The sequence below is a fragment of the Streptopelia decaocto genome (genome assembly GCF_964273445.1).
Source record: "Streptopelia decaocto genome assembly, chromosome: 2".
Classification (NCBI taxonomy): domain Eukaryota; kingdom Metazoa; phylum Chordata; class Aves; order Columbiformes; family Columbidae; genus Streptopelia; species Streptopelia decaocto.
The window spans coordinates 22,766,517-22,910,695 of record NC_138655.1 but is presented as its reverse complement, the minus strand read 5'-3'; the positions used below and the strand labels follow the sequence as shown (position 1 = coordinate 22,910,695).

The window sequence follows — 144,179 nt, the reverse complement described above, 5'->3', positions numbered from 1 at the left end:
TATAAAACTCTTAGGTCTTTTTTCTCTTTGTAGTGTGCTTCAAAGATTGTGTTTTTGAATAAGGTCATCAGGTCTTATGGAGAATCGATTAGCAGTCCTTATCATATTCTCATTATCTTAGTTAACAATACATTTAGGTGAAATATTTTGTGTGTGTGAAATTCAGTCCTGATTTTATATTGCCAGTTAAATGTTCACCAGCTGGGGAAGCTAAGATATAAAATTAAGCTCATTTTCCTCCTTTTCCACATTTTTCTCATTCCATGCTCTTCTAGTATTTTCATAGTGATTATTATTTAGCTCAGCAGAACTGCAGACCTATAGAATGTTTCATAAATATAGGCAAAACCATGATCTATCCCAAGAAGCACCTAATTTTGTAAAAAAAAAAGATGAATGGCTGGACAGGATGGAGAATAAGTTCTGGAAAAGGTGATGCCAGTAAAATTCTAGACAAAAAAAAAAAAAAAAAAAGTAGTAAAAAGACTACAAGTAGGTTTCAAACTATTAGCATTTTGAGAAAGTGGTGATCTAGCAGAGATCTGCAAAGGAAGACAAACAGGAGGAAAATATAAATTGGTCCTCTCCATCCTTGTTGGCATCTCCCTCCTCTGCTTATTACTGAAGAGCCATTTGGAGAGGTGAACTTTCAGTCAAGACTTCAATCTGTCGTTGTACCTTCCTCCACACTTCTCAGAAATGTATGCTTTCAAACATTTACCAGGGAAAGTGTTTCAAAGCATCACCCAGGCAAATCAGATCAAAACTGCTGAGACAACTTCGCATTCACAGAAACAAGCATGTAAGCTGTGCCAGCTTGCTGGCTGAACAAATGTCCTCCTTGCAACTTGCTCAAATAAAGACATAAATTGGATTGCTTTATTAAATCCAAATGCACGCTTGTGTTTTTAGGTGCTAACCTGAGTTTGATTCCTGGCAGTGGTCACAGTAAAGTCATTAATATTCCCATAATTAATTACTTGTTCAAAAAGTAACAAATACTACTAAAAAAAAGTTCAGATAGGCATCTAGAGGGATCTCCAAGGACAGCTATGGAACTGTTTCCCATCAATTTTCAATAGAAACTCCCCATTTCACATATAGGTGGGCATTTCATCATGGGATATCTTTAATACCTGAATATCTTCACAGAAATCCAACTGTGGTTAAACATAAATACTCCTCCTTCTTTGGATGACTGCCACATACATTTTCACGTTTACATCTGAAAGCAGCAATCTCATAACCTGGAAACAGGTGCTAGGAAACCTGTTTAAATATTGACTGCAGAACTGCCAAAATGAGAGTCAGATCCTGAGAGGAAATCACAAACTGATCATCAGACAGCTGGCCCTTAAATGCCTTAAATTATTCTGTTAGCAAAATGACAATCTGCCTGTTGTGGTGGTACAGCCTCTGTGTGTTGAACCTGTTAGTTCTGTGGCTGTCAGAAAAAGTTAATGCAGACACTCAGGAAAACAGTTATTACAAATATGAAGACACAAAAGAATTCTGAAAGAAAAAAAAAAATCCTGAAGAGGAAAACAAGAAAGTGCTTAGAAAGAAAAAAGGAAGGGCTAAATAGTAAGGGAAGAGATACAACATAGCTTTGGTCTATCAACATTAGAAACCTTTTACTAGTGAAGGGAACTGTTAGAGGGAAGGGCAAGACCAAAGAGCTTGTCCTTTACAGAAGTCTCTATTTGGATTGTCACTGGAGGATACTCTTTAACTTGTCCACATCACCAAGGGACCAAGGAACACAGTATCACAGTATCACAGTATGTTTGGGATTGGAAGGGACCTCAAAAGATCATCTAGTCCAATCCCCCTGCCGGAGCAGGAACACCTAGGTGAGGTCGCACAGGAACATGTCCGGGCGGGTTTTGAATGTCTCCAGAGAAGGAGACTCCACAACCTCCCTGGGCAGCCTGTTCCAGTGCTCTGTCACCCTTACTGAGAAGAAGTTTTTTCTCAAATTTAAGTGGAACCTCTTGTGTTCCAGCTTGATCCCATTACCCCTTGTCCTATCATTGTTTGCCACCGAGAAGAGCCTGGCTCCATCCTCGTGGCACTCACCCTTTATATATTTATAAACATTAATAAGGTCACCCTTCAGTCTCCTCCAAACTAAAGAGACCCAGCTCCCTCAGCCTTTCTTCTCCACTCCCTTAATCATCTTTGTTGTCCTATGCTGGACCCTCTCCAGCAGTTCCCTGTCCTTCTTGAACTGAGGGGATTCCTGTAACAATCTTATTCTAACCAGGAAAAATTAGAAGTGTTTTATCAAGTTTTAAGGCTTTATTTAAAGTTTAATTTCCTTTTGCTTAGTATGGGTCTTGGAGAAGATAAAGGGAATACAGAGGCATACCCAGAAAGTGAATTGGAATTTGGAAGGACCACTTAGCAATTTGTGATACGCATTAGTATGCTATCTCATACATTTTGGTTACCTACTTCATACCTGCAGTCATCTGATCCCTTCAGAAATTTGTATTAATGTCTTAAGAAGCAACTGCTAGAACCTTAGGACAACATCACGCTATCTTTTCTAATTTTGGAAAGGAGCATTAAGACTTAATTGAAAAAAGTATTTAGCAGGATTGTGGTAGCTCGAAGAAGTGTATTAGAAATAAAGTCATTCTGAGAAGACAATATGAAAATCAGGAATCAAACAACAATGCAAGACTTTTTTTTTAAATGGCATAGTGCATAAGTTTACAGCAAGGCAGAGAGAGTTTGTTTCTAGCAGCCCTACTACAGTTAACATAGTATAGTTTTCAGCTGAACCATAAGATACGTATCAGAAGAAACACTGACAGTTTTTTCTCACAGAGATTTCACTATCAGGGGTGTGTCATGAATGTTGGAACTATGTACAAAAGACCACATTGTCACTGTCTATTCTCTGGTTTTCATGTAGATAAACTAGAGTCATATTTTGTAATACATTTTGGCTGTGCTACTTCAAGCTTTGCAAATTTACCACCACTTCTTTCTTTTAGTTGTGCAAGCAAATTTTATTACAATTGCTTTTTTTTTGGTGGGGTGGGAGGCAGGGTCTACTTGTAGCTTGATTTGAGTCAGGCCAGTTACTTGATCTTGGCTTAACATGTGTTCTAGCCAACTGAGGGGCCAACTAGAGGCATATGGAGAAGGTTCAGTGGATAGGAATAACATACACCAACAGTACCAACTATGTCCTTTGACAAGTTTATCTCCTGGCAGTAGGTGGCATATACCCAATAAGAAACATGAAATGCATGCACATCTCTCCAGTCCTGCTCTTACAATGGAACAGATGTCAAAAGCAGTCCCCAAACCCAGGATTCCCCAGCCAAGAACTAGGATATTGATGCAGGATATTATTGATGCGTCAAGCCTGGGAACAGCAGCAATGATGTTTGAGACAGTACATCCCACTGACCATCAGTTCCCACCTTTTTGTTTTATACTGCCATGGCTGCTTGTGTAGCTGTATAGTGAAGCAGATTGAGGGACCGATCCATCTAAAAAAAAAAAAAAAAAGAGGGGGGTGGGGAGGAGAGGGAGGGGAGCGCAAACAAACCAAAACCAGGAAGTGTTAAGAATGGTCTAAGAATCCATAACTAATAGATGCTCTGTAAGATCTCAGTAATGCTTTAGAAAATCATACCAAATTACAGCTTTATTTTGTATTCTAATTTCCTACCTGTTTCACTCCTGGACTCCAGAACTACCTAGTTAAAGAATAAAAAACGTTAAGTTCCTACATTCTCACCCAGTTTTCATTTAACAGACTAAAACTAAAAAGATGCTGCTATTCTGATATTGTTTAAAATATCTTATATGGAAATACTTATCCCCTCCCCAATTTTGAGTTTAGAAAGTTAGTATTTTCCCTTTTGTTGTTCACTAAAGCAATCAGAACATCAGTTAAGTATGAAAAGAATGCATACAATAAGATTTTTTTTCTGCGATCACTTAAAACCTGATAGAGGAGGCACTTGTAGATTATCCATACTTCATAAAACTAGATTGGATTTTATTTTCAAATACATTTCCTGTCATTGGGAAATTAAGTTCAGAGCATGCGGCTCCTGAAACTATCAGTTCTCAAATACTTCAACTCTTCCATGAGAAACCTGCATTTTGTAGCCAACACCAGGCTGGCATGGAGACTGCCAGATGATTCAGGCCCATAGCTGAGAGAGGAGCTGGGCCAGCAGGCACTGTTTAGGCCAATCTATGATTCTACGATCTTGCCTGGTTGCAGTAGGACCTGGCTGTGTGCCCAGCACAGCTTCACCCCATAAAGGAGGCTCAGGAGAAGTAATACCATCTGAATTGCTTCCCAGGATGCCACTCTTCTCTTGAAGATTTTGGTATGCAGCTCCTGGGGGTAGGAATTACAGCCACACTTGCTTTAAGCTATTCAAAACATTTTGCACTTGTGATGTTGAGTTAGCATGTACGGGTTAAAGCGAGGAGAAAAATAGCTAAAGTTCTGTAAGAAGAATCTTTGGTGCCCCCTTGTGATAAACTATTTTTAGCAACAGAAGGTATACATTTGAATCAAGGACTATTTTCAGTGAGAAAATAGTCAACTATTAAGATAGTTTCACATTTAAGTTAGCTAATTGACCAAAGCATTTCAAGAATTAGTTTGTTTTCTTGTTCTGCATTCTGTATTGTATAATATTCTCCCTGGACTACTCTATCACAATTATTCAAACCAAGGAAAAAGTCCAGAATGGGAACTTAGTACACCAGTGAGCATTTCTATTTGAAGCAGGAAAAAGGACCCATTTATTGACAGAAATACTTCCAACAGCAAGGCTGGAGAATAACTGTGTCCCAATAATAGATTTTGTACACCACAACAGAGTACCTAATGGGAAACAAAGGAAAATTGAACCTGAAATTCCAGTGTTTTGTGGGAGTTTTTCAGTACAAAATCTCTCCAAAGACAGGAGAATGTTATCAACACAATGAAAACTCATGTTTAAAATCCAACTGTATGTCTATCACCACAATCTGTGTAACAGCTATCAAAATGTGGACCAGGAAAATGTGATTCACACCAGAAGAAAACTTAATTTTGTATCCCAATGGTCTATGGAGGCTGGATACTGAGCTACGGAGTCCAGGCAGAACAAGGCATTTCCAGGAGATGCGTTCTTCAGGCTTCAAGTAATGTATTACACAAAATTCAGTTCTTAGGGAATTTTAGTGTCCACTCGTTGAACATGAGATAGAAGCCCTCCATTTAGGCAACAGCGGTTTAGGATGATAATTAACTTTTTTGCTAAAGTAGAAGACCACTGCACAACTGCTGACTAATTCTGCAATAACCTTGCAGCTCCAAATGATGACTTTAACAAGTGTTACTTTATTTATCTAGGGTGTCATTATTTCCCAGATAGTTGTCCGTCTTTTGCCTTTACTGTCCTCGTACTACTTCAGATGGTTCTAGTCATGACACAATGTCTAAGTTTAATCAGCTTACAGAAATATGTTTTTCACTAGGATTCAGGACTGAGAAGAAGCAGCTGAAGTACAGGCACAGTTTCCACATCCCATTTGCCAGAGATTGAAGAGGCCTACAGAATTAAGTACAACAACCCTTGCAGAACTGTTTTGAGAACAGGTTTTAGAATGCAGAGGGGAAAAATTAGAGGGGTTTTTAACACATGAACTCCAGTCTCCAAGTCAGAGATCTATTTTTATATGAAGCTCCTAGTATTCAACATCAGTTTTTATGAGTTTGTTTAGAACACAATGACATCATATTTTTAGCTGAAGAGGCGGTTTCATTACTACTCAACCATTAGCACCCAGCTCAATCAGGCCTTACTAGCATTTAGGCTTCTGACCAGTTTGGGCAGGTTCTAACACTGTACAGAGGCTTGGCAAAGTTAAGAAGAAAAAAAAAAAGTCTTTTTGTAATGAGAATTTCAACTAATCAGAGCTCAGAAAGTCAGAAAGTAAAAGCAGGCTTTGTTTTTGTTTAACTAAAAATAAACACAGCCTCCCAAGAAGCAGTCAGCTTTTGTTGGGGCATCTGACAAGTGATAACAGAATCTGCTAGAAGTTTTACATCAAAAAATCCTATAAGGTTCACTACAGACAACAAATATGCACTTAAAAAAGTATTATCACACTGAATATTAAATCGCCGTGAGACTGAAGTAGAGAAGAAAAAAATGCCTGAAGCTTAGTAGTACAAAGTATGAGGTTATTTACTTATGGTTCTTTAAGAATTCAGGTGAAAAATCTGGGATATTTTCAAAATTAGTGAGAGAAAAACATGGCAGTACTATACCTAGTGACAAAACAGAGAGTATGCAGGAGACAAAAGAAATGCTAATCTTATAATGCATGGGTCAAAGTATTTCTCCTAGAGAAAGTAAAGCCCTGTTACTATTCAAGGTCTTGGAAGTTTAATCTGTAATACTGGTTGCATAGATTCAAAGAACAGATGCCAATGGAAGCAGTGAAGTGTCATTAAGACAATCCATGAAACAGAGGTTGTACCTAAGAGACGAGACTAAGTTCAGAGGTTTTTTGTCAATGAAATAAAGAGTGAGTGGCTATTAATGCTATGCAATCATAATGTCGGGGAAGAAACTCTAAGGGAAAGAACAGATGCATAAAACAGCTATTTTAATAGCAATGCTGGGGGGAAAAAAAAAGAAGGCAACTGGTTAACTGAATAGTAGAGCAATCTGGAATAGGTCAAAGATCATGAGACAATATTCTATCCAGCTTTAAGACAGAACTTGATGAGTTGACATAAGAGCTGGCACTAGGCTCCAGGAGTCCCTTTCTAATCTGTGACTCCTGTCATGTGACTTCATGTGCCTATGAAAACAGAAAGAAAAGGCATTACTTTTTCTATTAAAATTAACCTAAATGACCTAAATTGCTTAAGGAGTACTAATGAATAACCAGGATATGGAATAGGAAAATAATCTGACAGATATTGATGAGCTCTGTAATATGACAAAAATTTTTTTAATCATTTTATCTAGTTAGTGACCAAACATACTAACATTCTCTATCCTATAAACAATTCAAACGATTTATAATGACTTTTTTGCCTAAGCTCTTCCATACTTGTCACCAAGGAAAGAACGATCAGAGACTTAAGTAATTCAAATTTCCTTCTCACAGACCACTTGATGTTTATGGTTGCTGCTCCAAATAAAAGATTTATGAAGTAGAATCCTTGCAGTAACATCTGTCAGCAGCAAAAGGTTACATTTAAGAATTCTTTTTTAGAATTTAAACCCACAGCTCTGGCTCAAAACATCACCTTCAGGAATCTAAATTCATTCCCTGAGCATGCTTTGTAGGCAATATTACTCCTCCCACTATAGATCATGCCTGTCTAAAGGGAAAAAAGGATTGCAAAGATAAGGTTTTCAGCAACAAATAAGCCAAATATTATCCTGAACATTAAAATTAATTTCATTATCTCCATCTTCCAGAGTGAAAGATGATTCACTCCTCCCTTTCCAACAATCTGTTGTAAATTGTAAGAAACACTCCTGAGCTGTAGAGTAATCACGGACAGAATATTCCAGAAAAGTCTTGACCATTGTAATTTCTACCCCAGGACCACTTTTCCGTCCATCATCTTTGTGCTAGCTAAAAGTGTTAGTACCTGCCCTTAGGTCTCTGAGAATTAATTCAGCCTAGTTGAAAAAGAAAGATGCTAGATATTAATACCTACACTCCCTGACACTCAGACTGATTTTTGTTTGGGTTTTTGTTGTAGTTTGGGTTGTGGGGTTTTCTTGTTTTGGTTTGGATTGGGTTTTGTCTTTGCTTTTACAAAGTAGTAACCTATGTTCTCCCTTGCTGTTTCATTCAAGTCCAGACTCACATAGCTTAGTGGTATCTGATGGACACTAATTGAGGGATGCAGTATACAGAAAAGAACATACTAAGGGGGACTCAAAAAAAAGTTACTTCCACTCTCCTACACCAAAGACTTCATTTCTGTCAATAATGCAATCAAATATAATGAAATAATTTATTCCTTTTACCCAAACTATTAGAAGGTATTAGGTAACATCTAATAGAACACAAAGTATGTTGTAGTTATCCTTTCCCCATACATTAAGTATATCACTGTTTTATTTCTCCCTTATGTCAAGGAATAAAGCTGGTTTTATAAAAATAAAAATATCACTGTCAGAGAGAAGCATTAGCCATGGCCTCTTACATCACCTCAACTCTGGTGTAGCAGTGGGCAACAGCAGAGAACTCACTTCACCTGAATACCAGAGCATAGTTACATTTGTGATAGACAAAACTGAACAAGAGACATCTGATTCAATAAGATATTTTTGTGAGGCAGATTTAGAAGGAAAAAAATATAAAGTTTTAAACATGTCAAAACAGGGGGGAAAGTTTAAAATTGTGGAGTAGGTTTCAAGTATTTTCCTCCTCTCAAGCTACTCCTTGTTGGATGGATGCTGTAGATGTCAAAGATATGACCTTTAAAAACAAATAATGCCTGTATCAGAAAAAGTCTACTAAATTTATTCTCTCTGAATTATTCAGATATTAGCAAGCACAAACCTTTGGATAAGGTCACACATGTCTTACCAGAATTTTTTCCTCAGGTGGAAAGGATACTTAACAACTGATTCTTAAACTGAGTTCCTATATGGTTTTCCATCCAAAGGTGCACCTGTTTCAGAAATACTTTCAGAACTATTGAGAAAGTTTTTTTTTAAAAAAGGCTTGTGCCTCATGTATTTCTGGACTGGAATACCACACATCAGAAAGCGAGTTAAATCCTCTGATTGTCATGATTCTCCCATCAATCTCAAGAATGCAATTAAAGTTTTATATATATATTCACACATATATATATTTGAGATGTGAAATACATTGGTATTCAGCAGAGGTAAAATGCCGTGATGCCAATGGCAGTCTGACATGCTATGACATGCTGTACTTATTCTATATTGCAGTCACTAATATCCCCTATTTGATAGTTCGATTATAAGAAACAAAACTAATCCAAATGAAATTATTATAAAATTATGAACTAAGTACATTCAGATTCTTGTGTAATATAACTTCCTTCCTAGAAAGTTCTTAATCATGTGAGTTTAACCTTTAACAGGAACTATTAAACATCTCTAAAAATGTATAGTTATTTTATACCTAAGAATAGAAGAACCAATCAGATAGTTTTCTGAACTAAGTTAAATTTTAAGTAGACCTTAGATAAAGTTCTAAACAATTAGGGAAATGCAAATATTAAACAAATCAAATACTTTAGCAATTTTCCTACTTGCAATTTCCTCCTCTGTAATGATCTGCTATTCTTCCTAAACCAAAACTATATACACACATACCTCTATATTTCCTAGCTTGTCCTAAAATCCTTCCCCTCAATTCTTCCATCAAAACAGATTCTATATAAAGTCAGTCTTCCAGTTCAAGTTCTACCAGCCAAACCCCAGGCAAGAATAATGCAATGGCTTGGCAAACGCAAATAACTGTATAATTAAAGTGTTGATAATTTTGTTCATGCAATAAACATGATTTTTCTGGATTATGTATCAGGTTTATTCCTTCTTTAATGATACCATGTTTGGTTAAGAAAGTTAGCACTAAACCTTCTATGGCATTTTACTAAGCATGTTGTTCCTTCTCTTTCCAAGCACTATGTGAAGCAAGTATGCTAAAAATATTAACCAAACCAGTTGGAGATGAGAAATAGGAAGTGATGTTTCTTGAACACCCTGAAGTGAATTATTATGGTCCATTTGTCTTAAACATCTACAGATTACAGGGTGAGGGGTGGAGGGAGAGAAGGGAATCACAACTCAGTTGTTACTTGTAATTTTCAGACAGTAAAAATAAAGAGATATGGTAATAAATATTAATAGAGGCAAATACAGAGGTTATTGCTTAGTTTTAAAAATTATTTATCGCTTTTTTAAAAATCAGACTACTTTTAAAATAACTCAGTGATAAGCCTTGCCTACAAATACACACAGTAGAATTACAACATCACAAATAAAACACACAGGACAAAATCAGAGGGTGAGTGGGGAAGAAACACCACCTGACTACAAATGTTCTGCAGGATGCTTGTGACAAATTAAGTCTTTGAAAGGAAAAGTAGGAAAATATCAATTGGAGAAGTAAATTGATATTATATCTTCATAGTACAAATACTGTGCCTCCTTCTGTCACCTGTATTTCAAGCTGTTTACAATTGCAAGGAGTTTGAGGGTTTGGTTTTGTTGGGTTTTTTTTTGTAAAAACCCAAACACAAGAAACAAACCACAAAAATCATTTAAGGTCTGAAAGGCAAATTAATTTCTATTCTGTAAAAGATCAGCATATTTAGTTCAAGAGCAAAATCAATTAATTCCCTTAATTGAACCTACGGATAGAGAAGGGATGATTTCTACCAGTAGATAATCCTCAAATTCAAGCAGAAGATGATCCAGTATCTGGGAGGTGAAGTAGAGTCAGACTGAATATAAAGGGAAGTTCACAACAACAAGGGTAATGCAACAGCTTGTTTAGATATGTGAATATATACACCACCTGAAGTTTTCAGGTAAAGACAAAAACTCTGTAAAAACAGTGCAATAGAATATCCACACAGCATCAGCTTGATTTAGAAGTTACTATTCTATTGACTTGCATTACAGAGGCTAAGAGATCAACAAAATCATTATTCTGTTATAAAGTTCAGACAACTAATACATTGCTTTTGTGGTATCATTATTTATATGGGTAGAAGTATTTTTTGCATGTGCCCCAGCTAAAGGTATTTTTTAAACATTTACTGAAACTTAAAGTGAATATTAAATAAATCCCATTTAAAAGATTTTTTTAAAATAGTTTTCTTTAATTTGTCATTAAGACAAGAATCACATTTTTAAACATCTATGAGGTGCTCTAAGCTAGATATTGAAGACTACATTTAAGATACTTTATTAAAAGATTTAAGATGTTAGTAAGTGCCTAGCTACTACACAACAGGTAAAACAAGACAAAATGTTTTAAAATGTTCACTTTTTTTCAAAAACAAAAATATACTACATTGATTAAGATATGTACATGAGAAGTTATCAAGATAAGTCAGCAAAAACATATTGAATGAGACTTTCAAAATGCATATATTTAGGAAGAATATGAACAAGATCAAGAATTTAGGAGAAGGAGAAGAGGAATTTAATGTAAGGACTTGGATGCCTGACAAATTTAGAGTCTCTTTAAATTTCTTTTGCTTTGGGCACTTCCTGGAAGAGCATCTTTTTTGTTATTCTGTTTTGCAGATAAACTAGTACATTCTTTTGACCCATGGAAAGCATGCAAACATAATATACAGAACTCAAACCCACATGCCTCTCTGCTACATAGTCCCCGTTTCTTTACCAATTGATATTTAGCAGGATACTGACATCTTGGGCAGGGTTTTAGAGCTTCATCAGTGAACAGAGTTTTAGCAACCTGTAGCAAGAAGAGGGAGAAGACAGCTACTTAGTTCTTGTAAATTAAAATTTTCTAAAAATTGAAAGCGAAGAGCTTCTTAGCTACCTACTTTTATGTATTCGTCCTGTCTACTAGCTGAATGGGGAACAGAACTGCATCTCCTGGGTGTAAGTTCAGCATATGAAGTTGATGTTTGTACTACAGGAGTTCTGGCTTGAGCTTGAACAGGCCTTAGAGCAGATCTATTGAGAACATTAAGTCTTGTGGCAGCGTCTTCAGCTTTCAATAAATGTTCCTGTTATAATGATTTAAAAAAATGGAAAAGAAAAAAGATAAAACGGAAAGAGGAAACAAATCGGGTTTATTTCATTTGGGATTTGCAGCTGTTCTTTCCCTCTGCAAAAACAAGTTAGAAGAAGAAATTACATATAGTGTGGGTATTTCCCATTAAATATATATTTTTAGTAAGGAAACAAGAAACAGAAACATTGAAAACAAAGTCCCATGAGCAGACTAAAAAGCCAACTGTCTTTTAGCACTCTACTGGTCCTCATGTTTCTGAATTAGGACACATCTCAATGCAAGCAAGCCTGGAAATAGCAAACATAAGTTTTGTCACAATTAAAGCAAGGTTACACTGAAATGTGTGTGTATACACACATAGAAGATCTAAAAAAGTTACACTGCTATTAATATGCCTGTTTTTCTAGATAGCCCTTTAAAAAGTTCTGTATGTCCTTCAGTTGTTTGTAAGTCCCCCATGAAGAAGCTGAGCCACAAGCAGTCCTGAAAATAATTAGGAAGTAGTCTAGAGAGGGTCCTACTGCACTGCAGACTAGAGTGAAATTGAAAATTAGGAGCAGCATGGCACAAAGGTATGAAGAGGGTTTAAGATCCGGAGAGAGAAAGAGAGAAAGAGAGAGAGAGAGAAAGAGAGAGAGAGAGAAAGAGAGAGAGAGAGAAAGAGAGAGAGAGAGAAAGAGAGAGAGAGAGAAAGAGAGAGAGAGAGAAAGAGAGAGAGAGAGAAAGAGAGAACCACATAGTGGAAAGACTTGTACTCAAACTGTGGATAGCTGAAAAAGCAATAAAAGCTATTACATTCTCCTGTTAGAATCCTTCACATACTCATGTTGGAACTGTCTCTATCAATTAACTTTCTGTAGTTTTACAAGAGCTTTCCTCTAAGCCACCTTCTTTCACACTTGAAAAAAATATTACCTTTTGAGATGAACCTTACCTCAGCTTCTTCTTTCAGGTGTTTTATGTACAGCTTTCTCCTCTTATCTGCATTTTTATCTTGTACAATGATTTCACGCCAGTTTTTGCTTACTTTCCAAATGCTGGAATGAATGAAAAAAAATTATCCACTTTCACATATTGCCAAGTGGTATAGAAGTCATGATACTAAGACTACCTTTTAAAGATTTTTGCATTATTTCATATGCTATTGGTCTTTTTAGAGACTACTGCTATATACTTCAGGAGTTAACCATACTGTTATGAAACACATCTCATTTACTCTTATGCACCACTGTATAGAATAACAGAAGAACCTAGAGAACAATTGCAATATAAATACAGCACATCTTTGACTTAAAAAATCAAATAAGTTGCTTCCTTCCACATAAGCCACTTACCAAGTTTGTTTCTAAAGTCACGTATATGTGTGTTAAGTGCTCTAAAAATATCCATGCCCTTATACTTCCCTCTATTCTCCCATTCCCTTTGTAACTAATAACACACATGGCACTCTTGACTTTTTTAAAATGAGTGACAGTTTCCATTGATTAAAGACTAATCTAGAACATTACTCATGAAGCAAAATTCTTTGAGCATCTTTGTGCTTAGAAATAACTGAGGTAATTAAATACACAAGTTAAAAAAAAAAAAACCTAGAAAAATGTGTTTTGAGTACTACGCATTATTGGTGAACTTATGACAAGAAGTTACTTCCTAAGCTTAACTTTTTCTTTTTAATTTATAAGTACTGTGATTTAGTTTTAAGTTTACTAATTCCTATGTTCAGCTTTTAATTCTTTTGGTTTTTAATTCTTCCACACAATGTATTTGTAGAACTACATAGGAAGAGCCACTTGGTTAATGGTGACAATTTTTTTTAATTTCTCCAGAAACAAATTAATTCTATTGACAACACCTGCTATTCCAGAAGTTATTTTCATTTATTTGCAGAAACACATGTTTTCACCTTGGCAGGGAGGGGGGGCGGCGGAGCAGGGAGAAGCAAAATAAAGCACTAGTACTTACCTGCATAGACTTTCCACTGTCAAAGCATCTAAAACTATAGCAAGAACGTGTTTCAAATTTCTGTATTTTAATTCTGTTAAAATATCTAATTTTTCAAGGCCCATTTTCTTGCCAATAAGTCCAGCAAGAACATGTTCCAATGCAAATATTTCTGTTCCATCAGTATTCTCCGGTATTTGATTTTGCTCTGATCTTTGTCTTTGCAAGCAAATTTCATGAACTAGTTTCAGAGCTGGAGTTCTTGAGAGATCTTTGTGACTTACAACTAGGTCCCCACTAGACTGTTCTTCTAAAACTAATGGATGGTCTTCACTGACAAAGTTTCTTTCTTTTTTTAACAAACATGCTGAAGTAGAAGGTCTGCCGTAACGATCTTCTGTCTCTGACTGTGAGCCTTGTTCCCGAAGAGTGGATAATCTTCTAACTCGTTCGAGTTTTCTTGCCTTTCTTTTACTATTCAGAATTTTGGAATCTTCTTTATGTTTTTGGAAGACCTCTGGGAAAGATCCCTCATGATCAGACAGTGAGTCTCCTGATTTGTCCAAATGAAGTGAGTTATATCCACTATCCTCAGGTGTTGAAAGAGCTGGGTAGCTTGCCAGCTTAGCAGGGGGAGAGTCTGTATCATGTATCTCAAAGTTAAAGTTCTCTACAAGGTTGTTGATAGAAGTCAGGAACTTACCCTCATTGGCCTCAGGTGACACACTGCAAGTAGGGGTCCTAAGCAACCCATCACTAACACTCATAAGGACACCTCCATTGAATTCATTAGTGTTACTTACAGTAACATCCTTACACTGAATTGGAGATAAACATTCTGGTTCTAGTAATAAGGGGTCCTTACATTTGGACTCATCTAGCGTTGAAGACCTTTGTTGTGAAAAGGAAAGTCTCCGTTTTGGGCAATCAGGATTAGAGTCCTCAGTTTTTGAAATGCTAGTTGTCAGAGGTTTGTCACTTTTATCTTTTGGAGAATCCAAAGCAGTTTGTGAAAGTTTTTCTTCAGAGCTTAAAACACAAGAGAATATTTTTTTCCTGATGCTTCCTGAAGAACTGTCTTGCCTTTCACAGCATCCTACAGTTGTGCCAGCTGGAACAGTCTTAGATAAAAGCAGCCTCCTGCGTAGTGAGGACCCTTTTCTACTCACTTTAGGGGTTTCAAAAAAATCTGCACTTCTACTTGTTTCTCTTCTTTCTGATAATGAGATAGAACTCATTTCATTTTCAATAGATGATGACATAGGAAAGAAGACATTTGGATGAATATGCTCAGAATGCTCTTGTAGCAATGATAAAGTCAGTGCTTCTTTGTGTTCTACATCAGGATCTTTTACTGACTCATTGCATGGGCTGCCCAGAAATCCTGAAGTACAACATCTGTCTTTAAAACTGGAGTATTTAAAATTGCTGCCAGGAGGTGTTAATCTATTTCTTTTAAGCACATTGAACATTATTGGGCGACTGTCTGACATCTTCTGCTTGGTACTTTGACTCTGTAAATTAAGATACCAGTGTTATTTCTGAAACAAATGATAAAAGTAGTCACCAAAACACCCTCAGATTAGTGAGAAAAGGCTTGTGTACATCTGTCAAGCTAGCAGCCTTGTCAAAAGTATTTTAATTAGTCTTAGCAGAAACAGTGCTTATACATGAACACAAAGTTAAATTGCGATGAAGTAGATGGTTAGAATGAGAGATTAAAATGCATAGTATACTGTGAGGCAAATTAAAACATACATCCAGTTAGCCAACTGATCTGCCAATCCTCATCATACCAATCCTCATCCAAGGAAAAACACTTCAAACAAGCAACACAGCAACTAGAGTCTCATCTGTACTGAAATCAGTGACAAAACTCCCTCTCATTCCAACAGGACCAAGATTTTTATTTGCACTATGTTATTGGTTCATCCAACCACTAACAGCTCAGTCCTCAATAAGTAGCAGAAGCTCTGGTAATAGATGAGTTTAGACAAAAGGCATTTTCTCATTAAAAAGGGGAGAGGATTAATCATAAAGCCACAAGTCTACAGGTCTCCCTATAATTTACATCCCTACAGTCCCTGGAAGGAATAAAATGTGACCTCTAGTGACAAAGTGAACAGTACATTCTTATCTGCCGCAATATTCAATATTATTTTGTAAAGATGCTCTCTGCTTTTACTCAGCTTGGTGGGTAAACTGAGTGTTCTGAAGCTTTAAAGAAACAGATGGATTTACCATACATGTAGATAGAAAGGTTCTTTTAAACTTAGTAAGTATAAAAGCTTTTAAGAGTGACTATACATTTTCCTAGAAAATTTACAAATGGCTGATGCACCCATTGAAGTAAGACATGTAAGAACATAGACTTACTTTTTTGCCACTCATATATGTCAGAGTTTCTCAATTCTCCACTCTATTGCTAGAGTGGCAATAGGTCACTGCTTTCTACACACAAGACATAGTAATAGAATAAAAGATGTTACAAATAATGCCCATATGAGGGCTGATGTCACAGAAACCATGGTAGTTCACATCAACTTTGTAAGAACTTCAAAGTCTGTATCAGCACCTTTTACTGGGGCATGTTACTGGCCTCTAGAACTGGTATTTTGGAACATAAGCCTGGAAATGGTTACTGAATTTTCAGAACAGAATCTTTAAAGGCAACTTAAACACCAAATATTAAGACATAGCTGATATCCCAACAATCCTGACTTAGTCAAGCCCCAAGCCACCAAATGTAAGCAGTGGGAATCCAAACTGCCTGGGTGACAGAACTCTTCTTTGATGGTGCTGTGCCATTTAATTAGAGTTTTTTGACCCATACTGAAGGCACTTTATAAGATCATTGCAGTATATAAAGTGCCTCTTTTTGATTTCTGCTGTGAGAAGACAGAAACATATAAAAGTTCAAAAGAGCGGACTGTGAGAATTGGGCATAAAGGCCTACAGAATCATGTTAATATCAGTATAAAATCAATCAGATATAAAATAAACAAATCCATCCACATAATTTAGAAAAATTATTCCAGGAAATAGAGGTATGTGAAAATAATTCCAATAGGACTACAAACTCTGAAGTCTGACCTGGTTTCTTTCTCTCTACAAGTACCTTGCTTTCACATTTTTCTTCCCTCACTGCTTTTTCCCCATTCCCTGTTTTTACTTGGTGAAATAAATGACAGCACAAATAAGAAACATGAGGGCATAGTTTTAAACTCGTTATTACATGAAAAACTTCCTTGACAGTGCAGGACTAACTCCAAGCAGCATCTAGTGTTTCATATGCATCATTTTTCAGCATTTTAGGCAATAAGCTGAAAATGCTGTGTTATGAACTGGAAAATAACTTTCAGAAGACAGGAAAAAGATGTGAAGAGTCTTTGTGTAGTACATTGCTGCTCCTAAGTCGATTACTCTTGCTATAAGTAGAGGACCACATCAGCGTAGCTCTTCTTTTTGTAAAAGGAGGAAGACCTGTAAGAGACCTGTAGCAGCAACAGAGCATTATCTTTGTGTAATCAACAAAAAGAATAGGGATTTCCTTTTCAATGCTGAATTTTGGTAAACTGCAGTTAGTTAATGAACGTTGCCAGGAGATTTGAATTATGAATGCTATTTAGAGACAGATATTCAAAATCTCAATCACACCAGAAAAAAAAATAAAAATAAAAAAAAAGAAAAAAAAAAAACCACCAACCACAAACAAAATACCCACAAAAAAGACAAAACAACCATGCCCACACTTACCTTTAAAAATATTAGTGTTTTTGTTAAACAGAGTCAAACTAATCACACGTGTGCACAAGATTGTGCATTTAGAACCTTAATGTTCAGTCAGCATGCTGAAGAAACAACAAAAGGAAAGCCCACATTTGCAGTTTCATTCTCAGACACTCCATGGGATAAATTATCCAATATTATGAACAACGGAGAGTAGAAGAAATTCTAAATATTACAGTATAAAATAATTAAAGCAAAATTGTGAAGTAACAAAATCACAGAAACACAATTTTTTGCAGTTGTAGGGGAGATGAGAATAGTTTCCAAACCCGACTGTAAGCCAAAAATATGCTGTAAATACGCCAACGTCCAGCAGGAGGAGCCTGTGAGCTTACGCTAGTGATACTGAGAGCGCAATTTACAAACAATTGTAGGGGAGTCACTGCAATACAGACACTGAGTGAACAGTGTCCATTATACGCCTTTACAGCAATTCCTAGTGCATGCTTCAGTTTTGTATACACATTATTTTTGTTCAAAACGTATTACTTGTACAAATTAAGACTTAATTTAACACAAGGTCTCATTTTACAAATACAGTACACAAGGGAAACTTTTCAGAGGTGCAGAACATCTCTCAGAATGAGATGCTACTTATATTCATAAGAGATGCCTAATAAAACCTCTGATGACTTGTCTAGAGTTTTATAAGCACGTCCTTTTTTTATCAGGGGAAAAGTTTCATCCACTAGATTTGACACATAACATCAAGCCCTTTTCATTTGGGGATCTTGAAGTAATTTCTGCAACTGTTGTTAACTTTGTTTCAGATATCATAAAACAAATGTGCAGGGAAGCAACAACTGGTCACACAGCAAGTCAGTTACAGGGGAAGGAATAAAAACCATATCTGCTAAGTGTAGATTCTTGTGCTCTATACATTTCTCATACCTATTATTAATCTCGTAGATCCCAAATTGATCTACACTTCAACTGCAATCTTTCTAGCAGTTTACAGAACAAAGTACTATCTATCCAGAGACCAAAACTAAATTAAGAAGAGGATTCAGACATTTAGACAAGTAATAATTTCTGACAAGCTTAGTCTTACAAAGTGTCCTAAAGGGGTAAAAATGCTGATTACTGGAAGGCAACGTATATGGTGCCTGTAACTTAGACATGAGTTCTGGAATGGAGTCATGCCTGTTCCTGATACTAATTTACATTCCCCAGCAACACACATTGAACATTTATGCCTCAAACAAGACATTTTCTGTCCTTGCTTGTCACCAGTCACCCCTGTTAACAAAACAGATAAAGGCAAAGTTTTGGTGACACAAGAGTATTTGCTCTGTTATTTAAACAGATATTATATTTGTAGTAAAACTGACTTTATTGGAAGACTCTGCTCTTTGAGCACCCAGATCTAAAAGCAGAGAAGTCATTAATACCTTCAAAGCTACTAATGTTGAAGAGAGTGTAGCTAAATCCTATCTGTAAGGTGTGGGTCACTTACCCTAATTTGTGAAGTAACTCGAGATCTTCCAAAGCAAAGGTGCTGTATTCAAAGAATTGCTTACCCCTACTGACAACCTACAGTGAGAAAGGATGTGGAGATAAAAGAGAGAGATGCAAGAGAAACGTTACCCAGCTGAGACACGGTTTTCAGTTGGTCTATATATGCGTTCACTGCAACATCTAATTACCCAGTGATGAAGATTATAGACGGCTACCAAGGGACCAGCACCCGAGGGTCTCTCAGTCACCTGGGATGCCAGAGAAGAGCAAAGCAACAGCTTCACCCCCTCATCTGGCAAATCGCTGGGCACGGAAATCAGAGTCCCCTTTCCACCGAGTACAGCCGAAGCGGCCGGCGGGACTCCCTGAGGAGGGCTGAGGGAGAGGCACCCCCGCCCCGGCTGGCTAGAGAGAACGGGGATCCTGCCGCCTCAGCAGCTCGCCGCCCGGCTCCAGGGCCCGTTGCCCTTAGTGAGGAACCGCTTCGCTTCTCTCCACCCACACCGGCTCCTCGCGTGCGGCTGCCGCTGCTTTCCCTCGCTTGGGTTTGAACTACCCGCCCTTACCAACCGATGCCGCAAAGGCTCCCCCGCCCCCTCCGCCCTGCGGCCCTCGGGAAAGCGGCGCCGCCCTGGGGCGAGGGCAGGGCGTCGGCGGGACTGGACCCTGAGAACGGCTCCGCCAAACGGGAGAGCCCACTCCTCAGGAATACAGGAAGATACTAACGAGGCTCGCCTTTCTCCTCACACTTTATACTCCGGCCCTGCGCGGGGGGAGCCCCCACCGCACCCAGCCCACCATGAAAAGCGCCCCTGCGCCATCCCTCCCCCTGCTCTGCCTCTTCTCAGGTGCCTGGTGAGGGTGCGGCTTTCCCGCCTCTCCGAGAGCCCCCTCAGCTCCCTGCCGGGGGGCGCCGGGCTTGAGCGGCGGCTTCAGAGGCGCTGGTCGATCACGGCCAGCCAAAGGCTTCCATAGGTGATGAACCTTATCTACACCACAACCTTTAATTTCGAGTTACGAGGGTGCTAATTAATTCGAGTTAATTAGTACATTCGTACCTGACGGCCCAGGAACAAAACAGTCACAGAACGTTTGTCAATGTCAGTCGGGTGGGAAATGCCTGGTGATGTTTTGCCGTGGTTTTAGTTAATGTGTATATTAAAAAAAAAGATCCTGAGTGCTTGGGTGTCTGTTTCTCTGGAGCTCGGAACGGCTAACAAGGGGACCTGCTGGCTCCGAGTCGCGGGGGAGCTGCGGGCAGCAGGGAACCGGCGGGGGCAACCGGCAGGCCCCGCAGCAGCCGCCCCGGCGGGGAAGCCGGCGCTTGCCACACAGGATCAGAGGAATGGCCAAATCAAGCAGCGTCGTGTTCTGCTTCTGATGGGTCTTACTCTCCTTCGCCTCGTGATATAATATTTAGGCTGGATTATCTCTAAATTTTCTGTTTCTTTCCCTGTTTACTCTTCCACTTTTCTCCCTCCACCAGAACGTCAGATGTAAAATCGTCGCGTGTGACTCCAAAAGCAGCATCTGCATTTAAAGAAGCAAAATAGAGGCTTTTGAAAGAAACGTCGATATCTAGTAGCCTAATTCCTGTGTGTGAGGTTTGGCAAGTTTGTCCATGTCACCCGCGTGGACTTATGTGACTTGGATGAAAAATATCCAAGAAATGTAACAAGTTGTAGTTGTGACATGTAATGCAATTCACAGCAGCATCAAGACAAAAACTGTGATTTAACAAAAAAAGTAATAAAAAAGCAACGAACACAAAAACCCGACACAAACCCAAAACAAACAAAAAACTCACCCAAACAAAACCAAAACCAACCAAATAAAACCCCAGCCAAAACCTGAGAATATTGTTTCTAAACAAAGTGAGGTACAACAGTTCTGCAACATATTCACGTTGCACTCGGCTACGACCGCATTTCCTTCCCCCTAACAAATAGCCCCGCATCCCTCCACCTCGCCCACAAAGCCCTTCCTCACGTTTTCCTACCAATTCCCCGAGAGCTGTTTCACTTCGCTGAACAGTGGGGATCCCCCACATAATCACAACCCTTTCTGCCACCCTAAACCCGAGGAGCATCTTTCGGGCTGGTGTTCCTCAGCCCGTCAGAACGCGGCTGCACTGTTCCAGCGCTCCCCTCGAAGGAGGCGGGCTTTATCAAAACTGGCTCCAGTAACCGAAGCTTTAATACCTGGTAAAACATCTCATTTTTCCAAGGAAACAGTTAAAGGATGTCAGTAATCAAGCAATTATATGATTTATTTCTTAATAGCGGAGACCTTATTTTCACAGACTTAACTTTAATTGACTTTTTCATGGCTGTTGTATTAGCAAGTCCTTTTAAAATTATCGGTTTGGCAAACAGAATCACAGAATGGTGGGGATTGGAAGGGACCTCTGGAGATCACCTAGTCCACCTGCTAAAGCAGGTTCACCAGAGCAGATGGCACAGGAATGTGTCCAGGCAGATCTTAAATATTTCCAGAGAGTACACGAGAATATATGAAACGAGTCTGGAGAAATAATGTCAGTTGTGTTTTTATTTGTTTATTTGTGAGACGGTAATTACTTAGTGTGCATTTACCGGGGTTCAGGCTTCTCCCCCGCTCTGCTCCAAACTCTGGGTACACCCCACACCTACAAAGACCGTGGGGGAGGAGAGGACGCCGGTAGTAACGGCACCGGGACATCAGAGTGGAGATGAATAGTTTCACCTTTCACATATCGTTTTTCCTGCTTGTCCTTTATTCTGGCACTCACAAAGTTATATTTAGCTTTATTCATCCTCGGCAGTATGGACAAGCAGCTGAGCTGTCTAAAATCATTACAGTATTTTCATTGCGTTTAACTGAAATACAAAATTAGGGTAACAGCAACTATTTATTATTCAAGTTTACTTTAGATAAGCTATAGGTCATGTATGAAGGTGATTTGCTACTATAAGAATAACATAAATGAATTACAGCTGATAGTGCCTCACACATATAAATGCATTCGGGTGCTTAGAAAACATTTTTTATTCAGTATTCAGAAGTAGAAAAGACTTTTCCTTAAACTGGGAGACCTCTCGAGTGATGAAGTCATTTAAATTGGCATATTCACAAAACACGGTATTTGTTAAATATATTTCCAGGAATAAATAAAAAAAAACAACTAGCTAATTCTACAAACTGTCTATCGAAGATGCCAAATTCACACCGCCATGACTGAGAGCAACCAGTATGGTTTCCAATCTCGTCCGCGCTATTTCAGTTCAGTATATACAGGAATTGTCGGCATTTGAACTTTTCATAATACGACTTTACAGTTAAAATATGCAGCATGGCAGCTTGTACGTTTGGCTTAATATGGGCGCATATGACACCACCCACAAGATTAAAATATCAAGCTGTGGTTTTTATCCACGGATCTCAGGTAAAATGCTTCTGAAAAGGGAAAGGACTTCGAGGTAAAACGGCTCGGCGGTTTGAAACCCCGCAGCCATTTGATCAGACCCGGCACAGGGATTATTTTTCCCCGAGCACATACAGTGGGTCCGGTACCGACAAATGAAAACACCGAGTACGCTGGTTATTATTTCATCCCGCCATGCAGCTCTTTGCTTTCTTTTTAGGAAACCGACGCTGCTGTTCATAGGAAAGCTCATCTATGAAGAAATGCCACCAAATACCCTGCCCTTTTTCCTAAAGTACCGAACACCGAGAGTACTTAGTACTTTCTCAGCTTAATTACTCAGCGGGAAGGAGGCCGGGGCTGACGGCGGCTCGCTGACGGGGACCAGCCGGGGCTGACAGGGACCAGCCGGGTCTCCCGCGGCTCGCGGGCAGGTCCCCCCGGGCGCGCGTGGCCGGCTCGCGCGGTCGGTGACATAACGACACCCGCTGATGTGAGCGGCTCACGCGGCACCGGCGAGCGTGGGGCGCGACCCGGCTCGGCGGCACAGGCCCCGCCTCCGCCGGCGCCTGCAGTGTCGTCATCAGCCGGCGCTGAGGAGACCGCGAGGCCGACGGAGTTGTTTGTGCAGGCGAGCAGGGGTCGGGGTTTCTCCGGGGTGTTTGGGCTCGTCCGTTGGGACCCGGTGCTCCTCTTCGCGGGGGGAGGTTGCGGTCGCGAGTAGGGAAAGGCCCGGCCCAGCCCAGCGGGGTTCCTTCCCTCGTGGCCAGGAAGGCCAATGGCACCGTGGGGTGTATTAGAAGGGGGGTGGTTAGTAGATTGAGAGAGGTTCTCCTTCCCCTCTGCTCTGCCCTGGTGAGACCACATCTGGAATATTGTGTCCAGTTCTGGGCCCCTCGGTTCCAGAAGGACAGGGAACTGCTGGAGAGAGTCCAGCGCAGGGCAACAAAGATGGTTAAAGGAGTGGAGCATCTCCCTTATGAGGAAAGGCTGGGGGAGCTGGGTCTCTTTAGCCTGGAGGAGACTGAGGGGTGACCTCGTTAATGTTTAGAAATATATAAAGGGTGAGTGTCAGGCGGTTGGAGCCAGGCTCTTCTCGGTGACAACCAATGATAGGACAAGGGACAGTGGGTATGAACTGGAACACAGGAGGTTCCACTTAAATTTGAGAAGAAACTTTGTCACAGTGAGGGTAACAGAGCACTGGAACAGGCTGCCCAGGGAGGTTGTGGAGTCTCCTTCTCTGGAGACATTCAAAACCTGCCTGGACACATTCCTGTGTAACCTCATCTAAGTGTTCCTGCTCCAGCAGGTGGATTGGACTGGATGATCTTTCGAGGTCCTTCCAATCCCTAACATTTTGTGTAAAAGCCCTGCGGGATGTTGGGAGAGGCCTCCGTGCAGAACTGGGGTGGGCTGAGGTGCCTGAGGCTGCAGGGCTGGAGGACTGTGAGGAAGGCTGCCTGTCCTCCTCCTTCACAAGCTCTTAGGGGGGGTATGATGGAATGGGAGTGTCTTTCTTACAAGTACTTGTGGCGTCCTCTCGGCACCGGTAGTGTGGCTGCTGTGTGGTCTTCATGGTAGGTGACAGTTGCACCTTGGTGCCCACAGGTGCATCTGTGCACCTTGTGGCCATGTCAGCCTGGCAGCTCTTAACAGCTGCAGGGCGCATGTAGCCTGGCTAAGCTATGGTACCTCCCTGCAGAATACTTGGCAGCAGTGTTATTTTGCTGCATGAGCAGCACCAACTCAAGTTATTGTAACTGTTGTCCTCCTTAGTTCAGCACTGTGTTTTAGAAGATGCTACTGCTCTAAAGTGCTAAGGGATGACAGCTTATATGTTACTATAAAGTACTGGCACAAAAAGACTATAACACATACGGATTAAGGTGCCACTATGGTGATGGTAGAGCAAAACCTTACTTGAAAGTTATGGAGTTAATGGTCTCCAGTTCTCTCAAATGGAGTAGCATAATGGTGTTTTAATAAGGTGGTTTGTCAAGTGCTGATCAGACTCCATTAAACAAAATTTACCATAATATTAAGCAAGAGCATATAAGAGTCATGCTCATAAAGAAGCATCATAAAAGCTACTCACTGGCATAAGAGTTAGGAATTCTTGTCTTCTGTGTCAGGAAAAACAGCGACACAGAAAACAGCCACCTAAAAAATCATCTTCTAGTCTAGACTTGCACTGAGTGGGGTTAAAAGTGTTTACTATCTCTCTGGTGGTTACAGCAACAACCTTGAAGTTTATGGTTGCAACCATATTTATATGCTAGGATAGGATTACTTAAAGGTTGGTAGAATGTTTGAGGAGTATATGTAACTATTTTGCCTGATACTATGAATGAATACTTGTCTCCAAATAACTCAGAAAATTCAAAACCATTTATAGGGCATTAAGGGGTATTTGAAGAGTAACAGTGAGTTGTTGAACTCTTAATCATTTTGGTAATAATGTACACCCATGTTAGGATTTTGAGGGTGGAATTTCTTCTTTCTGGCCTCTCATTTTGTTTGCATTTTTTTTTGTTCATTTGTTTGTGGGGTTTTTTTGTTCAGTTTGTTTGGGTTTTGTTGTTGTTAATTTGTTTTACTGTTCTACCTACAGTCTGTTCCCAAGATTTCTAATCCATTAGATCAATGAAAAGGTAGATTAGGTTAACTAGTGTTGAAAAGGAAAAAATATAACAAGGCTTATCTTATTTGTGATAACACTGTTGTTGCCAGCAAGGAAATTCTTACCTCTGGCAGAAGGGACAAAAGAAAATATTTTTCATTGAGCTTTAATGTTTAAAACCCTGTTTTCTAGAAAACATTGTGCCCTCTCCATCTTTGGAGGTTTTCAGTACCAGATTGGTAAGGCTCTGAGAAGCTTGACGTTACTCTGCTTTGAGAAGTTGAACTAGATTACTTTCTGAAGTCTCTTCCAACCTGAATTATTCACAGGATCACAGAACATAAGGGATGGATGGATGGAATTTGTTTGGTTTTACTCTTAAGGAAGTTTTCATCTTCTGTTAGCTGTAGATTGAGATATTGAAGTGACTGTGCATGCCTTGAAAAAAAAAAAGTAAAAAAACAAACTGTTATGTTGTGTGGTTTTTATTTAGAACATGGATTCACAGAAGGATGTTCAGCCTCCAAAGCAGCAGCCAATGATTTACATTTGTGGAGGTAAAGAAAAGTCATCAGTGAATTGCATAATCTTTATACTGAAGAGTACATAAGTACAAATATTTGCATGCTGATAGTAACACATATATGGGGTATATATGGATAGCGACGCTGGAAGTAATTCACTAGAGCTTGTATTGCTGTGTGGAGGTCTTACATCTCCAGAGGACAATTTCTCTAAGTGTTTGCTTGTGATGCAGATACTAGACCTTCTATTTCGTGTATCTCGGAGAGGATTTTTTCATAAATGCTGTGTGGTCACTCAACTTTTATTGAAGTGCAGCAGTCAAGTTCTCTCTTCCCTATAAATAAGTCAACAACTTGAAAGTTGGTGGTTTTGAGTAGTTGCTTCAGGAATATCTGAGATATTTTGACTTTTAAGAAAATAATCTTGGGGCCTTGGGGAGCTGAGCTGAAGTTTTCGTTAGCAGACTGGTTTTATCAAGGGTGGAATGTATTCTGTGCAGTCATAATTTGGTGATTTTTAGCAAGATCATCTTTGATTTTAATATAAATGAAGTATCTTTTTTTTTTTTTCCACAGTATCTTGATAATAATTCAGCTCTTGGTACAACTTCATTACAATTATTTTTTTATCATGCTTTATTTGCCACAAATAGGTATTTGACTATTATGACTTTTGAAAGTTCTCTATGCATTAACAATGCTGGTTTTGTTTACCCACTCCCTTTCTCTTCCTTCATCACATCAGAATGTCATACAGAAAATGAAATAAAGGCAAGAGATCCTATCAGATGCAGAGAATGTGGTTACAGAATAATGTACAAGAAAAGGACAAAGAGATGTATCCTTTTACATGTGCACTTGGATGCTTTTGGGAAGTTGTGGATGGAAATGAGGTCTATAAGGGAAGCAGAATGGAGGATTTGTGTAATTATGTAAAAGTCCTTGAAGACCAGAAATCAATACAGTAGAGCAAAGTGCTATAGGGAAGTCTCTGCAGTGTAAATGATTATCCATTTTCTATGTAAAATATAATAAGCTGTGATAGTCCACTGGGTAACATACTGTGAATGGTTGATATTAGTCAGCATTTTAATAAAAGGAAAGTGTTGTGGGGTTAATTAAAGAGGAGTTTAGAAATGCTTTTATGTAGTTAGTTGTGACTTCAGATTTAGGCAGTCTCTTTTGTTCCCCTCCTACCCATCATGTTTCTTCTCCCTAATCTTTTTTCAAACACAACAGATTTTTTCTTTAACTCCACTATTCCAGTGGTGGTTTTTGATGCTCGGTGATTTCTGCTGAAGATAGAGTGACTTTATGCTGCAGTTTCATCTTTCTGATAACTTTGCTGTGTAAATCCATTGGTGTACAAATGTACTTGTATTTGTGTTTTAAGATATGGAAAAATTAAAGTTTACTGTGCTACTAAGTTTTGTTTTTACTGTCTTCCAGCAATAGATTTCTAAAGCTGTCATTTAAATTGTAGTCAAAGTATGTAGTGGGGGTTTTTTTAAGCTCTGTGGTATTGTATTCTTTTTGAATTAAACTTGTTTTCGCTACTCTCATATAAACTTCATTTGCATTTTAACTTTTAAGTGTTCTTTGGATTCCTGTGAACTGCATAAAACAACTGTGGTTTGAATAAATTCCACTGAAAATAAATAGAAGACTACACAAAGCTAGGTCCTGAAACACAGATCTGGATTTCAAAAGAGCAATTCTCAAAGGACTTGAGAGCACCCAATTCAGACACCCAGTTGTGGAAGAGGTGTCAAAAAATCATCATAATCTTGGAAAAAAAAAGAGTGGAGGGAGGCAAGGTAAAAATTAAGAAACCATGTGTAAACAGATATTCCCAAAGTGCTTCTTGGCTTGGTTATACTCAAGGAAATAATTAGGTCTGTACTGTAAAGATTTGGGTAGTGTCCCAATATTAAAATAACATCTTGCTTTGCTTTTCAGATTATTTGTGAGGGGTCTGTAATAAGAAGATCAAAGTGGTTGTTTTGTATTGATGAGCCAAATCTTTTCCATCTGCCCTTTTGAAATGTGTGTTGAGTAATGCTAAAATAGCCTTATCCATGAAGTGTACTACAAAATGTGTCTGATGCTGTTTTAGTCTACTTTAGTGCTTCCAAATCTCAGTTTTGATGGTGCTCATTACGTGATTAATAATGTACCACTATAGTAAGGTATCTTTGTTAGAGACTGCATGACCATCTACTGGCTTACAAACGCACTTCAGTGGCTTGTTTTAGGGGATAAAAATAGTGTTCTTCAGGTTTTGTTTTGGAGCTGTCTTATGTATCTGATCTTGGCTGTAAAGACGTTTCTTATCTAGATTTTTTTCCTTGGACCCAGATACCCTCGGGTATAAATGATGACGTTTTTACTACACCGTTTCCATCAGTTTGTTCACAAATTGTCCTGGGTAGGGTGCACCTTTTGCATGCACAGCTGTTGAGGTGGCTGCTCAGAGGGTGAGTGCAGGAGCTGCCCCTCACAAGGGCAGTACCAGACAGCTGGGGGGTGAGGGATGGGTTTGGCTGGACTATGTACAGGTTGCGAAGAGCCTATGCTGCCATCACAAAGGGATGCAGACCTGCTGTGAAGACTGTGCTGGGGCACTGTATGGCTAACAGGCAATAGTGGTGGAGGCACCTGGGGAGACCGGTGTTTCGAGGGGGACTGGCTGTTCTAAGCTAAATAAAATACCACATTGAAATCAAACAGGTGCTGTTTTACTAAGGCTGAAGGCACAAGTGCTGTATTCCTGCCCCTAAGCCCGAGGCGGGGAGCGCTACGCTAGCCCGTCCCGCCGCTCTCCTCAGCCCCACTCCCGCCCGCCGGTGGAAGGGGCGCGCAGCGCGACCCCCGCCACGGCGCGTCTGCGCATGCGTGGCGGCGAGAGGGAGGCGGCCGTCACCGGCTGAGGCGAGGGCCAGGTCGTGTCGGTCTGTCGGAGGCAGCGCGATAGCGGGTAGGTGGGTGCTGCAGTCCGCCTCACGGCGCCAGTGCCGCTGCTGAAGCTCGGCGGAGCTCTTTGGGAGCCTCGCAAGGGCATCACTGCGGGGGCAGGCCCGTCTCCGGACCGTCGTTCCCGCTTCCCTGCCGGCGGCTGGAGCGCGTCCCTGCGAGCCGCCATGTTGTACATAGCAATGGTTGCTAGGGACGGGTTGGCCGCGCTGCCCGGGCTCCGGCCGTCATGTGAGGGGAGCCTTTGGTGTGGGATTTGAGGTAAATTCCTGAGTCCGGGGGGTGAAGGTTGTGGTGTCAGCGGCCGCTGGGCAGGGGCCGCGGGAGCGGCCCGGAGGAGAGGAGCGCGGGGCTGGAAACAGGGGTGTCCGTTACCGCCCGGAGCTGCGCGGGCACCCGCAGGAACTGCCTATCCCTAACGTTTATTGAAATACTGAAACGGGAGAAAATGGTGCCGTTCCTGTCTGATTATTTCCTGTATTCGTCTGTCTCTCCCATGCATGTCGTTCTTTTTCCTGTACTGAAGCTGTAAATTCTTGGGGCAGAATCCTGTCTTTATGCAGTACCTAATTATGACCAGTTATTATTTAACTGGTACTGTTTTGTAAACATTTTTGTGCAACTACAAATTAATAGTGTAATTATACTAGACATTATAATTGGATTTATGTCCATAACTGATTGCTTTAAACACTATATAACGTGGGGAATTTCTGCTCCATAAAGCTTGGAATCAAAACAGAAAAAGATGCAGATAAATAGATGAAAGATACAAGGAGACAGGAAGTGTTCAGTTTGAATACCCCTCTTCATCAGTTACAGCCTTACTGGAAAACATCCAGATTAGTACAGCAATATAATCAGAGGCCCAGAAAATGCAATTAGTAAGGAAAGACAAACATTTGGCTTTATTTTGGTTACAGAGAAGGCAAAGGTTATCATTTCATTAGATACACTGAACTGGTTAACATCATCCCTTTGAAGGGACCTGAGGGCCCTGTGCCATCTTCTCCATCATCCCCACCATGCTTGCTTAAAATAGGTAATACTGTATTGTGTTTAAAGAAAAACAGAGAATGTGGTAGGCAAAAAAGGTAGTTTTCCTTTAAACAGGCTTTCTGACTTGTTCTGCCTTGCAGAAGCACTAGAATTGTACATATAATTTTTCCAATAATTTTTCCAAAACATCTCATATATAACTGTACTTCTGTCATCAATCTGCTGTCAAGAATACTTTGTTTGATCAAGTCTTCAAATGTGACATTTTTCTTTTGTGGCAGTAGATCCACTTGCATAATAACAGTGTAGTAATTCAGAGCATGAACAGGGTTAGTCCTTAAATTAGCATTGCTTCAAAATGAAACTGAATGCCTATAGAATCACTACATTTTTTCCTTTTGATATTTAGTCATGGGTGATGAGTCAGTACCATTTTTGCTGGACCAAGGAACCACTAAAACATACCAAATACCTATTGCTCACCTGGACTACAAGTTCATTGAAAAATGCACAGATGTTAAACACTTGGAAAAGATTCTCAGGGTATTAAGGTATGCGTTATATTTTCTTAACTTCATTGCTAATTATATTCTTGTTCTATGCAAGTCAAAGGAACCCAACCTAAATACTCCATTTGTTTTGAATCTCTTTATGACTTTCTAATTTAAAAACTAAAATACGAAGTTTAAGTCAAAGTCATGTCAAAAGTGTCCAAATGATAATGCTAGAAATCCAATTCCTGTTTTAACCATCCAAAAGGTTTGAGTAACTCAGTGCCAGTTTTTCTCAAATGCTGCCAGTGGACTTTTGGTTCTGTCATGAAGCCAACTTGCCTGACTGTGGCCACTTCAGATGCCATGCTTGTTTAACTTTTGCTGAAAATGATGAGCATTTTTTAATTAGAACAGTGATGTTAATTTTGAACTCTGTGTGTGTATACACTGGAAAGTGGTTGAAGGTTAACTTACTGGAATTTTCTGATTAAAACCTTATTAGGTGATAGTAGAATTCCGTTGTAACAGGAAAATAGTCCCATGCAGTGACTGTGGTGACTACATATGCAGAGAAATATGGAGGACACAGTGCAGTGTAGTTCGTTTTTCGTAACTTTTATATCTTTGCATTTTAAAGGTCTGGTGAAGAGGGATGTTATCCTGAACTTACATTGTTTTGTGAAAAGCGTATTGAGCATTTAGATCCAAGGAGCAGAGCTCTGAGAAAAGACAAGCCTCCAGCCACAGCTTCTGATTTCACAGCTGAAGAATGGGAAACAATTAATGGTGAACTGATGGTAAAGTATAACTGTAATAAATTACAGTTATAAATAACAGTCAGTAATGTAATCACTTCGATATATCAGTCTTCCTCTTGTGCATAAGTAGGATGTAATTATTTGATTAAATGAGGAAATTATCAAATAATTATGTTGGGGGTTTTTAATTATTTTATTGCATTAATGTCACTGAATCTTTAATGTACATTTTAACTCTACAGATTTTTTTTGTAGATTACTTCTTATTCAAAAAAGCACAATTGCTTTTTGTCTTAATTGCTCCTCCCCATTAACAACAGTGCATCATAAGGATAGTTGTTAGGGTCATTATAGACTAGGAAGTATATCTTCCCTACTGCTTTAAGGTACAGATATGTTGTTTGTTTATTTTTAGAGCTGGGTGACAGAAATGAATGAAGATGATAAGAAACCACAGTTCCCAGGAACACTGCATGAACGACAAGATAACTTGCCTCCTGTTCGTTGTTCCAGCAGCTGTCTTTCGGCTAATCAGGTACCTCCAGTTTTCTAATGTATGTTAATTGTATGTCTTTCTAAAACCAGGAAATTTTATGTGTACAAACTTCTAGTCATTAAGCCTTTCTTACTAGATTTATTTTGTTAACCAGATTAATTTTGTTAACCTTTAAGTTCCATTGCAAGAGACCAATGCTTAAACAAAAGTGCCTTCTTAGTATTAGGTTGGTGCAAAAGGAATTGCGGTTTTTGCATTGTTGAAATTTGCCATTTGATATTGGAATACATTTTTAAATAAATGTGGTTATGTTATACCTCATTTTAATGTGCTTTTCTCGCTTTATGTTTTTTTGCTACTGATTTATTACTTGCCATTTATATTTATTTTAGACTATGGAAATGATGTTAGACAAAAAGCAAATTCGAGCGATTTTCTTATTCGAGTTCAAAATGGGTCGTAAAGCAGCGGAGACAACTCGCAAGATCAACAGTGTATTTGGCCCAGGAACTGCTAATGAACGTACAGTGCAGTGGTGGTTCAAGAAGTTTCGCAAAGGAGACGAGAGCCTTGAAGATGAGGAGCGTAGTGGCCGGCCATCCGAAGTTGACAATGACCAGTTGAGAGCAATCATCGAAGCTGATCCTCTTACAACTACACGAGAAGTTGCTGAAGAACTCAACGTCAACCATTCTACGGTTGTTCGGCATTTGAAGCAAATTGGAAAGGTGAAAAAGCTCCCTAAGTGGGTGCCTCATGAGCTGACCGAAAATCAAAAAAATAATCGTTTTGAAGTGTCCTCTTCCCTTATTCTACGCAACAACAATGAACCATTTCTCGATCGGATTGTGACTTGCGATGAAAAGTGGATTTTATATGACAACCGGCGACGACCAGCTCAGTGGTTGGACAGAGAAGAACCTCCAAAGCACTTCCCAGAGCCAAACTTGCACCAAAAAAAGGTCATGCTCACTGTTTGGTGGTCTGCTGCCGGTCTGATCCACCACAGCTTTCTGAATCCCAGCGAAACCATTACTTCTGAGAAGTATGCTCAGCAAATCGATGAGATGCACCAAAACCTGCAACGCCTGCAGCCAGAGTTGGTCAACAGAAAGGGCCCAATTCTTCTCCATGACAACGCCCGACCACATGTTGCACAACCAGCACTTCAAAAGTTGAACGAATTGGGCTATGAGGTTTTGCCTCATCCGCTGTATTCACCAGACCTTTTGCCAACCAAATACCACTTCTTCAAGCATCTCGACAACTTCTTGCAGGGAAAACGCTTTCACAACCAGCAGGATACAGAAAATGCTTTCCAGGAGTTTGTCGAATCCCGAAGCACAGATTTTTACGCTACAGGAATAAACAAACTTACTTCTCGTTGGCAAAAATGTGTTGATTGTAGTGGTTGCTATTTTGATTAATAAAAATGTGTTTGAACGTAGTTATAATGACTTAAAAATCATGGTCCAAAACTGCAGTGACTTTTGCACCAACCTAACAGCAGCATGTGTCTTGTAAAAATGTTTTAATTCTGATCAATAATTCATTTTTGGAACAAATCTCCTTAAACACCCTTTTATGTTCTTTGATTCACATTTCTAAGTGGTGTTTAAGCATATTAATTAGGTTCCTGTTGGATGAAACTGCCAGGAGATTTTCTCCAGCTGCCAGGAGGCTTTTGTTCCATGAGACCAGACAGGAGCTAGTCCAAAATAAATACCCTGAAACACAAACAAAGTGGATGTTGGGCACTTTGCACCAACTGCTTCACTGTAACTCTATATTGAGTTGCACTGGTATATATGTAGCCTTTCATTCCCCTTTTTATATACCTTGAGTTGATATTTCAACTTTAGCCGTAAAGCATACTTAACAAATTTTCAGAACTACAGAAGAAACATTTAATTTTTTTTTTCCCCTAGGTACTAGTTTCCTGATTTTTTTTGCCATGTATTTATCTTCCTGAAATCTGTTTTGTCTGTCATCAGTTTTTCTTACTAAATTCAGTGCTATTGTGGAGGGATTGGCAGAAAAGTAGGTGTGGGACATGATTTTTTTGAATTGTCAGATGTTACCATGGATGGCTTCAGGCTGATTCCCACTCTTTTCTTCTGAATTCTGCAACACTCTTGCAACAAATTCACAGAAGGATTTTTCTTTTGGGAAGTGAGAAAAGTTATTAAAGGATCCTTACAGGTCATGTGATATTTCTTATTAATCGTTAATTTGACAAATTTTATTGGGATAATTATGTATTAGTAAATGCCTGATTTGTGTTCCTGTGTTGTCAGAAACTACTTTTTGTCAGCTGGTACTTAGACATTGGACCAAGACACTGGGATAACTAGGCACTCTCCATTATGTCCTATATAAAGAGACTGGGAATTCCAGTCTCATGCTTTACAAGTGGTTAATATTGAGACTAAAGTGTGCTTTTGTGTTTGTTTTGGGTTTGGTTTGTTTGGTTGTCATTAATCTGTCCTCTTTCACATTTTGTAATGTATGTTCCTCTTGTCTATCTTGTTTTGCTGAGACGAAGAGTGCTACTGTAGATTTACTCTTGATTTATGTCTTGTATAAATGTTTCCTAGAAGAGAAAATAGTAAATAAAATATCATGTGAACTCAGTGAATCCACATTCACATATAGTCATAAAATGGTGTAAAGTGGTTTGAAATCTAGGATATGCAGTTTTACTGAAGAGCCTGTGTTCTCTATTCACAGATAAAATATTTGTTCAGATTTTTCTTCTCCTGATTTAAACAGTGCAAGTCTTCAGATCAAATTTTTCTTCTCCATACAAGGCTTAGATGTTAGGATTATTACGCAAGAAACCTAGATACAGCTTTATGCCTTATCTGTGGTAAATGATTTCCATTCCTTTTGTCCAATCAGACAGACTCTGAAGTAATTGTAACGTGTCCTGGAAGAGAGAAGAGAAGCCTGAAACTGAGTTTTAGAATTCAATTTTTGTATGTAGCAGTGTGGTTACACCACTACTAGATCACTGCTGAATAAAAAGCAGCTGTTTCTACTGTATACACTAAACCTACACCTGTTATATGAAATCTCACCAAAATAGGGTTTAATCAGTTTTTATTTATTTTCTTTCTTGCTGATAAAGCTATGTGTAATCTTATAATATTTAAACATATTTGCTAATCAGTTAGGACTAATTATTTTTACACTGGCATCACATAATTTTGTGATGTATCAAGAATAAAGTTGGCATGATAAATTTCTCCTCTCTGCTAGAAAGAAATTAACCAACCCTTCCATGATTTTATGTTGTTATTTGATTTGAGACTGTTCATCTGATCCAATGTATAAAAAGTTCAGTATCTTCAATTAAGCCAATTCTGGAAATCCTTATTGACCCTAAACCAGTGGATTGCACCAATGAGTACGAATTGGTTAAATGGAAGCATCTTGTTGTGTCTGTAACCTGATTTTCTTGCTGATACTAAATGTAGTTATACGTTTAATTCACTGCTAATAGCTTGTAACTTTGTATGGTGTTTTCTTGTTGATGTGAAGTCATGTGGAAGATTTTACAAAAATGAGGAGATAAAGAGTGAACTTTATGCAGTATTTCCTTCTTTAACACAATATGTAAGTTTCTGTCTTCCACAGCTGTTTTTCGCAGAGCCCTAGACTTCAAGGGTATATCTATACTGCAAAATAAAACAGGGCAAGAGAGGCCGCTTGACTTTTTCTGTTTCTAACTGTCCACAGTGCTTAATTATTGTTTTTGCTGCCTAACTTTTTCTAGGACAGAACTAAAGCATAGGTTTAGAGATACTCATTTCCAAAAAACTGTATGGATGGGATTTCAACAGACTTAAGTTCCTTTGCCAAACACAGTTTCCTCATGTTTTTCCAGAAATATTTCTGTCTTGAGATACCTCCTCATGCTACAGTCCAGGGCATGCAACATACATTCCAAGTTTTATGTTGTAGAAGTCCACTGTGATGCTACCCATATAGCCTTCATATTATATTGGATACTCTGAACTAAAAAAGAATATTAGGTAGCTGACACAGAGTAGCAATGCCTTAGGGCATCCCATGGGGCCGAGAGGATAGCCAAGGCCAAATTCTGTGTCACCTGAACTGAAGCCAGTGCATGCTTTGATCTTTGGTCCAGAAATTGTTCACTGAGCTTCAGACTCTGTGGGATCTGTGCATTGTGAATTCTAGCAAGAAACATTACAAGAGCAGAGTTGTTTAGTTTGGGGGTTTTTTTTAGTTCTACAACATGCAAACATACATTTTTCATCAAAGCCTCTTGGATGAGATGCTCTGAAATATTACTGATTAAGAAATTCCTGACTGTGCTGGCACTGCAACTTGGTTACAATCGCCCCAAGAATATGGGACCTAGAATTTTTTAAAATGTGAGTTTTTGAGTCACCGTTTCTGCCGTATTCCTTAAAGGGACATGCTGTAGTTCTCTCCCTAAATTAAAGTTGGATTAGTGTAAATACCTTATGACTTTTCTTCTGAGAGTTTTGCTATTTATGTGCTCATTTAAGTTAAGGATGTCTGGTTTGAAAAAAAGATTTGGTATTTATTAAATTAGTAAGTTTGTAATATACACAAGGATTCATATATAATGGTAACTTGTGTTTCAGGAAGCCATATTTAAGAGTTACCTCCTTGAAACATCCTGATCACTAAATGTCATTTTGCCTAGCTTCTTGAAAGACTGAGAACATTAATTCTGAAGTTATACAGTATAAAAGTTTATGTAACCTAACATTATATTTAGTTAGAAGTGTTTACAGGAAGGGTCACATTTGCATTATGTAATTGAGGCGTTTACATCCAACTGCAGAAGTATTTCCTTGTTACAGTGTCACCACTGGTAAAGCTAGTTTAAGAGGTTGGTGCTTATTTCTTTGGTCTAGTTTATCACATGCTCAGTTGAACTGGTACACATATTTAGGGATTGCACCATAATCTCTATCAAATTGGTTGTTTGAACCCACATAATTGTAAATGTGCAACTCTACGAACAATTACATTAGTTTAACTCAGTGAATGATGGATTACAAGGTCAGAGGAGGGCTGAATGGCCAGGACAGAGTAGGTAGGAATCTTTTGAACTGGCTGTTCCACCGTGGAATACCTGTTTGGAGCCACACCTTGCTATTAACTATTGTTGAAGTCAACAAGCAGGGCGGACATATCAGAAATATAGTTTCATGACAGAGGTAGAAGAGATGCCAAACGTGCCAGCTATGGAAATAGGTTCCTTTAGTGTAGGAGAATGGTTGAAATACAAGTCAGTCGAATCTGTTATGGGACTGATTGTTGCAGGAAGGTCCTAAGGATAAATTGGAGGTAAGGCAAATCTCTATAATGGAGCTTGTCTAAAAGTCGGAATGAGTGTAAGTCATCTTGGGAATTAGCTTGAGTGGAGTGTGAAATACTCCAAAGAAGCCAAGACGCTATTTTGAAGGCAAACATTCGTAAGTTTCTTGTGAGGGTTCCAGGGACTATAAAAATCTGTGCATTGCCTTCTCTTGGGAATGGCAAGCCTAGATGAGGTTACAGATTCAGTCTCAGTGTCAACCACCTCATCACAAGGCTAGGATTCCCAAGACTTGAGTTCTCCCTTGCTGTGTTGAAAGGATGGTTTGGAAATGGCAGCACAAGGTACTAATTAGGAAGATAAGTCTTCTATCTGAAAGTTTTATTCAGTGCCTCTGTGACATATAACAGGGCAGTGCAGAGAAGGTGTGAGGTTGAAGAGGTTCTCAGACTACGACGATATGTGAAATACATGAAGATTTTATTTTAAAAATATGAATTAAATGTTCAAGACTATGCTGAGGTTAGTCATGAATAGTGTTAGTTACTAGGAGTATATATTGCAGAAACAAAACAAAAAGTTGTCACTTTCCACTTTAAAAAATGTCTTACAGGCTGGTTGTATCTCTTTCAGCATGAAAAGTCACAAGACAAGCAAAGAAACAAGAAAAACATACCACGAGATTACAGTGAATGGGACAAGTATGTTAAATCCTTTATATTTAAGTTTTTGTTAAATGTTATTTACTTGCTTAATAATGGAATATGGTGGTCGTTTAAAAATATCCAGAAACATATTATTAAGGTCAACATTTCAGGGAATTAACACCACTTTGGTGAAACTTAGGTTTTCTGTTAAAATGCAGATGATGCATTGTACTAACATCTGAGAACAAGTTAGTCTATACTTTTGCGTATGAAATATAGCAAGTCAGCAGAAAATATAAATAAGAAGTGATTTTGTTTCAGATTTCATTTTTCCTTTCAATATCTAAGCTATGAAATCTATGGACATAAAAGCAAGGAATGAAAATTAGCTTAATTTATGAGGTTTTGAAAGCACTTCTCAGGTAACTTATAAATTTGATCTTCTGTGTATCTAAAGTCACAGTTCAAATTAAAAACAAAACTAATTAATCGTTATTCCTTTACTGACCCCCACTGACCTCAAAGAATGAGCGTGAGGCAGGTGCTTTAGTTTGCTCAAATGCAGTTACACATCATCAGAGGTGTAGACAGGGACTATTTCTAGAGTGGATGAAGCCTTGATACAAAAACGCTCTCTGCATTAAGTAATGGTGGCATGTTATCCTCCCAGGTTATGTAACAGGTTGATGTCCCCAAATTATTGAACACAGAGGGAGAAATGCACATACTTCTCTCTTTTGCATGGTAGCAGCTTCTCTCTAGCTCCTGAAATCTGGAATGTGATGCGGTAGGATCAGAGTGAGGAGGCACAAATTTCCAGTGCAGTAGATGGGGAACTAAATCTGTGGAGTTTGGGTTATTAAACCTTAATATTTCACTCTATACTAAAACCCCTACAAAACCCCTGTCTGCATAAGATGCTGTTCTTACAAACAGTTGTGAAAATCAGTTATTTTCATGCATGTATGTTTCAGAAATTGGGGCCTTCCTGCTCAAATGTGAACAAACAAAACAGGGTATCAAAATAACTTGGGCAACAATTTATTCTTTCATCCCTCTTTCCACTGTATCCTTTAAAGTAATAGTTTGGGGATTTTGTTTACAGTTTTATGTACACAATCTTTAAGTGCTTTAGCATGCTTATAATACTACAGTTTGTGAATTTTCCCACATAATGTATTTCGGATTATGAGAGTATACTGAAACAGAAGTTGTTTGAAATAAGTTTTCCGGTTTGAAGCATATCATGTTTTCAAAAGATTCTGAGCATAATTTCAAAACCTTCAAATAATTGTTTAGGCAATTTCTGAACAAAATGTTTGACATCATATTTTAAAAACACTTACTTTGAAATGTGGTTAATTTATAATAAAATGGTAAGACAGCAAAAGATCAGAATTAAAATGGAGAACAATTAGTCTTACCTGAAAAGGTTTTGAATTGGATACATTTCCAAAATTGTGTCTCTATTTCAGATAGAAATTATTCATATTATCAAGATTGGAAAGCAAAGGCTATTTGTCATTAAGTCCTAAAGAGAAAAGCAGTGAGTGTAGTGTTTCTAGATAGTGTAGGAATTGGTTATTACTGTATTTGTTTTATAGGACCATAGCAATATTTTTTTGATATAAATTCCTAAACACTGTTTTCAAAAGCTGCTTCAGATTAAACTTGGAAGTGTCTGAGAGTATTTTGAAATCTCTCTAATGTTTACAGTATTAATTACTTTGAAGCTGCTTCCATGGTATTTTGGCAAAGGTTAATATAGATGTTTGATAGGGCTGGGATTGAGCCTGATGAACTGTTTCTTAAATTTTACCTGTCTTTGGGGTGGTAGGCATGGCGAGGAGGTGAGACAGAGATCTTTCTTGGTTTGGTTTGGTTGAGTTTAACCAGAAGGAGAAAGAGGGGAGCAGGAGAATAACACACAAAAAAAGACAACCACACAAGGAAAAGAGATAACACTAAACATATTTTTCCTAACTAGTCATGGATTATTGAACACAGCCTTTATCTCTCTTTTCCTTTGGTTTATAACAGAAATATAATATTCCTTTCTTTTAGTAAAGGAGTCTTGCAATGCAGCATTGTTGAATTTGTTCTTTTTATTAATTTAAGGTTTGATGTGGAAAAGGAGTGTTCTAAAATTGATGAAGGCTGTGAAGAAAATAACTCAAAAGCAAGATTCTTTAGTAGGCCAAGGCTACCTGTAATTGAAAAGAAAATAGACACAACTGGTAATGTCTTTTAGAAACATAATTTTTCTTTAATTGTTATGCTGTGTTTATAGAGTGTGAATACAAATTGATGAAGCATATTACATTTATCTATTTTTCAGGCCCTAGAGATACCAAAAGTTGCTAGGGGGTCAACTGAGCTTGAAACCATATTTGAAAAAAATCCAGTCTTTGTGTTAATCATCAGTTAAAATATTTATGTTGTGTTTAAGTTGAGAGTGTTAGGTAAAGAAGTAAAGCATACTTCTGCTATTATAAACCTATGGTAGAGGTGAGCCAGCTGCTTTCATCTTGCATTCTGAATTGTATGCCTATCAGAAGAATATAAGTTTTTATTATAGCAAATAAAATACAAATTTGTCTTTTAGTAAGCCATGTTCCTTTAAACAATAATACACAGATTACAACTTTTAAAGTATTTTAGCTGACAGTATTTTGATTGCATCTGTGCAGTTGTTAGTTGTTTTGTATAAATATGTTTTTCTAGGCATGACAAAGAAAGAGAAGATTTTTATTGCTAATCGTGAAAAAGAAAAGGGCAATGAAGCCTTTGCCAGTGGTGATTATGTGGAAGCAGTGACATATTACACTCGGTGAGTAAATACTATTGTGTTCTTTTATTTTAATGACTTACTTGTGAATGTTATTTTTAGAGCAATGTAATTAAAGCAACTTCTTACTGAAGCAGCTAGTGACAATTAGATTATTTTCAAAAGGGTAAAAAGATTTGATAGGAGAATTCTTAAAGCACTATTGCATCCTGATATTAATTTTTATTTGTCAGGAAGAAAAGTGGATAAATAGTGAGGGGATGCAACCTACAGGTGTCACAAATTTCTTCACGTTTTTCAAAACTGTTGATATTCAAGGGCAAGTTTACAAAAATAAAAGCATAAGAAACTAAATTCACTACAAATTAATTCTAATTAATCATGTCCATAGGAGTGTCTCAGTTGTTAATAAGTAAAATTGATTTAAACTCTTCTTAGGAGAAGGAAAAATTAGGTGCTGCTTCATTATAACACTGTCTGTAATTAGTAGCAGTCCAGAAAAAGGTATATAAACACAGGATTAAAAAAAAGAGACTCTTGTATATTGCTTGCCTTATTTAGTGCACAGTGGACTACATTCAGACTTTGGCTTTAATTATGTAAATAGTGGTTGTTGCTACAGGACCTCTGTTGTATTTGTTTCAAAAGTAGAAAAGTTCAAGGTAACAGAATTGACCATAATAGGAAGAGAAGAATAGTGTTTCAGATAATGTATTTGAACGTTACCTTTGGAGAACTAGATTTTTTTTCTCTACCTTTTCCACAGTGTTTGAACATGATGCCATTTATAAAAAAAAGGTTTTTCACATGAGACCAACATTTGTTTCTCATTTGCAGATTACCCATCTTGAGACACTATAGGTCTGACTTGCAAAAGTGCTCACTGCTCACACATTAATGTTAAAGGAAACTCAATTTTGTATTTAAATCAATGCTTTGAAATGATAAGGAATTTAAAAAAACACAAGTTCTACAAGAATCCAAGTTGTCACTTAGAAACTGAAAACGTATGGGAATCTTGGGGTATTAATTACCACTGTAAATTGAGGCTAATGATATCGCACTACTGTGAACAGAAGTATTAAGATAATTCATGGGCTATGATATTGTAGTGGGATACCCTCAAAAATTTATGTGTCTGTGGTCAGTGCAGACGAGTATGGAGAAAATAATGAATAGGAATAAGTTGTGTGCAACAGCAATAAAATAAATATTGGACAGATTTATGTTTAGGGAGCAGCATTCATACTGTCACTGAAGGAGGCAGGGTTTTGTAGAAGAGCTTATGAAAAATTTAGCTGGATATTGTTGATGTATGTATGTGCACAAAGGTATTGATATTCACAGTGTACGGCCTGTTTGAACTGTGGCATTTGATGTGTATTTTTTTTGTTATTGACTTGCAGCTGTAACATCTTTCTTGTTTGTTTGTTCCTTTTTAATACCTGGACATGGATATAAAAAAAAAATTCCATAACTTTATTTATATGCAATAAATAAAATACAAATTTGAAATATAAAAATAAGTTAAAATCTCTACTCTTGGGGCATATTAATAAATAAGGTATTAATTAGTAAGGATAGGCAGAATTCTTCCTAACAGAAAATCCTTATATATTTGACCCCATGGGGCATTGTACGCTTTCTGAAATATATGATATTGACACTTTGTACTCTTCTAACTGGGCATTTTTCTAATACTATCAAAAAATCCTTATTTTCCTATATTTAGAAATACTTAAATAAAACATATTTTGGAGTGGATTGATAATAGTCTGAAGGGTTTTTTTGTGTATGACTAAGATGGAAGAAGAGTAGAATTCTATAGAGAAATAATCAGCGTACAGTTATTCATTCTGTTTGTCCTGTAATAAGGCCTACTATTTTAAGCTGAACGTAGAGAGTACTTTCTATTTTACAATAAACAAACCTCTCTAATTTCTAAAGAAATTCAAAACTTTTGCAGAGGACACGCTGTGACACAATTCTGTTATGCCGATGTGATTTTAAAATAAATAGATCTTGTCTATTTTTCTGCATACCTCTGGTAAAATCACTCTGCTTAGTACTTTCATTTATACTGCAGAATCACAGAATAATTTAGGTTGGAAATGACTTCTGAATGATCTTTTGGGCAAATCACCCCTCAAAGGAGGGCCAAGTTAGATCAGGTTATTCAGGGCATTCAGTTAAGTTTTTTATATCTCCAAGGGACGAAGATTTCACAGCCTCTTGCAGTGTTTAACTACCCTTACAGTATTTTTTTTTTCCTATAATGTCATCAGAGATTTCCTTTTTGCAACTTGTGTCTGTTGCCTTTTGCCCTGTCAGTGTGCAGTTCTGAGAAGGATGTGGCTCTTTTTTCTCCATATCTTCCCATCTCCATACACCCCTCTGATAAAGATGCTATAAACTATTGATCCCAAAGGGAGGCCATGAGTAGCTGGTCACCCGTTGGACTTTGCATGACTCAATTCTTTGAGCCCAGGAGTTCAGTCAGTTTTCTCTCTGCCTTATTGTCCACTTACCTAGACCATGTTTTACTTATTTGACTATAAGAATACTGTGGGAGATCATGTCAAAGGCTTTGCCACAGTCAAGGTAAGCAACATCTTCTCTTCTTCCTTCCTTCACCGAGCCACTCAGTAAAGCAACCTATCAGGCTGGTCTTGGCATGATTTGCCTTTGGCAAATCCATGCTAGCTGTTGCTAGTCACCTTCTTAACCTTCATGAGCCTGGACAGGAATCCAGAAGACTTGCTCCATCATCTTTCTGAGAAATGAGGTTAAACTGACTGGCCTGTAGTTTCCCAGGTCCTCCACCTTGCCATTCTTGAAGACATGTGATGTTTGCCTTTACCAGTCACCAGGAACCTCTCCCAGTCATCATGACTTTTCGGAGATGGTATAGACCAGTCTTGTAGTAACATTGGCCAGCTTCCTGAACACCCCATCTGGAACTCATGTATATCCTATTTTCTCAAATGTTTTCTAACTTTGTCTTCCTCTGTTGTGGGTACTGCTTCACTGCTACAGAATCTGCTTGTAGACTCAGGGACTTGGGAAGCCTGAGAGCAAACCTTAGCAATGAAGACTGAAGCAAAGTAGCCACTGAGTACCTCAAACTTTTCCATGTTCTTTGTCACTAGGTCCTCTGCTGCACTGACCAGCTGGCCCACAGTTTCCTTAATCTTTGTTTTGCTGCTGATAGACCTTAAACCAAACAAAACCAAAACCACAACAAAACCCCACAAACTTTTCTTGTTGCTCCTCACATCCCTTTACTAGTTTCAACTTCAGCTAAGCTTTTGCTTTCTTAATTCCATCACTTGCACTTAAATAGTGTCTCTATATTCCTCCTGGGTAGCCCATCACCACTACCATCTGCTGTGTATCTAAATTTTGTGTTCTTTTGGTTTTTGTTGAGATTGTCCTCCAGTCAAGCTTTTTTCACAAAGAAAGTATGAGAGTATCTTCAGTACGCTGTCCTTCTGACACTTCCCTAGTGCCCCTCTTCCCAGTGAACATAGGTTAGAGTCCTTGATTAGCAAGGTTGTTGGTTAGTCCTTGGTTAGCAAGGGTGTTGGCAAGGATTGTTTCGTACCACTTTGTTGTATGGATCCCAGTTTTCCTTATTCCTCAGAGATTATCCTGTTGTAAAAGTGAAACCCCTGTCTACAATACCAGCCATGCAGCAAGACCTGGATGATTCATCCACTGCTGAGTCTTTTCCTTCTACAAGCAAGATCAAGACGCCCATGTGGCCCCCCACGCTCTTCATCATAGCCTGCAGAGCTCTGTAGTTACTCTTGATACATTCAAATGTTTAATTTGGCAGTTTCATTCAAGTCTCCATGAATTGCAGCACAAGGCGATAGCTGAAGGGACAGATGAGCCATGACATCTTTTTGGCAACATCTCAGATCTAAGCCCTGGCAAGCAACAGACCTCTGAAGATGGTACATCTAGTTGGTGGATGGTTGCCTCTGGTTTCACAGGAAGGATTTTCTAACCATTATCACGGTTAGAATATCAGTGTTAGTATTGTTATGATACTGTTTTCAGCTTCCAATACTCAAGTGTTTCTACATTCAGTTTATTTAACTATGAGCCTACCATGATCAATACTCCCTTTTTCAGGAGTATATCAGTAATACCCACTGCAGCTGCATATAATAACAAAGCTCAAGCAGAAATCAAACTTCAGAACTGGGACAGTGCTTTGCAGGATTGTGAGAAGGTACTAGATATGGAACCTGGCAATGTAAAAGGTAAAGTAGAACATAAACTTGCCCTTCTATGTAGTATTTTATTTCTAGCAAATAAAATGCAACATATCCATCCATGTTGTTAGTTGACTTCACTGAGCTTCAGATCAAGTCCAAGAATAAAGAAGGAAACAGAGTAGCTCCTCAAGGGTATTGTAAGAGTATTTTCAGGGTCAGAGAAGTTTTATGCAGTCTGTCCTGTTGATCCGTAATGGGTTTTCTTATGCAGTAGCATGGAGCTAACTCTTGTTTTTTAAATGATTACTATAAGCACTCTTGTACTCATATAGTGTGTTGTTTCCACACTGAAGTATTAATTACCTTAAAAGTGACATGAAAACAATGAAAGTTGCTGATTAATTCCCTTCTGAAGGTAAGGGCTTGAATGTAGCTAATTATATTTGCATGGGAGGAGGGGAAAAATTGGAAAAATATTAAAAGATTCTTCACAGTTTATGATTGCTATTTCAAAAGGTGCTATGTGAAATTACATTGTTAAAAATGATCAAAAGAATAGTTATTACTAATACAGAGTAATTATGAAGTAAATGCAAAATTTTAAAAACTTTTAAACTTAATATGTATAGAAAAATAGTGTATTATTATATGGTTTATGCTTTAAATACATAAATAATACACTTTGTTCCTTTGTAGCTCTGATGCGCCGTGCCACTGTACACAATCAGCTGCAGAATTACCAGACAGCTATAGAGGATCTGAACAAAGTATTATGTATCGAACCAGAAAATGCTATAGCTAAGGTAAAGATAAATGAGTTGCATGTGACTAGAAAGAAGTTGTGTGCAGTTGTAGCATACAGCGAATACAGTTTATATTGTTTTATTGTTTGATTTGAGTATGAGTTTGAGGACACACCCAACCTACTGTGCCAATGATCAGTTTCCCAGGACTACATAGGTGCCTGTGGTGGAAATGAGGTACTTGAATTTGATCAGATCTTTTGTTTGCTACTTAATTGCGAGACACTGTAGGCACTCCAGTCTTCTCTATGTAATTTAGGTGCCTAAAATTTTGTTGCTGAAGATGGTAACAGTAATAGTGTCTTAGCTGATCAAAGTTATTTGGAAATTTCTCTCAAAAAGATCCATTGAGTGTTAATCTTCGTTTTGATACTGACTCTTGAAAAAGTCACATTCGTTTATTTTTTCTGGTTTTATATTTGTAATATTTTATAGTTCTTCAGGATCTTATGTGGATTATTCAACAGAATGTATTTTCTCTATATAAATTAGAATTTATATACCTGCTGGTTTTTTTCTATATTGCAGAAAAATCTGCTAGAGATTGAAAAGAAACTGAAAGGTTTAAAGCCTGTATCTGAGACTCAAGGCAAAGGAAAAAGAATACTTATTCAAGATATAGAGGATTCAGAAGGTGATGAGGAAAGAGGGGAAAATACAGAAGAAAGTGAAAGAAGCAATGGAGATAAAAGTAATGTAATATCATTTCCTATTTAATTTTAACATGAGGAAAAAAAAATACCTTTTGGTATTGCAGTGTTTATTCACACAGTTCATCTGTATTTGCTTGCAAAGAATTTTGCCTGTTTGAAGACTAAAATTACATTTACTACTTAAAGTAGATCTGAGTGTGAAATCTAGGATCCAGTTGTGTTACACCTCTTTGGAATTATTTCTAGAAAGGATATAACAGAAACAGATGGAAAATGTTGCTTCCCTGTGTTGTGTGTAATTTTACACCAATATTTAATGTCGGGAATGTCTTCCAGTGTTAGAGAACATTTTGTGCTCCCTAGCTCTTTCTCTTGCACAGATCTCTTGCCTTCCCACCATCACATTTTTCTGCATGTTTCCTCCTTTGATTGGCTCAAAGGGTGTAAAAATGATCAAGTGGCATGTAATTTGGTTTGTCTTTTTTTGGTTTTTAATGTAAGAGATCTGTGTGCTCGGAAAGTAATATTAGTATATTAGAGGTAAACAACATGTAACTCTTGTGCTGCATGTAGTTTGCAAGCAGTTGAAGTGCAGCTCCCATTCTGGGATTAGTGTATGACTAACTGCAAGACTGCTGAGATGAAGCTATTGGCACAATCAAAATATCTGACTTGTGGGAGCATGTGAGGCAGCTGAGGCTATCGAGCTTTGCACTGACAGGTTGCTTTTGGAGTCAGCTGAAAGTGTGTCCTCCAGCCTGCAACAGAATAACATCCCTGGGTTAATTTCCACCTTTTCTCCGTTCTGTTGGTTCTTTAAGAGAATTTGGCATGACAACTGTAGATTTTGTATTTTCTGTGGCCTATGTGGTTCTTTATCTTGAAATTAAACCAGTCTATGGGTTTGCCAAGTTAATTGTGAATATTAGACTGCATATGTGTGATTCTATAATGCATTATTTGCACACAAGTTTATGTAAAAGACATTTTTCAAAATCAGTAGGTATCTACTAAGTCTCCTCAGCTAAAACCCTGGAAGAAAAGGTTCAGGTCGCTAGCCTTAAATATTACTTAATTTGGGGTTGCTTTCTATTGGGAGCATTTAGATGACTAAGTGCCTTCTAGCTCCATAGGAAGACTCCCATTCTGTTGATGAATGGTTAGGCTTTTAAACATAGGGAAGATTGTCAATTGACGTCAGTGTCAAACATGTTCATGTGATAAACATAAGTATTTTTGAGATTTAGGAGGCAAGCATCTTCATAGATTACTCTGTGTTTTAAAGTACAACTGGAAACAAATACAAAGTTCATTTATTTAATAAATCTGATATGTTCTGTGGCTCTAATAGCTATAAGTAGACTAAGCATCTTACATGTCTTCTCTATACGTCTAATCATGTAGTCACAGTCAGTCCAGTAGTCCATGTAGTCCTGTTGTGTAGTCACATTTATTATAGTGGAGATTCGGACCATTCCAGTTGCCTTCATATGTAGCTGGTGCAGAGTGGATAAGAGTTGAAAATGTTTCCTGGCTTCGTAATAGGTTAATTTATTGTGAACTAGAATTAGGTATGTTGCTTTCCATTCTGCCACCACTATTTTTCTGCCACGCTTCTGGAGGATAAATACTTTGTGTAGCTGGAAATTTATTTTAAGTGAGAGATGATGTAATAAATTACAAAAAACAAAACAAAAAACTTAAAACATTCTGCTTTCATGAATTTATTTCTCTGTAGACGCCAATACAGGAATATTGTTTATGGTATGAACATGTAAACGGAAAGACAGTGAGAATTAGATTTGAGAAATATAGCTGTACAATTCTGTTCATGGTGTTTACTCAGTCCAGAAGTATTCAGGCAATTGGCATAACCTCACAGCTAAACAAGTTAATTATGAGTATTCTTATTTTCAGGAAGACTCCAAATGTGTTAAATGTTTCCTGTGTAATCCAGAATTGGTTCTGTGGCCTTCATCTTCAGGAAATTTTCTTCTGTATTCAGGAAATGACGTTTGCATTAATGATATTCACATCACGCATTATCTGCCTTCCTTGCTTTTTCTTTGTCTCTGGCAGTTGGGAAGATCCTCAAGAGTGTTTTGCTGTAGAATGTTTGCTAAACACACGTCCTATCACCTGTTTGTCTGTGACATACATTGATTGATTGATTGATGTACTTACTCACTCACTTACTCACTCGAAGTTTTATAAGAATGTCTGTGTGGGTAGAATAGATTTATCCTATCATTGTTCCCACTGTGGAATATGAACTCATTATTAAACACAGTATTTCGAAACAGAGACCACAGCTAGGAAGGATGCAGTTAGAGCTTTTGTCTATTAGGCATCAAAGAATTTATTGTTTTTAAAAACCTTATGCTCTGCCATCCTGTTCAGTTTGATTTCAGTAACATTTTGTGCATTAAAAAAATATTTCTGTAATTTGGAACAACCTCTAGTGTTCATCCATGTTCAATCAACCTCAGAAGTTTAGTTTGAGTCAGTTGGAAGTATTGCTCCAATATATGAAGGCTTGAAAAAATGCTGTTGCACGGATGAGCACATCAAGTTAGGGGAAGGTGAAAACCCAGCACCAAAACACAGAGTTGCCTTTCATGATCGGGAGTATCAAGAGTGTATCAAGAATAAAGAATTTATATATGTTAATATCTGTGATCAGAACTCTAGAAAAGGCGTTTTAACATTATATTTAAATTAAACCTTTTTGAGAATTATTTATAAACTTTTTTCCTTCTATTCTATGTTGTATTTGAGGAGAGTTTTGAAGTGTGCAATATCACTGGTTTGTTAGTTGTATCTTCTAAGTTTAACGTGCAAGCACATCCATTTGGTCACGGAAAAGCCAAGTATCAGTATTGTTGCAACGGCTGGTATTTAAGGAGTTAATTTCAAGGTGCATTCTGTACCATTCGGACACTACGGAACAGGGGTTCCCCATGTGCCCAGGAAGGAGAAATGAGATTTCATAGTAATACCTTTTCAGTGATAATTGCAAGTTAGCTGAAAGTAGGAATTCTTCTCTGTTCTTATGGGTGTTTTCTGAGGCAAATAAATCTTCGTGACATGAGGGTGCCTGAGGGATTTGGTACCGTGTTCTTTGGCTGTACACCCCTCTCTTGCCAGGACGATAGTTTCTTCTGATGATGCAAGCTCTAACTGAGCTCATTAACTTCCCTGCAGAATCTGGCGTGCCAGTGAGAGGAGAAGCGGCTGCTGGGACGGTGGCGATGGGGAACACACACCGAAAGTTTCGTACCAAAGGAGAGGGCAGTAAGGCGGAGGACAGAGAGACGAAGAAGCAGAAGGAATCTACTGAGAGTGGATTGAAAAAAGGCACATCAGAGGAGAACTCACAAAAGCATTTGTCAGACCATGAAGGTGAAGTTAATGGCTATTTACACAGTTATCAAAGGAGTGAAACCCCTAAAGATGAGAAGATCTCCAGATCGCATGGAGCAGGGTCTCAGCCAGTTGGTGATACCAGTTCTACTTCACTTCCTCCTATTGCTGCAAAACTAAAAAGTGAAGGAAATGAGTTATTTAAGAGTGGGCAGTTTGGAGAAGCTGTGCTCAAATACTCAGAAGCAATTGAATATGTCATTGGTCTAGGTGAGTGCAATACTTTACACTTAAATCTAGGATTATTGCTTCGATTTTTTTAAAGGAATTACAAATGAACTAACCTAGGTTATCCCTGGAGTTTTGGCAGGAGTTACTGTGCAGTAAATTCTTTGATTGTCCGTAGAGGATAGTTCATGTAATACAAAATATTAGGAAGGTGAGTGAAATAATCTTTTAACTTACTTGGTGCAAAGCTGTTTGCTTTTATTTAAGTGTTTGAATAATTACATATTCTTGGTGACATGATAAAGCTCCTTACAGCTTTGCATTGTCAGCAGACTGCATCACTGCAGTGCAACTTACAGTATGCAAATCTTTAATTCTTGAATGTCGTTTTAGTAATGGTCTTTGATTTTAATTGTAACTTCTTTTAGGAGAACAAAGTCCAGATGATTTAAGTGTCTTGTACTCTAACAGAGCAGCATGTTACCTCAAAGAAGGCAACTGCAGTGACTGCATTCAGGATTGTAACAGGTAAATTGCAGCCTCGCATGTAGAACAACAACATTCCTGATGATGATTAAACATTTAAACTGATATATTGTTATTGCAGTTTGACTTAGAACAATATTCAATGAAGTCTGATTCCTTGTCTAAATGACAGATGTATTTGTCACTTATGTAAACAATCACATGGAGTCTAGGGAAGGAGTAACTTTCAAATTGCTGTCTTAGTGTGTGATAACAGTTGTTAGGCTTCTTCTGTACACAGAAATGCATAGCAGGGTCAAAAATTTAAATATAAAAGCAGACTTACTTCAATTATGCTCTGTAGTAATTTATATGTAAAAGGTTTGTTAAGCCAGATGCTTATCACAAGGTCGGAAATTGCTTTCAAGCATATGTATGCTGTATATGTGTGTGTTCTTCAGTATTTGGTTTGCTTGCCTTTTTTTTGTTTTATTTTAAATATATACTTGGCATAGTTATAAACAGTAATTACAGCTGTTCAGGCGCTGAGCTAAAATCCTCTCTGCTTATCGTGGCTATTAAGGATACAGGAGTTAGGGAGGGTCAGACACCTTCAAAAACTTCTAAACACTGCCTTCCACTAAATTATTACTGTATTTCTATATGTTTTTAAAAATATTTTCATAGGTAGGGTCAGTAAGAGTGGGGCTTAAAATGCAAAAAAGGATCCCAAGACAGTTAGAAATCATATTAATTAATCAGTCAAATTTTTTACAGCACAACCCAACTGTTAAAAACAAAACCATATCATAAAAATAGAATATGCATGTAATTTTGTATTAACTAAATATTTGACTTACTGTATATATTCTACCTGAGAGAAATGTTTTCTGAAAACATCATTTGAAAAAATTGACTCGTTAACAATATTTTGTTAAAACAGATGCAGGACCATGCTGGCTGATAAAACAAGATGGCAAGTTAAGCAGCCATCACATTTTTTTTTCAGGAGGTCTGAAATATGTAAGACTGAAACCAGTAATTAAAAAGTTTTGCATTTTGTATTTTTACCAGTTGGAAACTCATTTTCTTAGTACTTAACAATAATGTCCTTATTGTTGTGCATATTTTCTGGATATACATGGACCTGTGATGCTCAGTGAACGCAACAGAGGTAGAAATAATTTAGAGACTGGGAAGCAGAACTGCAAAACTGCAAGCACACGTGTTTTGGGCAGTGTCAATTAAATATTCGCAAGGCAACATGACATAAAGGATGATCACAAATAGGTTACTTGACTTCAGAGTAAAAAAATGGTGTTTTGCTTATATTAGTGATAGAAAAATAAGAATTGAACATTTATCTTTTAGTGAATTCTAGCTATTTAGGGCTTAGAAGTGTACCAAAAGCCCTCTGTTGGATCTCTGTCTCAAGACTCTGGTTTGGAGTGCTGAGTACAAGGGGATAATCACTTCCTTCGATCCACTGGCTGTGCTCCCTTTTTAAGTCCAAGAGGCTGTTGGTCTTCTTTGCTGTGACTTGACTTTGCACCATTACTCCTCCTAAAGCTAGAGAAACGAAGATTTCTGCAATAAACATTTCCAATTTCCATTTCATAAGTATTTCCAGCATTCAATTTCTCTTCATGTTGCTGAATGCCTTTGAAAAACACAACACCACACAATATCATAGCCCCTACAAAACCCCTGCAAAAAAACCGTTACATTCTGTAACGGTTGGATTAGGGACCTCTCAGCCTGAATTACTTTATGATTCTATGAAATGTAGTTGGCTAGACTTATCTTGATTTCAGTATTTCAAAGTTTATCTCTTTTTCTCTTTACCAAGAATCATTGATTTATGAAGGGTAGGCTTTAATAAATAAAGCTTTTGTGTATTGCTTCTTCATATTGCTGGAAAAGCACGTGGTGTTTGGAAGCAAGTTCTGATTGCACAGTGTCAGGGGCTGAGCTCAGTGTTAACCAGATACACAACCAGAAGAGTAAACATACAAGATACAGGCAAAAACCTAAAAGCCAAAAAAAGACAGGTGTTTATTCATGTCTTACCAAATGTATTTTTAATGTACATACTTGCATGTAAGGAAGAAGAACAGAAAATCACGTAGGCAAAAGGACCAAATACCTGAAATCCCCATAGATCTAGGCATGGCTTAGGAAACATAGCTTTTGCTTTTGAACAGCTGCCATTACATTAATCTTTTCTTGGTGATGAAAGTAGTTTTCCAGGTGGAAGACAGATTTGAGTGGAGTAAGTTGTAGTTAAGGCACTAACAATTTCATAACTGCATGTCATTTAGGGTAGTAATATAAGCCACTCAGTCCCATTTTCCTTGGTTGTGTTACTGTAAGACCCATCTGAAATCACAGAGTTGTTATGTATAGTTGTATATGTAATAAAGTACTTTTATTAATATTATTTCAGTTATTCTGTTTCATTCCTGCATTTTGCTTTTGTTTTCCCAGGGCTCTGGAGCTTCAGCCGTTTTCCCTTAAGCCACTTCTGCGACGAGCGATGGCACATGAGTCTATGGAGCGGTATCGACAGGCATACATTGATTATAAAACAGTCCTACAAATAGACAGCAGCATCCAAGCAGCAAATGATAGTGCTAATAGGTAACTGCACTTAGAAATTTTCTTCTCGTATCAGTACAAATAGAAAAACAGAATTCAGTTTTGTTTTCCATACTTCCTCTGTTCTGTATCTGTCAGAGGCAGGGTCCTCCCAGCGAGTGTGTTTTAACTAGAGGACTGGCTGTTTCATTTAGTTTTCCCATAGCTTCGGATTTCCTCTGCCGGCAGTAGGTCACTTTCTGTTTTGAAAATGAAGTATTTTAAAGGTGTTTTTTACTGGTGCCCCAACTTGTTTTCTTTCCTAACTTGTATTTGATAACATCGAAAGTAATACTTTAAGGTCTGTACCTTCTCTCTGACATTTGTGTCCTTTTCATATTAGCACTATCCCAGTTGGAGATTTATATTGTGTGAATCCTTCAGTATGCTGTAGTTGTGTAAGCAGTGAAGTAACTTGCCACAGTGGTTGGCTACAAAGCTTAGAGGTGTAAAAAATGTAATTTAATATTATTTTCAACTTAAATGTTAATACTTCCAACATTAATTCTTGCTGCCAAGAGAGACTTCTCGATGTCTATAGTATTTTAATAGTGTAAAATTAGTGTAGACACTCTATTTTAATTATGTTCTCATTAACATATAGTAGATGCAGTAGTGCATGAATGATAGGATTTCCATTCCCTTTGTCTTTTAACAGAAAAAAAAAAAATTATTTATGAAAACAGAACAGTCATTAATTGTTGAGCAGGAACCCACATGTATGCAGCTTTTAACAATGGAATCTACTGCCTTTTTTTTCTTTTTAAGGCAAGGCCATCAGCATTTACGTTATTACTTCATTTAAAAAGTCCATAATATCTTTAAATATCTTTTTATTTGACCAGAGGTGGCCAAAGGCAATCATGACACTCTATCATCTCCTCTTAGAAGTCTCATTTTTGGTAACACAAAAAACTCTTACTGATCTCCTGTATCTAAACTGATAACAGAGCACTTGGATTGATGAGATAACTGCTCATCCTGGTGTCTGTGTGATTATTATACTTTTTTTTTTTTTTTTAATCTTCTTAGCTTATTTTATCTGCAGAAACTCTATTCATATTTCTCCTTGACTTGTAACTTGCTTAGTAATAAGCTTTTTTCCTTTTTTTCCCTTAACGCTCTTCCTTTTCTCCTCTCTAGGCCTTCCTTATGTTTTTAGCTTCACTGCTCATTACTCTTTCCTCCCTGGCAACCCATCACCTTATTTCAGCTGCTTCTTCCTTCTTCTCTTCTGGTAATTCATTTTTGCTTGCAAATTCTTAGTTTCTAAAGCATAGACCTCCTGCATAATTGAATGTTTACTATAATTTATTTTTTTAGTATTTTATCATTTACGAATTAAACTGAAATTGTTTATTAAAGTATTAATTTTCATTTCTAAAGTAGCGGTCTTTTAAAAAAATTAATTTCAACAGCAAATGTTTGTTACTCTACTTCCTTTTAACTTAAAGGGACAACTCCAAAATGTAATTTAACTTCTTTTTATATTAGGAATGTCAGGTCTTAACAACCTGCTTTTACTGGAGGATTTCTTTGTTTTTAAGTTCCTGTGGGAAATAGGATGGTAATGCTTTAGGAAGCTGATAGGAAAAACTCATCATCCTACTTGTGTCTGAGGGTGGGTTTGAAAAATAATGTTAAGGCTTGTCTTTTAGTGCTTCCCTGAATAAGCAGGCTTTCAAGAAATCTTAGAATTGAATGGATGTTCAGTCATATTCCTAATAAATCTCACATAAAAGACAAGCAGAATTTTTAATAAAAAGACTTTGCCTGGTCATTTTGCAATCAAAAGAAAATAATTAAGAATGTAAGTAGATATTTTTATGAAAAGTCAGCTGAAAACAAGTATAAACAGTTATTTGAGAGTTTATTGTGTTGATGTTGAATTGTGTGTTTTATTGGTTATCATGAGGTGATTTTTAGATAAATTGGAAGGTCTGTTTCTTTTAATGGTGTGTGCCAAGTCACAGGAAAATGCATTTCAAGCATGCTTTTAATTAGTGACATTTTCCTAGCTTTTTTGAACATCCATGGATTTCCTGCTTTGCATATTTGAATCTCCTCATGAGTGTTTTATTTTTTGCTTTTTGCTGTTACAAATATGTGGGCCAATATGTTTATGCATTTCCATTTACTAAATTGAAGTTTTATTCCAGTTGTCTCAAGTCCTTTAATACCAGCTAGCAAATTGCATTAGATAGTTTGGCAGCTGTCATTGCGAAGTCCCAGATAAATATTGTACTGTACAAACTTTTTTATGAGATACCTGTGCTTTTTAAACTAATCATGGCAAACATATATGCATTTTTTCAAAAGACTATTCTTAGATTATTGTATTACAAGAAGTCAGTTGATCATCAAAGACTGCAGGATGCTTTCTGTTGGTATTGATGAATTAGATCAGATTTTTTGTCCAACTTTCTAAGCCCATTATGGTAGATGGAGAAAAATTAAACAGGAGGTTAATTGGACCATGGTTTACTGTAGAATTGTTCTGTTACTTTCTATGGGTAACACCTAAACCCAAGAAATGGACTATTTTAATATGAATTGTACAGTTTTGTTTTCTAATAAAATAACCTGAGTAAATCTTAGGGCTGTTTAATTTATGGTGGTGTGCCACAGTTTTGTAAGAATTTAATTCAGACCATCATTAAAAAAACCCTATAGTTTTAGTAAAATTAGAGCAAAACAGAACTTGGACAAGCTGCTTTGTTGGTACGTTGTATAAAATACTGCTTAGTAAAGATTCAGGTAGAGGAGGAACCCTGGAAGGGCATATGAGGCTAACACACAGAAAGTGTTCTTCTAGTTCCCTTAGAAAACAAATAAAACAACTAGATAATACTACAAAATATGATATTCTGTGTATGAAGAAACAGACTTTCAATTCCAAAATATAAGAAATAGTATGTTTATGCAGCATTACTTAATTAAAAAAACCCCACACATTATATAGCTCTACAAGCTGCCTTTTTAGTCTACATCATTCTTTAAAATATTTTGGTGATTTCTGGTTTACAATAAAGAAGGTTAGAATAGGTGCTGCTTCTTGTATTGTTTTTTCGGTCAGACCTTAATGGCAAAAGAATTTGGTCCCGTGTGCTCTGACTCTGTTGCCATAGTATTATACTGAGGCTTTTATTTTGTTTTATAGCTGTTACCTTAATATTTAAAAAGAACAAAACTAGGCAAGCAAACTTAATTGAGTAATTTGTGCTCATTCTTTTTCATTCTTCATGTCAGATTCAAGGTTCTTCATAGTTTTTTTTAGATGTGTATTTATGTACTATGTTTTTTACACCTGTATTAGATGGAAATGCACCTAATATGCAAATTTCAGGTTTATTGGTTATCATATCAATGTGACATACTTTACTACTCTATTTAGAATGTTGCTTTGTTAAAGTAGATATTAGACTTAACTACCAGTTGAACTTGACTCTTGAGCTCATTTTGAGATTAGAAGACATTTATCCCACTATTATTCTCATAATTGATTAATGTTTGTTTTTTAAAAACACTACAAATATTACAGTGGAACCATGAAGTCTTGTAAACTCCCACTTGAATGGATTTTGGGTTGAACCTGTCATGTATGGAGATAGTTAATAAATGCATATGTTGGTTTAAGAAAGACTAAACAGTTTTTAATGTATTTTCTTCACGTTTTAAATGGGGACAAAGAATGATTGACTAGTTTCTGACTGTGCTATAAAATGCAGCTTAATACCTACTTTGTGACCTGTATTGGTTATTTAGAGAATTGTTGTGTAAGAGGTTTCATTTGACATTGGCAAATTTAGGGACCACACTTTGTCTTAGGATATTGTAATCTACACTTGTTTCAAATAACACCTATGAACAACTGAGAAAACCAAACAAAGTAAATACTTTTTTTTTTTTTCTATTTCTTTATTGCATGTGGTAGGCAGCATTTAGAGCTTAGTTGCAGAATCAGTCATTTGCTAAAATATTTACAGATCATGCTGATGTCGGCTTCTTGTCTTCTAAATGCTAGCATAAATTCTCTAAAAAGGGGGAAAAATCTAAATCTTAAATGAGTGCAATATCATTGATTGCTGTGATAATCTTTTTTTTTAAATTAGTCTTAAGGACAACTGCTCAGTTTTTTTAAAAATTGGAACATCGCATTATTTAATTTGGGTGTAAGTTATTAAAGTGTGAGTTAAATATGTGAAAAGTCATGTTGGTGGGGCTTTTCTCTTTCAGAATAACAAAGACTTTAATAGATCAGGATGGTCCCAGTTGGAGGGAGAAACTGCCACCAATTCCAGTTGTCCCAGTTGCTGCTCAGCTACACAGGTGGGATGGAGGAGGCGTCACTTCAGAGAATAAGCCAAGAAGTACTACAGATATCAACAGAGAACACTTGCAAATGAATTGTATGTATAGCTAATGCAAATATGTACACAAAACAGAAAATTATATTATTTGAAAAATTGAATACAGTTTAATTTCATAATGTCAAAGTAGCTGCTTTACAGAATATTTATCAGATCTTTGTGAAAAGCCAAGTTAGGTAATGGTCATTTAGATGATTTGGTTTAATGTGTTTGTGGAACCACAGTTATGATAATTTTTTTAAAGCCAAATGATGTAGTTTGCAAGCATGTTACTTCTGAAGTTGTATAAAATAAAAGAAAGTATGGCAGAAATCAGTAGGGGATAGTGATACATCAGTAATATTATTTTAATAACTATTTATAAAAATGCTTCAAGGAACATGGAAACACCTAACTATAAGGCCTTTGCAAAAAGAATGTTTTATGTCAATAAAAATGAAATCAGAGAGATTCCTTCATCCCCTACTGATTCGTTTGTCGTTGTCAGTTTATCTTAGTAATTGTGACAGATGGTTGCTTGCATTAAAAATATTAGATCAAATTATGGTCACCTTGGTGTGATGATGGAGATCTAGAAGACCTTTAATCCTACTGATGAAATCTCCTCCGTTTTAAATAAAACTCAGTGGGGATGTACAGTCCCTTCTACCACAGAGGAGGGGCAGACAGAAGGAGGTGAAAGTGCAGAGCTGTGTGTTGCATCCTGTTGTTTTCAGTAAAATAGTTACCCTGACACACGGGGAAGTATGTGTTGTGTCAAATGTATCTATGGAAGTTTATGCCTTTCTTAGAGTAGCAGGGAGATCTGGGGCAGAAACTGCAATGTACTGTCCGATCGAGAGACTGCAGATGCCAGGCATTTATTCTTAGGCTGGGTAGATAATTCAGCTACCCTTGATGAGCTGACCTTCTTATCTAACACTGTGGTGCTTTTGTAATGTAGGTGAGAAAGCTGAGGAGAAGTTCAAGACATTAAAAAATGAAGGGAATGATTTTATAAAAAAGGGTAAATATGAAGAAGCTGCAAATAAATACAGCGAATGCATGAAGTTAAATACCAAGGAATGTACAGTCTACACTAACAGGTAAAGATCAAAAATCTAACCTCACATTGTGAGATAACAGTAGTTCTGTTAATCACTGCAAATAGAGATTTTTCATCACTTCAGTTAATGTTGTAAAAAAAAGGATTTTTTCAAACTTGATGAGCGTTTTTAATAAGAAAATGGATTTTTTGTTAAACTGCATTATTTTCTCAGGGGAGCAAGTATTGATGTCATTTATATATATATATATATATATATATATATAAATAGAGTAAGCAATAGAGTAAGCAATAGTAAAAGTTACAATTAACATAGGATTTTGCAGAATTTTTTGAGAGTACTAGTATCATTTTAGTTAAAAGCTGACGTGCAGTAGCAGTATCTCCAATGCAAAGAGTAATACCTAAAGAAAATGTACGTTTTGAGCAAATAAAAGTAGGAACATGGTCATACAACAGCATTATTTTAAAGGTTGATCTAATTCTGCAGCATGATTCTTTATGCTGTAATCTTATCAGCTTTCACAAACTAAGAAGGATTTGATTAGGCCAGTAATTGAACAGGAGACTTCCAGGTAATAATTATATGCAGAAAACAGTATTGCTTATTTAATCTGGAGCTCTTTTTTACTCGGAATGGTTGTATAAAATCCGTACTGTATCCACCTCTGTACTATCATACTAACGTAGGCTCTACTTTTAAAATACTTGCATATCTGCATAACATTAAGCATTAGTCATACTTGAACTTTGACTTTTATTGCAGGAATTTGCCATCTCTCTAAATCCACCTGGTGATGTTACTAATAACTTAATGGTTTTGATGTACTTTAAGAAATACCACACTGAGACTGAATTGTGTGAAGTATTGTAATTAACAGTTAAGAGTCAGATACTGTTGGCAGCTACTGTTGTAGAATTTATTTATATTGCAGTGTATTCTGTTTTTCTGTGTTAGAGCTCTCTGTTACTTGAAACTGTGTAAATATGAAGAGGCTAAGCAGGATTGTGATCATGTTCTTCAAATAGAAGATTCTAATATTAAAGCTTTCTATAGAAGAGCCCTAGCATACAAAGGATTACAGGTGAGGAAAAAGAACATGGCAGGTATTCTTAAGCACTGCTAAACTTGCTTATCCTGTTCAAAGGCAATCAGGTAGTTGCAGTCTGGGTGAATACAAAGTATGCAGTGCTGATGATCTGTTGCTTTTGTAGAGCATTAGGCATGCACAAAATATTGCATAATTTTTTTTGCAACATAAAAATGTTCATGTTGACTTGTAATAATTTGAGAAAATACAAGAGTATTGGAATAAATGAGGTTTGACTGGAGATTGGTGAAGCAAATTTCATCTCTTTTGTAATGTTTTAATCTTCTGGGTATCCCGGTCTGTTTTTTTCTGTCAAGGTGTTTATTGTATCTTTGCTGATGACAAATGGTTTCTCCCCAAGTCTCTCTTCAACTCTCCAAAATAAATCACAAGCTATCTCTTGGCATCTGCTCAGACTTGAGTGCTTGTCATATTAAACCAGGGTTTCAATTATCTTTGTTCTCACTCTCTTCCTTCTCCAAACACTTGGTGATCCTTTGTCAGTAATCTATTTTCTCAGTCTGTGGACAGTGTGAGGACTCAACCTTTTCCTTTCCGTCTACACAGTGGTGATGTCTGTACTGTGCTCGTCTTAACGCGGGTTTTTGAGTATCCTTTTACCTGATCTTCCTAAGTGCAGACTTATATTGCTCATATCCACCCTGAATGTGACTGTCTCGTGTTCCATCACTTGAACAATATTGTTCCTTTTGTCAGTCCCTCTGGTGATTCCCCTTCTTCAGTGAGGTTAATTAGCCTATAAGTTTTTCATAGCAATCCTTATCCTGCCTGTCAGCTTTCACCCGGTACTAGATGAGCAGCTTCTCACCTCTGTTGGCCCAGGATGACAGCCAACATCATCTGCTTTGTATTAAATTTTGCACATCTTTAAACAAGCCTCTTAAGTGCTTTCTGCCATGTTCCACCTTGTAACTGGAGGTGGTCACTCCAACTGTCCACCAAGTTCCAGCAGTGTCCATCAACTGAATACTTACTTCAAACCTCCATTATGTTTGATGCCTTAACACAAAATTACCAGATTGTCTCTCCATTTAGAATAATTACCTGATGACAACTGTTTGTGCTTAGCCTATTCTCATCCTGTGTTGTGATTCCAAATGCAAGTCATAGCAACCATCAGATCTTTTGTTTGTGATAAATTTATTCTTCTGTTACAGTAGCTATGAAACTTCAAAAATTTGTTCTGATTAATTTTCAAAGAAGGTGAAAAGACTTAATGTTGTGTAAAATCTTTGCTGTAACTGTACCAAGCTACCTGGTATTAATCATCTGTAACCATATGTTGTTGAAGTTGATGAAAAAAGTATAAATATTAGCAAAGGTAAATGGTGATTCTACTAGTCAAAAAAAGGGAATTACACACTAGGGAAAAATGTCAAGACTTGCAGAAATAACTTTGCTTTTTTGAATATCCTAGAAAAAAGTTATTTTTGTATTATCAAATACATAAGCCGAAACACACTGTTCTTGGATGCGTTCAGAACAGTATGAACTGAGGATTCCCAAGATGTTTTGTCGTGGTTGAATTTAATGCCTTCATTATTGCTAATTCCTGGGATGTGAGTGATTCGCAAAACCAGAGAAAGCAACAAAAGTGGTTTGAGGTTGACAAATGACTCTGTAATGAAAAATTTTAAGAGCTAAAAGCATGTAGTTTGGCAAAGACCTAACTAAGCTGGGAAGTGTTACTTGTATATAAATATCCATATTTTTAACCACAAAAGCTGCAGTGGAATTTAATGTAGTAAATGAGGGGTTTTTAAATAGATTTACTGAGATGTAGCTAAGGGAAGATAGGGAAAAAAGTCATGCTCCTCTGATGAATTAGGCCTTTAAGGTAGGACACAGGACCTTGGGCTGCATCTCCTACAGCTGATTGTCTGGTCTCTTGCTTTGGGTAAAACTGTCCTGTGCGATTTTTGTTGAGAAGTCTGGTAGGCCGCAGTTTGAAACCCAGGAGGGTTGGTTGTTTGCTGACCCTTGTGATGGTTTTCAGAAGTCTGTTCCAGAATCTCATTTCTCTGTACTTGTGAATCTTCACATCTATAATTCAAATGGTTTAGCTTAATTAGTAGCTGTTTTCTGATGAAAGCAATCTGCCCCCTTTCTGCATTCATTTGCTAAGGCTAAACAACTCTAGTTCTCTTACTCTTCTTCTATGATTCAGGAGACTTCAGTTCACTTACAGATTTACTGTGGTGTCTCTGCACCTTGAACACTGGTCATCAGTATTGAACAAAATATTACATGTAGGCAATAGAAAATGAGTGACTTGCACACTAGTGCTTTTATTGCAGTTGAGATGCTGAGGAAATACCTCAGCTGTCAGTTTTTTCATGACAATAGGAATGACTTATAGTAACCTTACGATGCTGCTTGGGAACAGAAGAAATATTGGGTCCCTCACACACAGAAATTATGTTGATCTTTTACTGTCTGCATGGTCTTTTGCTGTTTACTTCTATATTTCATTCTTATTTTTGATACTCCAGCCCTCAAGGTGCTTGGATTTATTTTTTTTTACATGATACTCTCTTCCTCAGAATTGATGCTGTTTGTCTCTCCAGAAAATTTATTCTAAAAATTCATAATTCCTAATGTCAAAATTTGTAATGAAACATTAAACAAATGACAAGACTGATTATTGAGGAGCTGTTTCCTGATGCCACTCCATGTTTGTCCTTATAACCCTGTTTATCCCAGAGTTCATAACATAATCCCAGACTTCTCAAGTATTACCAAAAATTTCCCTTCTCAAACTGTAAGAGATGGTCTGTTGCATTGAAGCCCAGGAAGATTAGGTATCTTTTTCATCTAAGATTAATTTAACTCTTTTTTTAGCAAAGCGAATATGCAAACTGTTGGTAGACTCATTAATCTTGAGGAAGTGTTACGCTGTAACCAATTATAAGCAGCAGTCTTCAGTAATCTATTCTCTGATACAGGCAATATGTTTCTTGAATTAAATGATTTCATATTACATATTTAATACAGAAGTATTTAGTTGCAAAATGCTCATTCAAACTCAACCTCACTTCCCTTTTTTTCTCTCTAATGAAATTACACTGTCTGTATTAAGATTATTTTTGTCTACCTAATGTCAAGATTTTAGCATTTTTATTTTTCCTGATTGTACAGGACAGTATGGTAGTTCAAATTTATTTTTCTAGTGATGTGCTTATGAAAAAAAAATGTTGCCTTCTACTTACAGAATTACCAAGCCAGTGTTGATGATTTCAAGAGAGTACTTCTGATAGATCCAGATGTTCTTGAAGCAAAAAGGGAACTAGAGGAGGTGACGCAGCTGCTTAACTTTGACAACGGTGCTGTAGCTGGTGGTCAACAAAAGCAAAGGAAGAAAATAACCATACAAGAGGTATACCAGCTCATTTTTAGAAAAGTGTACAGAAGCTACACATTCGAAGAGATAATATTAAAGCTTTTCTTTTGCACTTCTTAGCTCTACAGTTTTGGGAAGTGGGGTTGTATTTTTCATGTTATTTTGAGGGCATATTGGAGGATTTTTGCGTATGATGTGTTTGGTGTCCATTGCATTCTATATAGTAAGGCTTGGACTGCTTTGGAGTGTATTCAGAACCACAGCAGAAATTGAAAAAAGTACATTTAGATGGCACTAAAGTAGAGGATATGCTCCTTGTGAAAAAAAACCTGCTTGGAGTTTGAAATCTGTGCTTTACAGAATATGGCTGTCAAATAGCAGCTTTGCTTTTAAAGTCTGTGCTGCCGGGGCAGCCCCGGGGCTGTGCTGGCCAGGGCTCAGTGTCAGTGGGCACCGCGCGGGTGCGGGTAGTAAAGTCACAGGTCTGGAGAGTGAAATGCTGCCTTCAAGAACAAGAGTATGGGTAAATAAGTAAGTGATGTAGTGTTATGTACTGACTCAAAATGTTAGCCTTGCAGCGTTCTGCGGAGAATTAGGCAACGAAAGGATTTTCTCAGTCATCTGAGATTTTGCAATTGTAGCTTTGCTGGTCTTTTAAGAGGGGTTTTTTTCCTGCTTAATTTTGAAATGTATGGTTAAAATTCACAGTTACAGTCTGGTACAGTGATACTGTAATTTGATAATGTAATTTCCAGATAGTGGTATAATTGAAACTGCAGTTATTAGTATAGAAACAACTTGTTTTATTGAAACACTTCACATTGTCACGCGTTTGTGGGATTTTATGTAATGAGTGTAAGCCGACTGTAGCGTTAGTTAAGCCCTGAGTTGTGACAAACAAAGGGACCCGAAGAGTGTTCAGAGGAGGTTTGGGAAGTGACTGCATTGTTCAGGCACCAGCCAACTGTGTTACTGACAGTGGTAATTTTTGCAGGGGTGGGACAGGAAGCCACCTTAGAGAGCCTTCCCCCTTTTATCTGCTGTAGAACAAGGTAGTTCTGTAAAAACAGGCTTCAAGGAAAAGGAAAATTTGATTAGAAACTGGGATTGATCATTATTATTCCATTTTAATCAAGCTATAATTACATATAAGGCAGTTGAGATTTCTCTCCTGATAGCAAGGTTTGTTGAAAAAATAAAACAAGATGTCTGTAAGGCCAGTATAGTATTTTCAAAAATGACTAACCTAGCTCACAGCGCAACACTGTACTATGCAGTACAGTAGCTTCAGACTTTCCCAAAACCTTGGCATCAGTTGAAGAGAACTCATTCAATGAGAATTTAGTCAGTTTATGCTAATTCCACAACTCTTGATTGCTTGAAATGGGTTTTAGCAAATGGAGTTGAACCCATGGTTGGTTTTCTAGTGACTGAGTAATAAAACTTGGTACGGGCTTCTGGAGAAGTGAAATGGGTGTTGAGGCAGTCATGGGTGTTGGGGGTCCTGGTGGACAACAGGATGACCATGAGCCAGCACTGTGCCCTTGTGGCCAGGAAAGGCCAATGGCATCCTGGGGTGTATTAGAAATGGGGTGGTTAGTAGATCGAGAGAGGTCCTCCTTCCCCTCTACTCCGCCCTGGTGAGACCACATCTGGAATATTGTGTCCAGTTCTGGGCCCCTCAGCTCAAGAAGGACAGGGAACTGCTGGAGAGGGTCCAGCGTAGGGCAACAAAGATGATTTAAGGGAGTGGAGCACCTCCCTTATGAGGAAAGGCTGAGGGAGCTGGGTCTCTTTAGCTTGGAAAAGAGGAGACTGAGGGGTGACCTCATTAATGTTTATAAATATATAAAGGGTGAGTGCCACGAGGATGGAGCCAGGCTCTTCTCGGTGGCAAACAATGATAGGACAAGAGGTAATGGGATCAAGCTGGAACACAAGAGGTTCCACTTAAATTTGAGAAAAAACTACTTCTCAGTGAGGCTGACAGAGCACTGGAACAGGCTGCCCAGGGGGGTTGTGGAGTCTCCTTCTCTGGAGACATTCAAAACCCGCCTGGACATGTTCCTGTGTGACCTCACCTAGGTGTTCCTGCTCCAGCAGGGGGATTGGACTAGATGATCTTTTGAGGTCCCTTCCAATCCCAAACATACTGTGAGACCGTGCTGAGCTTTATCGTGCAGCGAGACTGCAAACACAACCTGGCAGAGCAGACGTGTGCACAGCAGTGGTACGGAACACGGGTGTCTGGTGACAAAACTTCAGTTCTGCTTGTCTTCTGCAGCGTCACATTTTATATACATACGCACTCCTCCTTAGCTTTCTCACAGTGGTCTTTGGCTGGTGCCAAGCAGTGAAAGGAAAATGTAAAATAGGCACTTTGACTACAAACCCTTCAAGGTGAATTAGAGAGGTGCTGTTCTTGGAAGAAGTAGGACATTAAGGAACACAGATGCCTTTTCTTTTATAAAATGCTAACTTTAATTTAGCAGCAGCATTATGCATACAGTTTATGAAGCTTCAAATTATCCACATTAAAATGATTTTTTTTTTTGCCATTTTCTTGCGAAGGTGACTGACTCTGATGAACAGGAAGAGAGACAGTTTGCTACATCAGAAGATGTTGTGACTGATTATGTTGCCTCCAAGGAAACAGTTCAAATGAATGTGCCGCTGCAGACCTCTGAGAAACTGCATATTTCTGAACCAGCTAATGCTTATGACTTTGGTCAGATTATAAATGCAGTAAATACCAATAAGGATAAAGCTGCTTGTGCGGAGCTCTTAACAATTACCGACCCAAAAAAGCTGCCAATGCTGCTAAGTAACAAACTTGAAGGAGAAATATTTTTGATTTTTATCCAGTCATTGGAATATTATGTAGTTGGAAAAAATCCTGGTCTTGTATATCAGCACCTCTTCTACTTGAGCAAAGCTGAAAGATTTAAGGTAAGAACCTAGATTGAATTGGTACTTCAGCTGAACTGAAACCTAAAGGAAATTTTCATATCATAAAAGGAAATGATGCACTAATATGTATCTCTGTCAAATACTGTGATTTTTTCAATCAGCCCCTACTAATTGTAAAATAATCTGTTTTTTCAGGTGGTGCTGGCCCTACTTAGCAAAAATGAAAAAGAGCAGGTTCACCAACTGTTTGACTCACTTTCAGAAAAGCAGAATCATCAGTACTCCTGGGAAGATCTTGAGAGCCTTAAAAAGGTTTATGAACTTTAAGAAGTTAAAATTATTAGTTGCACGCATAGAGTTGATGTTTCTGAGATGATGAATGTCTGACCTCTGCAGACTTGCATGGGTTGAAGTCGGTCTTCACCCAGACTGTCTGAATTCTATTTTGTTTTGACAGCATATGCACATTTAAAACTTGCTGCTTTTTTTCTTGTATACATTTTTAATCTCTAGAATTTAATGCATATCTTTGTGTTCAGTAACAAGAGTTCATGTTATTTAGCATACTGATTTTATATAGTTGTGTTAATTATATATATAAAAATCTATTTTACATTATATCTAATGTGTGAAATATCTTGATGGTACGATAATACACTTTCAGTCATCATTTGTTTTATCATTTTGTGAGTTGTATGGTCTTGTGATAAAGAAGATAAATGGGTCAGTTAGCCAATAGCTTTGCTAAAATGAGTTTACAGAAAGTATTAGTATTTTTCAGCTAAACTACTACAGGCCATCTGTTTCCTCACTACCCCTGCTCTCTACAAAACAGATTGAAATATTTTTGGTGCGATACAGTTTAGCAGCGAGGGTGAAAGAGCAATATAGTAGTTTGTCACGGAACACTTTGAATCAAAATGATTAATTAAATGGGTACGTTTTTGAAAATATTAACAAGTAAGTTTCAGTGCACAGATAATTATTTGTTTCTGTGTGTGTGTGTGTGTAACCGCTGGTTTGCAGCTTTTGAAGCGACAGTGGGAAATAGGAGAATAAGTGGCTGCACTTAGCAACCAAAATATTTAACTCTAAGTTTCGTAATCAGATTATTTAGAACACCAGCCATTTAGGTTTACAGACATATTCATAAAGCTAAAAGTAAAACCATTTTGTGGACCAGTATGGCTTTTTTTTCCCCCTAATTTTGGGCAGTACTTATGCTTTATATTTGATTCTGACAAAGCTCCTTTTTTCAAGATGAAGCTTTTAATTTTTTCTAATACCCCAGTACCTTGTTTGAACATGTGGTGTAACTGTATATCAAACTCACTAACACTGCAGAAATACCATTAAGAATGTTGTTCTAATGAAAATGTTCTCAGGTGTATATTAATTAAAAAAATAAATTTTTCTTCCTGAAACTATAATTATGGCTTCTCTGCTCTGGTTCTACACTCTTCAGGCTTATGGTTCTGACACGTGATTAGGAGTTTTGTCTTGAATTAGAGTGCCAAGAATAAGGCCTTTAATTGCTAAAGCACTGTCAGTACAGCTGATGTTTTTTGTTTTTAGATTTCCTCTTTTTTTGATATTCTCATGTGTTCAAGATCTATAGCTCATCTCATCTATTGTACTCAACCAACAAAGTGCCACTTTCACTCTCCAGTCATGGTGGCAAAGTATTCACAAGCGCTACTTGCCGTGTTAGTGATTTCAGTCTGGTTTAACCACTGTAGTTTAGTCTGTTCAGAGAAGGTTCATTGTATGTGTGCAACTTAACGACAAGGTTTAGAAAACTTAATTGATTTTCATGTAATAGAGTTGAGTGTTTTTTATAATAGTAAGCTGGAGGATTGTATTAATAATACATGCATTGAGGGAAAGTTCTTTTGCTAAAAGCAAGCATAAAAACCAGCTATGTAATTTTAAAATAGTCTTAGTTGCCTGAAAAACAGTAGTTGAGTAAGAGCCAATGTCAAAAGTTACCACATCACAGAAGCTCCTCATGAAGTTAAATCTTTCTCTGTGCCACCAAAACCCCCAAGTATTAAAAGCTCTATTGATATCTTGTAAGCAGCTAGAGCTGGTATCTCATGTGGATAGTTTATTTTGACACTGAAGACAAAAATCAGAATCTTTGCAGCAGTAAATTATTTTTTTAAAAATTACTAAGTGAAGGAGATGATCAGACATTACTAAAGACAAAAAGTCTTTAAAAGACAAGAGATTTTTTTTAAATGGCATGTTCTTGACAAATCGTTTACCCATGAGGAAATAATAGCCAAATGGCTTTTCATACATAATACACAGTATCACAGTTAATTTTGAGACAGTCTTAATCAATCCATGGCAATTAAACTGGAAGCTTGAAAGTAGTCCAGAGAAAAGCAGCCCCATAGTCCAGGAAGATACCTTTCCATGTAATACCTCCCGTTTGAATGGCAGCCGAAACAGAGGTTAATTCAGTTTGAGGTAAAAATGACAGTGATCAACAGATCAGGAAGCTAAAATTACCGCTTGTTAAGCAGCTCTAAATGGAGAACGGCGGCAGCGTGTGCGAGGGAACCGGCACCCGGCTGGCGGGAGGAGCCACCGGCACTCCTGACACTGCCCAGTTTCCTCCAGCGCCTCCCGAGTGAACCTCTGAAGCAGAAGCCATTGAACAGTAATTGATGTAGTAACTCTGCTCGTGCTGCACTACGGGTAGCAGGCCCCTACATTTGTGGGAACAAAAAGTTCACCACATTTATTCTTTAAGCAGAAGGTCAGCTGTAGTATCTGCAAGTCTTTTCTGGCTGATGGTCCTCACACCTTCTCAACTAGGGACTTTTGGCTGCAGTTGCCAAAGTTTAATAAATATTTTTTAAAAGAACAAGGAAATTACAAACTGAAACACTTACTATTTTCATAGCTGAAAGATGACATCAAATAATCAAATATATATTTCTTATGAAAAAAGTTAACAACTCTCAAATGTAAGAAAAATTATTCAAGAAGCTGAGCAAACGAAGGAAGCTTGAGCCTTTCACTGTAACAGCACCGCCAGGCCAGCAGGACTTGCAGCTGTTGGGTGATTTTTCCTGCTTCCATCAGATTTCATTGAGATTGGCAAGAGAATCTCAAAGGGCCTACCTGGCACCATGACCCAAATCGCAGCTCAGGGTTACCCTGTCACTCACCCCCTCAGCGTTAACATCCACCCTTACCAAAAATTAATAAATAAATAAATCGCAACCCACAAGGCAACATAAATCAAAACCGACGATACGAAAACGTGTTCAGGAGGAGAACATCGGTTATTCAGCTGATGGAACAGGCAAGTGAAATGTGGTCCCAATGCAGCAATAAGCTGGACAACCCCGACGCAGCAGAGAGCAGAGTAAAAATGCCCTGTACAGGTGAGCTGACCAGGGCTGCAGTTCGCTCATGGATACAAATCTCTGGTTTTAGTACGAGTGGAGAGAGAGCAAGTATATGTAACCACTGAAAAGGTGGCTGGGGCATGGGGCATGCCAGGAACAGGGCTCTGCACTGCTGTTGCTTTGCTCCCTTCAAAATATTTTTGAAATTTAAGAGAAGCCAGCTCCAGGTAGAACAGGTGCTGTCACCCAAAGGGCAACAGTCAGAGGTGCTACTGGGGATGAGCATCATCACAGCACAGTTGCTTCTCTGGCCAACAGGCTGATGTAGTGCTGAGCCCTCACCCAGCACTGCCGGTTTTGCTTTTCTCACACAGTGGTACAGAGGCGGGAGGAGCTGCCAAGGGCCCAGCTGCTGGCGCACCACACTCTTTGCTCTCATGTGGGCAGTTATTTCCACCCATCAGAAGCTGCTCTGCTTTTTATACTCCAGTCACACAAATAAAGGGCTACTCTTTTGTGGCTGCCAGGCCTTTCAGAATCATGCAAACAAATACTGAGACTTGTTCACTACAATAAACAAAATATATACATATATGTGTATTTTTAACAGCAGGGAACAAGACTCCTTCCCCACCTGCAACTCAAGACTCATGACTTGAATTAGTGTAACTGTGCTCACTGCCCAGGAGCTGCAGCTACCAAAGGAGCAAAGGGCAGGCACCGGTGGGACAACAGCTCAGCACAGGGTATCAAACCCCAATGGTTGGCTCAAAGGGTATTGAATATCACATATCTATAAACATTCCCTGCTTCACAGGGTCTCTGTGCAGCACGTACCTGCCCCTGGGCTGTAACATCTCAGCAGGTGGCACAACCTCCGGCTGCAGCTGTGCCAGGCGCTGGTGTCACTTCCTTGCAGGCCTGTGCTATTTCTCAGTTGCTGCTTGTTAAATGCCACCCTCGTAAATAAACTCGGCTAGTAAGTGAGGGGGATTATAAAGGGATAAAGCGCCCAGCGCACAGAACGGTATGCTCAGAAACATCTTGAGTGCAGAGCCTGTGAGGAAAGGGAAGCTCAGGACACAGAAATCCCATCCATGGGTCTGGTACCTAAACCCAACCACTCTAATTGAGGCTGTTGTGAATTTTGATGTCCTTGTTGTTGAGATGGGAAGCAACAACCGTCCTTTAGTCAAGCTGGCTCACCTGGACCAAGTGAAAGAAGATACGTCTTGTCAGCTTGCTGGCCTTTCCCCCCAGAATGATTTCTGCCAGTACCCGGTGCACAGGCAGGGGCTGAGGCCGTCACATCTCAAAGGTCCCCAGTTACCAGCCTGGTGTGAGTGAGGTGCGACAGGAAGTTTGTGGTTGAGCTTCCAGCTGCTATAAGGAGGCCGGATTCTGTGCCAGGTGCATCCCTGTTCCCTCTGCTGCCTGATCCAAAACTAAGACATCTCAGGAGAAGCCCAGTGTAGCCATTTGATTGTGTTTTAGGCATCAGCCCCAAGGTGGGTAGGGGGAAGCTCTTCCCCCGCAGTGCTCCCAGGCACCTTCCCCGTCCTGCAGCACGCTGCCCGTGGCACCAAGGACACAGGCGGGGGGCATCGCGCAGTCCACAGGACGGGGCACAGGCCGTTTCCAGCTTCCGACGCCGCTGAGGTACCACCAGCGTGTGGCTGTGCAACGGGGATCAGAAATCCAAACTTTCTTTCCCAGGATATTTTACCTTATTTTCTGCTCAGCACCCTTTTCCCCCCACCTTCCTGGTATGACTTTGGCTTAAATATAATTGAATACATTTTAACTAGAGTATTTCATAGCATATGAGCTGGTATTTTGGGTTTGAGGTTTCTTTTGTTTTTTTCAGTAAGGCAACTAAAATCTCTCTCCTAAACACCTAAACCAAGAGAACTTTTATTAGGAAATGATTTTTAAGTTAATTAACTCCAGCATTACTACCCATGAGAGTGATGGCATCACTAAATAGGCAGCTATTTAAAAAATTTGGATTTACATATCAAAACTGGAAGAGACATGAGTCAGTAAAAAAATGTTTACGTATCAGTAAAAAGTCATCAGTTTATACATGCAGAAGTTTGAGACATTGATCTGGTGAAAGAAGGGATGTACAAGTCCAGATGCTTTACTACAGAAAAAAAAAAGCATATGCAAACATTAGGAGGAAAGGCTTTCCTGACTGTTCGTAATCTATTTGAAGTTGTAACTATCTCAAGTATTCTCTGATATAGCAGATGTTAAAAATAATCTCCTCTTGAGATTCACAATCTGGCATAAATTGGTTGAATTGGCCAGGAAACATGAAGAAAATGTCCAAAGAACCAGTATGTTAGGAGAGCAGATGTAAACTTGATCTTTCCTGTGGTTTACTTGCTTTATTGAATTCTTACACTAGTAGATCTATAAACAAGAGAAGTATCTTCTGTATTACTGTATTAATGGAAGTGTTGTACCTTCTACCTTTTAATAGACTCAAAAAATTCAGTGCTGCATCCAACTTAGTAGAGCTGTTTAGACTGCCTCACAGATGAAATAGTATTACCTCTGAATAGAAAAAGTCACAAAATGAATCACCAAAAGTTTTCTGCTAAGAACTTATGCAAAAGTAAACAGAAAAACTTACCTATATTTCAGCATGTTACTTCTTAATGTGTTATATAAAATAATCGAATATGGTTTTAGAGTGACAGAAGATAACACTGTCCTTTGATAAAGTTTACTTACCATATAAACCGTATTTCCCATTTCCTGCACAGCCAAAATGAGGCCCTGAGAAATTCAGAGTTAGGCTTAAACTCACAGAAGTTGGTTTTCCACCTCCCTGATGTGCCTTAGCCATTTCATAGAGGTACTGAAGCCGAATCACACATTTTCAAAGCTTGAGACATCAGATTCAAAACTAAACTGAAAATAAAAGCCGAAGGGGAGGTTCCGCGTCTGCTGCAGGGCATGGAGCAAACAGCTTCTGCCTTGCTATGACTACTTGAAGGTGTTTGTGTGACGCTGCACAGAAGTTTAGCTCCCTCAGAGGCTTGGAGATTGAGGCCCTGAAGCCCGTTCAACAGATGATGGTGGCGCAGGGACAGCAGCGCAGGGACAGCAGCGCAGGGACAGCAGCGCAGGGACAGCAGCGCAGGGACAGCAGCGCAGGGACAGCAGCGCAGGGACAGCAGCGCAGGGACAGCAGCGCAGGGACAGCAGCGCAGGGACAGCAGCGCAGGGACAGCAGCGCAGGGACAGCAGCGCAGGGACAGCAGCCTCACGCTCTGCTCCTTTCTCCAGCCTCTGCATAAGGAGTCGGTTAATGCTTCAGCTCGTGGCTGTAACAGACACATTTCTACATAGGCCTAAAAATCACATCTGAATTCACAAACTGGTGCAGCAAGATGATGGAACAGCAAGTGCTTCATTTAGTTAATGCTGACCCTAATTCAATCCGCATACTCTTCAGTAACGGTAAATTTTTTAAATGTGCTCAGACTGGGGGGGGGAAAGAAAAATCAACAGGGAGCAAAGCACAAAAAGAAACTGTTAACACCAACCTCTCTACAAAATATAAAATTTGCATTCACTTCCAACTGACAGTGACTGATGACACGGCAAAAATTGCCTGTATGCCTTGCTACCATTCCTAGGGTGCACTAAGATTCACTCATGCTATTTCTTATCCTCGCTTTGAGCATCTGCCATTGGAAATGGTATACAAAAATGCTCTAATTGTAGAGAACTGACCCAGTGTAACAGTTATCCTCTTGGTATGCACTCTGATATAAATATAGCTTACATATGGGTCAGGGATGAGGCAGATCAAGATATATCTCCTGTAATGCATCCCAAATTAGCCTCATGAACAGGCACTTCAGCCAAGCAAAAAACCACCAGTTGTTACCAGAAACTCCAGCCAACCTGCAGTGTTTCACAATGAAATTCTTACAGACTGTGTGAACTGGGAAAAGCATCACTTTAGATGGAGAAAAGCCTAAGTTTAGGTCCACAATCTGACTGTAGCCTGTCCACTTGTACCAAGATGGTGCAGCTTTGTTTAGAGCAATAAGCTTATGCCAGAGCCGCATCCTCTCAGAGAACCGTTCACTGTGCTGCCTGCCGTAGAGCCAGCTCAGATCGCTGTTCTGTGCAACAAAAAGAAATCAGGTTGAAATCTTGTACAAACACGTAACTAACTTCAGATCTCATATTTCAAAGTGTTAAACATTCAACTTCCAAAGCACGCCTAACAAAATGAAAATGTTTAAAGGCAACAAGAGACAACAGCAGTTGGCACAGACAAGACGAGCAGCTCCTTCTGGGAACGTACACATTTTTACAAGGCCAACCAGCACACTCAATGAAGGACCACTAGAAGTCAGTATTTAGACATTTATTTCAGATATGCAGTTTACACGCATATTATTGAGCAAAACTGAATTGCAAATATACAAATACTGTAACAAGCATTATCAAATAACGTAACTGGCACTAGTGTTATAAGCATATTACCAAAACTTGTGAGGATAAGTCATGGAAGAGGACTGCAGCTCATGGCATTTTCTTTTTATCCCATCAAACTTCCAGTAGCACCATAATGGCAACACATGAAACACAAGACAGAACATTGTTAACTGTTATTCTGATATTCACAATTCCTTTTTTTTTTAGTTTTAGTGAATTACATAGCAAAAAAATGTTAAACAGTGCAGGCGCTTTGGCCAACTTCAGCGTGTGTTCGGCTGTACATCTTCCATATGCAAAAGAAAAAGCCAGCATATTTGGAACCCATCTTTGCACTTGGGCAGTCGTTGCACTGCACTTTGATTCTGGGACCGAAGATATGCATGTCTTGCAAAGAGATGTCATGTCCACTAAAGCCTGAGTGAGTCTTTGGTAGGCAAATACTTCATTATTTTTATACAATTATCTACCACAGTCATTTTATTCACTAGAACTTTCTTTTGTGATCCAAGGTGGCCAAAGAGGACATTCTGGAAAACATTACAGTAAAATCCTCAAGCGACCAGGCACTTCAAACCCAGTCTTTTCCAAAGGCACCAAGAATTGATGGGGCATCGTTTTTCCCCCTAATGAAAGGTGACTGCATCTGCTTTTCTACAATGCTTATAAACGACCGGATTATTTTACAGTTCTTATACTCTATATAGTAGCCTTATCTGCTGCATGGTTGGTTGCATGAATAAATAAGTAACCCCACTGTTCTTCACAGGTGACATCTCCATTCTACCACACATTAAGTACCTATCTCTTCTGTTTCAAAATTAAGTAGAATGCCATAACCTTGCTCAAAGTGTACACACAAATGCTTCTGACACAGGCTACATCCATCTGAAGATATGCAGTCCATTCTACATGCATTCTAAATACAGTGTGTCCAGTTATGAAACAAAATTATCATTATGAATACTCACTGTTGAAATATGTTTGTATAGGTCTCCGCAAAACTTTTGCTTCCCTTAGAGTTCACACAAGAATGGTTTTAAGTCACTAATGCTCAACTAACACCCATTTATCCCAAACCCCATATTTTCCAAGTGAACAGTGCAGGACATATTATTCATTTCAGCATTTAACATATTAAGAATTTACCAATTTTTACCTAAATACACCAAGCATATGCTTTCAAGCAAAGTTGTGGCAAAAATACAAAACATGGACGTATTTGTACTGCTGTAATGCACTTGGTTAAAGCCTTCATGTCTCTTCACACAGGTCTAAGATCCATACGAAGTATTTTGCCTTATCAGACAAGAACATATAAAATGCAGTTGTATCAAAACCTTGCCTCTGCTGGTTACCTGAAACCTACAGAAGTTGCGTGTAATTCAACCAGCTTTCAGACAGGGTTCTTTAGTGGTAAATATATTTTTGCAGCACTTATAGGCTTAGATTTCAGTCTGAATAGCAGTGCTTAATTCCCCAGCATGTTGTGAATGGTTGTTGTTTGCTTCTTTCAGTGCTTCACCAACACCTAAATCTACATCTGCCGAAGATCCACTATGAACGCTTTCCTCAGCAATGTAACTCAGCTGTGGAACGTCAGTGCTTGGGGCTGTTGGAACAGACGCAGAGATTCCACTTGGCTGTGGAGAGTTTTCCAAGCGATCGTTTTCCACCTCCGGGAGAACACTGACTGTGGTGAAGCGAGTGTGATAGTCGTTGGAACCATGGCTACAGGAAGTTTTCATACTTTCCATATCTGAGCAACTAAACTCAGAAAAATGACTCGAGTGAGAATCTGCTACAGATGGAATACTATCGCTAAGAGAGGGAGAGTCAAATTCACTGGAGTTTGTGCTTTGCTGCTCCAACAGCTGAGCATCCATGTCCTCTCTCGTCTCATTTATCTTCATGCTACTCTTCTTTCTCAGCTTACCTTTACATTTTTTTCCTGCTGTGGTTTCTTTGGACCACTTGGTGGCACCAGACTTACTTTCTGGCAAGCAGGCCGATGAACACCCGGCATTGCTTCGGCCGGCAGCGCTGCCATCATCCACACTGCTGCTTCCGCTGTTGTGTCTGAACTTGGCTGGCTTGGATTCAATATCCACTTGCACTTCCATGCTGTTGCCTTCCCTAGAACAAGAAAGAATCCCTGAGTGTAAGCGGTCATCTAAGACAAGCCAGCTAACACAGCAAAACAAACTCTCACTGCTTTCCAAGATACATAGCAAAAGAAAGTCAGGGAGATGTCAGTTATTCTAGAAAAGCTAAACATTTAAACAAATTAACAGCCCAAAGGAAAACACAAAGTCTGAAAGATCAAACACTTTACTGAGCTATAGTATGGTGTTCCTCTTTGGAAATAACCTTGGCAAATATAAGCAGCCGCATATAATTCAGTTAGCAATAAAATTTGCAGTCTCAAAAGGGTAATCATAAAAGTAGCACAGCTGAGGCATGCTTAGAATATCCTTCAATAAGCAAGGCTTATTCATCTTCTGTGTTCAGCACATTTCTCTTACCTGTCCAAAGGGATGTAGGAGTTCAGAATAGATCCCGCCATTGCTTTGGTGCTGGCATTGTCACTAACTGTTCCCAAGCTAACTGTGCCAGATTCTCCGCTCAGACTGTATCGTTCCTTCTGCACATCTGCTTGTACTTCCAGTCTTGGAGAGAAAGAAAAAGAGTTGCACATACTGCTGCTACAGTTAAAGCGCACTAGTTCAAAGTTAGTGTCACTTTATACAGATTCTCCACCATTCAGTAGTAAGTAGAGTTTATTAGTTACTCCAGTGCAGATGTGCATATCTACCCTGCTGAAACAGGTTCTCTCTTTGCACTGTCAAAAATGACAATTTTGCGATTAAAAAAATCCAACAACAACCCAAAACCGCCCCTTAACAAAACCAGATTGATTTCCCAACAAAGCAGTATGTTGCATGTTAACCAGAGGTTCTGGATTTTTTCCTCCCTGAGATTTACAAGAACAATTTCCAGGCTTAGCTACAATTCTTTTGCAGATAGTGTACTGCTCACTAAAAATGGAAAAGAACAAATCAGAAGGGTATATAAGTTCAAGACATTATAATTCTCCTGTTTCTCCAGCTGTAAAGTTATTCCTAATCAATTAACAGGGAGAGAACTGCATCCTGTACTCTGCTTTATATTGTACTGTTAGCAACTGCAACAGAAATAATAGAAACCTGAGCAATCTTAAGTTGGGCTGAGCAGATACACCGGAAATCATAGGCTTTTTCCCAAATGCCTTGTTCATCTGTGTCCTCAGAGTGAATTGTAAGAATGTTTTTTTGTTTTTCACTCTTAGCTCTTTAAAGAAGAGGATAGGTATCACTCACTCAGCAGTCACAGCTTGAAAATCCTGTCCAAGCAAAAGGAAACTTTTGATGCCATCCTGCTCTCCTTATTCTAGATAGCCTGGACTTCTGTATTACTCAAGAAAATGAGCTGTGTTAACACTTGATTTAAAAGGCAAATTCCACCCTGAACCTTAAATGTTAACAATTGTTTCCAGACACTCTCTCTCTTCAGGGTGCAAGACAGCCAAGAAACAGCAAGGCCCCAATTCGCAGGAGGCACAGAGCACATGAGTGACAAGCAGCCGCTGCCTCGGTGGGGCCAGACACCTGGCTGCTCCTTTCCTGCCCGAGTCCATTCCAAATCCACGCTCTAGCCAGGCATTCTGAAGGCACAGATCAGGACTTGGGCACTACTGATCAAGTCAGCAGTTCTAACTTTGGGGTGAGATGCACAGAACACGCCTGTGTTAGACGTGAGGGGCCTCCCTCTGACTGCTGGGTGAAAACTGCTCTCCTGGGAAGCCAGAGAACAAGATCTCAGTATTTCACCCTGAAAGCATTCAAACTCTTCTTTGAGGACTGTGGTCTGGTAGGATCTCTTTGAAATCAGCAAGTTTGTCAGAGCTGAACTGTCACTATTTCCTATAGACTGCTCCTTTCAATGGGAACCAATTTAAAAAAAAACAAAACGTCAAAAAATGCCAGTAATACCATTTCCTCTGCTTACACGTGGAACGAGATACATCATGGCAGAAAGCACGCCTCTTACCTGTTAAAGCAGTTAACCATTGCGCTTCCTGAGAGACTCCCTGTTATGCTGGCTCCAGCCAGGGCCATGGTACTGGCAGTTTCACTGAGGTTGTCACGAATGGCTCCTATTCTATCCATGTGGCTACCGCTCGCGCTCAAGCTGCCCGTCAGTCCGCCAACGCTTCCTTCGCCGATGCTGGGGTTGTGACGTGCCTCTGCTACTGAAGTGGTATCTAGACAGAAATAAAGATGGCTTGTCACTTATGGAAGTAGAATTTAGTAGCTTCTAGGATGTGACCGTGGAAACTGTTCCTGAAATTCTGCTGAGAAAGAGGTTTTACAAAACATAATTGTGACAAAAATATAACTTAAAACCCCCACGTTTATTGTAGTTGCTATAATGGTTATGCCTGACATCACATAATTAAGATAGCAAAAAAGTTAACCACAGACAGAATGGTAACACGCAGTCAAAGAACATAGATGGATCCTATCCCAAAGAATATTGCCATATAATTAAAAATTTTTAAAGCCCCAGATCAGCATTTAGTTCCCGCTACTACAGATAAAAAGATGAAAGCCAGCAAGCTTCCACAAACAAGTGTTAGGAAAAAGCTGCACTAATTTTATCTCAAAACTTTTACTTACGGAAAAGACTTGAGTCTGGCATTGATTAAAATGGGTAAGAAAAATTTTAATGGTTGTGTTACTGCACAGCACGTACACAGAGAAGTTAATCTAATCTGAGAGCTGGTCTTTCAGCAATGAGTGGAGGCAGTCCTAACTATACTGTACCTCTTCTGCAAGTTAGTATTCTAGTATCTAAGGCCATCAAATGTAAGTCACAAAGCCCAAATTTATAGAAAATTAATCAGATTTTTCTTACCTACAGCTGCATTTGTTCCACCAACATTTATATCATTTTCATCATCAAATTCTATCCTGACGCCTTTTCCGTTGCCTGCTGACACACCACAGCCTCCACTTCGGCAGAGGGAAATTGGAACGACTCCATACACATAAGCCAGCATAATAGGAACACCGATACCTACAGAGCAAAGTACAGTCTTTCATTAAGTGTGACTTGTATTTTGGATCCTTTCATAAAAGCAATTTAATTTTCCATGATTACTTAATATTTCACACTTGAAAGAAATCAGGAGGGAGGAAAAATTAATAAATATTGGTAAATCACTAAGGTGAAATGACAGGAAAGTACTTTTAAGCAAGCAGAATGTCCTCTGTCAGCACTGGTAGGCAGAGAAGCTTAATGCTTGATGAATTAATACTTCCAGTGTGTCCATAACATCTTTTAAAAACAAATTAAAATACTTTAAAGGTTCAGATAAGGTCCACTGGAGACTGTAATAATGTTCCACCTGAGAAGCAGAAATCTATTTCAAATGTTATTCAACTAAAAATGTTACGTCTATGAGATTTTGTGTCCCACTACCAGTTCAGCAGGGATCTGACACCACTGCTATGAGAGCAACTCAAGGCAGACAGACACCAGAAACAGTTTTGTGACTGGCATATCTGCATTTGCACAGCAGTCAGCCACTGTTACCAAGCAGTTTAGAGCCACAGCTTCAGCGACAATGTAAACCATCACTGCTTAAAAGTGGCCCTGTCTTCCCATCCCTCTGAGCATCGCTTCTGGCACGAGGGGAACACGGCATACACAGCTGTGTGATGAATCGGATCAGCAGACTGATCCAGCTTAAAACTAAATGGTGGGTCTAATGTGAATCAGTTATCCATGGCAGCTTACTGAGCAACTGTAAAGATGCTTGTGCTGCACCAAAGCAGAAGCAAGGCAGCGCTGGGCAAATTCAGTTTATTTACAGTGATCTTGAAATTACGTAAGACAACAAATATTTTGTAACATACATCCTGATTTTCCTCAAATATCACCTTCAACAATCTCTATGAGAAAGAATGATAGAATCTAAACTGACTCCCTGAGCATAACAGTTTGTCAACTACTGTAACATTAAGTTTAAGACACTATTCTTTTGTGTTGAGAAAAGTTTCACAAGAAGTTATTCAAATGTGAATAGAGACTGTGGCAGCAGTTTTTTCTTGGTCAGTCATTTTAAAAAGATTGAAGTATTTCAGTTTTAAAAGCTAGATAGGACAACACGGAAACTTCAATTTGCAAAATAAAAATAATTTTTAATTCTTCATTTTAATGCAGCATTTCCTGAAGTACTGCATTCTCTATTCTGCCCCAATAAATATCTAACCTCAGACTCATCATTGTCTCAGTTCCTTCACCTATAAAATGAAAATACAGGACTTATCTCAGTGTTTTATTAAAGAATTCTTACAGAGTTCTGTTTGCAAGGTGTTACCAATACACAAAATAGCAGCATTTGCTTACCTACAGTTACTGCAGCTACAACTGGAGAAACAATTACAGATAAGGTTACACCACCTGCTATAGCCAAGTTTCGCTTGTGCTTCGAAATGTCTTTGCCTTCATATCGATTGTGAATCTTGGGATAAGAAAAGAAGAAAGGTTTTTAGATTTACTGTCATAATACATTGCTTCAAGGATGGAAGAACTGACATATAATAGTTTGGAATCTGTATCCTACTCTCTTCCAGAGAGACCACATAACTATGTCACAATTTATTCCATAACTTCTCTCAAAGTAAAGAAAACGTACACATTTCTTAATTTTAGGCAACTTCTTAAAAGTTAGAAGCCCTCCCATCCAGCAACAAAGCATTTACTTTCAGCCTCCAGTTAAAAGAGCTAAATCATTGAAGAGCTTTTTTTGATGGTTAAGTGGGGACAGCAAGAACTCCCTTGCCCTGGCACCCTCCAGTAACAAGCTTCTTGCGCATTTACTCTCTCTAGGAACGTGTCTTTTCATGGATATGCGCTTCATCTGTCATCACTCTCAGTTAAGATGCAATTACAAAGGAACAATAGGTCACTATCTTATTGGTTGTCATGAGGCTACATTAATCCTCACTACATCTAAGGAGGAACACAGAGGATAATCACAGTATTTTTGTATCAATATGTTACTGCAAAAAGAATGACAAAAAAATGAGCAGAAGTGTCATCAAATGTTGTGCTTTCTAAATTATAATTTCAATTAGAGATTTGGTAGAGTAGTTCTCATTTTGGAATAAACTTGTTGTACTTTTTCAGGCAAAGCAGGCAAATAAAGGGCAGAGAAGACACTGCACTTTGTATAATGAGAGTATTTACTTGTGCTGAGGTACATTATACAGAGAGCAACACAGAGCGAGGGAGCACCTGAATGCGGAACACACCTATGGATTGAAAAGGAAAAGGGGAACATGAACGCTCTCACAGTACGAGCATTTAAGAATTACAAACCCAGGAAAGTCAGGTTTCATGGGGCTCTGTGAGCAACTAGCAGGATCACCTCAGGCACTGAATTTTACTGTTACGGGCGATTTTAGCTACTGAAACAAAAGGCACACAATAAACATATCTATAAAGGCTACTGGATTCCTTAAGCATAAAGCAACAAAAAGGAATGGAAGGAATGGAAATACTCTTTCCAATGAAGACGACACACAGAATATTGTATAAGAATAACAAAGCTTCCTCTACTGAAGCAATAGCAGCATAAAGAAAATAGAAAGTAGGTCAGATTACTATGAATAGGTATAAAGAAACAGCATGAGGGTGTCAGGACAAAAAAAATCAAAAGGTTAAAACAGAGGAGGAAAAAAGCAAGGGACATCAAAGTCTATAAGAAATCATTCTAAAAGTACATGGTTAGTAAGAGGAAGACCAAAATGGATCAATTTGCTATTTAACAAAAAGGAAAGGATGAGGATGAAACTGGAGACCTGTTCAATTTTTTTTCCCTTCAGTTGTCACTGAAGATGAACTGTGAGCCAGGTGACTGATGACAAAGGAAGAATATCCGTAGGAAAACAACAGGTTAGAGTGTACTTACATGAGATGATCTGAAAAGCATCTCAGCAGGCCCAATTTCAGAGCCACTAATAATAACTTTTGAAAATTATTATTCATAGAGGATGTCTGAAAAAAAATTAATCAGGAAAACTGGAAAAAGCTGAACTGCAATGATAATCTTTAAAAAGGTATAAAACAAGAAGCTGTGGAATTAAAGACCAGTGAACTGAACTTCAGTTTCCTGACAACTGAGAACTTGTAGACACCAAAGCAAATGCACGAAGTCAACAGGCCACACTGATTTGTCTCAAGTAGAGATCACATCAATTTTCTCTTGTGACAAGATAACTAGCCTTGAGGATGGGGAGAGGCAGATGTCACACACTGACTTGAACAAAATTTTGACATTTTCTGGTATGATACTCAAACAGGTTGTAATGGTCCGGACCGAAACATGGACTAGAGAAAACTACTACTAGCTTCATGTGAAACTGATAGAAAACATCCCAAGTTGTCATTAGACGTTTTTACTCCCCAGTTTGGAACTCTTCACCCAATACTTTTCAGAGATATGCCCTGGATCCAGGAGTAGTCAACATTTTCATTAACATGGAAGATGGAAGGAAAGGAACATGTGTGTTGAATTTCAGCTCAATACGATTAGCAAGGTTGCAAGAATGCCAGAACTCATACTAGTCTTAAGAAGTTCAAACAATGCCCTGAAATGACTAAAATGCAGCACAGCAATGAGGTCAAGACTAGCCTTAGGAAGAGATCAGTTGCCTAAATTACCAGTATGCTGGGGATGTGTATGTGTTTTAGAGTACACAAAATGAAAATAGCATGTTATTGAGACAGACATATGCAGTTATATGCACAGGATCACCCTTTCATTTAGCTCAGCAGTAGTAATGCTTCATTTTGACTGCTGTATTCAAAATGGACACAACCAAAGGTGGTTTGAACAACTCTAAGGAGATTCAGAAGGGAAGGGAAGAGAAGAATCAGAGGTCTATAACAGTGCGTTTTCTTGACAATCTGTCAAGAAAAACTGGAAGTGCTAGGTTTGTTCAGATATAAGAATGGAAGTAAACTTACAAATCAAATATGTAATTGGATATTGCAAAACAAAAGGATTCCTTACATCAGCTGAAGATAGGGCAGTAAGAATTCAATGCAGGAAGACAATTTACATTAATGTTAGAAAAATCATTTTTACTAAGAAAATCAGGCTCAGAGAGCCTGTGGAATTTCCATCACCAGATGTTTGAAAGAAAAGTGCCAACATGTGACAGGAGTCACAGAAAGATGACCATTAAGCAGGGGGGTACAACAGAAATTCTCATGAGGCTGCCCTCAGACTAACTTTGAGACTTTGCCATTAATACATGTGATGGAGACCTATCCCAAAATCTAATGGAAAAGCAGAACATGCACTAGTAATTTGAAACAGGTAACTGCTGCCTTCTTCCTCTTCTCATTTATGATGTTCCAATTACTTCATGAGACTAAGATAAAACAGAACAGAAGGGTCAAAAGATAATTGCAGCAGAAGGTAGGAGTACTAGATTGAAAGAAAAAGATGAAAAAGAACACGGTAGAAAAGCTGCATCCCTGGACTTTTTGTCTAGGAGCAACATCTCAAGTAAGAAACACTCCCCCCCAGCAAATGCAGAATTACATGTCTGTGCCAGTCGCTATGAGAATCCATGCTGATAAAAGCAGAAAAGCCAATCTTTTGATTCTGTCGTTCAAAGCACGTAATCAGTATTTCGCTCTACCTGTTTTAAAAGGAACTACATTCTTATAAACACTGCTTCTCCCTCCTGTACAACTGAAACAAATATCCTTATGCAATCTAGATGGTGGTGTTTCGTGGGGTTTTTTTGTGGGTGTTTTTATTTAAGACTGGTGAAGATAGCCAACTGAACATAGTTTTACCAAATTCATACAATTCAGAAGATAACACCTGAAGCATGTTAGGAGTTGCAGCACATTTTACCTTTCGTCCCACATACACAGGGATTCCAATAATCATAGCAGGAATAGCAATGCCAGCTATTAAAGCAATTCCTACAGGAGCTCCAACAAGTGTCCCTAGTTGCCACAGTATTTTCTTTTTACGGCTCCATGGTTTCTTTCCCCAGAACGTGCAACCTGATGGGCTAATAGAAAGAATAAAATTGTAAAGAAATTGTAAATAAATCAACATAACTATACAGTACTAAACTGTTCTCTAGTTTAAAAATTGTTATTAGGTTCAAGTTACAAATATTATGGATATCAAGCAATCAGTTATAATTTCTTTTTTCACCTTTACAACATGTTTTGTAACATAATGAGAATCACATTGCATATTACCACATGCCAATCTGTGGTTCACAAGTAACTTACATAATCAGAGTTCTTACTACAAGGACAACATAGCAGTATCAAGTTATCAGTAAAAACAGGGGTATGTTCATCTAAAACACTTCATTTGTTGTAATAAGTACACATTGCACACATGAAACTTTTAGAAAAGTATTTTAAAATTAAACAAAACAAAACAAAACACTCATTTAAATACATGCATTGAAAACTAACTCAATTCTCAGATATGAATACTTTCACTGTGATTCTCTACTCCAACAGGAAGCAAGCCAAACTTGCAGCACAGCATCCAGGAATCTACTTCTATATACTTCAGAAAACAAATTGCCAACAACATAGATTTTTTTTTTTCTTCAATGTACCTTAAATAATGTAAATCTGAGATCTCTTTCATACATAGCCAACAGAATTCACAGCCACAGACAGCACAAGTCATATGATTGCAGCTTCCATCATTCATTTTTATGATATAAGCAGCACAGCGTGGGCATGGCTTTATGTCATCAGCTGTTTAAAAATGAATATAAAGATAACATCAGTTCTCTAGACAAGCAGATTTAATCAAAATATAGACATATGTTTGGGAAAACTGACTGAACCATTATCTGAAAAATGGAAGAAGTTTATTGTAATCTTGCTTTACAAATCTTGATTTGGCAATAACTTGATAGCTATCGGTATTCGTAAACCTTGGACCAAGTAAAACTAATGAAAACAAGGTGTATTAGATCACATTCAAGTAATTTAATAATTAATGCATACACTCTGTTCAAGGATTTTCTAAGCTTAATGCAATATATATTAGTTGAACATTAAATATGTATGTTACCACAGGACTGGTAATATGGTCTCTTTAAATATAATCCTCTCTTACATTTCATGCTGTTATGAATCTTTTACTTGAATATTCAGTCTCCACTCTGTTACTACTTCTTATCTCAAATCTATCTCCCCTTCTACATTAAGTGCATTTCTTTGGTATCACCAACCTCCTCTTGAGTCCTTTTCACAGCCCTACTTAATACTTTCTTACTTCCTAGCAAAATTAAAATTCTGGAGGGTCTCCTCGTTTTCAAGTCAAATACTGAAAAATGCAGTTAAGTGACCAGCTCTATCATTAACAAACAAGGGGTCATTGGGCAACAGTGAAATACTTGTACACTGACAACCACAGTTGTGATCTTCGCTCTTTCACGTTACTGGTTAGCATCTGCACTTTGGGACAAGCTATTTGTTCACAGCAGCAGGAATAACTTGCAGCTCCTAGTGCAGAAGCCCAAGTTTATTGCCTCTGTGCTACATGCTAAGACAAACAGAAAAGAGGGGTTATACTTGGAATGATGAGTATCCAGAGGTGCAGAACCAGCAGGAAGAGTACCTCTACCAACCCCAGTGCAAAAGGACAGCGAGCAGCTGAAAGGAGGCACCAGCTGTTCCCAGATGGCAACAGATGCACAACCTACAGGGCACTAACTAAACTGAGCAAGCTCTTACAGCACAGACATGGCAGAGCTACTGCTGTTCCTGCTGGGACTGACTGAAAGGGCAAGGAAAGGAACTGGTGTGCCATTTTATTTAAAGTTTTTTTTTTAAAAAAATTATTTCAAAACTAAAGTAGTACACCAATTTTTAAGACAAGATGAGGCGCCTTGTTAAAATGAGCCAGAATGAACAACAAATTAGAGACTCCCAAGTCTAGGTTGGATTGGAGAACAACAGCTCTAACTACATTCAAAGTGCAAGAGACATTTCCCCAAATATCTACCTTGTTCGGTCAGGCAGACACAAAAACCGCCAAATAGATCAGAGTTTGGTGAAACTCTTGAGCCAATTCTTATCAATAGCAAACCAGATTCTTGCTCTGCAAAGTACTACTCCAAAGAGTTATTATCTTTTTTGGGAGGCTTACAAACAAGTTCATTTTAAAGACGACAGAATTGTTTGCCTTCTGGTAGCCAAGACAGATATTATTAAGTATTTTATTGAAAAACATTAATTAGTACTAACAAAAATGTCAAATGTCAGAGCTGGCAAACTAATAGTCTCTTCTGAAAGCAGAAAATCAGTGTTTTAAAGTTTTATTATTAACAGCCCTGTGAAATTTCACCTACAATGGAGAAAAAAAGTGTTCCCAGTGTGTAAGTGATACAACTAATGAAGTCAGCCTGCCAAACACAAAGACTGCTTTGCAGCAAGTTTCTTTGACTTCACATTTTTCAGCTACAAAGGAAGAATTCAAAATGCTGACAAGCCTGTGAGATTGAAGTCAGATGCTATGGTCACAGAATACTTCAAATTATAACATTTAAAATTTGAATTCAAACTTAAAACTGTATATTTCATATTTCTGAAAGACAAAGCAGCTCGTATCTACCATACTGTTCTTCAGTTCTTTCCTTTTTAGAGTTAGTTGTGCAAATGTACTACAGAAAAATACTAAAAAGGTTTTACAGACAGACACAGTATCATAATCATAAATACCTGCTGCTCCAGACTCCTGGCTGTAGCTAATAGATGAAGAACGAATTGTTCTCAGGCGCAGACTTTGAGCTCTCTCCTGGCGAGCAGCATCACAGGTCTGGTTTGGATGCCAAATCTGCTTACAGTGGTAGCAAAACTCAGTTCCACAGCCTTCTCGCCCACACGTCAGTTTGGGACAGCTGGCACATCCAAAAGCGATCACAGCATATCTTGAATGACCAAGAGGGGCAAGAGAGAATTTCGTTAATAAAAACAGTCCTATCTATAGACTGGAGCAGACAAGACAGCTGCCAGAGCAGCTGAAGCAAGCACAAAGGCAGTGGGCATCAGGAGGTGACATTAGGTGGCCAGAACAGGTTCCTCACCAGCTCCTCCCTCAACTCCATCACTATTGCACTGGACTAAGACTGTACAGAAATACTACAGCAAGTGTAACACTTTGCTCTACCCCACCTTGGTAACTTTGTGCAGTACTAAAGTATACTGTATACTGCATTTAAGGCTGAATGCAGTACTCTAAGTTTATGGTCACAAAGCAACCACAGTTTAGAAGAACAGGACAATAAAACCAAAAAAGGTATTAAAAAAAAAAAGCTACAGTTTTAAAAGTGTCCAAGTCACTACAGGCATGTCTAGGCTTGACCCTTTCTGTAATCTGGGAGGATCCTTGCTAAGTGAGCTGTAGTGTAATCTGTTACTGTAAAGGCATCTGATGTGGTACTGCATGACATTTCTGTGTTTTACTGGTTGCCTTGTGTCATGAATACCACTTCTACTTTAAATAGATGTTTGTTTACTCTTTGTATTTTAAAATGTCAAAACAACAAAGCAAGTATAAATATTTTGGTTTCTCACTTATTAAGACTTTTTTTTGGACAATTTTTTAAAAATACATTTGAAACTGCAAAAACAAATTGGTGAGAGTTCAGGGCTTTACTGTCACCTTTACTCTGACAATACAATAGGGTAAAAAAGTTCCAAAAACCTTGAGACTTGCAAAACTGTGTTACACTATTTTATCAGACACTACATGAACAAGTCTATTCAATGACAGTTTTTGCCACAAATCCAGTCCTCCATCAGGTTTACATTTTAAAGATCACATGATAAAAATACAGATGATGTATATTACAGTTCATGTTAATACTAAATACATATACACACATGTGCCTCAACTCCTATCCATTGTAAGCTTTGCAATAGCTTTCTTTTAAATAGAAAACAATGCTATGTCCATGGGCATGAACACTTAAAACAGATTTATAGTTCCAATTCACATGAACAGTACCCCTGAATAGACTTCAACAGATTTCTAAATGCAGGAAGGCTTTAATTTGTGGCTGTTGAAATGAAAGTAATTTTATTTTAAAAGACTAAATTGTTTATTTTTACCCCCTGCCCAATTTATAGTAGTTGACTAAATTAACTCAAAATATTCTTTATTGCTAATGATACTAAAAAAATCGTTCCCACTCACATATTTATCTGAAAATTTAGCTGTTTTAATTTTAGAATAGCTAGATCTGAAGCACTGTAAAGTTAATGCAAATCCTACCCCTTTCATTAGTGTTTTAAAACAGCATGTTTGAAGTTTCCTCCTGTGCTGGTTTGACAGAAAATGAGTTTTTTCCATGCAGTTTTTTCCTTTCCTTTTCATAGCCAGCACGGTCATTATTTGGATTTAGTTTGAGAACAAGATGAATTGCTCTGGTCTGAGGGCCAAGGACATTCTGAGCGCTCTGCCCACAGGCATGAGGCAGCAAGGAAGTGGGCATGGATGGGACAGAACTTGACTAACATCCAGATTGAGCAATGAGAGTATTCCATGCCATTAGCATCAGGCTCCATATATGAGTCAGGATCTTCTGGCTAGGGACAGAGTCAGGACAGACAGGGATGGAGATCTGTTCTGGTTCTGCTCTGTTTTGGTGGAGTTCTGTTTGGGAGTGAGTTTATTTTGGCTTTTTACCATCCTGCTGTTTTGCAGTGTCCTCTGGGCCTTTCTGCCTTTTTCTCCCTTCTTTCTCTGGGATCAGCTCTTGGGACCAGGTACTGCTGCCCGGGACCAGCTGCTTGGTGTGGGTGGAGTTCGTGAGGAATTGTATTTACTATCTTTAATTTTATATTCTATTTCAATTTAATATATATTATTAGTAGTATAATATATTAGTGTTATTTTGTTATTTTATTAAACTATGTTTATCTCAATCCACGAGCTTCTGCCTTCCCTTTCAATTCTCTCCCCTATTTGGGGCTGGGGAAGGAGGAGTCACTGAGCAGATACCATGTTATATTGCCAATTGGGGTTAAACCACAACACAAAAAGTTTTGCAAACAAATAGGAGTTTTCAATCTTAAATTTACAGATGATGCAGTTTCAAATAAAAATGAGATATAATACTAATCTGTTTTCAAATATTTATTACTTTCCAAATAAAAAATTGTTTCAATAATTGCAAGACTCTTCTGTATGGTTGCCAACTTAATCAGCTCTCTTCCCACTTACTGTGACTAAAGACATAATTGCTTTGTATGTACACAAAGAAACTTTGATCCAAATGCTTCTTCAACATATAGGGATACATCCAAGACTCACCAATGTTTTAGCAAAGAATCTCAAATGTAGGCCACAGAATGAAGTATCAATTTATATTCTGCCTCCCATTGCTAATAAAGAATGGGTGCATCCAGGAAAGGACTCCCCATTTGGGACAGATGTGTGGGCACACCTTTAGAAAGTAGCTTTTTAGACCAGAGTAAATCTCAGTTGAAACTGTACAAGACTACAGGTTTAATTTCTACATTTTGCATTCATTTTACAGGTGATGCGAAAGCCAGAAATTCTTGTTACGCTGAGAGAAGGGACAAACAACCACATTTAAAAAGTAATGAGTAAATCAAAAACCAGAGGCAAAGAGAAATTACTTGAAGAAGGATGTACAGAAGAAATAAGAATGAAGAATTTTTACTCTTTTGCCCAATCTGCTTTTTCCTTGAAAAAGACAAGAAAATCTAGGAATTGCTGCTCTCTTCTAATAATGTCAGCAATACAATCTCAGAGCAAAGCCATTAAATAATTCAGATAGCAGAAAATACAGAACACGTCTGGAATGCTGATTCACTAAGGCTTGTTAAAATAACATCGGAAAACTGATAGGAAGAAACAGAATCTCAAAAATTTAGCCTGGAAGAAAGTCCATGAGGTTCCCTTACCCGTGCTCTTTGCCCCAGGGAAAGACCACCTATTTGCCAGTGTCCCCTACCAAGCCACTGCAGGTAGGCTGCAGCTGCTCCAAAGACTTTTACAGTATACTTTGCACCTATTTCCTATTTATTACAGTACTTCTAATTTTAAAGACAACTTTAGGAAATAATGCTACCTTCTGAAGTTACTGTACCACTCCTACTTTGGGATCAATGGCAAATTTAGTAAATGCATGCCATCAAGTTCCTTAATGAAATATTTTACGCATGCTAAAATCGGGTCAGCTCCCATCACACCCCTATTGCATTCAGCCAGAATGACCTATCAACACCTGATCAGAAAAAAGAAAAAAAAAAAAAGCAGCATCAGTTTTAATTGATATTGCACAAATAGATTACAGTTTCCAAAGTAATTCGATACTGATAACTGTTCTACCATGTAATTGTTAAGGCAAATGTCTGCTGAGCTGACAAAACATGATGGCACAACCTCTTGTTTCTTTAGGATGACATAATGAATGATGATAAAGAATGATCCTGCTGAGAAGTATCCAAGTAACCAACTTCATCCTATTTTAAATTAGTAATGAGAATTCAGTGCGGATGTACTATCCCTGCATCAAAAACAGAATCCATCTATCACTGTGAAGTAGTTTCCTACCACATGAAACATATTAGGAAAAAGTCACGTTATCAAAGTAGATCTGAAGTCACCCATATAGTACTAGTGTGTTCCGTTCCCCTCACACAAAACCACTGGCAGAGTGTAGCTGCCTGGTAATATTCTGTGTTTTCCTCAGGATTCCATCCTCAGAGTATTACAGTATTTGCTATATACTAACTACTATATTGCTGTGGTCCCACATGACTGCACAGAACTTTAACTTTGATCTAAAGACACAATTTTAATTTTATAATGGTATTATCTACAGCAATTATTGTTACAGTTTGACCATTTAAAGATGCTTAGGATTTTTTTTTAAACAGATGAGAAAACTGAGGCACAAATAAGAAGGTGAAAAGTCTCCATTAAACAAATCCACCTTACTTTTTTAGTACTGCAGTGAGCAGATTATCTGAACAATTGAAATATGGTTTAACAGAAAATGGTTTAACAGCTCTTATATGCTTCCCCTTACCTTCAGTAACTAGAGTTTGTCCAGAAAAACGAAACTCAGAGAAACCTGAGACAGGCATACTTCTGCCTAGCAAATAATGCCTTCTAGTGGTTGTTTTCTTTTGCAGTTATCAAAACAGTAAGAGCAAGCTACAGTGGTTTTGTCCACATAACTTTGTTACAAGCTCATGCAACGAGTCTACCTCTCAAGTCATTTCTCCTCTGCTCAAACCACAGCACAGCACTGCCACCCATTTTGGATCAGAGCACCTAAGAAACTATCACTTTCCCAGTCGCTGCTTTTGACCCACATTAGCAAATGCTATTTCATTTGAAGTATGAAAGCAAAATTGTATTTCAAATATGTTTCTTAACATATAATTTAAATTTGAAAGCCTCCTAAACATTAATATTGGCATATTTAATCCACCTAATAGTCAGTCCAATTCAGCTTGTTCTCTTCCAACATTCTTCCTTTTCTTCTTTCTAATTATTGCTCATATGTGAGGCTTTGAGAGAGAGATGTCATCTTCTGTGAGTTTTTAGTGTGCGCTTCACATCCAGATCACAGTCAGGGCTATAACCTTTAGACATTCTGATAACGCAAACAAAAAAATCTCTAAAAAACCAACTTGCTGAAAAATGGCATTATGAGACACATCAGAAAAGCCTGTGAGCTGCTCAGCAGTATTCAGCCTACTCATGTCATAATTCAGAATGGTTTCAGAACCGCTTGAGTATTATAGCAATGTTAAAACATTAAGTTCCTCAGATAATAAGCAGGAACAAGCTGATTATTATCTTACATCAGAATCCTGTTGACAGGCAACAAGTGGTGTCTCAACCAGCCACAAGATGGAAGATATCTGAAACTGGAGAGGCCTTTTTATTGAAAGAAAACTTTCAATCATTTTCCACAGTTAAAAAAATAAAATAGTCCATTTCTTAGAGCACAGTGGGTAAGTTAAAAGTAGTCATTGAATTTTCAGTTCTCTTTAGTCTGAGCTTTGCACTCTTGCCTTGACAGCTCAAGATCTAATTCTTTTTTGCCTGCTGTAGATACATAGCAACCACCTACAAATAAGTTTCATGACATTGCTGAAATTCTCTCTGTGCTGAAAAACAAACCAGACAAACTGTTGAGGGAGGGTTTTATTTTGGAAGGCAGGTTGTGGCTTGGTGGTTGGGTTTTTGTTAGTTTAATTTTTTTTATTTTTTTTTTTTTTTAAAAGAATTCTGCTTGCTACCTACTAGTACACAACACAAAACAGAATGCTAAAGTAAAGCAATTAACTTCACAAAAAGCATAACACTATGAACATTATCTATTTATGCTGTCACTGTTTTGCAGCTATTGGGAAAACATACATACCCGCAATCTGGAGCTGGGCACCACCTACAATCAGGATCTGCAACCAGCCATCGCCTAAGCATAAACTCTTCGTATTTTTCCATCAAGATGTCGTCATTTAGTATCAAACGAATATCATGAGGATTAAACCGTTCTGAGCATTCTGGACAGCTAATATTAACTCTGCTCTCAGAGATTTCTATCCGGAGGTACTGACGCAAGCAATCCACACAAGATCTATGGTGACAAGTCATTATCTCCGGGAACCTGTCCTTGGAGTGCCGCAAAAGGCATAAGGGGCATTCCATGAAGTCGCCACTTGGTTTGCTGCTAGAGGTTGTTCCATTATCGGAAGAGGTACATGTGGAGAAAATAGAGTTCTTGTCTGTACACATTTCTGAATGAATACTTTCAATACTTGCAATTCCATCAACCCCTCCATTTAAATCTCTAGACTTGCGTTTTGTGTCCTTTTTTCTCCGAAAAAGAGAGCCCAGTGATATTCTTCGTTTCTTTGGTGCCTTTTTAACTGATGGCAAGCTCACAGAGGAAGCAGACGACTGGAGGTCCCGATCAGAGCCCATTTGCCGATGTAAACTCATGTCTAGCTCACTCATCAGAAATGGGTTAACTTTCATATACAATCCTAGTCATTTTTAAGGATCAAAATAGTAGAGTCAGAGGATACAGGCATATTATTATGTAATCCAGTTTGAGAGTCGTCATGCAGAATATTCATACGTATCCAGTTCCAGCAAATTCTTCACAGGAATTCCCTATATTAGGAGGAAAGATGAAGAAAAGATAAATTAGAAACACATTTATCATTTTTGGTTCTCAAAGATGACAGTATTCTAATAAGCTGCCATTTATATTACTCCCATTTTCTCCTCACCATCTGACCCAATACTTGCTTCTGTCAGCTTTTTCTAGCCTTTACAAACGGCATCTTCTCTCTCCTGCTCCCCGACTGGGTGGTGTGTGTGGGTGTGTATGCACACGTGTAGAATTTACCATAACCCAAGGTGACAATTAAGTAAATGTATAACAAGTTCTTCTATAAAGCACAGTAACAGGCTTACAGCATTGGAAACGTTCCTGTTTTCTCTACCTTACATTTTCCACACATGCAATAAGTTCATGTACAAATCCAATAAGTTAATTTAAAAAAACCTATTTTTGTGTATGTTTTAAACCCATTTAGACTATCAGCAGGAATCAAGTTACTGTGGCTAAACAACTCAAGATATTCTTAAAACCTGAGGGTTCTCAGAAAAGTATGCAGATGCATATTTATAACGTAAGGCACCTGAATATTTCAGGAGGCAGAGCTGCAGAGTGAGTGACAGCTAACACTCTCCTGCCCTTCAACCTCCATATTGCAGTTCAAGTGAAGACTAGAGTTAAGGTGAGGACATTTGAATTTTTCATCATACTGATTTTTCTTTAAAAAAATATAAGCCCCAAAATCAGATTCTCATCACATATCAAGCTTCAATCATTCCCTATGTAGAAGATGACAGCAAAGATTTCCTTCTGTTCCCTGTTTCCTAACTGACTGACTCCAAGAGCAGAAAGAAATAAAGGTATTTTCCTCTGACAGAGGAGACTGCTGGAAGAAGTGACAGATCACCTCCAACCAAAAATGCTCACTTCCCCCAAACATACAAATATTCCCACTTGGAAGCTTGGCTGTGCAACAGGAATTTTTCTAACTCTCAGTGAACTGCTTCTGTAATAGGAGAATGAAAAGGTATTTACTAAAAAAGTAAGTCAAATAGTAGAAACAAAGGAACATGAAGGGCCACTGCCAATGATTAAAAAATATATATAATTTCTAACTTTCACATCTTGGTACAGAGAAGATGAAGAGGGTCACAAAACCAACAGTGACTGAGGCGAAAGCCTCTTTACCAGATCCCAGGCAGCCTGCACACAGCTGGAGACCAGCCAAACCACAGCCATGTGCCACACGTCCCCAGGATGGGATCACTGCCACGACTGGGTCAAGACTGGGAAGTTTCAGAGATGACCGACCAGCAGCGGAAACAGGAATCCCTCTCTGAAGAGGAAACACAGAAATAGCCGCCGGGCTGTGCAGCTCCCCGGAGCAATGCGCGCAGCAAACCCACTGCTGGGCCCTCTCCACGCTGCTGGAGCTGGGTGTGATATATGGACTAGCAGGTACCCATGTCACCACTACCAAATTTATACAACCATCCAGTACAGTAGTACCTGACAAGAATACTACTGTCTTCAAGTGGAAGAAATAAACAAGCAAATGCAACAAAGAAAACCTCAAAAAATCCCTCACATCTTCTAATTTTGGTAAAGAGGTCATAGTTTTGGGCCACTAGATTTTTAAGATTTTCCTTTAAAAAAAAAAAAAGCACCACTATATTAATGTTTTTGTTCAAATGTTGAATTCCACACCCTCTACCCACCCCCCCCCCCCCGCCAAAGGAAAAAGCTCTGTGGAACACTATCAAACAATTTGTATTTTATTCCCAGGGTCTGTCTAAAACAAAGGATTATTTCAAGAACATAACATACTCTTCCTTCCCTCCTAAAGGAACATGTTCAGCCTAAAATCTAGTCAAAAGGAATCTTGGATGCTTTACCTGCTTCTGTTCCCCAAACAAATTTAATAGCTTCAGAGCAGTTGTTTCTCATTAGATGAACTAAACCATTCCCTTTTCTAAAGAAAAAAAGGTGAAACTGAAAAAGTACTTGACAATGAAGATAGAAGAAAATATGCTTCTCTCTAGGATCTTGGCATGATGTTGTATCATAGATACACACAGTTGGTAGACAGTGTCTGAAATATACTACGGATATACAAATGCTATCGCCTATGGCTGACAAATTTATTTTGTATGTCTAGAAGTGCAAGAATAACCTTGAAAGTGTTATTATAACTACATACTTACTGACATTTGTGTGTTCAAATAGATACTACCAGAACAGTGCAAAGTGCCAGAACCCTAAGCCAGGAGAGTTAATGAACAACATGAACAACAATCAACACACTTATTTCAGGCAATGAGGTGGTATTTTGCTGTTATTGTTTTGTTTGTTTGTTTGAAAATATATTTTTATTTTAATAGGAAATAAATACAGTAACCCAGCCAAGCCTATGACTACAAGCCTTCCTCTCCTCCCTTTCTCTGGAGAGGAAAGAATGCGTATTACAGCATTTTTGCCAGTTCCAACAGATGTACAAAATCAAGAAATAGCAGCTCTGGTAATGAACCAGTTGGTTTTTGTTTTGTTTTAAATAAACAAAGATTCTCCCATGCCCTGAAGAAAGAGACCAGTACATCCTACAGTTCTCTTTGTGTAACTGGATATGATAAGCAGTCTCTCAGAAACAGCAGATTGCTTTTGTAAAGAAAATGGTTAAACTTTGTCAAGAGTTTTGAATAGAAAAGTTGTCAGTTATTTCAGACAATCATCAATTATGCTCTCTAGATTTAAATGCATAAAGCTAGTTTTAAAAGCCACACTCTTCCTTATATAGTAATTTTGGATTGCCATTTTAGTGACGTTCAAAGATGACTTTGCTAAAGTGAAAAGACTCAGCAGATGATTTATTAGAGGAAAAAATGAAGACAAATGTTACTACGCTAATAATGATCAGAGCTGTACAAAATCATAAGTGCCTTACTAGCACAATCTGGAGCACTGGCCAGTTCTCACATTGCCCAACCCAACATAGCAACTGCATGTTTTTGCTGACAAATAGAAAGAAAAAAATATTTGATTTTGTATAGCCAGAGAACACAACGCCTCTATTGTTCCAGTAACAATGAGTCCAACATGAAGGAGATACACTGTGTGAAAAATGAAGCTTTGAAATCAAGATACTTGAAACGAGCTGAGACACACAATTATGGTAATAATAATGAACAATCTGATTTTGAGGGGCAACATTCATTGCAAGTTCTGCATGACTCACTGACCAGTATAAACTCTATCAACATATAGAAGAAACTAATATGGGCAACAGCAAAGGGATAGAAAATCCGCACAGAGAGTATAACTCCTAAAAATGTAACTTCACCACTGTCCTCAACACTTCCTCAAAAGCACTTACCGACTACAGAAAAAGCAGGTTTCTGGCTTCCTGCCATGCCCAAAGCTCTACCACAAATCCAAATTCCAGCCGTACTTTGCATTTTGCTCGTGCCACAGACTACCACAAACCACCAGTTACCACAGCACAAACACACCTTGTCATTTGAGGATTTCCAAAAGTATGCGACATTTCCCGATGTAACTCACGTAAAGCTCAGTTCTTAACTGTTATTCCTTTGGTAATCCCTCCTAAATGGTTTGCTGGGGAAAACTAACTAGCATCCAGTTGATTTCCTTCTGCAATTCTTTTTGACCACACTGCTTTAAGGAAATACTATTGCTGACCATATGAAGGAGGGGGAGGGAAAGGAAATTCGAATAATCTTACAAAGGGAAAAATTCTCAACTCAAAATGACTAGGGTGAAAAAGATCTCCTAGTATGGCTCTCCACAACAGAACTGTTGCTTTCCTCATCTTACTAGTTTGAAAACTTTTACAAAATGCACTAGGGCAGCTGAGCATAACCCTACAGATTTTGCAAGCAGAAGAGCGATAAAGCCCTACTTCTGTAAACCAGCTGCTGGGACAGACTAACTCCCTCATGCTCCCAATAAGCATCTCCTATTTTGATCCCATAGTATCCTGGAATTTCTAAGCGATGATGTTTTTAAAAGAGATATCTCTAAACATCCAGAAGAGGCAGCAAAAACAGATTTTCCTTTTTGTTTACTCCATGGTGTAAGAATTGTAAAATAGTGGAATAAAATGTAAAACAAATATATGCAAAAGCTTAAGCTACTAAATTAAATACCAATGCACAGGATTTTTAAACAACAATCAAGTTTCTTGTTTCAACGGGCATTCTTCTTTCAATGTCAATTCATTCCACAATAGTTTTAAAATTGGGGAAAAAAAATCCCTACACTTTTGTCCGAGTATTTCCAAAAGGAATATAACCCTACCCGCTTTACATATGCCTCCTCAGGTTCAACTAAAACTCTGACATCACCAAGAGTTAAAACAGAGTGAGGAACTGTCTGAAAGAGCTTAACAATTTCAACAGCTATGTGCTTTTGTAGCACTATGTCCCATTAATAAATCCCACCATACTCACGTCAATGCACATGCTGTCAGTGCATGCCAGGACTCTTATTTAGTTTAATCACAGATGATTTAGTACAAGCAGAACCAACACTTTGCAACTTGGAAGTAAACAAATGGAAATTATGTCAAAACAACAAAGGTTCTGGCAGAACCTTTATATGCACTAAGTTGAAAAATAAAATCCTTTAATGGTAACATAATGCAGCATAGGTGAAATGCTTAATTCCAACAATTAGCAGAATGCACTTATGACTACCCCTTCAATATATTTCCCCACAAAAACTAAAATTAAGAACAGTGACATTCTCCATTTTATGCTTAGAAGACAATAAAGATGTTTAAATTTCAGTTGTGTGGGGTTTTTTGATGTGTAACTTTAATTTCACATTTTATTAGAAACCAAAGAGTTTATACCATTTGGATTAAACCAAAAAGATTGTTCTATAGAAGTTAAATATGTATCAAAAGATATATCAAGCTTTCAAAATGAACTTATAAAACATTTACAGTGATTTGTTAAGTTATGCCAGGATGCAAAAATATGAAGTGAGTTAAACAATTTATTTAATTCAAACTAAGCCATGTAAAACTACTTTAAAAATATATTAATGTAAATTTTATGTCATTATGACTTTTCTCTTTTGAAAAAGAGGGCATTGGTATGGTAGTTACATTTTATGAAATCTATCCAAGCAAAAACTAATTCTTATCTTTCTGACACTTTTGCAGGAAAAAAATCTTTACTGCTCTGTCCTGCTTTGTTCCAGGAGACACAGATGTGAATGTTTCTCTTGAAGCACAAAGACCATTAATTATAAAAGTTAGCAGAGTTGCTTCCCCTATTTCAGACCAAAAATTAATTGATTGTGTAGTTAATTAGGCTCTCATTTCTTTATGCTTATGATGGACTATTGATAGCCGCACAGAGGCCATTATTTCAAAAATAGGACTTCCAAATCCACAACTGTCAAATACAAGTTTTTCAAAACCTTTAGAAATCTGCCATGTCAAGTCTCAAACATGACACATCTTTGAACAACAGAACAACACCTTTGCTGAAATAATTTCACTTTTTAAATTTATGCAAACTCAAAAGACTGGGAGTTGGAGTAGCCTGCAAGTATTGTACCAAGCATCCACTCACTAATCCCATGTTGGAGCTAGCAGCAGGTTCAGTGAAGGTGCTGACAAAATCTGGGATGTGCTGGCACCAGCACAGAACTGATAAGCAGAACAGAGTAGGGCTCTTATCCTGAAACTGAAAGGAAGTTAAACCCTCTGGGATGAGCCAGCTGGACACAGGAAGGCCACCAGAAACAAGGCATCTTCCAGGAGCAAAAGGACTTGCTTTAACATAACGGAGTTCCTACAATGCAGAGTCAATTTACTTTAGGAAGGTCTTCTAATAATTAGGATCAGTTTAGAGGCACTATATAATGCCTTGTTAAAATTAAACAAAAGCCTATTACTAGATATCAAAGGCGGACAAAAGGTTAGAGCAATTCCCTCAGCACATGTAAGCGTTTCTTTTCAGCTGTTAATCTGCACTTGAACTGGGATGTTCATTAAAGCAAGAACAAGACTGCCATTCACCAGAATCACAGAATCACAGAATCACAGGGATTGGAAGGGACCTCGAAAGATCATCTATCAATCTCCCCACCAGAGCAGGAACACCTAGATGAGGTTACACAGGAATGTGTCCAGGCAAGTTTTGAATGTGTCCAGAGTAGGAGACTCCACAACACCCCTGGGCAGCCTGTTCCAATGTTATGTCACCCTCACTGAGAAGTTTCTTCTCAAATTTAAGTGAAACCTCCTGTGTTCCAGTTCGTACCCATTGTCTTACCATTGGTTGTCACCAAGAAGAGCGTGGCTCCATCCTCCTGACACTCACCCTTTACATATTTATAAATATTAATGAGGTCACCCCTCAGTCTCCTCTTCTCCAAGCTAAGGGATCCAGCTCCCTCAGCCTTTCCTCATAAGGGAGATGCTCCACTCCCTTCATCACCTTTGTTGCCCTACGCTGGACTCTCTCCAGCAGTTCCCTGTCCTTCTTGAGCTGAGGGGCCCAGAACTGGACACAATATTCCAGATGTGGTCTCACTAGTGCAGAGTAGAGGGGAAGGAGAATGTCTCTCGACCTGCTAACCACTCCCCTTCTAATAGACCCCAGGATGCCATTGGCCTTCCTGGCCACAAGGGCACAGTGCTGGCTCATGGTCATCCTGCTGTCCACCAGGACCCCCAGGTCCCTTTCCCCTACGCTGCTCTCTGACAGGCTGTTACCCGGCTAATACTGGAACTTGGGATGGTTCTTGCCCAGATGCAAGACTCTACACTTGCCCTGGTTCTACTTCATTAAATTTTTCCCTGCCCAACTCTCCAGCCTGTCCAGGTCTCGCTGGATGGCAGCACAGCCTTCTGGCATGTCAGTCACTCCTCCCAGCTTGGTGTCATCAGCAAACTTGCTGACAGTGCACTATATTCCCTCATCCAAGTCACTGATGAATGTATTGAATAGTACTGGTCCCAGTACTGAACGTTGGGGCACTCCACTAGATAGAGGCCTCCAACTAGACTCTGCCCCATTAACTGCAACTCTCTGGCTTCTTTCCTTCAGTCAGTTCCCAGTCCTCCTCACTATCTGATCATCCAGTCCACACTTCTTCAGTTAAGCAGCGAGAAAGCTGTGGGAGACTGCATCAAATGTTTTGCCTAAATCAAGATAGACCACATCCACTGCTTTACCATCATCTATCCACCTAGCTATGTCCTCATAAAAGGCTATGAGGTTGATCAAGTATGACTTCCCCTTGGTGAAGCCATGCTGACTGCCCCTAATGACCCTCTTATCCCTGATATGACTTGAGATGTCACCAAGGATAAGCCGTTCCATCACCTTTTCCAGGTATGGAAGTGAGGCTGACCCAGGACCAGTTACTTGGGTCCTCCTTCTTGCCCTTTTTGAAGACTGGAGTGACATTTGCTTTCCTGCAGTCCTCAGGCACCTTTGCCGTTTCCCAAGACTTAGCAAAAATGATGGAGAGTGGTCTAGCAATGACTTCAGCCAGCTCCCTCAGCATCCATGGGTGCACCCCATCTGGACCCATGGATTTATAGATGTCCAGATTGCTTAACTGCTTCCTAACCCAGTCCTCATAAACTGAGGCAAACTCTTCAATTGTCCCGACTTCCTCCGGGGCCTCTCAGAGCAGGGTCCTTAGGACAGTCTCTGGCAGAGTAGACAGAGACAAAAAAGGCATTCAGTAACTCTGCCTTCTCTGTATCTTTTGTCACCAGGGCACCCACCCCATTCATCAGTGGGCCTACATTCCCTCTAGTTTTAGTTCTATCTGCCTTGTATTTGAAAAAAAAAAAACTCCTTCTGTTGTCCTTGACCTCTCTCATCAGGTTTAATTCTAAGGAGGCCTTAGCTTTCCTAGTTGTCTCCTTACACCCTCTGACAACAGCCTTATATTCTTCCCAAGTGGCCAGCCCCTCCTTCCATGATCTGTAGACTCTTTCTTCCACTTGAGCTTACCCAGCAGTTCCCTGTTTAACCACGCGGGTCTCCTGGCTCCCTTCCTTGACTTTCTATGTGTCAAGATGCTCCAATCTTGAGCTTGGTAGAAGCAGTCCCTGAACACTAACCAACTATCTTGAGCCCCTTTACCTTCAAGTACCCTTTCCCAAGGGATTTCCCCTAGCAATTGCTTGAAAAGGCCAAAGTTTGCCCTGCTGAAGTCCAGGGTTGCAATTCTGCTAGGTATTCTGTTTCTGCCACATGAGATCCTGAACTCCACCATCTCATGGTCACAGCAGCCAAGGCAGCCCTCAACCTTTACTGCTTCAACCAGCCCCTCCTTGTTAGCGAGAATGAGATCCAGCAGTGCTACTCTCTTAGTCAGCACATCCACCATTTGCATTTGCAAGTTATCAGTGCACTGGAAGAACCTAATGGACTGGCTGGCTGAGTAGTCCTTCCAGCATTTGTAAAGCATCCTTCATTTGTAAAGCATCTTTCAACAAATATTAAAGTAAAACATTATGGTTTCTCCCATCAACTTTATGTCCAGATTATTACTCCATATTCTAAATCACGTTATTAAAAATACCCTAATATTCACATATACTATTACATAAGAATTTAAGAGAAAATCACTTGTGAGGCAGAGATATTCTAATCTCTTAAAAATCTACATACTGCCCTGTTACCATGTCCCAGTTTATTCTGACTGCACTTCATTTTTCCTTGAAGTCCTGTGTCACTTATCTGGAAATTCTATTTTCATTTACAGAACAAAGCAATATTGTTTGCAAAACAATGAAGCAAACAGACACTATGAACCCACTTGGGCTCAAAGCCTGAGACAGTCAGACTGACCGGGCATTAAAATCAAAAGATTGACAGTATTTAAAATACACAGAAGCCTGCAGAGTACACACTGCAGAATTACCAAAAGTTAACTGATACACAATGTTCTATTTTAAAATTCACAATGCTGCGTAGCACATGACAAACCAATCCTGACAGCTAGAAAAATCTTCAACAGTTTATTAAAAAAAAAAAAAAAATAGGAGCTATGCTTCTTCCTTTGAAATTTATGTGCAATACATCCTGTATCATGTGTCCATGACAGCAGCTATTAGGAAACAAAATCTTGCAAGCTGCTCCACTCATTCTGAAAGTCTCTGAACGACTGATTGCCAACTCCAGCAAAACTGTTCCTCTTGCAGATAATGCAGATAAGAGCCTCCCCTCAGTCTGGTGGCTTTTTTTTTTTTTTGGGGGGGGGAGGGTTTGTTGTTAGTTTGTTTTTTTCCATTACCATCCTTTCAAACCTCAAAGCAAGACACCACAATCAAACAAAACTGCTTAGAAAAGAAGCATCTTTTCCTCTATGTTTCAAATGTTCAGTAAAAGACTTCACCAGCACTTTCACAAGCAAGGTCAGCCATAAGATGGAGCCACTTTTAAGGGCCCACATTGCCGTTTGTTAGCAAAAGTACAAACAGGCAAGTATTCCTTAAATTCTAAAAATGTAATTTTCCAAACCAGCAGCATTAAATCTGGATATATTGAGTGCAATGGCTGACCAAAGCTAAGAACTCAATGGAGAGATGCTTTCTTATTTGTCAGTCTCCAGGCCTACATCTGTTGGAAATAAGACTAACAGGATCAATTTTCCTTTATCTAATTGAACAGAGAGGTCTCAGCCGTGCCAAAGCTTATCCTATGCACTGCAGTGCATTACTGTAAGCAAATGGACACCAAACTCTGCCAATAGAAACCAAACACTGAGGGGGAAAAGAAAAAAGGAAAGAAAACAAAACATCACCAGAACTTTTAACTATTTTAATCCTTTAATCATTAAACTTCTCACACCAGCACATTTTTTTCTAGCATAAGTGATGGGAATGTATTCTCTTTGTGCAATGATGGGCACGTATTTTCACTCCTGAATATAGTGGTGATATTTATTTGTGTATATATGTTGAAGTTATGTTCCAAACCATCTGACTAGCTAGTGGTCTGGAAAGAAGAAACATGAAGAGATTAAAAACTGCACAAGCTGCCTATGCATCAAAAAAAGTTTTAATCTAACCATATTAATGCCTTCATTTAAACTAAGCAATCTTTCTGACCATCAGCTGAAAAGAAAATTAGACTGTATGAATGAATCATTCAAGAGATTGACAGGTGACTGTTTGACCTGCCTGAAACAAAAATTTCCATAAGCCCAAAATCTTTCCCATCCCAACAGTAAAAATAAACTGTAAACTTTTAAAATCCTAATCATCTGTAACAGCAGTCAATATAGAAAAACAAACTTAATTCTGAATTCTGTCTTCAGAGCATACTTATATGGTATGAACAGATCCAGACCAATGTAGACTTAAAAAAAGCAAAGTAAATTATCTGGCAATAGCAAAATTACCCCAAAGCAATTTTTCAGAGTTTTTTTCCTCTGTATTTATTTTAGTTGAAAGCAAGTATTGCCTGCTTTCAGTTTTACTCTTTAAAATCAATACTGATACCCTGGACTTTCCTGCAGCTGCTTTTAATTCTAAACTAAACATTGCAAAATAATCTGAGTAAATACATACACCAGTGAAACAGTATCAGAAAGTTTTGTTTCCTGCAGTGTCACCAATCCTGCAAGTGGAAAACATTGCAACACTCCTGGATGCTGAGATCATTTCTACAGAGAAACTGCTTCAAAATGAAAATAACCAAGACTTACAAATTTCCAGAATAAACAGACATAATTTCAGCTCTGTAATTTTGCATGATCAAAGGGTAATGGCTACATACTGAATTCTAACAAGCTTTGGTTTTCAAGCAGGCTTTAAAGTTTGCCCTACTATAAAGATAAACCAAATAAAATGTACCAAAACATAAGGTGGGACAAATATTGTAGTAGAGGCATCTGAAACCAAGAGCAGGAGTTCCAGAGAGAGCACACAGACATATCATAGAGACAGCAGCTGGGGGGGATACATAAGAGGTAACAGATCTCCATTACCAGCTCCTATTGATTTTTAAATTCAGCAAGAGCCAGGGGTTTGTGTCTTGAACTGCAGAGATTACTGACCAGCTGACTGGCAGCATCTTGCAGCTCTGTTTTTGCTGTGGTATAACTAACCTCTATTTTTTCAGGGTGGTAGAAAAAAAAAAGGTAAAAACCCACCAAAACAAACAAAAACCCAAACCACAAACACCACACCCCAACACATTTTGAAATAGCTTTGCTTCAAAATAAGAAGTGCTGGAAACTATTAAGGAATTACTTTTTAATCCTCTGGTGCTATTCTACCAGTTTTATTAACATAATGGGTATACAGATATACTTTGAATAAAACTTAAAAAGTAAACTAACTGAAGTAACTAAAAGGGAGCAAGTTAATAAGAGTTTTGAATTCTTCCAATTAGACCAAGTCAGGCTGTAATACCTTATCATGGGATGGCACAGGCTAAGAACTTGGTCACAGTTTCTAAATGCCACTGTGGCAACTCACAGAAACTTACTGCACTGCTGTAACCCCACAGTATCTCAGCCCTTGAGAAGAGAATAGCTACTGTGCATGGGTCTTGTTTAAGTCTCTTCGTAAAGAAACTAATAATTTTGCTAAATGTAATTAAATATAAAACTTTCAGAAAACCTTGGGTGCCTAAGTGAATAATCCAAGCCAGTCTATTTTAGCAGCAGCAAGTGCAGGATAGAGACAAGAACTACAGCAGGGTTTTCTGACCTGTTATGGCTAATGCCAGAACTGCTGAAACTGCTCACAGGTCTGGTACAAAGTTACACCAGCGTAACTAACCACTCCTGTTCAGTCAAAAAGCAAGATTAGTGCAAAACCTAGTGTATGTAACACAACTAATTCACTGCTGTCTGGCCTATTAATTCATTCTGCCCGTATGTTAACTGAAAAATCCTGCAGGGATGCATGTGAAATCACCAAGTCCATTTTTTGTTTAATGATAGCTCTAGCTAAACTGGGGCAATTTCAAACACAGACCAAGTTAAAAAAAAAAAAAAAAAAAAAAAAAAAAAAAGAGAATGAACAACTGAGACAGAGAGACAAAAACAAAGACAGGGAAAGATCTAGCCAGGGAAACAAAAATACTCCATCCTGCCAGGAACACAGCCTCTGGCTTCCAGACAGGAAACACTCGCTGCCTCCAGAAAAACCATAGGCGTCAGGAAATGGCACAAGTACCATGAAACTTATCTCACATCTGAACCTTATGTAGAATGAAAGGAGAACATTAGAAGAGTAAGGTAAAGACAAACCGACTACCCAAACACACAGATCTTCGTTTACAAATACATGAAGTGAAAAGTTCAATCTTACTGATGCTTCTTGGGGGGGGAAGAATTAGTGGAAAGGATTCTTCTAGTCCCACTAAAAATAAATAAAGACCAGGCTGAAAAGACAGATCTCATTCAGCATAGACAGAGCAAGACAAGGACAATGATCTACCAGCCTTTACAGACAGACTCCACCAGTTTACACTATAAATAGTGTAAAAACTAGTTTAAAAGCACAAAACAAGACAAAGCTGAACACTCATCACTAAAAGTAAAACTGATGCTGCACCTATGCTTGAAATACAATATAGGCCAACAGGAGGAGTTATTCTGCCAGCACAGTTACTCCTCCTCCTACAACATCATATATCACACAAAAAATATGCTGTGTCAGCACACAGCAGAATTTAGCCAAACATTTTTTTCACTGACAGCACCACAGCATAACTGTAACATAGATCGGGGATAAAGCAGAGTTTTTCCATGCAAAAAAACGCTATTTCAAATAGCTAGAAAAGTCAGCGCAGAGATTCCCACTTGTGGCTTTAAAGACTTAATCTTGCAAAACCTTCTTAGTCCTCATTGTCTCGTTGATGGCATCCAAGCAAGAAACAACACAGGGGAGTCTGTGAATCTCCTGCAAGTCACTGCGCATTAGCCAGAAGCCCTACGGTCCTGCCCGCCAGGTGACACTCCACACAGCGCTGATGGAACCTTGGCAGAGCTGTGACATCATGGATTGTCAGAATGGTTCACAACAAACAAAAATACTCAAAGGTTCCCTACTCCTACTGTGCTTCATACATTTAACAGCAGAATACAAACAGGAAAAAAAAGCATGGGACCTACAGTGATTTCTGTGCCAGCTGAGGAGTGCTGCAGCAGTGCTTCGTGCCACACTCCAGAAAGGAGAAAAGGAAGTGTGGGTCTCCCCTGACACTTTCCCCCTCCACATTTACAGATGCAAACTCACATGTTCTTTCTAATGCGTCTTTAAATACACTTTGTTGAATGTTAATTTTTTTTCTTCCCCACAGCATCTTCTTAATCAGCTCTTTCTACACAATTACGGAAACATCATTAGTTAGGCCCCTTTGTGCGACAGGCTGTGACACATCATTCATTTCAAATAATTAGAGGCACAAAAGAAAAAAATGAAGCAAGCATAATGCAATTCCTAGAAAAGCTACTGTGCTTATTTTCTCCGTTATTTAGAACAGCTAAATACTTTCTAATTATAGTCTCCAAATAAACCTGTGTTATTTGGGGTTCTGAGGTAAAACCATACTTTGTGGTTTTTACATCATAACACTGGTATATGCCTCCAACTATATCCTTTCTAGTAAAACTTTTAAAGAAACCCCAACCCATCAAGTCAGATTTAAAAGCTTCATAGACCACAGAAACAGTGAATTAGTGCAGAAGATGCTGCCTCAGGCCAGGAGTACTTGTTAGCCTAAACCTGAGATACAGTCATCAAATGTCCAGATGACTTTTTCCCTTAAAAAGCAGAGTAAATAATTTCTAAGCACAACAAAAGCTTCTTGTTTGTTTATAAAATCAACTGCAAGCCTCCAGCTTGATTTTGAATCCTGTCACAGTGACACCCACAGTTCTGCTCTAACAGCCTTAAATATAGCTCTCCTGAGCTGTCTGCATCCAGACAAATCTTAGCTGAAACAAATATCTTAAATTGAATCTAACAAACAGGCTTTCGTATTTATTTCCAAGTCAAAGATTTGTTTAAACAGCAATAACAAAAGTCAGTCCTCTGTTCATCTTAAAATAAAATACCACTTTCTCTGGCAGATCATGAATTCACGTAGTGTCTTTAAATCCCTGCTTGCTTTCTACTTGCAAGTTAATCATTATGAATTTCAAATTGCAGTAGATGATTACCAAATTATTTTCGCGTAGCTAAACTTAGTGTTAACACTAGAAAAAAAAAAAATCCTTGAGCAATACATGTAGTTTGCCTCTGAAAAATATCTTCACTTGCAACACCAGCAAATAGCTGTTATTGTAATCCCAGTTTAAAGAATTAAAAGCAATATTCTGCAAGCCAGGAGTGTCAGACACAAATATTTACAAAATCATCTGAAATGTCTGTAATAAACAATAGGGACAACACATAGTTTGTCAAGTACATTTTCTACCTACAGAAGATATACACTGAGCAGCAGACTACAAACACCATTCACAATGATCCCCTGCCCCGCTCCAAACTCTGCTTCAATGCCCACATGCCATTATCCACACCGACCGGAGCAACTGAATGTGCGCAATGCTAAACCTCACCCTGGCTTTGCTGACGTCAAAGTTTTCTTGTCAACACATGCTTTGGAAGTACTTACATAGCACAATGGAGATCTAATGTAACTCAGAGGTTGGATTCCTGAATTGCAAAACAAATGCATAAGTCTGAGACCATGGCTGTATTGGGGACAATCTCTCCACACAACTGGCTCGTTTTCCAGGCTTCAGGTAAATTCTCTGTATCAACCAGAGCCAGGAAGGGGAAAAAAAAAAAAAAAAAAACAAAAAACCAACAAACAGTGGTGGTAAGAGCTGAAGAGGTCAGCTAAAGTAGCCAGCTAAGCTGCCCTGCTTGCATCCACCGGGCCGGGCACAGCAGAAGCCCTCAGCCAGCACACCTTGTCCCTGCGCGCCACACGGCCTGACCCAGATACCATAATGGTAGACAGCAGTGCACTTGTCTTCTTTTCCATCTTCAAAAACAACACAGATGCCTCAAGTAAGAAACAGTCATTTCAATTATTCTAAAAGCAGAAACTGGAACTAAAGCTAACAGTTTGTATACTCTGCAGATCACTTAAGACTAAAGGATTCCTGAGAGTGCCTGCAGACAGTGTCCACAGTGGTGGCAGAATACTTCACATTGGTTCTCTAGAGAACAGTCAATCATACTGAAAAGACCTCAGAACTTAACTCAAAAACCTCTTCTATTCACTCAGCTTTTTACAGCTACCAGGGGTCAGGTCTGCTCCAACCCAACACCAACAACATTCTGAATTTTTACTCAAAAAGGTAGAATTCACTCAGTAAGCCACACACAGACATAAAGGCATGTTCACAACTGTGACGGCTCAAGTCACAGATCCTCAAACTTGAGCCTGTACACAAAGGGACATTGGCAGTCACCTCACTGCACAAGGACCTTGTGAACCATCTTCACTCCTCAGCTACCCACATACATTTATAGCAAAAGGCTCCTCACTTCTATCAGATCTTCTACCTACAAACAGTGAGTGTTACATGAAACAGCAGAACCCTCACAGAAAACAGCAGTGGCTGAAAACAGATTTAAAATGTGGATTTTAAAAACATGCACATGAACATTCAAGGATAATGACATTTAGCTTCTACAGTCACTGACGTGACTTGGTTCTTGAATGAAATTCAGCTCCTGGGAGAAAAATGAGCATCTGACAGAGAAATCAGACAAACCAGAGATGCTGACATTTGAACAAAAACTAACCATAAAGAGCTCCAAGTTTCACATTCACAAAAGACAAGGCTTGCCTCTAGATAACCTGGTGATACTATCAAACATTACCTGGAGATAACTGCAGTTTACTAAGAGATACCGTTCCAATTCAGTGGACTGTGATCTGGACAAACCTGTATTTGTTTTTGCCATCTCCCAGCAAGACTGGATCAATGCACATACCTGGACATGGTGCCAGCTGCTCTTTGGAAAGTCCAGCTATCACAGCTGGCATCCCCTCAGCTGTAAGGCTTACTACCCAGGTATAAGTCTCAGGCTCTGGTCTTAGCCCAGACCTTTCCTCTGGCTATTAACACAAATTCAGATAATGCAGTATGTTTTCATGAGGGGGTGGGGAGGAAGGAACATGGTAAACAAACTCCAAAACTATTTCAAGATTCAAGAATGGAGTGTTAGCACCAGCTCCATTCTTTAGGTAGCACAGTACCACCTACAGTGAAGGTGAATCATCTGTGCAAGAGATTCGTTTTTTCCCCCAAATATGCCACATAATACAGGAAAAAACTTCCACAGAAAAAGTACTCTTGACGACTGTTTAGCATCTGACTTGAAAAGTACTTTTCTAACCTTGTTACACTGCAATATGCGTGTGGTTTCCTTGCTACAGCTGAGACAAAAATGAATCATATGCTGTAACAGTGCCAAAATAGAGAAAAAAAGCAGGTCCAATCGCTGTTATTGAAGAAAGTGCCCTATAAAAACCTCTGTTGCACATCTGTTTCTGTTGTACAAAGGATTTACTCTTTCAGTGATCTTGAAAATTAACAGCTTTAGCTGAAAAAAGAAGGCATATAAAATGTCAAAAAAGTTACAGTAGTCTAGAAGTGAGACATTTTAATCAAATTAATATTGTTAAGTTGTGAAAATGGGAATTTTTATGATTTAATAATTATTCAGAAGCTTCAAGTTTGATTCAAAACAGCAGATACTTCCACAAATTTTATTTACTTTGCAAATTGTTGTTACATTTCTGGCATATTGCCTGTTTTCAGTAAGGAGGATTTAGACTATTCCCTAAACAATTATTCAACTCTGCATTAAAAACAAAAAACTGTAACTGAGAAGTCATTCCAAAATTAATTCTAAAGTTCTTTAAACTGCTCTTTCCTTCCTTTTTTTTTCCTCTCAAGCCTTTTTCCTGCTCATAATTTTTAAGATCACCATTATCAATAAAGGTATTCATGACAATTCCCCTTCTGTACTTATTTTTGACTTGCATCCCACTGTTCAGCATGCATCCTCAAATCATTCTACCAATTGAAATCTATCAAATACTGGATTGAAGGAACATAAATGATTCCTCACTCTTTTAAAGTTTCATGCAACAACAGAAGCACTCTGCTGCAAACTTCTAGCCAGTATTATTAAAGGATCCTCCTTAAAAGAGAAAACTGTTGGCACCCAGCAAAAGAAAATCATGACCTTGTAGCTATCACAGCTGTATAACTGTGAGAGTTGTGCAACAGAATTTAAGGAAGCAGAAAGGCCAAGGAAAATCCAAAAGGATTCTAACATCAAAACAGGTAGAAAATACGAAAAATAAATGCAAATAAACTAGAACAACAATCTGCCAAGTCAACTCACATGTCACAACACTGTGTCTGAAAAGGAATTGTTCTGTCTCACATTGAAAGACTGTCGTTATTTACTTACACTAGCAAGTCCTCACTCAAACTGAAATTTATGCTGAGTGCAGCCTTCTTAAATAGCTGCTGGTCAGGCTGACATTGCTCCATACTGGGGAGATAACAACTACATTCAAAAAGATACCATTTTGTTTAACTTTAAATTTTGATATAACCAGAGCCCACGCTTCCCCATTAGAGAAGTTACAGCAGCTTCAGCTACACTTGCGGCTTTTCAATGCAACAGGAAAGAGTTTCTCAGGAACAACTAGCAAGTTATTAAAACGTAACAGCTTTCCCTGTCTGAGTACAATCCCTCTCCTTTCTATTTAATGTCCTCTAAATGCAGAGTCAGAGAACCAGCTCTTGAACCACAATCCTAGAGAGGACTGTGCTGCTGAGACAGCACGGAGGAGAGGAAAAGGAGAAAGACAAGAAATATTAAATGAGTGGAGTGAAAGATAAGCTACCAGAGAAGTCACAAGTCTCTACAACTCACACATTGAGGTAATATTGTTTATTCACTAATTTCACTTCACCAAGAAAGCAAACCTACCAAGTCTTTTTCTAGGAACCAAAACAGTAACTTTTCTACTAAGTAAGGAGATGTTTAGTGTAGAATCAAGTATTTCCCATAGCATATTTAACTATGCTACATAAAAGTCCACTACAGCCATGCCATACCCGGCAGGAATTGCATAGCAAGGCTGCCGTAATCACAAGTGCTAATGTGGTTATAGGAGACACAATCTCATCCTTGTTCTGCAACTTCCCCCCCTGCCAAAGTCCTTGCCACAATAAATACATTATCTGCTTCTGACGTATAACATTATCAAATACTCCATGGATAACAGAGGCACACATACAATGCTACATAAAGAACTGTTCAGTCATTTAACAGTGTGCATATGAGTGCTCGGAAGTTAGGGATCCCAGAACGCAAGCTGTCCATAAAACCTAAATTCAGCATTCCCTGTCCATACACTTCATTATGTAGTTGATGCACTGGAAGGCAAAGCAAATGCTGGTCCAGTCCCAGCACGCATGATGGCTGAATATGAATATGAATATCCTCATCACCACTTTCAGGGACACTGAGACATGTCTTCCCCTGTCCACAACAGAGACCCAACTACCAGGGTGCTACAGGCAGATGTGTAGACTAAGTGGGGCTGGTTGCTTCCCACCCAAGCAGCTGGCTACTTACTCCAGGGACAAGTTGCATATATAGCACCAGGCAGGTGAACTCTAGTGAGAGAAGATGGAAGACTGCTGCTCTTTGGATCCCACTTCATGCTCTAGCAGCCATTTTCAGCTCCTGGGCTGAAGGGCACCAGCCAGCTTGAGGTATCCTAGAATGTAGTGATAGGACATGGGGTAATGGCTTTAAACTGAAAAAGGGTAAATTAGCTATAAGGAAGAAATTCTTCACCATGAGGGTGGTGAGACACTGGAACAGGCTGCCCAGAGAAGGTGTGGGTGCTCCATCCCTGAAGTGTTCAAGGTCAGGTTGGACAGGGCTCTGAACAACCTTGTCTAGTGAAATGGTGTCCCTGCCCATGGCAGGGGGGTTGGAACTAGATGATCTCTAAGATCCGTTCCAACCCAAACCATTCTATGATTCTGTGGTCCCAAAGGCTTGATCTGGCTTCTGAACTCGCTGTAGGATCACACAGACATACTGATTTTTCTGGAGCTGGCCTCATTGCATGGATGGCTATTTCTTATTTCCCTAATAAATGAGGCCCCGTGACTTACGTAATGTACATTTTTTGCTTTACAACAACATTCTACAACCCCGAATTCACAAACACCACAGAAGTCCATAAAACATTTTTACCAGACTAATGGCTTCAAAAACATTAACAAATCAGTCTTCAGAGTATTCCTGTGAAATGTTCACAGTAATTTTGAAATGGAATATTATTTTTCCAAATTTGTGAGATGGGAAACAGACACCAAGGCCACCTGAAATACTGTAGGCTGCCCAAGTTGTAAAGCTGTTTCATGTTAGTATAGGTTCAAAACTTATGCTGAGCACTGACAGCAGTAGCTACCTGCAGATCAACAACTCAATGTCTAAAGATGGGCATACAGGAAAACAAACCCCTAACTACTATACAGGCAGGCCTTGCCCAACACCACATAAACACTCTACAAAAGGGGCTACCAGAGACTCCTCATTCTAGCACTTCCTATCCTAAGTTTAAACCCCAGCATGCTCAGAAAAATGTCACTGCTGTCTGTAGTGACTTAAATGTTAACAATATTTTGTCTGCTGTTAGGGCATGAGAATGTCCTCTTACACAAATTTGAATAAAATTTAGTAATGTGCAGGTAGCAAATGAGACCTAGCTAGCATTAGCTAGATGTAGTTTCTCTTTGAAACTTCTATCCCTGTAACAAATTGTATTAATATTGGCCAATGGGTTTCAAAAGATGAAAACAAACCTGAAAGAATGCCTTCCCTCAAGGATACTATGGTCTGCTGCAGTGCTTTTTGAACTAGGGGTTGTGGAGTACATCTCTGTGGAGGAACACGAAACTGACATAAATCCATGCTCCTGCAACAGTAGACACAGGGTGGTAGCTTAGAGGGCTATCCACAGCTAAGCTTCATTTAATCTTTCCATCCCTCACTCCTCACTAACCAAACCCACTTGACACCGTCCTGGCCGAGATGTTGGCCAATAGTTAGCAGAGGTTAAGGATAACACCTGTGAACAGTCCCTTCTTTCCTCTACCATTTTATTTTGCTGATGCTGAAGCTTGAGAGCCACAAAACTACTAATAGGGCAGGAGGGGAACAACATGGAAAATGGGGAAAGGTATCATAAAAAGAAAACAGATTTGATCTAAAAAAGTTTAAAAGAAGTTGTTTCAGTAGTTTCAGCTTTCATCACCCTCAATTTCCTCTATCCCAGCATGCAACCTTTTCTTCCTACTCTTCCGCCAGGCATTCACTTACGCCTTTCTCCCTCCTCTGTTGCCTCTACCCACCACCTTTTCCTCTACCCCCTCTGAACCTAAGGTAGGCATCTCCTGCTTTGTCTCAAGCCTCTCAGTCTGGCAGAGAACTAAGAGCAGAGGAAGTATTCCTCCTCCTCACTGGAGTCTCTCATTACTGACTTGATGTCTGGCAGCTGGCAGACAAAATTTAAGTATCTCACTAATTGCTACAATGGCTGAAAAAGTCTGGTTGTATGTGAAATATTCAGGAATTTAGGCACCACACCAATCAGTCTTTAAATAAAATGCTCAAAGCCATTTTCAAAAAAATTTGTAATTCCTTGAAAGTTTTCACAGGGAAAGAATAAAAATGGATCAAGATTCTCTAAAGAAAAAAAAAGAACAACACACAAACAACAAAAACAAAGCACCACCCAAACAGCAACAACAAAAAAAAGAAACAAAAAACAAACAAACAAACAAACCCCACACCACACTAACCCAACAACCAACCATGTTTGCTCTAAACCAGACTTTATAACTTTCTCAGAGCAGATGCAAAGGATTATATTTTTAAACAGTAAGAAACCTTTTCTCTGGATTCTCAGAAACAATATTCAGTGGGATTTTTTTGTTTGTTTTTATATCCAAGTTGAGCCACAAAACATAAGTGTTCCAGACAAGTTACATTTGGAATGCAATATAATAAAAAACCTAAATGCCTGGTTTCATAATGCAAAGTATAATATTAATCTTATTTATAACAGATACTGTCAGTTCAAGTATTGTATAGACATACAGCCATACACTCCTAGAAAGATGAATTCTTTGTTGCTTATGCGATGATAGCAGCCCAGTCAAAATTAATATCTACTAAGACCATTTCCACTACATCATACACTTAACATATGTGGAAGTGTCTTTCCAAATATAGTGTAAATTCTAAAAACAAAGCAAAGAGAAAGGAAGCATCGCTCTTATTTTACAGATAGGAGGTTGAGGCAGACAGATAATGGAGAACAGGACAATGGAGGAGTTTGCCTTGGTTGACAAGGGCTGGGTTAGGGACCAATTAAGCAATCCAGATATCCATAAACCCATGGATCCAGATGGGATGCACCATGGGTGCTGAGGGACCTGGCTGAAGTCATTGCTAGATGACTCTCCATCATTTTTGCTAAGTCTTGGGAAACAGCAGAGGTGCCTGAGGACTGCAGGAAAGCAAATGTCACTCCAGTCTTCAAAAAGGGCAAGAAGGAGGACCCAAGTAACTGGTCCCGGCTTAGCCTCACCTCCCATCACCTTTTCCAGGGATGAACAGCTTATCCTTGGAGACATCTCAAGGCATATCAAAGATAAGAGGATCATTAGAAGCAGTCAACATGGCTTCACAAAGGGGAAGTCATACTTGACCAACCTCATAGCCTTTTATGAGGACATAAGCAAGTGGATAGATGATGGTAAAGCAGTGGATGTGGTCTATCTTGATTTCAGCAAAACATCTGATACAGTCTCCCACAGCATTCTCGCTGTTTAACTGAAGAAGCGTGGACAGGACAATCGGGTAGTGAGGAGGACTGGGAATTGGCTGAAGTAAAGAAGCCAGAGAGTTGCAGTTAATGGGGCAGAGTCTAGTTGGAGGCCTCTATCTAGTGGAGTGCCCCAACGTTCGTCCTGGGACCAGTACTATCCAATACATTAATCACTGACTTGGATAAGAGAATAGAGTGCACTGTCAGCAAGTTTGCTGATGACACCAAGCTGGGAGGAGTGGCTGACATGCCAGAAGGCTGTGCTGCCATCCAGTGAGACCTGGACAGGCTGGAGAGTTGGGTGGGGAAACATTTAATGAAGTGGAACCAGGGCAAGTGTAGAGTCTTGCATCTGGGCAAGAACAATCCCAGGTTCCAGTATTAGCCGGGTAACAGCCTGTCAGAGAGCAGCGCAGGGGAAAGGGACCTGGGGGTCCTGGTGGACAGCAGGATGACCATGAGCCAGCACTGCGCCCTTGTGGCCAGGAAGGCCAATGCCCGTGGGGTGTATTAGAAGGGAGGTGGTTAGCAGGTTGAGAAACTTTCTCCTTCTCCTCTACTCTGCACTAGTGAGACCACATCTGGAATATTGTGTCCAGTTCTGGGCCTCTCAGCTCAAGAAGGACAGGGAACTGCTGGAGAGAGTCCAGCACAGGGCAACAAAGATGATGAAAGGAATGGAGCATCTGCCTTATGAGGAAAGGCTGAGGGAGCTGGGTCTCTTTAGCTTGGAGGAGACTGAGGGGTGACCTCATTAATATTTATAAATATGTAAAGGGTGAGTGTCAGGAGGATGGAGCCAGGCTCTTCTCGGTGACAACAACTGATAGGACAAGGGGCAATGGTTGAAACCGGAACACAAGAGGTTCCACTTAAATATGAGAAGAAACTTCTTCACAGTGAGGGTGACAGAGCACTGGAACACGCTGCCCAGGGAGGTTGTGAAGTCTCCTACTCTGGAGACATTCAAAACCCGCCTCGACACGTTCCTGTGTAACCTCATCCAGGTTTCCTGCTCCACCGGGGGAATTGGACCAGATGATCTTTTGAGGTCCTTTCTAATACCTATCATTCTGTGATAATGTGACTTGCCACACTCTCACACAGACAATGAACAGAACAGCCTGACAACGAACAGAGGAGAACATGTCTTATCTCACCATTGGCCTGGGATCACATGAATTGTCACAGCCTCCTATGGTTGAGCATTAAGCCACAATAACTTCACAACTTGCACTCACTTGCCTGTACTCTAATATATGTAGCACATCAGTCCAGTCTCTCACTACCACGGCTATCCTTAAACACATTTATAAACCCCACCACCATTTGGAGCAGAAATAAAGCATGCTTTTTCCTCCCTCATACATATCTCCGTAGTCTCTCTGAAATATCCATAGACTATAGCAGCACAAAAGCATTAAGTTTCGCCCTTTTATCCACTGCTCATTTTACAGTACAATATCTTCCATATGACTGACATCAGCAGAGAAAGAGCCCTTGAATTTTTCTTTGCTCAGCAAGATACATGGTCTGTAATGGTAGCCTGGAGGTATTTAATGTCATTCAAAAGTACACCCTTCTCATCCTTGAAGGACCCACATATCTAGAAGGAAAGACAAATACTTGATAAAAAAAAAGTACAAAACCAATCCTAAGTAACTTTATGAAGTTAGTACTGGAAACATCATTAACTGCAACAGAAAAAGGTCGATATTTTCAGACGAAATTTTCTGTAGCAAAGCACCTAATAAAACTTAATCTACACATACAAAAGCTCGCTATAAAAAGAACTTAAAACATTAAAGACCTTGCTTTTATTTCTCCAAAGTGAAGCAGTCTTCCCTAATTGACAAGTAAATACATACGAGACCAAGCCTGCTACACTATCAAACTAATCCTGAAATACAAGTTTGAAAAGGATTTAGAATACTATACTACTGTAATCCCAAATTTAATTTTAAAAAGCCATTTAAGCAATTACTTCATTTGATTATGTTTTGTAGAAGAAACTGCAAACTTCCAACATGTCCTAATTCATAAATTTGTCAATTACAGCATGAACCACAACATCATGAAAAAATACCCTATTGGAAGTGCTTATCTTTTTTCAGGCATTTGTTTGAAAGGGAGGGGGTTTAACTGCTATGCAAGACATACTCTTTTGATACAGTTCAAAAAAATGACATATAAAGGCCAATCGATATTTTACTCAAACCTGATAAATCTTACAAGAACCTATTAAGTTGTTACCATTTTAATATGTGTCAAGATATTAGTAAACATGGGAAAAAAACACACTGTTATTTCAATAATCATGAACGTTCCTGACTACCAGAATTCACTGGAACATAAGAATGGTTGCACTGGATCTCACAAGTACAGAATCCTACCTCCAGAGCATGTAAGACTCCATGGTGCAGATTAAGGGTGAAAGAAATATTCCACTGGGCCCATGTCCTAAACACACACTCTTCATTTGCCAGACTGCTTTCAAATCCAGATAGAAAATTTATCTCCCTTTCCCTATCTCCTAGCACTTTCTAAATCACCGTCCATAAGTATCAAATCTCCCTTCTCAATGCTATGAATCCTGAAGTCAGTCCTATGTTAATGAGCTCAACAACCTAATGGAAAACAGCTCAAAACCAATTACTGATTTAAAAATCAGTGTTTAATCTGCTACTAATCTTACTGAATATCATCTCATTCCCACATTATGATAGGAGAAAAGAAGTTCTAACTTATTCTCATCTTTCTCATATATGAACAGAATTGCCAACGAGAGAGATGCGAAGCCTTTGAGGAGCAGGGTTAGCTGGGGAATCAAGTGCATGACCAGAGACAGACAGAAGGAAGTACTGTATAAATGTTTGCACCATTTACAGCTACACACAGCCACTTGTGATACAGTAAATTACATATTTTCTAGATTTACAAACAAACAGTTGAAGGATACATGTTTCTGCTTTTGTCAGTGCATTAGCAGAAAAACAGGAAATGAATCAGACTGAAATAATAAACCTTGAGAAGAAACACGAAATTTTTTGGTCTTACAAAAGATTCATTCTGTTTTAAAGTGACAGGAACTTCAGTGCACAATTTGATCTAAAAACCACAGCTTCAATAGATAGTAGAGTAAATATGGATTGTTCAGAAAAAGAAAATAAATCTGGATCTTTATTATGGCATATCACAAGTCTTTTCCACAGTCTTTCTGATGCATCACATTTTCAGTTGGCTCTTAAATACATGCAGATTGCCTAAATTCCATTTAAGTGCACTGACTGATGAAGCACCAGCCAAGGTAAGACATGAAGGCTGCCAAATAAACACCAGTGCCAAATTACAGTGAACCCCTCATTTTCTTTCCAGCTTTGCCACACGACAGGCTGTATTATGAACAAGTCTGGGTCTCTGTGTTACAGATATGCTGTGATACTGCATTTAAATTCCACTAAAACTTCCTTCAATGAACTTTAAGAAATAAGATACAACGACAACAACAAAAATTAACCTCAAGTTCTGAAATCACTTTCCCATGCAAGTACAAAATTCTGTCATGCTTGAGCACCACTTCTTTTGGACTGTCTCATCTCTTATTTAAGCAGTGAAAAAAAAAAAAAAGTTTAAAAAGATAGAGAAGACAACTATTGAAGAAAATGCACTACCACAAAAAAATTAAAATGGCAGGAAAAGCCTATTTTAACCCAGGATGTCACAGGACATTTTAAGACAGCTGTATACTTGCATATACAGAAGAACAACAGAACCAGGCTATAATCCCTACTAGACACCACACTTATCACTTGAATTTCAAGTTTGGACTAAAATACTTTTCCCCCCCATAATCAGAACTAGTCTACAGGGGGAGGGAGGGAAACCAACAAAACAGCAAACAAACAGAGCTCCATCCTATGTGGGTATTATATGTTTTTTGTCTTAATAATAAATTTTACAGCAAACTGACAGCACACTTTTTTCCTCATATGCAAAGCATTATTAAAGTTGTGGCAGCTGACCCTGGGGTTGGTTTCAGTGATTTAATCCCAGGCTGCAGGGTTCTCATGAGCACCTGCACGGGTCAGAAAGGAATGTGGCTCCCCAGCCCAGTGCACAACTTCTCTCCTTCCCACTCTCAGCTGGGGAGGGGACCTGGATTCTGCTACTCTGCATATTACTAACATCTCTTACATACCTGACCAGGTATACACAGTTAAAGCAAGTACCACACTTTGGCTCGAATGTGAACTCCCTTTCCCCGTTTTCTTTTACAGCATAGGTTGAAATAACTCCCTGCTGTTTGCATAGTCCCCTCTGATTATATATAACATATAAAACAGCCCACACTTTTTATCAAAAACACTGAACTAAAGAAAAATATCTAATATTGTAATAGCAAGCAAATTATTCAAAAGAATTATTTTTACTCTTAATTGTATTTTCCCCCATTATTTTGAATGCCTCATAATATACTAATTAACTATAAACTAGTTTTCAACCACAACTGGTAAGAGGGAAGATTTTTAAACTGATACCCTGGATGTCAGATGCTCTGGTAATTCAAGAAGTTCTGCCTTTTAAAAAGAGTATTAGCACACAATTTTTGGTGAGGAATGCAAGTTCTCTCAAATCTAAAACAAGCTCATTAAGAGTGTTAAACGAAACATAAAATCTTGAAGTTTATATATAAATATACATTAGTATTTCAGTTTTCTAACAAATATTTTCTTAAAACAAAAAAAAAAAAGTCTTTCCTAAAATACCAAATACAAGATGGAAAGCAATGTACTTCATTATGATGTAAGTATACTAACCTATTCTAACCTATTAAAAAAAAAAAGCAGCTTGTGAAGAAAAGATTCCTAAAAAAAATTAAAGTAACTTTATTCTAATGAGACAAAGTACACTCTTATCTGTCTGTGACAGAGATTTTTTTTAATAATTTAATAATTTTGACGCTATTAACATTTAATAATATGCCCTGAGTAAAAGCAAGAGGAAGTCAGACCAATTACTGAGTTAGGAAGAACATTTGGTATATAAAACACAGTTCTGGTATTGATATGTAATTCACACCTGGTCTGGCCTGTCAATAAGCACAAAATATTTCCCTAATTATAGACTTGGAAAAAGTTTCTCTGAACCTATCAAAAAACTGTGTTACACAGAGCTGAACTGATAGAAAACTTATAAATTATGTTATTTCCAGAAGTTTGCTGAAACCACTATACTACAGAGCATAATACTGAAGGAGTACACTTTAACAAAAAGTTTCGATAGCAGACCAAAGGAAAAAAAAAAAGTATCAAGCTTTTAAAACTGTTCAACATACATTTACAAACAGAAGCGTGCACACACCGAGCATCCTAAGGAGGTGGAGAAAAGCAGCCCTTACAGGTCAGATTTGCAGAAGAAATGCACTGCCAATGAAATCTAAACAAGACAATGTCAGGAGCATTCTTACTTATAATAAGAACAATGAAAACAAATAGGTGTCTCGACACCTCTGAATATTTGATCTGCGTGCATATATAAGCTTATTTGAAGATCAAATATCTGCAGGCATCCTAATTAAGCAGTCTTTGCCAGTAAAAACTATTGTGTTTTAATTATATTCCTTAAGTAATGTCCTGGTTAAGCAGAGTATGAGAGCAGATGCTATCTAGTTTTTGGGATACTCTAGGGAAGGAGCCATTGAAGAAGAAAAGACACTGCCCTGCAGCATCACTGCAGAAAAATTTAGCTGTATTGCCTCTTCTTCATCCAGGGAGCTCATCTCAAAGGAGAACTTTTCTTTTTACATCACCATAATAAAGATATGCAACAGATAATAACAAATCTAGTAAATCTTTTCCAACACTAATTTACAGAATCATAGAATCACTGAGGTTTGGAAAGACCCTTAAAATCATCAAGTCCAGCCATTAACCTAAGACTACCAAGTCCAACACTAAACCATGTTCCTAATGCAACCCAATTTGAGGTGCCCTACACTAACTCTTTTCCTATGGAAGACCCAAGAGGAAAATCCCTGTAGATTTATCCATACGAATAAGAAAATGTAACAAGGTAAGTTATGTTTGGGCTTTATTCACTTGAGAAAGGAAAGTGAAGTTATTTCACTTTTGAGGGAAGTTCTTTGAAGTGAGGAGCTTCGCTGTTTATTTAAAACCATTTATTTCCTCCTACAGTTCCGAAGAAAACAGTTACACAAATACATTAGAGGAAGCAGGTGTATAATTTCATTGAAAAGCTATTTAAGTTTCTTTAAAAGGAACTTTATGTCAGCACAGGAGATCTTTCAAACATTTCCTTAAGTTACTTGCTAGAACATACGCTTTAGTATTTACCTTACTACTTTACAAAAGGAAAGCAACTACAGTACAATTCCACAGTACTAGTAAGCATTGCTCTATGGCCCTAAGCACAAAATTAAAATTACTACAGTGCCAGGAAAACACCAATTCACTTCAAGTTGTAAATATATGAAGAAAATTCTCAACATCACTACAATTAAATGGTAAAATACCCAGGGACATGAGAGGTTAAAAAAACCTAAATAAATAAAATTTAAGCTGACTGCAGCATTCCAAGATACTTTGCCATTTGTTTTCAATGTGCTTTCAGTTTTAGTTCAAATTTACTTGTCATTTTATAAATCAGTTGTCACTTAAGTTACAGTAAGACCTGCAGTTGTTTAAGACTAATTAAGCTACATATAACTTTAAGAAATTTATTTCTGCAGGGAAAAATACATTCATGGAATTCTATTGATGTGCAGTTAGGTAGCTTGCAGGTTTTTTATATTTTAATATAATTTCCTCGAACAATACAAAAAGCAACTTGAAGTGGACAGAAACATGGCAGACAAGTTCTACAGGAATGTAGACAGATGTGAAGTTATTTGCCTGTATTTTAAAATGATGGATACAAAAGGGAATGCATCTTTTCCAGTGTCCAGTGCAAGAAGCTCAGGTATAGAGGGGCTCTATGCTCAGTAAGGTTCACTACATAGTTTGAGAGTCCTACAGATGAAGTCCCTACTGAACTAGAAAAAAGTTTAAACAAATACAAGTAGTCGTCCATGCTGTCTCTGTCCTGCATTAACCTACCCTGCAGCAGAAATTCAGAACAGGGCCATCTTGCACTCTTCAGAGTGAGGTCAGATGTTCAATTTAAACTGCCTATAAGACAGGTTTAAGCTAAATCTCCAGATCTGAATGGAAGCAAAGACTTTCATGTCATTATACTGATGTCTATAGGTTATTAATGTCCTTTTCTTGGAATTTACTAAATAGGAGGTGGTACCAGGTTTAACATTTTAAACCACTGTGGCTATTTACTAAACTAACAATGTACTTACAACAGCAGTTAAGCTTCCAAAGTAGCTTGCTACACTATTCTGTGGGACTAACTCCCAAAAGGCAAACATTTACCAGAACTTACTCTACAGACCAGATACCATCAGCACATAAAAGAGTACAGCAGTCCTACAAAAGGCAGCAGCAGGCTTAAAGCAAGGATGGATATAGCACCTCATGGTTAAGCCACAGATGTTATGGGGGAGGAGGATGTAAGCAGACAGTCAGATTAAGTCAAATTGGAAAAAATATAACATGCTATTGAAAACAGAAACTAAAGTAATAAGAAATTAAATGCATTGTGACTCACTTGATTTTTACAGCGTAGTAAGTCACTTATCTCAAAAGACAAGGATTTCTTGTTAAAAGCAAGCCTGGTAACACTATTATTAAGAATGCCTGACACTTCCCACTGTAACACCCTATTTCCAAAGCTGCTTAGAATCTTCTGAAGCAAACTAGGCTGAAAGTTATATACAAAGATCTTCGGCTCTCTTATTTCAACCAAACTACTTAAGACAACATCAAAAAATGATAACACTTCAATGAAGAAAATTATCTTGGAAAATAAAATAAATCAAAAACTTAGTATTTTCTCAGAATTTGAATTCTGACCTATGTATCTGGGATGTACATTTTATCAGCCTTCCAGCAATGTGAATATAGCCATGCTTGCAAGTTTTGGGGAACAGGAGAAGAAAGATACATGCTTTTCAGCAAAAAGTAGAAATTTTATCTGCAAAAATCTCTCCTGAACTTGATTCAGCCTCAAACCAAACTTAATCTTCTTTTCACTTCCAGGTGCACAACATGCTGTATCAAAGTACCAGACCAGTATTATTCAATATACTCATCAATGACTTGGTTGAGGGACTAGAGTGTACTATCAGCAAGTTTACTGATGACACCAAGCTGGGAGGAGTGGCTGACACGCCAGAAGGCTGTGCTGCCATCCAGCGAGACCTGGACAGGCTGGAGAGTTGGGCAGGGAAAAATTTAATGAAATATAACCAGGGCAAGTGTAGAGTCTTGCATCTGGGCAAGAACAATCCCAAGTTCCAGTATAAGTTGGGGAATGACCTGTTAGAGAGCAGCACAGGGGAAAGGGACCTGGGGGTCCTGGTGGACAGCAGGATGACCATGAGCCAGCACTGTGCCCTCGTGGCCAGGAAGGCCAATGGCATCCTGGGGTGTATTAGAAGGGGGGTGGTTAGCAGGTCGAGAGACTTTCTCCTTCCCCTCTACTCTGCCCTGGTGAGACCACATCTGGAATATTGTGTCCAGTTCTGGGCCCCTCAGTTCAAGAAGGACAGGGAACTGCTGGAGAGAGTCCAGCACAGGGCAACAAAGATGATTAAGGGAGTGGAGCATCTGCCTTATGAGGAAAGGCTGAGGGAGCTGGGTCTCTTTAGCTTGGAGGAGACTGAGGGGTGACCTCATTAATATTTATAAATATATAAAGGGTGAGTGTCACAAGGGTGGAGCCAGGCTCTTCTCGGTGACAACCAATGGTAAGACAAGGGGTAATGGGTTCAAACTGGAACACAGGAAGTTCCACTTAAATTTGAGAAGAAACTTCTTCTCAGTGAGGGTAACAGAGCACTGGAACAGGCTGCCCAGGGAGGTTGTGGAGTCTCCTTCTCTGGAGACATTCAAAACCCGCCTGGACACACTCCTGTGTAACCTCATCTAGGTGTTCCTGCTCCGGCAGGGGGACTGGACTAGATGATCTTTTGAGGTCTCTTCCAAGCCCCAACATTCTGTGATTCTGTGAAAATAAAGCTAAGAAGCTGACTTATCCTTTCCAGGATCTCACTACTATGTAACAGCAATGTACAAGATAATCTAACCAAATGTGGAAGCAGCAGGAGAGAAGGGGGCTAGAGGGAGACAAGCAGATGAAAACAAGAATGGATATAGCCATATCTTGCTGAGACACGGTTCTGAGCAACCTGACCTAAAAGCAGCCTGGACTCCATGCCCTTCAAAAGTCTCTTTCAATCCCAACCATGCTGGAATTCAAACAACAGTTGAGGTGGTGCCTGCCAGAAGGGCAACTGAAGTCTGCACCAAAACAGGAACAAGATGGCTAAACAGATTCCTTCACAGAGCATAAGAAAGAAAAACATAAGAAGAAATGGGGATTGCAGAGCAAGGAGACCACAGTTGTTCAGGGAAATAATCTGGGAATTCTAGCACAAGTAATAGACACAATGTATCTCATGAAAAACCCAGAGAGACAGGAGAACTGGCTGATCAGAAACACTAAAAGAAAACACGCTAACAAGCACAGGGAGAAGATACCAGATACCCTTACAAAGAGTAGCTGAACTGGGAAGAAGAGAGGAAGCATCTCCAAGTGACAAGAAAGACACAGACATCAGATTAGGTATGGAAAAGGATATGCATTTAGATTTGTTAAGATATCTTCCTAACAAAAATCGTAACTCAATATGAATAGGATTTAGAAAAAACAGTTTTCAGTATGCAGAAAGTAAAAGGTACATCGGTGGTGACAAATAAAAAAAAGCAGCAAAAGCAGCTTATACTGTCAAAGCATGCCTTACGCTAGCGCTCATCCTCCAAGTCCAAAGACATCCATAAAACTCTGCATAAGCACACAGATCATACTGTCTAGGGCTGATCCCTATAAAGCATGGCAGAATATTATTAGATACCACTAGCTCAAATAGCAGCAGCCTGCCTAGTGAGTAGCTTCCAAATCTGCTGACATGATTGCAATTATTATTTTTAACAGCTAGGAAACTGCACACAGACTACATCAGAAATAAAGTCACCAAGTAAACAGAGTTAAGCCCTGGAGTTTGGAAATAAGTGCTGAAGTACACTACGATGGTTTAATTGCATGGCTTTTATCCCTTTCCTTCCTGCAGAATCTTTGCCAGGTTCACACTTTATCAGGTCACTACTCAGTATTTTGTTTGTTCTTACTCATTGTGCGCTCATTAAAAACCAACCAAAAACACCACCACAACAACAAAACAGACAAACGCACACCCCCCCCAACTCTGTATATAATGCTACATTATAGTCAAATACCATATTCATGCCACTGAAGTAGCATGGTTACCATCCCTTTTAACAGATTCAATATTAAGGCATATGATCAAGGATGAATTTATTCACCAAACTCGAGTGCCTGATCTGAGATACCCCAAAATTTAATTTATTTCAGGCTATGTTATACAGAAAAGTATATATTGAAAGATACCGGCAGTACTGTGTACACACACACCAACACTCCTCCACCCTAAACCAAGAAATACCACTGATACTACATAGTCAGGATTCTGATGCCTTCGACAGGCAAGAAGAAAATATTTTCAGTTTTCTGTTTTATTTACATTATATTCAAATGAAACAATCACCCTTGACACCAGGTTTGTTGCTAACCAACATAGATGGAGTCCCTAGTGGGCAGGGCAAATGCATTCTGAGGAATGCTTCTCTGGGGAAGAAACAAAAAAACACAGAGCTGTATAATATAACTAAGAACTATACCTTAATAAAGCTTTGTGCAAAAGGCGATCAAACTATGGTTACTTCTTCAACCTGAATTCTGGCATTTCTTAACAATTGAGAATTTGACCTGAAACTTTAAAATGACAATAAACTGCATGCAATGGCAGAATCGATTTCACTTTATTGACATGTGCAACCCCTCACATTACAAAACAAGGGCAAATAAGTCAATTAATTGCTGCAGAAGCCACACCTACCTGTCTGTAGTATTTCTAGTGCACACATTATCATGGTTTCTGAAAAACAAACTTAAACTTCCAGCACCCTAAAGGCATCTCCCTTGACTTTACAAGTTTTTCATTACACACACTATTAAAACCTGAGCCATTCTTCAACTACAAGATGCATTGTTTTGCAGAATGCCCATCAGAGAAGTTAAAGTTAATGCAATTCCATATTGAGTTAGACCATACGTACTCAAAGCCATACTTCAGTCAACTGCTTTCATGACTTGACAGTCATGTGATAATGAAGTTAAATCTAATAACCTCCCCTTTCTGAAGGAAATCAAATCACCAAAGCAAGGATTTAATCTTCTTCACCAAATATTCCAAACCCACCCATATTCAGTTACTAGTTTACAGTAATACTGTACAAACAAAGCACACATTTCAGAAAGCTGAACTTCAAATGTGATTAGTTCTCACTTCAGAAGGACTACATTTTAGAGAGTTTCAGTACCTATACTGCTTTTTTACAGATAGAATCATCAGCCTACTGAGGCTTCCCATAGTGTTGTATTTTTGTTCACTTTACTGCCAACTGGAAGCTCCCTCCTTTCAGAGTTCTGATTTGTTCTCTGAATGACTTCTAGCACAACAGAACTATTCTGCCTACTTAGTGGTGTATTGGTATGCATTTCAGGAGGAACACCAACCATATCAAAATACCTATTTGTTATTACTTTTACTTTTAATCGTCATAGATGAACAAAGGCAAATTACAGAAGGTTTAAGAGAATCTGTCCCACAAATGCAGCATACTGTGGCTTCACAGCAACTGTGCATATGCCGTTTTCTGTATAATGGCTTTAAAAGGCATACAGTGCAAAGATCCTCACAGCCTGTGGGATATAATTTAGGTTGAAACGGTGACTTTGAAATTAGTTGTTATGCTTAAAACAAAAGGGTAATATTGCATGACCTCTGAGATAAGAAAAAGGATATTGCCCTAAAAAAAAATACAGCAGTACCTCACACCTCAGAAACAAAACAGAAAAAAGCAACAATGAAAACAAAACCATGTCACTGTCTCATATTTTACTCAAACAACATTTCTTGGTCTAGATCCAGCCACGATATTATGTTGAGTAGTGCAGGGTGTAGGAGGTGGGAAGAAACCGTTTTCGCTGCTTAACGTTCTAGATAAAAAGCTGAAACACTGCTGGGCAGGACTAAACAGGATGCTTCTATTTCTTAACCCACTCCCCAGCAAACAACACCTCCTTGCAAAGCTTCAATTCAACAGCAAAAGATAAGTTCATCTGGCACGTCGCATACCTTATCTACTAACTAAATTAACACTGAAAACAGGGGAGCTTGTTCTTCCTTTCCCAAACAGGCAGGCAGGCAGCATGTAATCCTAATAATCTTAATTCTTGCAAGGCATGGTCTTTCTCTTTGTTTATCTTTGTTCTCTTTTCATTAGTTAGTTAATTTACTACCTAATTCATCTTGGAATAATCTTTAATTGTTAATAATGGAAAGACTCGGGACTCCTGTGCTGAGCTTACAGTGTTCTATTATTACCCTGGCTGAATTTCTGCCTGGTGTCAGGTCACACGAAGGCAAAGTCTACTTTTCTGCAGCTCGGCACCACTACCACAAAGTCCAAACAAAAGCATACTGCCACATAAAAGAGAAAAAGGAGGAAACAGCAAATAGGAACAGGAAGAGGAAGAAAGGGGGGGAAAAAGTAACTAGTCAGGTAGGAACTTGAGAAGGAAAATACTTATGGTCACCAGATACAAAAAAAAAAACCCCTCAGCCCAAATGGAGACAGCTTAAAACCACAGTGGTGTGAAATCAGGAGAAATAGTGAGCACAACAGCTTTGCAGATTTCTTCTCTGCATCGTATCACAAAGAAACTTGCACTGACTGCAGAACCCTGCATTTCAGGAAAGCAACAGCCTGGCTTCACAAGCTGTAACTGCTAAAGATCCCTTTGCTTAAAAAGGACCTAGAAGTTTGATACCTCCATCTCTGACCCTGAGCAAAAGGGCTCCTGGTCTCCCAAGATGTATTTTTAGCAGTGCCATATAAAGGAAAGCTTGATTCCTTTTTTTGAAAATGCAAAGTCAAACAAAAAGTATCAGATACAGCTTCACAGGTAAAATGAAACTGGAAAGGTAACTGCTCTTCTCGGGAAACTGAAGGTCTCCTATTCAGAAAAAAAAAAAAAAAAAATTCTAAGGCTTTATTCTGTTTATATTTGACTTGAGACAGAGGAACACAAAGTTAGAGGCACCACCATCAGGACACACAGCAAAGAAGTCTTTGGTAAAAAATATTTTTCCATACACATTCTAAAAGTCTTTATTTAGCCTTGAACAGACTTCATCTTACAGTCACATTTCTTTTTATTAATCACCATATTAGATGGCTTATTACGGAAACACGAAAGACAGACCTAACGTAAGACACTACCCAATGGCTGACTAGAAGAAAATGTTTCTCAGCAGGCTTCACCTTTGCCAGCTGGACGGTCTCACTACAACCACTATTTTATTCCTACACAAATGTTATTCCACCATAAGATGTTTGAAGGACAACTGGATGCTCCCTTTGTAAAACATTTTGATATGAAGGAGAAAAGCCGAACAGTATGTTGCAACAATTCTGACAGCATCTTCACTTACTATATACACTCCCCACACAGACATTAATACTTACTAAAACATTTAGTGTCAAGATACAATTAGATCTTGATACAAGAAGAGCTGCAGCACTGAATATGGGCTGAGCACATGGCCCTCAATTTCCAGGTCATAAAAAGACCCAAGCACTCATCAACTATCTCATTTAGACAGAACAAAAGCCTTTTATTTCCTATAAAAGGTATAAATGTTTCTTCCCAAGAGATAGAGTTCCAAATGAGGATACTGCAGAAGATCTGCCAAAACATCCCTCCCCTTGCCCTGTTTCACTGAAATATACTGTAAGTTCTGTGCAGCATGTACTTTCACCAAAGGAAATGGATGAATGACGCATTTAGGCATGGCACCATCAATAATCTTTTCCTCTGGAATGCAACCATTATGGTGCTAAGAGAGACTCCCACTTGACTAAGAGCAGACAGTTAACAAGGCTATTTAAAAACAAAGGTGCAGCAACATTAGTGCTGTGACGTCATATCCAAAATGCTAGCCAGACAGCACTGGAAAATCCCCACCCCTCGACTAAAACCTTTAGCCCCACCTATACCTCCATGGTTCAGTAGATGCTCTGAAGTCCACGACCACTTCACACTCCCTACAAACCATTTCTTGAAAACATGCACAAGGTAAACTTGTCTCACCAGAAGTCATACACAGCACACCAAATGTTACAGCTGGAATTGTCTTACAGACTAAATATTTTCAAATAAAAACAGAACTTGATTAACTTGATGTAGCTGGCAGAATTTGGTTTTATGTGAAAAATCTAATCATTAACTGAGAAAACTAAACCTGATACTTATATTTATCGAGAATATGCAGCATCAGTGAAACACAATGAGAACTAAGCAACATGATTCTTACTGCAGACAGTTTTTCTGGAGTTAGTCCTCTCGCTGAAGCAGTTCTTCATTCAGTAAATGGAACAACTGAAAGGGACAGCCAGAGGCTCCAATTTAGAATAAGAGCTCTAATCTGCCTTATGGGAGCGGCTAAAGGACCTATGGAAAAATGTTTGTTTAACAGTAATTTATCTCAACTATAAATGGAAGCAGAACAGAACTGACATAGTCCCACAATGACAGTTTGTGCTGAACAATAACAGGATACTTGCATTAACAGAGTTGTGCTCTACTTAAGAAGCAAAAACAAGTGACTATACCAAATTGAATTGGTACAAACATTTATTTCTGCAAGATGCCCTTCAAACATCTTGCTGAAGACATCATTAGGGGATATGCTGGCCTCTGAAGAGAGGAAGTTTTAATGCCTGAGGAAACACCTGTGTACACATAACTTTTATTTAAGCTCATTTCATTAGGTCTCTTTGCTAAGTTGCTTTAGGTTAAATCAACTCTTATATCAGCTTTCCAGACTGGTGCAATATATCTAGATGTGAAGTGAACCTGCTGGAAACTTGCCCTTTAGACAAAAAAAAAATTAAAAATTCTACAGCTATTCTCATCCTGTAAATGGCAACTACAGTTGTAGTGCTCTGGCTATCAGTCCAACAATATACTAATAGTCACAGAGCAGATGACTGACTTCAATCCACAGTTTTTAAAGTCTATAGTAATCGTCCCATTGCAAAAAAGTAACAGAAGCATTCCCACCTTTTCTTATTCCATGGACACAGCTCAAGGTAGGTTTATTCTGTTTAGAAGTGTGCCACAACTTCCATGGAAGTGAAGCAAAACCGACAGTAGAGGCCTTCCTCACTGCCCTTAATGAGGAAAGACCTAAGTGTGGTATCACAAATGACAACTCACAACTCAGCTTTTATGGGGCTATTCTCTCTTCTCTGAATTTTACTGCCTTTGAAGAACATTGCTTTGTTTTGGAACCTTGAGTCAGTATCTGCACTATGAGAAAAAAAAAGAAAAAAAAAGAAAACAACAACAAAAACCAACAACAACAACAACAACAAACAACAACAAGAAGTAGCCCATGCCAGAGAAGGGCCAGCAATCAAACACAAGGTAAAGCACATTTATGCAGTGGCTGAGAATTGACAGAAATGAGGAAAGAAGACTAAACTGCCTTATGACTCAGATGAGCAAAGTCTGTTATACAAAGTCCCTTCTCATCAACTAGAAAATCTGGGATAATGGGGGGAACATTAGTTTACAGAAGTTTGGTAGAAATTTGCCAATTCATAAATGTCAGCAATAGGCCAAATACCTACTTATAAAACTTATCACAAAGCACTAAGAAATAAAATTGGTGAAAGAGAGTCCTTGAAGATATCCTTCTGAAGTAACCTTCAAGTAAATACTCAAGAGGGAAGACTGAAATTCCACTCTGAATTCTACTCTTTAGTTCAAACTCAGTTGTTTATTTGGACCTCTACTTCTTTCTGAGCTAAAGCAGAACACACACTATCTGAAATCTAATCTATATACACAACACGAAAAGGTTTCACTTTTCCTTAAAGGTTATTTCACTGACGATATAAGACAAACTACTAGAAATGAACTAACATTAGACTAAATCACAAAACTTCAATTTCAGAGAATCAGGAAAAAAAATAAATAAAGGAGGCATCCTCTTGTGAGAAACTAGGAACATAAAAAAAACCCAACTGTTTTCTAGGTACTGATACAGTCTCTTCCATATTGTTCCTATGTGAAAACAAAAACAAAAAACAAACCAAAAAACCAACAAAACAATACACTGCACCGAAAATAATATACTGCAACACTACTATCAACAACCAGTTCTCTAAGACTCAATGCTACTTTTTACCTTCTTGGTGGAAGTCTACCTCCAGGTGCAATACAGATGCTTTTAGCAAGATAAGATCCAACAGCATTCTCAGCATGTTGAAGCTGCGTTATGTACACCGATTTATCCAGCTATGCATCTTCCATCAGTTCACACAGAAGGGAGAATGGAAACTTAGAGCTAAGGCAAATGCAAAAAGAGAAAAATCTGAAATCAACTTCTCTATGAATAAGCCAGTATTAAAATTAGTATTTTGTAGCCCCTGAAAGAGCATTCGCTGACCCTAAGAAAGAATCAGACTGACTCACAACTCAGCTACAAAACAGAAATGCAGTCTGAACTTTCTGTCATGGGGAACAGTAGCTAAATGCTGTTAATTATTAATAGAAAAATAAAGTATGCACGTTTTCCATCACAAAAGGCTCTACACAACTGCCAAAAGAATTCAAGGGTTTGTGTTCTTTCACAGGTTGGTAATATTCACATAAAACAAGTTTTCCTAATATTAAGGCTAACTGGGAATCCCACAGCTAAATGAGTTTTAACGACTCATTTAGTAATGGAGAGACAAGGATTTGTAAACACTACAAAGGTAAACAAATACATTTGTCAAGTATCTTACTTGCTCCTGAGCCTCAGCTAGCATAATTAATCAAAATCTGATGATTGCTCTTTATAAGAAATGTGTCATTAGTCTGGTAGATATAAAAAGAAAACCACACATCATACACATTTCAACCCTCTCTTCTATAAATTATGATCTGATGTCCTCAAACTCAAAAACAGCTGACAACATAAACATAACAGCTAGAATTCAGCATTTTAGAAATGCTGAATTGTGTAAAGCACAGTTAAAACTCTGCAATACTTCAAGAAATATGCATATAGAGGAGTTACGTATATGTAAGCCTTTTACTGAACTCATTTCTAAGAGTTGCATTATTGCCATTATGCAAAAGTGGAACTTTCATTTTCATTTACTGGACCAAACAGGCCTAGTTCACACGCAATAAAAAAGTGCTTTCTTGGCTTTCTGAAAGCTTTAAGTACAAATATTTAAACAATGTTTGCACTTAAATAATGGTGAGATTTTGGAAATTGTTAAGTAATGTTACACAGCCATCATTTCTAAGCATGCAAATCAATTACATTAGCTGGGCAAAACAGAATTTATACTTGAGTTTGACCTAGATATTAAACTGAAAACCTTATTTTCCAATGAACTTAGTAAAAACCATTCCTGCAGATACTGAACTAGGGTTTTTTGGCCACCAAACAAACTTTGAAGAAAAAAATTGAATTTAAAAAATGATTTTATTATTAGTTTTGTCTATAGAATTAAATCCTGCAAGACTCATTTCCCAAACTGCCCCTTGCTTTTTAAAAACAACGTTGTCCTTGATGACAATTTGAGATAAAGCACTAATCAGTAGCAATGCCAATGACAGCATTTTAACAGAAACAAGATTTGTTGTGCTCCTCACAGGGAAATGCCAGCACATTTCCAGTAAGCGACCACAAGGGCATAAAGGCTTTAAACTTTGGTTTCTGTGCTCAGCAATAACTGCATTCCACTACTGTCCCTTTTGCATAACCCCTAACTCTACTGCACTAATAGTCCTTAGCAAAGCCGCATTTCTTTCAGAGAGCACTGGAGCAGGAGAGGAAGAGGTAGAGGGACACCTCCCATTTGCCAACCAGCACCTCTTCAGCTCTCTTAGATGCACACTGGCGTTCAGATTGTTATTCGTTTTTCCGTCTTTGCAAGACGGGGCTGCAATAGTTGCAGTGTGTATAGTACACTGCCAGATGGAAAACTCCCAGCTCTGCAGAAGGACCTGTGCAAGGATGCTGGCAATCACCACTGCTGGTTTCCCCCACCGCCTTTCCAGCCGAGCTGCAATATCCTCGGTCACCCCAGTACACTCGCTCCTACGATTCACCGGATCCAGGGTGGGCAACAGAGCCCAGAAAAGCAAAAGCGAAACTCTCGATGGGCAGACGTGGGATCCCTTCCCCCCGGACTGCGCCGAAGGCCCGGGAGTTGCGCGCACTGCTTCTCCCGTGCCCCGTAAGTTCAAGCGCAAGAGTTTCCAGGGCCCGGCCGGCGGCCCTATGCCGCTCCTGGGCGGCGAGAGTGAGGCGCCCGCCGAGGGGCCCCCCGCAGCGCCGCGGCCCACCCGGGCGGGTGGAGGGCGGCAGCACCTCCCCGCACAGCCCCACCCGCCGAGGCCAAGCGAAACCCACCCGGCGGCTCCCCCGCCATCCAGCTCCCAGGGCGGGGGGCGGCCCGGGCCCCCCTCCTCCGCCACGGTTCGGGGCGGGACGGGCCCCTCGCTCAGCCCGGGGGGATTCGAGGGGAGACAATGGGCACGATGACTTCACCCTCCAGCAATGTGAGGAGCACCGGCGGACGCCGCCGACTTCCCCCGGGGCCCCGGGAGCCCCCTGGGCCGCGGTTCCCCCGGCCGCAGCGGGAACCCACCCGGGCCCTCTCCCACCCGGGCTCGGGCCCCCGCCCAGAGGCGGCTCCGGCTCGAAGGCACCGCTCCACCCCCCCACCCTTCGCTACGCTCAGGGCGGCGGCTGCCGGCCGAGACCCCAGGCGGGAGACGGAGACGCTGCCGCCGCCGGGCCCTTCCGCGCCCCCTGCCCCGCCGCGGGCCCAGCCCCGATACCTGCGAGTCGACGGGGGAAAGCGCCGCCGTTCCGCCCGCCCGGGCCCGGCCCCACGCAGGAAGCGTCTGTCTGTGTGTGTGTGTGAGGAACGGAGGGGGCGGCGCTGCCGGGGCGGGGCGGGCCGAGCCCGGCGGCGCGGGGCCCAGCCCGGCTCTGCCCGCGGAGGGAGGGAGAGGGGGCGGCGCCCGGGCCGTTGGTTTCCGCGACGCGCTGAGCTCACGCGCACGGCGGTGCCGCCTCCTCGCCCGCGGCCGTTGGGGCGGGGCGGGGCTCGAGCCGCCCTCAGGCACCGCCCTGGCCGCGGGGCGCTGGGACCGGCGGCTCTGCGGGGGCAGCCCGGGCCGGCCCCGGGGGAGCGCGGCGCCGGCAGGGCCAGGGTGCTGTCCTCTCCCCGGTGGCGGTCAGCAGGGTGGGCCGGTGCGCGGAGACTCCGCAGCGCTGCCGAGAGCCGCGACAGCAGCACAGAGCAATTATTTACCATTCCGTGGACTTCACAGCCATTAAAATATAAAAGTGCAGGGCGAGTAATGAACTGTTGAGGCATTTCAGTAGGGTCACGTCGCTGAATGCTGATTCACTCGCCCAAACGGCAAAGCACTGATTGCATGCTGTAAAATACAGGCACTCTTCTCGCCTCTCTTCTTGCCGTTTGAGCAAGAACCGCAGGCAGAATTTGCGCAGAAGTCGCCAGCCTTTCTTCTGCGGCCCGACCCTGCCCCCCGCGGTTCTCCGCAGCCAGCCCTGGGGCGCGGGTGCTCGGCAGCTGAGCCCCCCGGGCCGCCCCGGCCGGGCTGTGCCGCGCACCCGGCCCCGCTGCCCCGGCTCTCGGGCCGCTTGTGCCGCCGACCTTCATGGGATTCCCTGTGCAATCCTGCCTGAGCTGCTGCCCGCTCCCACAGCCTGCTCCTGACCTCTGCTTCTGGGCCAGCTCCGAATCCCTCTGGCATATTTTAAGAATTATTTGTGGACATTAATATTTCATCGGGTTTAAATCGTGTGTATGTGTGGTTTTGTTTGTTTTTCTTTCTCTAGTTAATAATTCATACTGTCCTGGATCATCTCTGAATTCTCTGGAAATGGAGTTTATCCTGTGCTTACAGATGACTAGTGGTGCTTCTGTTAAGCTGATATGAAGCCTAAAAGCTTACTCTGGAAGAAGTTACTAATTACCCAACCTGTATTTAGCGTGCAAATATTGTAAAATTAGTTAAATGTACCATGCTTTTCCCGCAGGATTTGCAATGTACGGTCTCTTCAAGGCTTGCACATACATTTACCTTTATTTATGTGCATAGTTCCATTTAAGCCAGTAGGGCTACTTCCAGTACATCAAATTAAGAGTGAGTACAAGTCATTCTATGGTGAGATACTTGATCTGAAATGACAGATTAGGCAATTATAACAAACATGAGGAAATGAGGGTAACAGCAATGAGATTACACTGGAATTTTGATGTGTACAAACCACAGAAGTTCCTTCTTTCCTTGTAAAAGCCAGTAGCCAGGTGAGTTCCTTAGGCTCCAGAACTGCAAACACGTACATGTCGCTTCAGGCATGTAAGTGGTGCTATTTTATTCAGCTGGATAAGATATGTAGAAAAATGTTACATCTAACTGTTTGCAGGGTAAAGTTTTGGCCACTTTCTTATATATAAGATTTGGTACAGAAATATGGTATTGGAGAACTAAAGTTCATAAAATGAGGGGAGAAGAAGGAAAGGCAAGAGTGGAAATGAGTGAGAGAAATAAAACAAAGACAGGAACAGATGAGCATATAGAATATCATGACAGGATAGGTGAACAAATGTTGACTGGAACAGGAACAGTAAACGATTTTACCAACTCGTATGTGCAAGCACCAATAAAACGAAAAAACAGCAACCAGAAATGCAGAGCAACGCAATAATGTATTGCTTTCTAAATGTCCAGAGGGATTCAGCAAATCAGTACAAATATTCTGAAGTCTCTCAGCTAATGCTGGAGAACAGCAGGGGAACGGAGCCCGGGTGTTTTGAAAGTCTGTGCTGGGAGATCGAGCAGTCGCTGTGATGGTCAGAGAGTTTCCCCTTGAAGCTGATGAGGGACAAAGCAAACCTCCAGCCAGCATCGCCCTGAGAGCTCTGCAGCAGAGAGCCTGCAGCCAGCTAGGTGCTTTTCATCAGAAACACTCAAAATAGTCAATAAAATACAGAAGGGAATCTTTTCTGCACAAGCTGCACACAAAAACTTACAGTGGTTTGTATGATATGTAGGGAAGACATGTATGTTTGCTTGCTTGCTTGCTTGCTTATTATTATAGAGCAGGATGACAAAGAGGCATTAAGGAAAAGTAGGGGCTGCCCAAAGCCTTTAACAAAGAGGAAATACCTCACGCACACTGCATTTTGTGAAGCATACAAGATTTCTGAAAACAAACAAGCCTGTCTTTCCAAAACACTTTCTGAAAAATATCTAAGATTTGAATCATTCTGGATATTTCATTCAGCTGCTGGCAGAAAAGTACAAAGTATTATTTTAGAATTAAAAAAATACTGCCATCAAAGCAAAGCAGCTGGTATGTTCTATGGAGAAATAAGCACACACAACATGCCGTCAAATTTGGAAGGCCAAAAATTATATTGGCATGAAGAGAGGTGAGCAGACAGGACTGAGAAAGAAAAGTGCTTTTTCTCTCAGTGGTAAGGAATGAAGAAATGGTATGACATGGACAACCTTTTCTCAATTTAGTATATTCTTCTCATAATCTATACTTGCATGGACTACTGGCCTCAGTATAGTTTCAGTATTTATATACGAAACACTGCTATCTCATATGAAAGGGTACTGTAAAATCCAGTGTCTTGGTCCAGAATTTCACGTGTTTGTGGTCTTTTCTTTAAACTTATGTTGGAAGAGTATAAAGTATGACGAGTAAATGTTTCCATCTCTCTGATCCCACATCTGAGTACTTCTTAGAAATGTTTATCTGAATATTCAACCATCATCTTCAACATAAAATCAGCAGAGCCAAGCTATTTTTTTCTATAGATAATTTTATATTTTCTTCAGCCTCCGCCATCATCTGGTCTACAGTTTATAATTTTTAGGGGGAAAAGAGAGATCCTCAAATTTTCCCCTTTTGACATGCACATTTGTGCCCTTGACTTTTCCTTCATCTTGTTCTGAAGAACACCCTTTGTTTGGGATTTCACCACTCTCCTACATTTTTCCAGCTTCACTGCTTTGCCTTGTTGTGGTTGTTGTTGTTTGTTTTTTTCCTGGAGAGTGTATTTTTAGCACCCCTGATTTTACTGATCTGTCTTACATTGTTGCCCCACAGATGGCTGTATTTGCACAAAAAGCATAGCAAAAGATTGATGTGGCAGGAGGAACGAGTGGCATAGAGAAGGAAGAGAACTGTCTAAATCAATTTTGCCACTGGAGAAAATGTAATATGGAAATGTATTCTGACTTGCAACTAAAGAAGAAAGGATAAAAGCCTTTGATGAACTAAAATATCTGCAATATCCATTGATAACAAAACATATCGTATCTTTAGACTGGGCATGCAAAAATGGGCAATACTAACAAATATCAGGATATAACTGGTAAATGCCTTATGATATATTAGTATAGCTAAGACAAATTGCATGGGACAGAAATACGTGTTGAATTCTGTCAGGCTTCTGCTTACCCTTCGTGACAGATAATTTGCCATACACTGATTGTCATCAGTTAATGTATTGAACGCAGTAGATAAAAAAATATGTGCTCTGGAAGAAATCCAGACTACAATTTTCTCAAAAGGCATCATTAACCTGAAGATAAAATGAAAGAATATTTAAATATAGAGTACCATGATGACAAGCCTAGGATAATGTATTAGTGTCAAGTAGAGCTATCTGATGTAAGTGCAACCTCACTGATCCAAGTTACAAAGTGGCAAGATACCAGTAAACAATGTGCAGGCTGAGAACTTTCCAAATTATTGGCATATTATATCATAAAACATTAAAGATGAAGGCTCGCTTAGCCATTTCAAACATCTCAGATATGTTAATTACATAATCTGATCTAACCAGTTTCTGTAGTAGTCAGCAGAGAAAAAAATAGTAGAAAATTTAAGATATCTTGAACTACTGGCCCCAGAACATGCCTACTGCAAGAAAGAGTATCTATTTAAGTCAATTAAGTAGGTTTATTTCCAGTCCAAAAAGAGAGAATAGAAATAGTTAAATAAATCCGTGTGCCTGAACCCAAAATGTTGCTCCTAAACAGAGATGTCACTCAACTTTTAAGGCTCCAAAAGTCTGCAAAAGACTTCTTCATGAGCTTGAAAATTATTGAACACACAAATCTCCACTCCTGGATGTAATATTTAAGCTCTGGAGACTATTCTGGAAGTCAGGTTCCTAAAGGTGAGGAGTTGCAAGATGCGATATCTGTGTATTTTCTTGGAGCTAGCTTTTTTTTAAAGGTCAGTTGCTGTCACTGTCTGTATCCTCATGTAGCTTCAATGTGTTAGAAAAAAATAATTAAAATCAAGTGAGAGTTTGTTATACTGCGAAAAACAGCAGACTATCTTTTGTTGCACAACACTGTTACCATCCTAGTCCCCTGGGCTTTCCTCCTCTGTTACCCAGAACAGCCTGAAACTTCTGTTTTTCTACTTTGAGAAGTTATGTGCTTAGTCTCTGCCCAAAGGTGAAATTGTTTCTGAAAAGCCTGACCAAAGCCTGTTCTAAGTGTGAGAACAGTGGGGCAGGGGTAAAATTGCATAAATGTTAAAGTGCTCGAGGGTTTTCTAAAGAACTTTTAAATCAATATCACTAGATGTGAAAAGGTTAAAAGTCATGGTAGAAATAACCTTCTCAGGAAAGGCCTGTATTTTTTCTGAACCTGGTCTCAAATCAGTCAGAGGGTCCTTGAAGCAGCAGAGCCAGAGAACATTTAGACTTACCCTTCCCTGATAAACTACTATCTGCTATCTACTATTAGCTGTCCTTTGAGTCACAAACAGTGCCTCCATATTTTCATGCTGACACACTGAGTGCATCCCAAAGTCCTAGTGCACCGGTTGGCCCATTACTGTGTAATCCTTCCTGGGGTGGCTCATCTGCAGTGTGTCTACAGGTTCCCTTATGAATAAACTTGCATGGGGGAGGCTGATGAAGGAAGTGTTCAGTGCCCATGGGGTCCCACTTCAGTGTACACTATGGCCACATTCTTCTGCTGATGGTGTGGGACCTCCATAAGTGTCACAGCAGGCCCTGTGGCCTTGTCTCTCTGCATGTCCTCATGCTACAGTTAAGTATCATCTGTCACTCCCAGGCATTTAAAAAAATGTGCCATCTGTGTGACAACGAGGGGCCAAAAGGTGTCTTTGTCACTGTGTCCATGGGGGTATGAAGAAGCAGAGTGTTTCTCCACAGGAGCACCTCACAAGGTCTGTTGAGATGCCTCAGGTCAACTGCAAAGAGGTCAGTGGACCTGAAGGCAGCATATTTTGCACCCAAGGTGACAACTGCCAGCCTGGACAGCATGTGGAGTAGATTCTAGGCAGGCATGACATCACACATCCATTGCCACACGCTGCCACCTGCGGTCATGCCAGGTGTTGCATGACCAGCATGAGCACATGTTGAAAAAGGGCAGTGAGGGAGGTGTCCTCCTCGGCCGGACCTGTACTGTGCAAACTCTGACTCTCTTGTGTCCACAGAACCATCTTGACAGTGAGCAGCACAGGCCAGGGGCTACCCATGGCAGCAGGGCAGGGCTGAGGCCAGGCTGGGATGGGAGCCCTGGGTGGGCCTGGCTCAGCAGGACCCATGGCCAGGGAGGGCAGGGCTGTGGGTGCTAGAGACCGGCCCTGCTGCAGCATTGCTGGAGCAGAGGTTGATGGCCTCAGGGGCTGCTATAACATCCCTGGGCAAGGATAGTCAGGGGCTTTGACCATCCCTCACTTCAAGAGGAGCTCACACAAGCAGGGCTCTGGTGGGAGCACTGATGAGTGCAGTCACATTGTTGGTGGAAAAGGACAAAGGTGGGGGTCTGTGAGGACTGGTTGCCTTTAATCCCCGCTTAGAGGGCATATGGTTTCTGATATGATGGCTAAGGCTGTGAGAGCCGACAGACAAGCAGTGGTAGGACACAGGATCTCTGTACGGGGAGAGCTTTCCAGAACTGCATCATCCTTCTTGGCCTCATCAGCGCAGATGGGCCATCGGTGGGGGAGAGTTGCTCTGTGGCAAGCAAGACTGTAAATCACTCAACTGCGACAGCTGTGCTTGGGGACCTGCAAACACAGGTCTAGCAGGTTGTGTGGTGATTCCCACTTGCAATAAAACATCCTGCAGCCTCAGCTGCTGCCCAAGCATGGGGGACATGAGCGGGGCACTCCAAGGAAGCCTGGTCCTCCTCAGTGGGTGAATTCTGCATGCCATGTGTAGCCACTGTCCTGTCCATGCTGAGGCCACTGCCAGGGTGGCAGTTTCTTCACAAGCATCATGCTTGTGAGTGTGCCCGCTTTCCTGCCAACAACTCTTGCAAGTTTGCTGTTTACTGTGGTTGCTCTCAGTGTCACCCCCATGAAACAGCAATCGTGGCCTTCACCTCTTGCCCAGAAGACTCCTCTGTTGTCTCTTCTTCCTCAGGCTAGCCAGGAGCAGGCCTCCGGAGTGAGGTGGGAGCCTCTTGTTTCTTTGCATGAAGCTGAATCCAGACACAAGTTAGCAATAGCAATTTCCTGCAGTCAGGAGTATCCAACTCCAATAATTTCTCCAACAGTTCCCAATACTTCAAGCTCCTTTTGGGGCAATCATTGCATAGAGAGAGGGCAGTGACTACAGTGCCATAAGAATGCCCAGGAACAGTACATAGTTAAATCTTTGACAGAGAGCTCTAAATAGTTTTGATTCATGGTAGACAGCATACCAGGATATGCCTAGTTTGGCCATGATGCAAAATGACTGGAAGATAACTGCTTATCTCAAATGTCCCTCCCATATGCAAGGCAAGTATCTGAAGCAGCTGAAGGTTTTCAGTCTAGTCACCACACAGACCAGGCTACAGAGAAGGAGAAATATCAATGAAGACCATTGATGTAATGCCCCAAACTTTTGATAGAGATTAGCTTCTGTCTACCCAGCTTCTTCATCCAGCAGTCTAAGCTGGTGCTCACAGAAATGTGCATTGTCTTAGGGCTGAATCCTGGTTCCTGATGCCTCTCCCAGATAGCTGGGCAGTTGGCTTTGGAGAACTGCTCCAAATAATGCTCCCAGGATGCAACCTGCAAAGGGTTCAACCAAGCTCCTGTACCCATACACAAGGTTGCAGTGTTGGCCCTGAGAGTACAGGTGTCTACAAGAGACATGCTCCAGTGTGGACCTGAAGGAAATCACAGCAGAGAAGTGGCAACAGAGCTGTCTCCAGCGGTGTTACCATCAGCTGCAGATCCAACCCCAATGGCAATCTTTTCTCCTACATGTGCAAGGAAGGAAGCTGAACTGGCAGATGACCCATGAAATGTTTGGACTGAGACTTCAAGGGCAGCTCCTGTGAGCTCCAGGCCAGGAGAATAGAGGAAGGGAGCATGTCCCACAAGCTGCTTTCTTCTATGTCCATAGCAGTCAGTCTGCATACTGAGAGGGCTTGTGAGGAGTGAGAATGCCACAGGAGCACTGTGGGAGTCCTTTCTTCTTTTTATTTGCTTAAAGACCAACTTACTTCATGGGCAAAAGAGCATTTTAAGTAGCTTTTTTCAACCTATTAATATTTTGTTTGGAATTTGAAGTACTTCTGTCTACTTTCTTGTTCCTCTCTGCATTCTTGAAGCCTGTGGCAGCTCAGTTTCTTGTCTGCACAGGGATGAACCAGCAACCTTTACTCAGTGAAAGAACACACATGTTCTGGATCCATGAAAGGCAAGAAGTGAATCCCACCAAGTTAACTGAGAAGGTCTAGGGTTTTTTGCTACCGATTAGCCATTTAACTACATAGTTGGCAGAACATTCCTGGGAATTGTCTACGGACCACACTATCTGGGAGAGCATCAGCTGTGTGTGGTAGAGAATGGACAGTGAGTCTTTATCCATAACAGCGTCCATGCTAATAACCTTTTGGATCAGCAGTGGGATAATCCTCTGAACCACATCTTGCAGAGGCTTGTCCAGTTCAGTCTCTTTGTCATGCTTGAAACCACAGGACTACAAAACATGCTATGCATGTGCACTTTATGTGCACTTGCATTGATGGTAAAGTGAGTAAAATGCTGTGATGTCTTTTCTTCTCCCTACTGTCCAACAAGATCCCCAGGAGGTGGCCCTCCATCCAGCTTGACCTCTGTCATTCTGCAAAGGGGCAGATACAGCTCTTGAGTGGTGTGCTGGCTTTGCCTGTCCTTCTCAAAAAGAAAATGGTATTGATTTTAAATATGTTTAACACATGTTTTAGGCCACAGTTGTTAATTTCTAGAATCAGGTGTCTTTAGTTAGCCTCTTACTTTCTTTCATACTAGAATTTCCCTACTGTCCCAAAGTAATCAAGGCAGGAATTGGTGGATTTGGCTCCTCTGAGGACTGTGTCTGCCTCATGTTCTGCAGAAGTTACTGTGTGTTGGTGTTGCTTCCTTTTTTTTTTTTTTTCTTCCCTTGGCTTGTCTTCACAGGGTTTCTTTCCCCTTGATTCCTTTCTATTTTTGCATTAGATCAGCTAAACACATGACACCTAAGACTTCACTTGCTCTGACCCTCCTGCTCCCCCCGCACTCAGATCCGGCAAGGAATCATGGACAGAGATTTCCTCTCACCCAAGGATAATGAGTCACAAAGTCTGGACAATTAGAAGGAAGGGTTAGGGTTTCACCTGCCTTTTGGGAGATCATTTTCTCCTTCAGATGCCATTCCTAATCCTATACTCGTTGTAGATGCAGTCTACCACAAGACCTGCAGAAGTGAGTCCCCTTTGGAGACTGCAGTGCTACTCATCACTTCCTGAAAGGTGTTTCTGCACTTGTTCAATGTGGGGGCTTTTTGTTTCAAGTTTCAGTAAAGTTTAACCACTGAGATAGTCCAGGTTTCTATTTGAGTCAACAACAGGGCAGTCATACTGCTCAGCAGCCAGGGTCTCTGTCATTGTCATGGGGTTTATCCATAACGTAGGGGATGCAGATGCACCTGGGCTGGCACTACGTGGGTTCAGCTGGCCGTGCAACCACAGAGCACAGAACCCAGTGAAGAACAGCAGCTCACCAGCCTTCCAGGCTCAGAAGTGCTCTGTGCTGCTGCAGCGTTAATGCTGAGAGGAACCAAGTCAGTTATAATCTTGAGATCCTCGTCTTGACTTTGCTGTTTTATCTGTACTTCACTTCTGTAGGGAATGCTGAGTTAGAACAAAGCAAATATGATGAGATTGGGTACAAAATGATTCCCTGGAACAGTAACTGGCAACATATAGCTCTTTTCATGTGGAGACATTCCTGCAATGCCAGGAGTGTGTGTTTTAAGCTTCTAGACACCCCAGTTCACCACCTATTTAACTGTCAGGTCTGGGCCCTGCAATATAGGATCTGATGTTACCGATGACTGGAATTTTTTGTTACACCCAGATCCTTAGCTGAAATTTACAAAAGGCAGGATGAGTTTATGATCAATAAGAAATTCATGTAACTGCAGAGCTGAAGAAGACAATAAGCAAATTATGCAATCTACTAACCCCAGACAAGGAAAGATTTTGCACCTCCACACATGCATTCCGTCTTCATAGTAGAATGGTTCTTCTGAAGCCTCTGATATTGCCCATTGCTACAGACAGGGCTCAGAAGAGTAATTATCTTAGTCATAATGACAGATACTCCAATGCCATCAATTTAAATCCTTTTAACAGTGCTGAATTACAGCTTGACAGCAGAGATCTCATGACACACTCCTGCATCTGATTCCACACCTGTCTCGTGACAAGTGTATTGCTTGGTTACGTGAAAAAAACATCACTGCCTAAAAGGAAAACAAAATGATGATAAACTTATTTTTATTATTTCAGTGGCTTCTTTGTCATCTCCTATTTTCTTCCTGTATATTTTTTTCCCTTGTTGCAGGATTTTACATTTATTGGGACTGAATCTTTTCATTGCTTGCATCTTCCCACTGCTCTGATGTGATAGTTTTCCAGTTTACAATTTCTTTCTACATGCTAGAAGTTAGGATGCAGTGTCACCATTAGCCTTTTACTGGGTTGCAATTTACACCAGTGAAAAGCCTGCCCACCCAAAAAGTGAGTTTAAGGTGAAAGGTTGTAAAAGGTGTGGAGGGATGGATGTTTATTTTAGTTTTGTTGACAAAAAATGAAAAAATCCCCAGCTTACTGATTGGGTTCCTATCATCTGGTATATAGGAATGCAAGAAAACTGATTCTATTTTATTTTATTTACTTACCATTGTGAGACAGAACACTTGGAGCCTGAGCACTCACAATTAGGATATTAAGGATGTACCATACTGTTCTGAAGACTGGAGATACTTAAACAGTTTGTATTCTGACACTGAAGTCATAGGTTAATGTAAACATTTTATCATATATCCAAGGCATTCCATTTTTCCCATGACATACTGTAGCCTCATGTCAACTTGTTGGCTATGAAGAAGCTGTGTGAATCACCTTCTGGCTCTGTCTGTCGTCTTTCAGTGTAGAAAAAGCACAGATTATGATCTTGGATTCGTGCTTACCATTTGAGCAGTTAAGGTTGGGTAAGATGAATTCTGCCCTCAGATTAGTCAAGTATCAGAAAACATATCAAACGTTCCTTTCTTCCTTCCTCCACAGCATTACTAAAACTCTAGATAGTGATTCTTGCAGAATTATTTGGTCTAGTAAATGCTCAAAACCACGGTGCTATAATTAGTCAGCGATG

The 144,179-nt window shown here is 39.2% G+C and overlaps 4 protein-coding genes across 10 annotated transcripts; 2 read left to right on the top strand and 2 right to left on the bottom strand.

The window, feature by feature from the left end:
* Positions 1-11,221: 11,221 nt before the first annotated feature.
* On the bottom strand, positions 11,222-19,265 carry FBXO43 (F-box protein 43). The gene is made up of 6 exons (XM_082046444.1): positions 19,140-19,265; positions 18,950-19,026; positions 13,726-15,218; positions 12,698-12,800; positions 11,570-11,755; positions 11,222-11,478 (listed from the first exon to the last, which is right to left on the bottom strand). The coding sequence occupies exons 3-6, from the start codon at positions 15,195-15,197 to the stop codon at positions 11,230-11,232; spliced, it is 2,010 nt and encodes a 669-aa protein (XP_081902570.1). The 5' UTR covers positions 15,198-15,218; positions 18,950-19,026; positions 19,140-19,265; the 3' UTR covers positions 11,222-11,229.
* Positions 19,266-22,907: 3,642 nt separating this feature from the next.
* Positions 22,908-27,057, top strand: POLR2K (RNA polymerase II, I and III subunit K). 3 transcript variants are annotated; one of them, XM_082043825.1, is made up of 5 exons: positions 22,963-22,995; positions 23,556-23,693; positions 25,471-25,534; positions 26,247-26,339; positions 26,768-27,057. In XM_082043825.1, the coding sequence occupies exons 3-5, from the start codon at positions 25,474-25,476 to the stop codon at positions 26,788-26,790; spliced, it is 177 nt and encodes a 58-aa protein (XP_081899951.1). In that variant the 5' UTR covers positions 22,963-22,995; positions 23,556-23,693; positions 25,471-25,473; the 3' UTR covers positions 26,791-27,057. The 3 variants fall into 3 exon arrangements, with proteins under 3 accessions (XP_081899950.1, XP_081899951.1, XP_081899949.1); XM_082043824.1 differs by lacking the exon at positions 23,556-23,693 and having other exon boundaries at positions 22,908-22,985; XM_082043823.1 differs by lacking the exons at positions 22,963-22,995; positions 23,556-23,693 and adding an exon at positions 25,170-25,216.
* Positions 27,058-28,424: 1,367 nt separating this feature from the next.
* On the top strand, positions 28,425-66,561 carry SPAG1 (sperm associated antigen 1). 3 transcript variants are annotated; one of them, XM_082043814.1, is made up of 19 exons: positions 28,425-28,478; positions 29,883-30,024; positions 30,605-30,764; positions 31,141-31,260; positions 37,178-37,245; positions 39,310-39,428; positions 39,916-40,021; positions 44,120-44,250; positions 44,902-45,008; positions 45,537-45,699; positions 48,866-49,294; positions 49,681-49,780; positions 52,205-52,357; positions 56,591-56,763; positions 57,668-57,809; positions 58,728-58,854; positions 62,093-62,257; positions 64,793-65,170; positions 65,327-66,561. In XM_082043814.1, the coding sequence occupies exons 2-19, from the start codon at positions 29,885-29,887 to the stop codon at positions 65,456-65,458; spliced, it is 2,913 nt and encodes a 970-aa protein (XP_081899940.1). In that variant the 5' UTR covers positions 28,425-28,478; positions 29,883-29,884; the 3' UTR covers positions 65,459-66,561. The 3 variants fall into 3 exon arrangements, with proteins under 3 accessions (XP_081899940.1, XP_081899939.1, XP_081899941.1); XM_082043813.1 differs by having other exon boundaries at positions 28,426-28,735; XM_082043815.1 differs by having other exon boundaries at positions 28,441-28,482.
* A 6,314-nt stretch (positions 66,562-72,875) lies between these two features.
* RNF19A (ring finger protein 19A, RBR E3 ubiquitin protein ligase) lies at positions 72,876-133,446 on the bottom strand. Of its 3 annotated transcripts, none has more exons than XM_082043816.1 (11): positions 133,295-133,446; positions 130,638-130,796; positions 91,491-92,245; positions 85,798-86,006; positions 83,679-83,823; positions 82,946-83,108; positions 79,417-79,531; positions 77,920-78,081; positions 77,053-77,266; positions 75,489-75,632; positions 72,876-75,099 (listed from the first exon to the last, which is right to left on the bottom strand). In XM_082043816.1, the coding sequence occupies exons 3-11, from the start codon at positions 92,105-92,107 to the stop codon at positions 74,409-74,411; spliced, it is 2,460 nt and encodes an 819-aa protein (XP_081899942.1). In that variant the 5' UTR covers positions 92,108-92,245; positions 130,638-130,796; positions 133,295-133,446; the 3' UTR covers positions 72,876-74,408. The 3 variants fall into 3 exon arrangements, with proteins under 3 accessions (XP_081899942.1, XP_081899944.1, XP_081899943.1); XM_082043818.1 differs by having other exon boundaries at positions 79,471-79,531; XM_082043817.1 differs by lacking the exon at positions 130,638-130,796 and having other exon boundaries at positions 133,295-133,438.
* Positions 133,447-144,179: the final 10,733 nt, after the last annotated feature.

Excerpts from the sequence above, each read along its gene's own strand:
- FBXO43 (XM_082046444.1), bottom strand. The coding sequence starts at position 15,197 with ATGTCAGACAGTCGCCCAATAATGTTCAATGTGCTTAAAAGAAATAGA. Across the intron at positions 11,756-12,697 it reads ACCTGAAAGAAGAAGCTGAG|GAACATTTATTGAAAGCTGA; the intron begins GTAAGGTTCATC and ends TCATTATAACAG. Across the intron at positions 11,479-11,569 it reads GACAGGACGAATACATAAAA|GTTGCTAAAACTCTGTTCAC; the intron begins GTAGGTAGCTAA and ends TTCTTGCTACAG.
- POLR2K (XM_082043824.1), top strand. The coding sequence starts at position 25,474 with ATGGATTCACAGAAGGATGTTCAGCCTCCAAAGCAGCAGCCAATGATT. Across the intron at positions 25,535-26,246 it reads AATGATTTACATTTGTGGAG|AATGTCATACAGAAAATGAA; the intron begins GTAAAGAAAAGT and ends TCATCACATCAG. Across the intron at positions 26,340-26,767 it reads CAAGAAAAGGACAAAGAGAT|TGGTGGTTTTTGATGCTCGG; the intron begins GTATCCTTTTAC and ends CCACTATTCCAG.
- SPAG1 (XM_082043814.1), top strand. The coding sequence starts at position 29,885 with ATGGGTGATGAGTCAGTACCATTTTTGCTGGACCAAGGAACCACTAAA. Across the intron at positions 37,246-39,309 it reads GATTACAGTGAATGGGACAA|GTTTGATGTGGAAAAGGAGT; the intron begins GTATGTTAAATC and ends TATTAATTTAAG. Across the intron at positions 57,810-58,727 it reads TGTACAGTCTACACTAACAG|AGCTCTCTGTTACTTGAAAC; the intron begins GTAAAGATCAAA and ends TTTCTGTGTTAG.
- RNF19A (XM_082043816.1), bottom strand. The coding sequence starts at position 92,107 with ATGAAAGTTAACCCATTTCTGATGAGTGAGCTAGACATGAGTTTACAT. Across the intron at positions 86,007-91,490 it reads TGCCCAGCTCCAGATTGCGG|ATATGCTGTGATCGCTTTTG; the intron begins GTATGTATGTTT and ends TGGTCATTCAAG. Across the intron at positions 83,824-85,797 it reads CCAGGAGTCTGGAGCAGCAG|CTGATGACATAAAGCCATGC; the intron begins GTATTTATGATT and ends ATTTTTAAACAG.